The sequence below is a fragment of the Rhinolophus sinicus genome, linkage group LG04, assembly GCF_036562045.2.
Source record: "Rhinolophus sinicus isolate RSC01 linkage group LG04, ASM3656204v1, whole genome shotgun sequence".
Lineage (NCBI taxonomy): Eukaryota > Metazoa > Chordata > Mammalia > Chiroptera > Rhinolophidae > Rhinolophus > Rhinolophus sinicus.
Genome location: NC_133754.1, coordinates 49,613,387 through 49,757,565, shown reverse-complemented (window position 1 = coordinate 49,757,565; position 144,179 = coordinate 49,613,387). Strand labels below are relative to the sequence as shown.

Sequence of the window (144,179 nt, the reverse complement as noted above, 5' to 3'; positions counted from 1 at the left end):
CTGATTCTAATGAATAATGAAGGTTCTCTGTATCTCCTGCCAGTATCTGAATGTTGGTCCAGCCTGGTCCTGGCCAGAACAAGCAGTAGTATATAGTTTAATCATGGATGAGTATCCTCATATAGCACTATCCTGAAATTAACTGCAATCACATCTTATTCCTGACCTCTGAGTGCAATGAATATTAACATGTGGAAAATTATATCAAAATATTCATGTAAGTGATTTTAACAAGTCACTTAGTCTTCATATTTAATGTAATCATATCTTATCCAGTAAATAGAAGACAAATAACTGAATCCCCATCTTATCAATAGGGTCTTCACACGTAGATTTTGGTTTTTGCTACAGGTATGGAGAGAGTAGTTATAAAAGCTACCTCTGTATTCTTCCTTCCAGTATACTTACACACTTCGTACACAGGGAGGCCTCTCTGCAGATTGGATCTGTGGTCCAAATTCCTTACCACATTGCGGCATTAAGAAAAGCTAGGTGAGTTGGAGAGATGGTCTTGAAAATTTAATAACCAAGTACTGACATTCTATTTTATCCATGTCTTCACTTTTCCGCTCATACATTTGATAGTCTGCTATAAATTCTTATGGTACAGTAGGATACCAGCCACACAAATCTTTAGCTTCCTTCACTTCAAATGACGTTTTTTTCTCTCTCCTTTAGCAAACAGTTTTCATACTAAAATCTAGATTTTTGTCATCACCTAGAATTGTTGGAAAACTTGAACTTTCTAACCACAGTTCTCATCTCTCCACTTGTTCATTTTCCTTCTCTAAACTTATTCTTCAATTTCAAGATTCCCAATCTGTTGACCCACCCCTGTTCTCCCAGTCACCATTCTCTGCCTGACTCCTTTATAATTTTCATTTCCCCTTGATGCCTTAGAAAGTAATTTCAATAACACACTCATTAGAACACCAAATTTTATCATGCCATATATATTATCTAACTTTTAAACATCAATGTTAAAATCAGCCCAAATAGTCTCTTCCCAGCCTTGCTTCTGATTGAAAAAATAATCTAGTGGAGACTGTCGAACCCATTGTAAGTGTTCTTACTTAAAGCAAGCAGGAAACCTCTATGCACCTACTGGAATGGCTGACATTTGAAAAAGACTGACAACACCAAATATTGGTGAGGATCTGGAGCATACATTGCTGGTCATAATGTAAATGGGTGCAATCACTTTTGAGAACTGTTTCGAGATTTCCTAGAAAGTTAAGTTTTCACCTACTTTAAGATCCAGCAATTCTACTCCTAAGTATTCACTGAAGAAAAATGAAAATATATGAGAATAAGAAGACTTTCACACAATTGTTCCTAACAACTTTATTTAAAAATCATCAAAAATTAGAAACAATTCAACAAGATAATGCAGAAGCAAAGTGTGGTATAATACAGTGAAGTACAACCCTGCACTGAAAGGAAAAACGGCATGTAACACCATGGATAAATCTCAGACATTATGTTGAACCAAACAAGCCAGACATAAAAGAGTACATACTGTCTTATTTCATCTAGGTGAAGTTCTCGAGCGAATTAAATCAAATTATGGTAAAAACAAATTAGAATAGCATTTCTTCTACAGGGGAGCAGGGGAACGTATAAGAGGAAAATTTCTGAGGTGATAGGAATTTCTAAAACTTTGGGGTATTATCACATGAAACATGCATTTGTCAGTATTCTGCAAACTATATTTAAGGTCTGTGAAGTTCATGATATGCTTTTCAATTAAAAAAAGAAATTAGTTGAACATTTTTTTTAAAGTACCCCTATCTTTTCCCAAGTTTAATCCCGTTCCAGGGACTTTTCCATTTGTCCAAATCCCTCTGTTCCTTCAGATTTGTCCATCTATGCCATCCTTAGCATCATCTTTTCCATCTGTCTATAAACATAAATATCTTCTTTCAGAATTATTTTCATTTGATCTCCATCTCACAGAATACTCTTGTATTCACATTTCTGCAAACTTTTTGAAATAATAATATCAATTTCCTTCACTTTCAACCATCTTGTCACACTACAGACTACTATAGTCTAGTTATTGCTCCCAACAGTCTATTAAGTCTGCTCTCAGTAATGTTACTAAGAATCTCCTAATTTGTAGATTTACATTCTATTCCCTTTTGACCTTTATGTTGCCATCGACCCTTTTGACCCAGACTGTTGACTACCATGTTTTTAAAATTCTCATTTTCCTTGCCTCATTTTCTTTTCCATTATGAATACCTTTGCTCTGGATCTTTTCTCTTAATACCTACATGCTAATGCTTGGGTTTCCTCCAGATTCTACCTTTGGTCCTCTTCTTTGCCTGTTTTAAGTACCCTCATAGAGCAAAAGTACTTTGATGCCATTAACTACTATGTCAATTAGGTTCAAGAACTTATTGCAATGATGTTGCTAAGCATTTTTCATATCAGAGGGATTATTCATTATGAATTTGTACCAACTGGACAAGCAGTTAACCAAGTTTACTATTTGGAAGTGCTGAAAAGGCTGTGTGAAAAAGTTAGATGAAAATGACCTGAACTTTTCACCAATAATTCATGGCTCTTGTATCACGACAATGCACCAGCTCACACAGCACTGTCTGTGAGGGAGTTTTAGCCAGTAAACAAATAACTGTACTGTAACACCTTCCATACTCACCTGATCTGGTCCCCAATCACTTCTTTCTTTACCCAAAGATAAAGGAAATATTGAAAGGAAGACATTTTGATGACATTCAGGACATCAAGGGTGACAGCTCTGATGGCCATGCCAGGAAAAGAGTTCTAAAATTGCTTTGAAACATGGACTAGGCTCTGGTGTCAGTGCACAGCTTCCCAGGGGGAGTACTTCATAGGTGACCGGAGTGATATTCAGCAATGAAGTATGTAATAGGTTGGTGCTAAAGTAATTGCGGTTTTTGCGATTATTTTAACTTTTTAACCCACAATTACTTTTGCACCAACCTAACAACACTTTTTCTAGGTTGAGCTCACGAACTTAATTGTCTGACCTCGTATATATCTAGTTTAACTGGTGACCTTTTGCCTGAGATTCCCCCCTAAACCCTCAAATCAAAAGCTGAACTCCTTGCCTTATCAGATCGAGAATCTCTTCCATCTGAACTATTCCCTTTCTTGCCAATGGCCTCAGCCGTTACTGACAGAGAAAACACATGAACAAGGAATAAAACAAAACCACTCAAAAAACCTTAGCGAACTTGACTCTTCCACTTCACTGCACTCTCTAACGCCCAGCCAATCAATAACTTTTACTTCCATCAAGAAAATATCATCACAACACCTTTATTGTCCCCCCTCCTTAATTCTGCCTGGTTCAGGCCTTTATCTTCTCTCCCCTAAGCTACTGTAAGCACTTCTGAGGTGTTCTCGCTTCCTCTGCTCTTTTCCTTGCCTAGGCTCCATTCCACAGTACCAGCAGTGATCTTCTCTTTAAATTACAAATATCATCATGGTCATTTTCTACCCATATGTTTTAAAGGTTGCTCACTCACTACCTGAGAAAGTTCCATTCACTGAGTGTGTCAAAGAAAGATTTTGTGATCTGTCCTGCCAAATACGTATGACAAACATATTTTTATTGCTCACCCCCACCTTTCCCCTCTCCTTTGACTACAAAACCCAGTTTTATGAGTCACCTTCATCTCCCTTGTTCAGGGTTGGGTATATGTTCCTCTTCTGTCATGTAATCAATATATTTAGAACAGTCTTCCGGGAGCTTCTGGCGGAGATTTTCCTCTCTGACTGGAGCCACATCTTCTTTCATTTCAACTTTTGAACGCAATGGCTTGAGGACATGATGTGTGAAGGTCCTGCAACCATATTGCAGCCACGAGGGAATGGCAAAGGGCAAGAGAAAAACAGAGATGCCAACTCAAAACCACAAGGTAGCAAACTAACACCAACTACATGCCAACTCTAACACAGCTTTTATGTGAAAAAAAAATATATGCCCTGGTTTTTAAACTCCCATTAGTCAAATAAATGCCTTCCTGAATGACACACTGTCTTCACAGAGGTCCCCTTCTATCATTCCTTTCCTCACAAACCCTCACTAAGTCTCACCAAAGTTGTCACTGTGTCTCGGGCGCAGTGCTACTCATTTTCTGTTTCGCATTCACACATCATTTTTATCTCATATTCTGGAATCCCTTCTCTGCCATACGACCTCTTACCCATCCTTGAACATTTGCTCAAACAAGGTTTGCTCCATGAAGCCTTTATACAGGGTTAGCTCAAATTTTCTCCATATTTCCATAACTTTTAATATACATAAGTTTCGCTCTCATTCTTTCCTATTGTCAGTACTTATTCATGTGCTTATTCACCCTCTAAAAATGGTGTATCTTGTCAGCAGGTACTAAAGCTTATTCTTTACTCTCTATATTTGGAATAATGGTCAGTAAATATTTGTGTAATAAAACAGGAAGGGAAGAATAGTGAATAAAATGCAACCTGTATACCGTGTTACCCCCAAAATAAGACCTAGCTGGTCAATCAGCTCTAATGCGTCTTTTGGAGCAAAAATTAATATAAGACCCAGTATTATATTATATTATATTATATTATATTATATTATATTATATTATATTATATTATATTATCCCGATCTTATATTATAGTAAAATAAGACCAGGTCTTATATTAATTTTTGCCCCAAAAGATGCATTAGAGCCGATTGTCTGGCTGGGTCTTAGTTTTGGGGAAACATGGTATGCATACATTTTTCTACCCAACTGTTCATTTAATCTTGAAAAGTATGCCTGGGTTCTGTCTATGTAGGTGAACAGTATGTTTTTAGACATAGTAGTTTGTCTGGTGGTCTTATATCACTTTATAATTTACCATGACTGTTATTAAATTGCATTTGCAGTTTTATCTCAAATTTTGAAAGCACTTATTTTAAGCATATACATTTTGCACATATTGTCATTTATTTTGTATTTGGTTTCAGATGAAGAAATCATTGATGCTGTATGCCAGACTCACTTTCAGGTTTTTGCAGAACAAAGCAAAATGAAAGTTTGCCTTTCATTGATTTCATATTCTAATGAAGAATATGTCTGATGTACGTGTAGCTATAGTGAGCTAAATGCATATATATAGGGTGGTCATGTCACAAATGTTTTTGTAATATTTTTATTATATATTGTATGAAAGACATTGACCCTGAAGATAGACAACTGTAAAATGTCTTTTTAACCTATAGCACACCAAATAATTAAATAAAACATACCAACATTTTACAGGGAATCAAGATATATATATTTTAAATCACCTGTTATAAGAATTATAACATTGACTAAGAAGAGAATCACCTGCCCTTACATCTGCTCCAGAGTAAAACACCACAGCTGGGAAGAATGCCTGAAGGATTCCCTTTCTCTCATCACTGTCAAAAAATTACTGTGATTTCATAAGGTAAGTAATTCCTGGAAGCTATAACATATTTCTTTAGCATATTGTGGGCAAAATGCATGGTGGGTTTTCAATAAGTCATTGTTCTCTTCCCACATTCTCCCAACACACAATATACTTTACCATTTTTGTCTGCTGAAATCTTAACTAGTTATCAGAATGTTGCTTTTTTTTTGTTATTGTTAAAGACTGAAACAATATTTCTTTTGCTATGCTATAAGAATATGGAGCATATTCTAGTCATAGGAGATGCATAGTGATTGAAAATCTTAGTATCATTGGTTGCAGAAGGAGACAGAGTAGAAAGTAGAGGGAAAAGAATTTTTAGGACAACTCCTGGATTCTTTTATTTTTAATAAAAGTGCTTTCTTGTTTTTCTACTGCCTGTCATGTCATTTATCAAACTTGTTTTCTACTTGCCTAGTGCAATGGAATAAGCACTAATGTGGAAATCGGAAGACCTGGAGTCTAGTGCAGACCAGTTCTTTCACATCCAAGGGTTGTGATTTTTCTCCAGAAAATAGTTGAACTAGATTACTTGCATGCAAACAGCCTCTTTCAGTGAGAAAAAAATAGAGTTGAATTCAACTAACGTTTATTCTCTTCCTGAGTCATGTCTGGATTGTTGAGGGAAACTTTTCCTTCTATATTTATTTTCCTTAAAACTGTAATCAGAGATGATTTTACATTTTGTTTTTTATCTGTTCTTTTTCCAAGTGTGGACACTGACTTTGAGGGTTTAGTGCTGAGTTAGATAGCAGCACTCCTATTCTTTTCCAAATCTTTTCTCCTTTCTTTCTCCTTATTCCAAACCCTACCAGTTTTGCTGGTAGGGTTTGAGTCTCAGTTAACTAGAGCTTATATTACTCTGGTTCTTACCATTTTGTTATATTAGCTATAATAATTAAATGCATTCAAGAAGGGGTTTTATTTCATCTGAAAATGGTTTGGAAATTACATTCTCTTATTGATGTATTTTTATAAGTTTTTCCCCAGTATGATTTCTGACTTTCAGGACATTTTATGTGAAATGATTTATACAGAAGTAATGTCAATAACAAATTTCTTATCCTGTATCAGCCACTCACTGGGTACTTAACAAAGGTTTCATGTTCTCCAAAAATAATTACAGCTAATCTACCCTTTCTCATTAGGACTGATAAAATATAATACATTTAAAAATTAAATTAAAAAACAAACATTCAAAATAATGTCTTTGTGCAAGTACTTGTTTTGTGTGCATTTGATCAGATTGTATAAGAGACTAAATCCTTTTCTCAGAGCCTCTGTAGTAGCCAAGATGGTTTCTTCATTTATCAATATTTGAATCTTACATTTGAAGGCTGAGTGGTTACAGAGAAATACCCATGACCTAAATTTTACATTCTTCTCTGTCAATTAAGCCAGAATTTTTTTAAACATAGAAAAAGAAAATAACCAGGAAAAGAAAAAAATTTAGTAGTTGGTATTAAATCTTTACCTGTTGGGCTTAGAAAGATGATTTTAGTAGATAAAGTTAGAGAATGAATATAATTCCTCTTTCTTTTCTTTCCTTTTTTTTTTTAACATATGAACTTTACAATCTGCAAAAACATTTTTATTTGTTTTATTTACTTCTATGTTTATCAAATTTGAAGGGGACTTGTAATTTTTACATGTCAATAAACTATGGAGAGCTACATGAGGATTTTTTCCCCCCTCAACTCCATTTTTTAATGATTTTATTATATCATGGTTTCTATAAATAACATTTTTGTGCAAGTTGATGAGATACAGTAAACTCTGTAATGGGGTTCAGAATGCTTACATTCAGGGACTATCTCTAGCATGCATTTACAATGAAAACTTAGACTAGTTATTTACCCTTTCTGCATTTCAGGTTTTTTTAATCTGAAAAGGTAGACTCATAATGTAACTCCTGGATTAGTTTTTGTAAGAGAAGAAAGAAGTACACACACACACACACACACACACACACACACACACACACACAGTATTAGATACATACCATGTTTCCCCGAAAATAAGACCTAGCTGGACCATCAGCTCTAATGCGTCTTTTGGAGCAAAAATTAATATAAGACCCCGGTCTTATTTTAATACAAGACCGGGGTCTATAATATAATATAATATAATATAATATAATATAATATAATATAATATAATACCGGGTATAATATAGTATAATAATATAATACCAGATCTTATATTAATTTTTGCTCCAAAAGACACATTAGAGCTGATGGTCTGGCTAGATCTTATTTTTGGGGAAACATGGTAGTATATTGTACATAGTATAGATGCATTGTAGTAAATACAAAGGCAAAATATGATTGTCCTATTTTGGAGATAAAATATATGCAGTTCTAAAAATACAGTGTACCCAGAAAAAATGAATTTTTGCCGCAAGATCATCCTTCCTCTCAAGACAGCCCCAGAGAGGTGACTCTCGTTCACGGTACACTAACTATGCCTTGCAATTTATCACCTGTCCTTATTCCCAGACTGGAGTAAAAAGAATGATGCCCCTACTATCCCTCCCCAAATGCTCATGCCTTGATCCCTAGAACCTGTGAATATAGTACATTACATGGCAAAAGAGACTTTACGGATGTAATCAACATTATGGACCTTCAAATAAGTAAAGTATTCTAACTTTTTCATGTGGGTTCAAGTGAATCACATGAGCCCTTAAAAGAAGAGAACTCTCTCTAAGCTTGAAGCAGAGGGATGCAGCTGAAGGGGAAGTCACTGACATTTCAGGTGTGAGCAAGATCTGTGGTACTGCTTGTTGGCTCTGAGATTAGGGGCCCCATGTAAGGACCAGGGAAAGGTCTCTAGGAGCTAAAAGCAGGCTCAGCTGATAGCCAGCAAGCCAGGACCTCAGTCCTACAACCTTAAGGACCTCGACTCTGCTACACTTTGAGAGACCACAGCAGATTCTTCCCCAGAGCCTTCAGATATGCACCCAACAGGCCAATATATGGACTTTGGTTTATGAGACCTGGAGCAGAGAAATCAGCCAACCCAGACATCTGACCTACAGATCTGTGATGTAACAAATGTGTGGTGCTTTAAGCCTCCATGTTGTAGAAACTTGTTATGACATCAATAGAAAACGAATACAGAGAGGAGACTAACTACCAAGGATTAACCAAGAGGCACTTCCTGCCTTCTGGGGCCTCCAAAGCAAGCCAAACAGGCAATAAACAAACAACCTAAAAAGGGAGTGTTTGTGGAGCACACACTCAATAAAATTAAAACCTGGAGAGAAATACTGTTCTGTCTACAGAAAGGAGTCCACATAACTAAAATACAAAACTGGGGATCATCACAGAGGAATGAAAGCCCTCCTTTTTGAGTGTTAGGACTATTCTAAATAAAGGTGCAGCTTAAACTTTGGGGAGATTTTTAAGCAACCTCTTACTGCCTGAATCAATCTTCACAGTATCCCTGCATTTTTGTAAATGATGTATTGGGCTTCTCTGCAGGTCCAGATGTTGATGTAGACTTTTATTTGTTGGACAGGAGATTATAGAAAACTCTCAATATAAAAGTGTCCACTCTGGATTTCATTAGGGAACGAATGAGCTATGGCCAGTCCTGGGGTTTAAACAGGGACCCAGGCTCAAAGCACAGCTGTTTCCTTCTATTTCCAGGTCAGGGGGGAAAATATCAGTGCTGCTCGAAATTGACCAGGTCTCCTGTCTACCCCCTACTGGTCTTCAGGCTGCCCTTTGATTTCAGCTGGTCCCCAGCTGTCCCTGCATCCTGCCTTCCTCACCCCTCACCTGCCTCCCTTACAGCCCACCTCGCTTAGAAGGGATTAGGACCAAGAGAGACAGTGGAGCTCCTCCTTCCATTTGAATCACAGTTAATGTATCTTTGTTTCTTTCTGGTAAGGACCCAAAAACTCCAGTAGTAGAGTGGATTACATTTGTGAAAGCATTTTACCTGATTTGGCAACTTGTTCTCCTGTCTTCCACAGTGGATTCAGTCAAACTTTCATTCACAGGGTTGTCTTCGGCATTTTTTTTTTAATTTTTTTTTTGCTCGCTTGTGTATAGCTATGAATCACTGTGGGGAAAGGACTCATTTTTTATTCCTACCTCAGCAATCATCCACCTGCCCTGCTTTGGGTAATATACAAAGTGTACTGTACAAAGAAACACTTTAGTTTTAGTCATTTTAAATGTATTGCCTTTTTAATTTCCTAGCATCTTTTGCTCAATGTATTATGCATAGTTTCGCTTTTGGCAGTCTCAATGTCTACCAGGACACACGTCCAAAAATGCAGTCCTGGTCGTAATCAATAAACAAGAATAGCCTTTGCCAGAGTCATTAGTCTCTGTGTTTTATTTTTTTCTCAGCAACACATTCCTTGAAAAAGGGTGAGTGAAAACCTTTCACTAAGACAAGGCCTTGTTAGTGTCATTGTCTATCCATTTACTTCTCTGCTAAAAACTTTTATTTTTAATCAAACCTTTCAAAAACTTTTTTCTTTTCTACAGCGATCAATACCTTCCTACATGAAGTGGGTGTACTCTGTCTGATACTTACATTAAAAGTTTCTAAGGAGTCATTTAGTTATCGATGCTACAGTCCAACAGCTGAACAGAAATGTATTTGACTGTAATTGGCTGTCCCGAATCATGAATTTTATGTTTCCCGAAGTCCTCAAAGTGCTTTACTAGAATTTCTCTCCCTTGCACCTTTTCTTTCTCTTCTTACCTCTTACCCTGAAATTTAGTCCAGGGCTTCTCAAATCTCAGCTTGCATGTGAATTCCTCGGGGGTGATGTCAACATCCAGATTCTGATTTGGTAGATCCAGGGTGAGGCCTGAATGTCTGCATTTCTCATACTCTCTCGAGAGATGCCTGCACCCCTGCTCCAGGCTACATTTTGAGAGGTGAGGCTCAAATATGTGTATTACGAGTACCAAGTGTAGACTCAGGCCGATCTGGTTCTGCCACTTACCGCAGAATGACTTTGGGTGAGATATTTACGTTGTCTGTCTCAGTTTATTCATATGTAGTATTACCTATGTAAAATTTTTGTAATTAGGATAACATAAAATAATGTATATAAAGCACCTAACAACATGCCCACCCCATAGGAAACACTCAGTAATGGACAGTTTTAATTATTTCTATTTTGTTTCTATTTTTTTATCCCTTTACTCAAAAGAGCAACGAGGCAGGAAACAGTGTCAAGTGTGTGTGTAGGGTGCATTCCTGTAACGATGAGAGGAACCTGAGCAGCATCTGTTAAATAGAGAATTCTGGAGCAATTAGAGTAGGTGGTGGGACTGGCGTTCTTCTCATCTGCAAGGAGCAGGGCTGGTGAGGTCATTAGGATGGGTGGCATGAATAAATGTTGTCCAGTCCTGATAATGGTGAGCAGACAGGCCTGTATCCAGAGAAACATCTGTTCTAGATTATTTTTTACAGTCAGGTACGTTGAGTCAGGATGGAGGTCATGTTTGAGGCCACCCAGAGACAATGCAGATTGGCCTAGTGGTGCTTCTTCCAAGGTGGATGTTATGGAAGGACTGCCACAGACCCAAAGATACATCATGTAACATCCTTCATTTGCCTGGCTCTCTGTTATTTATTACGTACTTGACTGCGTTTTTGTATTGCTTCATCCTTATAACCTCCCTTGTGAGAGAAGAGCCATTGTTTTGATTTTCATGGATGAAGACAATGAGATTTAAAGTAGCCTTGAAACCTGCAGTAAGTGGCAGAGCTGACCATCTCTCAGACCTTCTCCCTCCAAGCCTGGAGTGTGCCATGCCCCCTCTCGCTTAGAGAACTGGAACCATTTCAGAAATACAATTCAATGCTTGAAGTTCACAGTGGATCAGATTGCAGTGAAAAATTCTTCTCTATGACTTTGTCCATGTAAAGCAAATTCATGTGCCCTGACCTCTTTCTATGTAGTTTTTCAAAACAGGAGGAAATAAAATGCAAGAGGGAAAGTGAGCTGAATGTCAATTAATATTATAGGCAAAGTGTTCATGAAAGGCAGTACTCACCATTGCAACAGATTGAAAACCCTGGATTGTCAAAGCATTTGCAAAACTTTTTTCTTTCTTTTTCTTTTTCCTTTTAATTCAGGGGAAGCAAAGATGAATGGACAGCCCTTTCTTCCTGCACTTGCCAACTTTGTTTCTTATTATTACTTCATGGAGAAAGGAAATTTTAGAGTTGGAAAGTGGTTCAGAGATCATCTTTGTTCATTGACTCATTTTCCACAGGAGAAAGTGAATGGCAGAAGAAGCATCCACAAGAACCCCCGTCTCCCCATTCCCAGTTCATGCCTCTCCATTACAGAATGCTGTTGCCCTCTTGCCTTCTTTGATTTCATTCTCAAGGGTAGAATTAAACCCCAAACCCAGAACAAACCAGCAATGTATCTATTTTTAATGCCTTCAATGGTGGACTGTATTAGCTATTGTTTTTCCTTCTTGTCTGTTGCACAATATTTCTCCACCCATTTCTCTAAATAATTAATTTAGACTGCATGAAAAGACACGCTGCTCTGCCTGGACCAATTACAGGATTTCATTCTGTTCTTACAGAATTGCAGATGAATTATGTGACCCAAATTAGCCAGTTAGGTTCTTACACTGAGATTGATAGAAGCAAAATAGGAGAAAAGGAGCTGCAAGAGTGAAGATCCTGGATATGAAGGGAGAGCATGAGTCAGAGGGAGAGAAGCATTATGGAGGCGCCGTTTGTGTGCATCAGTGCAGGACAGCGTGAGACCACCTCCACCTCCTAGGTAGAGGTTCCATTGGTCACTTTAGTTGAGTTGCATCCCAATGACTTACAACTAAGAATCCTAACTGACATGCTCTTTTATTGCCCAACAGCATTTAAGACAGCCACCAAAATACCTGTCAAGGTCTTTGTCAAAAATCTAAGGGCTTTTTACAATATAAGCTGCATTCAAAGTCACCATCTTCTCACTTAACATACCCACATTGACTACATCATCTTTTATCACACACATAACCATTCTGTTTCATTCTATGTTTTCCTGTTAGACCAGAACCATTCAGAGTACCATGCTCCAAGTTATTTTCAGAAGTACATTTTTAATGGTCAAAAAGAAAGCTCAGGGGGAATAGCAAATTTGGATCTACAAAAAAACAAAACAAAACAAAACAAAACAAAACAAAACAAAACAAAAAAAGTGAGGTAGGATTTGGAATATACAGTATATTAAGAAGACCGTATTTTCCCAGGGAGACCCAGGTAGAGATGTCTTGTATACAATAAAAATAATGATACCTGTAAGAGAGAGAGTGGAAAAAGTTTGTTGAGGGAGTCACCCAAAACAACGAGATCAGCAAATACAGAAACCCCCAGAGACTCTTTGCTTTCTTCTTTATTTTCCCAGAAACCATTCCCTTTTACATGTTAGGCCAATAGATCCCCTTACTTTTTTATATTTATTTTGTATCTCAAATTTATCTGAGTATCATTTCTCTTGATCTGAGCAGAGCAGACAAGTTATCATCATGTTCTAAGACCATTTTATTCTAGGTATTAAGAGCTGTATATTCATATTGCTCAGGAAAGGCAGTATATACTTTAATATTAATAGATTTGTCTATAGTTGGCAAATTACCTTAGTATCTGAAACACTGTGAACCATATCATTCCTAGACAGTCTTTAGTTATATGCAATGTTTTGAGCTCACGTAAGTAATATAAGAAAATACTGCATTTTATTATGGAAAATGCAACTTTATTGTGCAAAAAACGTTTTATCTGTTTTACTGCGGTGACTCCAAATGGCTCCATCTGAAGTTTAAATCTATGTTGTTTGAAAGAGGAGGATGCACTTTTGCTAATATACAAAATTCACTACTATTTTGAGGTAGAAACTTAATTGGTATTAGTCCTATAACATAGGCATTATATATTATTTGAAATGTGCTAAATTCTTAGATTTAGTTTAAATCAAATGATGGATTAAATTAAATGATGGATTTATCCATGTGAAATTTCTGTTTTTCATTTAGATCAAACTTTCAGGGAAAAAGGACATATGGTTGTTTAAAGCTGATTTAGCGAAATAGGGGAGGATTTATGTTTTCCTAATCCAAGTGAAAAGACGGGGTATTCACTTAATAGCCCCATGGACACACACATATATACTTGCTGGAACCCCTCCCCACAATATACACACTGCAAATACACATACTTGCACACATTGACACACAGGCATACACTTACACACCATAGCCAAGGAAATGGAGTGTCTAATTCTTTTTATTCTCATTAGTCATGTGTTCTTTTTCCATTCATTATATTTATTTGTTCTCTTTCCCTCCTTAAAAATATATATTTTCTGCTAAAACGCACAGTAGGTAAGTAATATATGCAAACAGAAGACATTAAATGGATGTATCCTTTCTAGAGCCATTAAAGCTAGATGGAGGAGTTGTGGGTTGCTCAAAAATCCTCCTTAATTTTGCAGTATTTCTCAAACCCAAAGTAACTGGTATTTAAGTGAAAGTACTAAATGTAGTTATGATGTTATTGACCCTTTCCTAAACACATAAAAAAAAAACCTCACTTTGGCTTACCCTTTCCTTCGTATGCAAAGGAAAAATGTTTTCCAGAATATTCCTGGGCTTTCTTGAAGCAGACTTGTGAGAAGGAAGAGGCAGGCCTGGAGAGGCTGTGTGTGTGGGGAGGAGAAAAAAGTAAGGGGAAGTGGGTAGGAGAGGGTCTTGTTAGTGGACGATGAGTTGGTGGAGAATGTGAGGGGTCAGTGAGTAAAACTCTCTGGTGCAGCTTAAAAATGTCTAAGAACTGGAGAAGAGAGGAAAGTGGTTTTGAAGCCTTGCAGCAGCCTATGAGTTGGATCTCTTTTAATATTCTTCAAGAAACTCAAGTAATGGTTTAATTTTTAAAATTACTTTTGGTTGATGGACTCTTAAAGTGACTCTATGGGAATAAAGGCCCTGGCTTATACTTGGATATTTTACCTTTATGTGCATGTTTAAAATTTTCTTCTTGTGATTTTGATTCTTTCTTTTTATAGAAAACACATGGCGATTGTTTTACAACTTTAAAAAATATTCCATTATAAAATGTATTAAATATATCTTCAGTATCTTTCCTATTACTTGTTTTAATAGAAGGATCCTCCCTTCTTTCTGCTATGAATCTCTCCATTGACTCTTTTTCTTAAATGCTCTTTCTTTCTTTCTTTCTTTCTTTCTTTCTTTCTTTCTTTCTTTCTTTCTTTCTTTCTTTCTTTCTTTCTTTCTTTCTTTCTTTCTTTCTTTCTTTCTTTCTTTCTTTCTTTCTTTCTTTCTTTCTTTCTTTCTTTCTTTCTTTCTTTCTTTCTTTCTTTCTTTCTTTCTTTCTTTCTTTTATTTGTATTAGTTTCAGGTGCACAAAACAAAGTAATCCATTGACTCTTTCTTTCTTTCTTTCTTTCTTTCTTTCTTTCTTTCTATTAGTTTCAGGTGCACAAAACAAAGTAATCCATTGACTCTTTTGCCTCAGCCTGGAAACACACTGGGACTTCCTTTACCCAACATGTGCAGGCTTCAGTTTAGGACAGCTCTTCGCATGCAAGGTGCTTCAGGAAAAGAAGGGGTATTTACAAAGCAAGCCAGCTCCCAGCATTGAAACAGTCTGGGAAACTGCCTGGAAAGCTGGCAGCTGGTCAGCCCATCTGCTTCCCGGATCTGCCCACCTCTTTCCCTCTATTGCTGAGAACTGATTTGGCCTGCCACACCCCATCCAGACCTCCTCTGCTGTCCTTTCTCTCTCCTCACTGCTTCTAGAACCTCACCACTCTCGCTGTTTAAACTCTGACAACATAATGTCTGTTCCCGGTACTTTCCTGAAACTGCTTTCGAGTCTCAGATACTTAACTTTGTTCTCACTGTTGTTTAATTCTGCATGTTTTACCCTCCTGACAGCATACTCTTCCCTGAACTTTGTTTTCTCCTTCACTATGTCCTATTCCTCCTCCCTTCCTCAAAATGTGCTTGTTGTTTCCTCTGCTGTTCTCCCACCTCCCCCAACCCCCACATTGGCCCCCTCTCTTACTGTGGGCCCATGGGCACGGCTACTCCATTTATACCTCTGGCTGTGAGGTAGTTAATCTCTTGTTACTCATTCACATCTTCATTCCCTCAGATGGCCTATAGAAAACCTTCTGTGTGTCTGGCTTTGGGATAGATGCTGGAGACACAGAGAGGAAGGATATATTATCCTTGGAAACAAGCAATTAGATTAGCATAATGAAAATCAAATTAGGGGTTTCCTTTCTGTGTGCACTACCAACTTTGCTTCCTTTATTTTTGTTTATCAGTATTTCCCTCCTTATTACCGTTTTCAGTGATAATGCTTTTTGTTTCTCAATATACCTTTTTCAAATTTAAGGCCATGATTGAATTTGAAGGTGGCATGGCATTAATTGTGATCAATTGTAGCAGTGACCATTTAGATCCTGCTATTAAATTTAATTTACCTTCTTATGTTTTTATATCAATCGCAAGAAAGAATTCTCCTGCTTTATTATTGTTTAAGTAATATGGATCATAAGCTTAGAATCCTGAAAAAAATGAACTCTCAAGTTAGATACCTGGTACATAAACAGTGACTCAGAATTATGACTTCATATGCCTAATTGTTTATTAATTTTATCAGTAAATTTCCTGTCATTACTTCCATCCACTATGCTGCTTTCTTCTGTGAAAATTCTTACTCTCAGCCTCATATGAGTCATTTTATGATTATAAAATTTGTAAATGGTTAATCATATCCTGTCGACATAAAAGCCTTTATTCAGTGGAGGAATTCAAAAGCTCAATGTGGTTGAGACTCTCATCCATATTACTCAAATTTGCAATTGGGCAGCCAGTTTTGAGAAAATTCCTGATTTTACTCAATGCATTATTTAAAACAAAACGTTTTTTTACTCTTCCTCAAGTATGTTAATGCAAGAAATTAGAGATAATCTGATCTAGGATGTTAAGGGTATGTATCTGGATAGGTCAGTAAAGACTGATTCTTACTATAACGATCCTAATAACTTCTTTCATGCACTAGAAGAAAGATAATTACTTACCTCCTAAAGTTATCTGGGTTTTCTTGGATATACATTTGAAATCGTCTGAGGCTAATTAAAATTTAATAGAAAATTATAACTGTTTTGCTTGCTCCTACAAACATTTTTTCATGATAAACGTGTATATATACACATATATGTTCTTTTTTGAAGTTATAAATTATTATATGTGTCAAGGAAAATGGTCAGGTATCATAAAAATCACAATATGCAAACTTTGATATTGCAAAAAAATTACAAAAATAAACATAACCATATGATTTTGGGACTCTGTGGATATTGCTGTACTATCATTAAAGCAAAATAGAATTCCTTATCTCCAATCAAAAAATGTAGAAATCTTCTAAAAATAATAAAGATGTATTTCTACACATTGTGAAACATCGAACAGTAATTTTTTCCACTAGATGCATAGAGTGAGTTCTCTTTGGAGAAAAGAATCGTGATGATTTGTCACTGGGGAACCTGCATTGGTGGTTGATTGTTGGAAGCTTTTCAGGCTATTTAGGATCCAAGGTTTCCCAAGATCCTAGTTTCTATTTTTATTTTTTGATCAAAAATCATGTCAGAATTTCAAAGGGAATATAGAGCACCTGTTCATGCCCACCTTTGCATGACTTGAGGTCTGTCCCAGTTCAGTGTTGCCTAATTTGGGGTTAAGTTTAACAAGATCATTGGCTCTGAGTTGTAACCTCTTCCTCCAACTCTATTTTTATCTTCATATTTGAATTTTTTCCCTCAATTTATTTTTGCACTTCTTAGGGTATGGAGGAAAGGTCCTTCCTCCCTCTCTCCCTGCCCCTTCCTTTACGCTCTCTCCCTTTCTCCTTCTTTCTGTTTCTTTTTAAATGGGGACATCATCTAAAACCAAACCTATATTGGCTTTTATTTATTTTTTAAGTGATAGTTTCCAATAAAAGTTTATTTGAAGAAATTCTGCGTCTTAAAAAATGTTTAACAGCCACATCACGCTAAAATTCAAGAAGTAAAAGAAGCTTATTGTTTCAGGATTTAAAGGACTTTAGAGACCATAGACATCCAATATTTGCAATACCCTTAAAACAGATGAGGAAACTGAGGCCAGATGCGTTAATGAAATTGAGTAAACAAGAGTTGCAACCGCTAAGGTGACAACTACAGTTGTCGTCCTTACTTCTTTCTGCCGTTTGCTCGCCGTTTGCTCCTCACAGACATTCCTCAGTAATATTTGTACCATTTGTCATAACATTGCCATTCTTTTAATGTTTACTTATTGAATTTCTAAGACTGTGCGTATGAAAAAAACACCCAGTATTATTTTCCATTTTCCCAAGATACTATCAGTAATTTTACTAGTGCTTATCCATTCAACAACCATAATAAACATTTTCTATTTTCTGGGGATTTTTGGTAGTCCTGGAAAGTACAGGATCATGACTATATTTATTGGCTTTTGGAATCATATGTATGTGGACTGAAAAATGATTAAGGCGTGTTAGGATGATCCCGTCCTACCCAATGTTGATCTGTATTTGGTATTTATTTCTCTTTGAAGAATGTGTAGCTCAAGAACACACAGAATGAAGTATTCCTTGGTGTGGAGAAGTCGGGCTGGCAGAGGTGGGAGAAAAAGAACTGGATTTTCTCTTTTAACATTAACAAACTTCAAGATTCCCAGAAAACTCTTACTCACAGTTATTTCATCCGACTTCTCTGATTAAGGGTGGAAAGACTGTGTCTGGGAACAGTGTAGCTACTCCTGAGTTGATGAGCTAATGAGACCTATAAACCTCAGTTTGTAATGCATCAATATATGCTTAAATTATGAGATTTGCAATAACTAAGTAGCCTGGTATCTGTGTAAAGATTATTTCCTAGATGCTCATTATTTCCAACTCTGTCCGCTTGCTTAACAGGTAGGTAAGAGGTGAGTAGGAGAAAAATTAGGGCAGAAAGAGGTGGTAATGGCAAGAACTTTCGGGGTGCTCATAGAGGGTCAAATTTGGCTCTCCTTCCTGAGGAGAGAAGGGGTGCCCTTGCTGCTAATGCAGCATGGATGTTCATTTGATGGTTTTTAAATAGATGAGACACTACTGATAGTATCTTGGAGCAAGGGGAAAAATACCAGTGGGTATTTCCTCATAGTTCCAGAAAATAGACAAGTGAATAATAAAAGAGTAACAATGCTGTGTTGAGTGAAACAGTATATGACTGAGGATTAACTGTGAGGAGCAAATGGGAAAATGAGATCAGGACTGAGCTCATTGTCCACGCAGCTGTTCCAACTCTCCTTTAACTCCATCTTTGTGCCTCGCTGATCACCACCTGTGTTCTGGGGTCCTCTCCTAGAAACAGGTCCAGTCCAGGGGTACCACACTTAACTTCCTGAGGGGAAACTGAGGAAACCTTATCACCCTAATGGCAAACTAAAGAAGGCGCCTCACAGGAAGGAGCATTTGACCTGGATCTTCAAGAATGAGAACGGTGAGTGTTGAAGGAGTAGCTTTTTATCAACGTGTGTATTATTTGGTGACTTTATTCACTGTTTATGGGCTGTGAAGTGGTGTTGGGGGGAACCCGATTGGAGCATTTGGAGGAGGAAGAGAAAATGAAGGGAGTGCCGTAGTCAATTCCCCAGAGAAGTCACCTCCTTTTGCACACACGGAAGGTACGTTATCCATGGGCTTCCGTAGCATTGTACAGGGTTGTTTGTTGCTGTGTCTCTCTCACTAGCTTGGGGGAGTGTCCACTACCTGACTTTCAGTGCATGCCCAGGGCTTTAGCAGGAAATCTGGCGCATGGTAGGTGCTCACTAAAGGGCCCTGAATGATGAAATTAAAACCCTTACTCATATGTCTTGGCAGATTAAGCAAGGTAAATTTCCAAAAATAAGCAAACTCCCATAATTCCATCTTCCTGACTATGAGGGCCCTTTATTCCTTCTTCTCCTCTTTTGCTTATTTTCAGGTTCCTAGGCTTCTGCATCATACAAAAACCTTTAATTTGCTATCCTTAATTTCATGTGAATATGAACTTTACACAACGTTACCCTTGAGGCATTTTACATCTTATTACTTACTGTTGGGTATCTCAGACTAAGTACTGTAAGAGAAATTTTAAGCATCCATCATTGGGACATGAAGGTATGAGGATGAGGGATTGAAGCTGTTTCATTGTAGCAAACAAGGCTCAGGAAATGACCTATGGCAGCAAGGTCATTGCCACTAACAGGTCTGATCTTTCTTAGTGAGTATAATCCTTAATCCCTGCATTGCCCTCCATACTGCTCTCCGTACTGTTCCCCCACACTCACCTCTCTGTTGGTTTCCCAGTGTTGCCTTCCCACTGACTCAGTTCCCAACTCCACTCTACTGGCTATTAATTCTGACTAATCTTGTCTTCACTTTATGAAACATTTCTTATTGCCATCCCACCTTTGATTTAAAATAAATAAATAAACTGCCTGGTTGGGAGACCAAAACTGAGGTTTTGCTAGCTAAACTTAGCATATATATCTCAAGTTTGTACACAGTTCATTAAACTCCCCAAAACCAGCAATATTGACGTTATTTAAAATATTCATAAAACCCCTGATCCTGATTTAGGGTTTTTCCTCCCCAAGATACATTCCATTTCACCCTAGTTTTTTGCTTTACTTGTCCTGTTTGATGTTATCTGCAGGAATCCCATGAGCTTTGGGGGCTGCTGGAGTTGGTTCACTGCCAAGGCTGAACTGCATGTGTGCTAATTATGCTTCCTGGTAAGCAAGTAAAAATGTGGCTTTTGAGTTGAAATGAAAAACAGCATAACATCCCTCCCCCACAGCTTCACGTTCATGTAATTCTCCACAAACGACTGAGGCTCATATGAGCATTTCCATTTCAAGGCCGAGGCAGCGGCTGTGGACACTTTCGTGCTGAGTCAGCTAAATGTCCGTGTGAAAAATGAAGCTCTTACCTAGAAAATGGAATGCAGTAATTAGCTACCATATGCAAGGGAAGCCTGAAATATGTTTCTGATACAGTTTGGTTTATAGGGTTGGAGCTATAATTTTCTTTTCTCATTTGCAGCAGCACAGAAAGAGATATTGTCGAATGTGGAGGTGACACAAAAAGTAAGGATTACAAGGAACAAAAACTGTGGCTGGAGCTGAAAAGATTCTGATTTCCTGGACCTGGGCTCTAGATTTGCATACTGCTCTCCACACCAGCAGCAGGCTTGGGCTTAACCTTGGCAGTGTGGCGTTCACTTTCTTCCACTGGGGTGTTTAATTGAAGGTAGGCTGTGGAGTAGGCTATGAAATGTGCTTTTCTATACAGGGTGTTCATTTCAGTTGGGGTTCACGTTATTTGAAATGCCCCCTGCACACCAAAGTGTGAGCGAAGGCTTACTTCTTCGTGTGGCTGCTGTGCAGAAAGTGAGTATCAGAGTCAATGGAATTTACTAAACAGCCACCTAGGAACTACCCATGTAATTGAAAATATAGATAAGACATTTTTTTTTAACCATCCTTGCAATCCTTTCAATAGAAGAGAGCAAATATTGGAGGCTCTAACAAACCACAAATATGCCTTGTAGTCAAAAAGTTTACCTGAAGAGAAACAATGTGCAAGTAGCAACAATTAGTTATGTCTATAGATCAATAAATTGACAAGTATTTCCAGAATGTTCATACGTTCTTTCCACTACGATACTGTAAGAGTGTCATAAAAAGTACAAACATTGCCTCTGTCCTCAGATATCAAATTTGGGATGAAACCTATATGATATAGGTGAGGTGCCTCCCCATCATGTGCTGAATTCTGTGGTTCATTTAATAAGTCTTTTAGTGTTTCAAAAGAAGGGCAGAACAAATGAATAATGTATTTTGTTATTGCAAAGCACTTTCATTTTGATATATTTTATATCAACAAGTAGTACGTAACAAGGAGCCAGCTGACAGGACATAAAATTAATATATGTCAGCTGCTTTTCTATTTTCTCAAGGTAAGACACACATTTTTCTTTCAGAAAACTTCCCTAGAGTTGTCTTTAATAAGACAAAGTCCTTGCTTTGGGGCATAGGGATAACCAGGATTTGGTGTGACATAACCAGACACTCCTCATTATTATGCCAAGTTTGGGAGCTGTCAGGTTAGAGGCGGGTGACAAGAAAGAATTAATTTTTGTGAGGAACTCTTAGCAGAGGAACACTTTTTAGTATAGAACTAAAAGGCCCTAAGCAAAGTCTTCTGACAGGATAGGCTTCTGTTTCCCTAGAGGAACCCGTCCCCCCACCTCAACACTCCCCAGGAGGAAAGTCAGACTCAGACTCAGTTAATGACCTGCTCTTAGCATAACTTTGGACCTAACTATTTTGGGGAAGAACTCGCTTTTGCATAGCATGTCATTAAGCTGGAAACCGTTTGAGGACCCAGTCATTCTTGCTGTACTGAGATTTGGGGAGTAGAGGCTAGACTAAGAGAACAATGAACTTGAAAGTCATATTTGCTGTCTTCTGTTGAAGGCTTTTTAAGGGTGGTAAAAAATGTGCTATCTGTATTTTTAGTGGCTAGTACGGTTCCCCGTGGAGTGTTGGTTAATGTCCCTTGACTCTTGTTATTCACTTAACCTCAGAAAAGTCCTCTGAAGAATTGGGCACTTATATACACATTTGTCAGCATGCTGTATCTTTAATAACATGAGCCCCAATTCAAATAAACAACCAATTTTCAAAAAACATTGTTTACAGCCTACTCTAGAGTTCTCTCAATCAAATAACTGTAGCAGAGGAACCTAAACTCCAAGGTTTCATAATAACCATAAAGCATGTTGCCTGGTTTTCAGTGCAAATTGGGAAACCCAAAGCTCTAAGATCATTAAAATTTGGCAGACTTTTAAGCCTTAATTGCATTTTTGATTCCATGTAATACTTGCTTTTTGTGTCATCTCCACAACTCTGAGTGTGTGACTCCACTGTGGCTTATGGTAAGTTCTGGACTAGCAGGGGCATCTCAAATCAGGACACTGAGAGCCATAGGACTGGGTAGTGCCAGTTTGACAGCAATGTCAACTGGAAGCGATCAATGCAACAATGTTAGGGGACTGAGCTGACTTTCCAGTTCTCTCTCTTTGTCTAGTGTTTGGAAGTAACACTAATCACTTCTGAAATAAGTCAGTCTGGAACGCTTGGGGTTGGAGGGATATATCAAGAAGGAGCTATTGGACTTCTTGTTAATAAGGGTGTTGAGACAGTAAGTAGTTAACTGAGGAGGAGGGGACAGCGAGCTGTAACCGTCATGCTCATCAAGCTGCTGAAGAAGGTCATGCTTGCTTCATATTATGGTGCAACCTGAGCCTCACAATGAGATTTTTGATAACAGGTGAGGAAGCTGAAGTCAAAAAAAGGTGATGATATTTGCGTTGTTTCACGTGACCAGATAGTAATTGATCAGTAGCTGAGGACTTAATCAAAATTCCTTCTTTCACACCTGATTTGGTGCACTTTCCATTCCTATGGGAGGACTTGATTGAAGTGGTCCAGATATTGATATTACTCATCAGGATATGAGAGATTTGAATATGGACGAGCTTGTGGTGTGTGTGTGTGTGTGTGTGTGTGTGTGTGTGTGTGTATTGTTTGTGATCATACATGTGTGAAATCATTCCAATCAAAAATTTATTTTTTAAACATAAAATATAAAGTATAGAAGAGTAGGAATGACATGGCATGTTTGCTGGGATTTATGGGTTCCAGTTCTATCTCTTTGTTAACTTTCTACGTCAATGTTAAATAAGTAATGGAAATTCTCAGTTCTCATTTTATAATTAAACAAATGAGTGCAGTTATATGACCTCTGTGTCCCTTTCTGCTAAATTAAAGAACCCCTTAATTTCTGTACTTTTTAGGGCTCCATCCTTACCTTTTTATTGGGGAATGTACTGAACTGAATTTGTTGTATTGATAGATGGAGGGTTTTGAAATCTAGACAGCGACCTGTGTTGTGATCAGAGTAATGATAAAATGAAAGCAGCATTTTAACTAAAAGATTAATCTGGTAACAATATACTTCGATGAATGGTTACATCTGAATCATCCCATATTGCTTAAAGCAAAAGCTATTTTAGGAGGTGAACTTTAAAATCAGTTATAAAGATTGGAAATCTGGTGCTTCAGGAATTTATATAGGTTTCAATTTCTACAAAAATCCTGAATTTGGACTGGTGAGATTAACTACAAAGAAAAGTCCTTAATGAGCTCACAGACTGGACTAACGCAGGGGGAAAAAATGTACAGTGAGAGCTACTTGGGCTGAACCTCTGAAATGGTGTTTTAAAGGGAAACATCAAAAGTTTAGATCAGTGGAAAGAGCCAGTGAATGACCTTGAAGAGCTGGGTTAAAAAAAGAGGAAAAGTGTGTTAACAGAAGTTTGGAGGTGCAGAGCACCAGGTAGAAATGGCTGAAGTACTATAAAGAGTGTGGATTTCCAGGCAAAATGCAGCAAAGACAAGAGTTGAATATTTCTGGTACTAACTTTATGTGGATTCTACAGGGCAGTCTAACATCTTAGTCCTAAGCTCCTGTAGCTCTAAAAAATGAAGTATGGTGGACATTATTATAATGCTGACACCCTCTCCTCCATGTCCCCACCAGTCCCCCAACACACAAAGAATGGAAGTAGTATTTCCATATTAAAATTTTTATCTTCATCTTGGATGTGAGGTGGTTATAGCACCTGGGATACAAAATGGATCCAAGAAGAAGCTAACTTCCAAGAATAAAATATTACTATATTTATTCACTCTAACTCCACCTCCACCCCACCCCACCCCCCATCACATATGTCTTTTCTCTTCCTTTTGTAAAGAGAATTCGGACTGTTGATTGTTTTCCTCCTATCCACTTTAAATGGCAGTCAACTTCTGTGAGTCCCTGATATAGCATTGATTCAAAAACAGAAGAAAATGATTTCAAAGTTGTTCCACATTGGCAAGTCACCAACTCCTGGGGTTCCAAGTAGCAAATGCATTAACACTATCAGCCTGAATGTCTGACTGGTAAAAAAGTTGAATCAAATTATATGAAGTTTCATTTATTTATTTTCTTTTAAAGTGGGCTATTTGAGAATGTCTTTGTTACCTGTGTGGTGTGCGGTGGTGACCAGATGACTATCATAATGAATCAAGCATTCAGCTGAATGCTGCTAATACATACTAGTTGATAATCTTCCTTCTGCGTATGTTATTGTTTAAAAACATTGATGATCACATACAAGTATTGAAGTGTACAAAAATGATGCTAATTCTGCAAATTTGCCTCAAGTTGAATTGATCAGTAAGTCAATAATTTTGCATTCATCTAATAAAAATTCTTATATAGCATCTCAGGATGTCTTCAGTTCTTCAAAAGCAAATGATGACAAGGGAAAATGTAGTGATGATTATGTCCCAATTGTGTTTTCATTTGTTGAGAATAAAGGCTTTCCATGTCCTCAATGTATAATTTTTAGAAAAGATCTTGCAAAGAGCAGCCTTAAAACATCCATCCCTTAATTTAGAAACAGCACACAAAACTATAAAAATATACCCTTTTTTTTTCAGAAAAAGGATTGCAAGATCAGTTTATGAAAACATATTTGATGTTATAATTATAATTAAATTCAAGTATATTATTTAAAATGCATGCATGTGCATGCATTCAGTACCCAAGTCAAAAATGATACAATATGCAATTTGTATTTATTTATTGAAAAAACACATTTTTTTATGTAATTATTTAACAGTAAATGGAAGCATGCATACCATTGTTAGATGGAAAAAATGAAATTTGTCTTTAAATGTTATAAATATTATTAGATGGCACATAAACAAATGTTCTAATAAAATATTTAGTGATTTTACTCACCTATTTTACAGTTAATGCTATATATTTTGTACATACTACATCAAAGTTATGAAATTATTTTTTCAAAATCACAAGAGGTGTTTAAATGATAACTCTTAAAGTTTCAAGAGTAAACTTTTAACAAATCAGCAAAAATCTGTTGAATTCAGATCAATAAATTTATTGAGACATGCTAAAATAAATAAATAAATAAGTGCAAGAAGATAGATACTTCAATTAATAATAATGTTTGCCATGTACCTATTCTTTGGTTAATGGAGTAAAAAGCTAGACAGATTGGAGTTGCTGCTACAGAAATCACTCAAAAAACCAGAAGTAATTTTATTTATAAAGCTTCATAGAGGGATAAATCTAAATTTATTGCCCTTATTAATTTGGGACGGAATTGGCTCAGAAAAATCCCCCTTCAGTCCGGAATAATCTGCAGAAGTCTTTCCTCCATGTATGGATTCCACTCAGTATTTCAATGAATTTCAACCAATATTAATTTAGCTTCCACTAAATGCCAAGCACTGGGCTAGTGTGGTAGAGAATAACAAGATTGAAAACACCAAAGATACAAAAGTATTCCTTGTCCTCTGAGTCTAGGTTCAAATGTAAACCGATGTTCCTTATCTATGCAGATTGATTTCCATTCATTTATCCCACAAACGCTAGGGGACTATCATGACCCAGGCATTGTGCTTGGCACAGTTATGAAAGTGAGGGATAGCATAATGATAATAAGATAACAACTGCAATGGTCCCAGCGTTTGTCTGGGCTTCACTGCGTGTCAGGAATGATGCTAGGTGCCTTACGTATATCCATTACTTCATTTAATCCCAAGTAGCAAGTGTTTGTAGCATCCCCACCTTAGCGGTAAAGAAACTGAACAATATAATTTCTACTTTTGCAAAACGTATAGTCTAGTGGGCAAGCCAGAAAATGAATAGTAATTTGATAATATGGTGTACAGTAGAGTGAGATGTATCTTATCTCAGAAGCATCTCATATAGTCCACAGAAAGAGTATGTCAAAATACCATAAGCCTGCCAAAGAAGAACGGCGATTCTGTTATAAATTTATTTTTGACTTAAACACATATTTTTGACACATCGAAAGACTATACATGTATTTTTAATAATCAGTTCTAAGGATTTTATTCTATCATATTGGTAGGAATTTATGTTTTAATTCAACAACAACAAAAAATGTTACCCAATTACCTTAACAGCATCAGTCTACAGTGTCAATGACTTTAAGTGGTAGAAACTAGAACCTCATTTTCTTTCAAATAGATCCAAGTTACAAGAAGAAAATACATTTACTAAAGGATTCTGCATGAAATTATTTCAATGACTTATTTGGATAATGTATCATCTAGAGGCACTGTGGATATTAAAATGAGAGGGTTTTACAGAGCATTGCACCATTCTTGGTACATACTAGGCACTCAATTAGTCAGCCCAGGCTGCCATCAGAGGAGACCATAGATTGAGGGGTCTAAACAAAAGACATTTATTTTCTCACAGTTCTGGAGGAGGGAAGTGTGAGATCCAGGTGTCGACAGGGTTGGTTTCTCCTGAGGTCTCTCTCCTTGGCTTATAGATAGTCATGTTCTCGCTGTCTTCTCATGGCTTCTCCTCCATGTGCATACTTCTGGTGTCTCTTTCTCTTCTTATAAAGACACCAATCCTATCAGATTTATGACCTCATTTAACTTAATTGTTTCCTGAAAGGCCTATCTTCAAATACAGTCACATTGGGGGTTACAATTCAATCCCTAGCATTATCCTTACCTCTTTTCTGATCAAAAGTTAGCTTTCCCTTGTTAATTTTGTAACTTTCTTTAGAGGTTGAGGCGTCATTCAGTCATTCTTTTATTCATTTAGTTATGGTACATTGTCTCCTGTGTCCTAGGCAATGTGCTAGGCCTGGGGAAACACAGCTGTACCCAGCTCACCTTGCCTCTGGAATCCCACAGGACAGAGGAAGGAGCTCACAGAGGCCACTTGGTCAGCCTGGAGTATCAGCAGAAGCTGAAGGAGCCCAGGCCACTGCTGGATCCTGGGGAGGAGAAGGAACCAAGCCATAGATGGAGATGGCAGAAGTTGTGTGAGTTCCTGCTCCTAGGTGAGCATGGTGTGGTGAGCTCCTGGAACTGCCAACGACTCGGTGGGTGGACCACAGAGTGATGGAGAGAGATGAACTTGGAGAGGTAATGGTGGCTGCCATCATGCTGCTCCTTTCAGGCCATCTTGAGGAGATGTCCGCCACCGAAGTGATTTCAGGTAGGAAACTTTAGAAGCTTTGACTTTTTATAAATGATTTTGTGTAATATAAAAGCAAGGAATTTGATATAGAGTGTGAGGTGGAGGAAATTATCACATGAAGGGAAAGGAAAAAGTATAATAGCATTTGTATGAGTTACTACAGGAGAGGTGGTTAATGGTACTTTCCTGTGCATTGAAGAATATCATTCGACGACAGCCACCAAAAGTGTAATTGCCTTTCCAGAGAGAAACCAGAGTAGGAAACACTTGCTTCTATTGTCCCATTGCAGTGTGCTCAGGATTCATTCTAGAGAATACTGTGACATTGCCTTCTTTGGGCCCCTAGATTAAGTAGATATCCGCTTATGCATTTTAGACAGGAAATTGTATGAGAGAAGTGGTTTTTAAGATGTCTGTACCTAAAATTCCTACAGAGAAAACTGAACAAGCTGCCTTGGGAAAGTATGGTGTTCAAAACCGAACAAGACAGAAGCATGCTCTTTTGCACACTTGTGCATACACCCATCAAATATTTCTCTGAGATTTGCTCTATGCCCTGACAGGGATTTCCTGAGCAACCCACACTCTGCTGTGGAAGGGCTGAGGTCAAGACCAAGTCTACATATGGCCCCAAGTCTTTTGAGGAGAGTTATGGTATCAAGGCATCATATTGTAACTGATTTGAAAGAGACGATGCACATTCATAACATGCAATATTACCCTTTCTGAAACCAGATACAGTATACTTTAGAAATTTCAATATCTACATTGTTTCATTCATTTAATAGCTGAAGACATGAAAACCATAGTTAGCAACCAACCAATTTAGAGATTTTAATAACTAAAAAGAGAATAGACATTTTCCTCACCATACAAAGATTTATGGTCATTACTGATCACTGTGATACAAATGCTCTCAAATATGAAAACTGGGAGCTTGGAATTCGTTCTTTTTCATGCTTCAGGCCTTATGTGGGAAATGTTTCTTATTTCCCATTAGAAACATACACCTGTTCCTTTTGTATTCTGTAATAAAAATTACAGACCTACATTCAGATTGACAAATTTAAGCACTTATTTTTGTTGTTTCTGCTTTCTAATTATAATTTAGAAAAAAGCAACAATTATATACATTGTTAAGTTGTTGATTATAATGAATACAGGAATAATTTAAAAATCAATAAAGAAATAAAACTTACCTCAACAATTAGTTTTGCTTTAAGCTTGATTGATGAATGAAAACCCTGCCTTATAAAATTTCTCTGTATTATACAAAATGATATTTCTTTCTTGAATTAATTGAAAGCGTGAGCTGGAGAGCTACCGACCCAGAAAACAGTACTCATGACTTTCACAGAGCACCTGAAATTGTGAAGTGTATTTTTGATGATTAACTTATGCTTTCATCTTTGTCTATCATAAGGTTAAAAAATAACATAACTGTGTGTTGTGTTGCTCTAAACGAGGGTTTCTGAACCTTGGCATTACTGACAATTTGACCTGGATATTTCTTGGTTGTGAGAAGCGTTGTGCTGTACATAGTAGGATGTTTAGCAATATCTCTGCCTCTACCCACAAGATCCCAGGAGTACCTCTCTCTCAGTTCTGACAACCAAAAGCATCTCCAGACATTTGCCAAATGTACCCTGGAAAGGGGGTACAAAATCACCTTGAGCCATGCACTACTGCTTTAATTGGGAAAAAAATCACTTTTAAATAATTAATATCCTCTCACCATTTTTTCCTAAACATTAAAAACTCAAAGCTGTAGGATAAACGAAAATTTCGTTTCAGTTGGGCAAAAGCACCACAATGTATAGACTCAATTGCCTTAAGATTTAGTTGTATCTGCTCAGAGCTCCTTCTCCAGACTCAAAACTCCCTCTTTCTGCTTTAGAGAATTGTTAGTACAAAACTATATGGATAGAGTCACAACTTGTTCCAGATATTATTAATCTCTGAGCTGTTTAAGTTTAAAAGCTGCTTTCTGTCATAGAAATCCTTTGTAAGGCTGTGGTCCCTGAATTTCCTCTGACACTTTAGGGTGACATTTGGATACTTAGTTTTAAGGAACTCCCCATGTTCTTACTTAATCTTGGTATTTGTTTCATAGGCATTTCCCCCCTTTTCCCTGGGATGTTGTTTGCTACAAATTATTGTGTCTTTGTTCTGCTGAAAGCATCACCCAAAAGGGATTTTTCTAGCCATCCAATATCAAAATGTAGACAAGATTATCATAATTTGAGAGTTGGCATCTTCACTGCCTCCAGAGGTCCTAGTGTTAAATCTCTGTTTTTTGAGTGAAACCAGCCGTGGAGTGCAGTTGAGAAATGCATTAGTAATTGGTATCCCCATAAAGAGTATTTGCGTGTGAGTGTTTCACGCCAAGTTGTGAGTATAAAGGTGGATGTAAAGCAAACATTGGTGTCTCCTCTTAGACACATTTAGTCTAGATAGTTTTACATGATGATGAGAAAACAGTGCACTGAGTAATTCAAAAATTGTTCAGAAAAAGATGCATTCAGAGGAGAAAAACATCAAAATCAGGCCAGGCAAGAAAGACAATATCGGTCCAGGGATACCCCATTCAAAACACTGAAATAATACAATCATCCCTTAAGAGAAAATGATATTCACTTTACAAGTTTAAGTGAATGAAATACAAGGAAGTGAGTTATCACTTACTCCCTTGAGGAGTTTAAGAATGATGCCTGACTTTTTCTTTCTTTTTTTAGAATTTGACATTATGTTCAACAAAGAAATTCAGATGCCTTTTTAAATTAAAAAGAGAGTCGTGTAGGCACCTAAGTGTTTGCTACATGAGAAGACCATGGAAAATAGGAAATAAAGAACATTTCCCCAATGAAAAACGATCTGTAAAGAACAAGGCTGTCTATGTAAGGAGATTAATAAAGGGGCTCAAAGAGCACGGAGAAATGCTATGGAAGATCCCCAAAGATGTGTCAGAGTTACTTAAAATATATATCACACAAGTCTGCAATGCATGATAGAACAGGAAAACAAGACACACATGCAAAATCCCCTTCTAAGACCTAATCACTCAACTACTGTACATGTCATATCAATCCTCTTAACTATGTAATAGTCATTGCATGGAAAAAGCCTCCAGACGTAGAAAATGAGATTACACCTATTTTACAAAGAGAAGAATAGAGCCAAGTTGCTTAAGTACCCCGACAACTTCTACAACCGAGCAAAGACAGAGTGATCCCAATAATTGCTCGTAAGTCATGTATTTGTGGTTGTACAAAACAAATGTGCAAACAAAAAAATGCTACTTTCTATTTGATGCATGAGGGCCACGTAGGCATGCGTACATGCATGTGTGTGAGTGTGTTTCTGGGGGAAGAGGATGCAGATAGTAAAACCAACTTATAACATTTAAGCTTTAGATGGTACGACAAACCCAGATTAGATTGAAAGTTTTCAGCGAGTTGCTAGGAAATCATGGAAGAGTTATATTGGTGGATAGAACTCACAGTTTCTCTCATCAGTAACAATCTGTAGATTTCCTTCTAAATAAGTGGGGGGGAGAAAAAGAGAGAGAGTTTTTATTAATTAGGGACATGATTATTGTACTTGAAGCAATTATAATACTGTATTGAAAAACAGAATCACAAGAGGGTGTTACAAAGAGATGACTTCTTCCCCCCACAGCAGAATGCCAGCAAAGTGTGGGCTGCAGGCTCCATTACCACAAAGTATAATGAGTTCTGCCAGATTTTGCCAAGTCCAAATGGAGACAGTGAGAACATGCCCCGATTGCTACTTGTGGTACTACCATTTGCAGAAGAACAATTATATTGCATCAATAACAATGATTAAGAAGTTTTGGGGGGTATTTCTGCCAGAGATGAATAAGTATCATTTTGGATTGCCTGGTTGGTATATTTTCCACTTTTGAACTTGAGCCTGGCTATATTTAGGGCAACAGAACTTACTGGACCAAACATAGAACTTCTAAGAATAAATAGGGTCTCCATCAAACACGGACAGTGACCAATGAGCATGGTGACATTGGAGGGTGGGAAATGGGAAACAGTTCATTGTAGGTCATCCTCCTGACAGCTTTTAAATGGGTTTGAGTCTAGTGATAGGAAAGAAAAATTTTTAGGGAGAGTGACCACAAACTTATTCAGCCTTAAAGGATAATGGCAATTTTCTGCAGTTTTATTATTCTAGAGATGGGGGCAGAATTACTTATGGTTCTTACTATTAAAAAAAAAAAAATGTGTATTGAAGGATTAAACAAGAAGTCATCCATTTGTGCACTCTTTAGTTAACACTCAAACTACAGGAGTGGGTTTGGCTTTCCAGGAGAAGTGCTGAAAAAAAAAAAAAAAGGTAAAAAGACAGTGCTCAGGGGATTCCTTCTCTGCTTTAAAAGAAAAAAAAAAAAATGCATGTAAAATAAACTGGAAAAATAATCCCAAGACATGACTTGGTGTTTTTCGCATGACTGCTTTAGCACAATCTTTTAGAAGAAATTGTAGGCGATGCCTACATTCCTACCTGTGATGACTCACTGCCGAACATTCTCCCTGTCACCCCGGACAGGTCCCTGCCCTCGTCTCCCTCCGTAGCACTCACTACAAGGTGTAGCACATTTCTGTAGGTGTGCGCTCAGTGTACCTGTCTGCACAGAGCCGTCATCGTTCTCCAGGAGCCAAAGTAGGAAGGCAATCTGGACCTCTCGGCAGAGTATCACAGAGTTGATTCCCCTTTTTTGAATCGTTTTCTTTTTCTTATCTTCTGTGACACCCCTCTCCTGATTTCCCTCCTATTTTTCTGAAATCTCCTACATTTCAGTGGCTGTCTTACTTTCGATTGCTCGTACCTGGAATATCCATGTTTCCTGGGAGCACATCTTGGTTTTCTTCTCTCATTACATACATTCCCGGGTGATCCTCATGCACACTCCTGGATTCAACTGTCACCACAGGCAGGTGGATTTCTGGTCCATATCTCCACTGCTTCTTCATTTGAAAATGTCCTACGGGCACTGCCAGCATGGCATGTTTGAAACTGAACTCATCCTCTGCATTTGCACGTCTGTTGCTTCTATTTCCTGCCGAACCTTAGTCATGCTGGACGCTCCCTTCTTACTCTTCTCTTCACCTAACCACTCTGTCTAAGTTCTGCAGGCCTGACTCTTTAGTGCCCCTTGGCTTCATCCATTCCTCTCCATTCCTACTGGTTTCCCCCTAGGTCTTCATCACTTCTTGCATTGAGGACTGAAATAATCCCTTTATAATCCCTCCTAATCCCTCCTTAATTAAAAAGAAAGTCCAGAGAGATAACTTGAGATATAACCAAAGACTTAATCTGAAGTGATCTCCAGTAAAAGTAAAAATATTTAAGTTTTATATTCGGTCTTAAACATTTATTTGCATTATGCATTCTTCTCTATGTGATACATTCTAGCAATGTTAGATAAAATGTTTGAAATTACACCTGACTGAGAAAATCTGAATACTCTGTGAAGATGCTCCGTTTGCTCCCGGGGTTTTGTTACTTTTAGTCCACTACTGCCGAGTCTTTGTCGGAAACATAGTCCATCGGAGCTTCCTGTTCCAACCCTCTGCACCCACTATTTTGCTAGGGAGATTTGCAAATCTGATCATTATTACATTTTTCTGATGAAAAGCATTACTGACTTTCAATCGTTTCTCAAGATGTGCTCTGACTCCCTAGCTCTTCCTAGCTTAGTATTTCCACCATTCCATCACATTTCTCTCTCACTTTAGCCATATTGAAGGACTTTTGTTTTTCTGTATCATTTAACGTCATACTTTATATCTATGTTGTTCTTTCAATGTGAAATGTTACCCCCCCCCCACCCAGTTCTTTGTCCTTCTAATTTCTACTTATTGTTCAGTATTATCTAAAGTGTTACTACCCATAGAAACTTCTATATTATTATTTAGACATTTTCACATTTTAATTGTTTGATTGTAGATTTCTGTCCGTATTTTACCATGAGTTTATTGGAGCTTAAGGACCCCCATCTTCTTATTTCTGTTGAAGTTTTTGAACATATATATCTATGCTCAATACATATTTTTCAAATAAAGAAGAAAGGAAAGAGAGAGGGAAAGAGAGAAAGAGAGAGAGAGAGAGAGAGAGAGAGAGAGAGATCCTTATCTTCTGCATCTCTTTCCCAGTCCCAGTTGTCTTTCCTATAATTAGAGGACAAGTCTGCCCTTGAACTTAATTACCTAATTAATCTATAGAATGCTTTATTGAACACTTGTCTTAAGCAAGGCATCATATTATGTGATAAAGACAAATAAGATAGTCCAAGCTTAGCAGTATTTCTACCACTTCCTTCCAGTGTGCTATTAGGTCAATTAATAAAGTCCTCCAGGTCTCAGTTTCCTTATTTTTAAATAGGGGATAATAATAATACCTCCCCAATAGGGTTGCCATAAAGATTAGACTCATGTAAAACTACTTGATAGCATGCCTCAGAACAAGTGCCCTCAAAATAATTTTCTCTCTCTCTCAACTTTGTACCTTTCATTCCAAACTTATGAGGATATTCCCCCAAACTGGCAATGGTGTAGGAGGTTAGAGAAATACATGTCCTCCCTTGTAAAGGCTCAGAGTACATTTCAAAAGCCAGGGTTGGCTTATCTGGCTATAAATCCCTCTCTGCTATTCATTAAGTATGAGTGGGATTTGGCACAAGTCACTTAACATCTCTGTGTTTAAGTTTACTTGTTTGTAATATGGGACAATATACATATATCTCATTGGGTATTTCAGAGAATTAAATAAGTTGGTACTTGCATTATTAACAACAATATGGAGCTATTATAAGACTTAGCTAGTATTATTACCACATGTCTGATTTGCCTCAAGACTTCTCACCCTATTTGTCTGACCATTTTTTTTTAACTTATTTATTTTTTTAGAACACGTATATCTCCTTCCTTTCATTCTCCTCCTAATGCAATAGCCCTACCCCATGGCTTTCTTCAGGGTCACTGTTTATTATGTGTAGTGTTATCACTGTCTCATTTTACTGGTTTATGGTTTTAATTTATTTCTCTAAATTATGTTATTGGGTCATAATGAAGAAGTGCTGTGAAGAGAATTAATTTTTATTGGTTATTATTATTATCTGTGACTTGTTCAATGGTTAGTAGCCGCCGCCTATGTGATAATCTCTATAACACTTCTACAATAAGACTTCTGGATCCATAGCTATCTTTTTCCAAGGAGCAGGGTCTCAGCTTGTTCCTTTCTTTGGAGATATGGAAGCAGATGTCAAAAGTGCTGTGTTAAGTGGTATAATAGAGGGATTATGAGGCATGGCATTGGGCAGAGGATAGAGAGCAACTCTGCATACAGGGTCAGATTAGCTCCAAAGAGGAAGTGACCTTTGCCCCAGGACTCCATTAAAACCTACTGGAAAAGCATTTACAATGCTGATTTGTGTTGATAAAATTAAAGGAAAAAGAAAAAGTAAAGTACTCCCAGGCTGAGTCAGATGTAGGTCACTTGTGCCTATAAAGAAATACTGACAACTTGTGTCAAAGGTTCATTGTTGATAACTCAAATGGGTGCAATACCAGAAAAAAGATCATCTAACTAGGTCAGTGGTTCCCAGACTTTTAGAAAGCAAGGGCCACATATTAAGGCATTTGCTCCTAGAATTTTCCACATAACAGGAAGTATTCTTTTAGAATCAATTGATTCAATAAATGTTTAAGAAAAAGAATTACTTTGAACTCAATATCAACTACATGTGGGTTTGTATTTTATTCAGGAAAAATTTGCATTTTGATAAGCATAAATTTGCAAAGTAATAGTACATATATGTGCAAAACCTGTTGTTTTTTTCAATCTATATGGATTCTTGGACCTCTTGCAATAACTTCAAAGTCTCCTGGGGTCCCTTTCCTACACTTTTGGGTCCATTGATCTAGATTTTAATTAGAGGGTTTCCATCAAGGGATCTGTTAAAGAAGTTTACAAGCTACAAGAATTGTACAATTTTAGTGTTCTGAAATGTTTACTAATTTTATAGGCAGCTTACTTGTTTTACAATCCACAGAAACAACTATGACCGATTAGTTGATAACAAACTAGAATTACAAACAGGCATAATTTGCTTCTGTTATATGAACATATCAGTGCTATTTGTGCCCAATAATGGTTATGGTTTTATAAATCAGGAACAAATGTCCTGCCATCTTCTGAATTTTCTTGTCTCTTGCAACAAGGTAAGCACAGATGGTAGATGACACGCAAGGCGAATTGCTCCACAGGTCAGCACTGCTTGAGTGATCTGGTAGGTATGGGGTTGTACAGATCAAACAGAACATTTCCGGAATTTCTGAAAATGTGGGCCACATGTGGCCAATGAGATATTTTTGAAAGCTGACTGTGGGATATGCTGATCCAGCCAAAACTCAAGGGTTGTAGGTAAGGTTAGAGGTGGGATATAGAAAAATTTTACAACCTGTAGAAATGGACACTGTCAAAGGCAAGTTACGTTCAAGCCTGGTCCTGTGATTCCTATGCTTTATTCTGCTCAATTCTGCATCTCCTGAGCCTCCCAGGAAGTCACTTGCTGCTCAGCCTGACCAAGCCCAGCCCTCGCGCAGCAGGGCTGAAGCAGAAATGAATCATTGTCAGGGAGTATCTCAGGAATGGGGTGAAAGGGCATTGTGACAATGTGGCTCTTTGCATTTCTTATCAGTGTAGTCTCACCAGTGATGAAATATAATGGAAAGAACATTTGTGCTGCTGTCATCAAGACTGAGTTCATAATCAACTTTTATGATTTATTAGCTTTGTGATGTGGGGCTACAATAGTGTGTTTCTGAGCCTTCATTTCCTCATTTATGAAATAGACCCATTGCCTCTTTGTAGGATCAGATGTGGGTTATGTTATGGAACAAAAAGCGTTGGACCACCTGGTGCTATTAGAGCTAAACACCGAGAATTGTAGTGGAGAAATATTGGCTATTTTATTGATGAATGGCATCATCCAGGAGAATGGGAAGCTAAATGCCCAAAAGGCTGAACTCCCCAATGGCTTGTAGGTTACAGATTATATGAGGTAAAATAACAGGCCACCGTGGCTTAGGTGATTCCAGGTCATGCTGGGAGCTGATTGGTCAGAGGTGAGGTAAGGATAATAAATCATTTCTTCAGGTCTTAACAACAGCTCTGAGGTCTGTTCTGGTGGCCCTCTGTCTGGTTTCATGGGGAAGTAGCCAAGGGTTCTTCCACCATAGGGCTCAGGAGCTGGAACATAACTTAAATCAATATGTTATCTTGAGCTTGCTAGAGGTTCGGACTTTGTGATCATTAGTCCGGTCCAGGCTACTGTCATCTGCTGCCTCAGGGGTCACTGATTATGGAGGAGTGGGGTTAGGGGAAGCTAGGTCTCTGGGGGAAGGTGGAGGGGAGACAAGGAGAGAGAGAGAGAGAGAGAGAGAGAGAGGTGATTTCTAGAGATGGGATTTAAAGCTAAATTTAATCAAAGTCATAAGGACTCTTGGTTTCGGTTAGACATGAACACATGTACCAAGTGCCAGGAAGAGCTTTGCAGAGCTGGACTAGAAAGAGCAAAAAAGGGTTAGCGATTCCTTCTGAAGCTTCTTGACTCATTTGCCTGTTACAGTGTAGTTTCTTTCCATCTGAACCACTCTTGAGATTCTGTTGGTGGTGAAGGACTTCAGAGAAAAGAGAGACCTGCCAAGGGAACATGATATCCACCCTTACCTTCCTCCAGATTCAGCTGCTCTAAAATCACTCAGAATAGTACATGCATTCCTAATTTAAAGCCATACTCCAGTCTTAGCTGTGAGAGTCTCATTTTCCCTTAATTCTCTCCTTTGAAATAACTTCCAAGTTTTTCATACTATCACCAATATATGTTGAGGAGTGGGCAATCTGAAAACGTTAGCTTTGTTGACAGGTTCAAGAGAGCCATGTGCATTAAAAGGATGACATTCAAAGGCCATGCAAGCAGGCTACAGACAGCTTTCAACATGATGGTTAATGCAAAGGTTCTGGGGCAAGACTGTTCAGATTGGATTAGCTCTACCTCCTGCTAGCTTTGTGACCTTGTGCAAACAACTTGTGCAAACAACTTGTGCAAACAACTTGTGCAAACAACTTGTGCAAACAACCTAATCTTTCTTAAGAGGATAATTATACTATCAACTTCATAGGTTTTTCATGAGAATTAAATGAAACCATAGATATAAAGGGCTTAGAAACAGAACTCAATTCATGTGAGGTACCAGTATTAGCAATACTATTAGTATGGTTTAAAAGCCCCTGTCATCTAAAAACTAGTACATTGCACCAGTAGTCAGGCAGCGGACATGTGCGAGTGCATCTGATCATTAAGATTAGTCTGAAGAGCCACATGCTGTAGCTGCTTTAGAAGAGTGGTGTCATGTGGGAAATGACCTCCACACAAATGTAGACTTTACAACCCTAGGAAATTGAGCCTAGGGGTAACGACAGAAAAACTAATTGACCAACTTAAAATGCTCATAGACCATGGTTTATTAATTGGCTTGAAGCATACAGCTAGAAAGAAGACAAAAGTTAGGCTAGACTGCGAACGTGCTACCTGAATCCTGTGGCATGCACTGTTCACACGTTCTGCGCGCTCTCAGCCTCCTCAGTCATTCCTGCAGAGGGGAAGGCTGGGATTTGAACAAGGTGCCCTGGGTCAATGAGACACACTTGGCCTCTTGCAGAGACACAAAGACAAGGCTGTCTGGACAATGGCTGTAGATTGTCAATCAACCTGCTGAACAGCCAGGGGAGTTGTTGGTTATTTTGGGGGCAGAAGAATCTGAGGACAGAGCAGGCTTCACCAAAAGGTGGCTGAGTCAAGACTTCATGAATACTGAATAGTCGTGTATATTTAAGGCTTTTTGTGTCATGTCTAATCCATCTTTAGAGTCTTAAGTATTTAGTCGTTTGATGGCTTATATTTATTGCCTCAAGACTATTAGGTATCTCTTGATCGTCTTATTCCTCTAATACCCATTGTTTTATTCACTCATTACCTAACAAGCTTATGGGTATCATCCGTCCCATCTGTTTTCTTTTTCTATAGCAAAAAGAGCGTTATTAAACTGTACGAAAAATGCATATGTGGAATTTACCAATTGGGTAGGAGGCTTGAGGAAATATTTAAAATGCATGGTTTTGGGCCTTCACAAATGGCCTCTGAGCATATTTGGGTGTCACTCAAAGAGGTCCTGAAATCAGAATTATCTATCTAGGGACCCATCCAACAGTCCACATGCAGCCTGGCACATGACAGGTTCTGTATAAAAGTTTGCTGAATTAATGAATGCTTTAACTTTGCAAGTATGAGGGAAATACCCTAAATTGTATTTCTATAGCTATTTGTAATTTTCAGACCGGTTTCACATCAAATGTCTCCTTTAGTTTTTGTAACAATGCTGTGAGGTAGGTAGAACAGGATTTATTATACCTGTTTGACAGATGGAAAACTCAAGTCCTGAGATATAACTGGCTTAAAGTTATACGTAGCACATGCCAGGAGGAATAGAATCTAGAACTCATACTTTCTGATTTCTAGTGTTCTTTGGACCATGAGTCCTCCTAGCCTCTCCCTGTACAATTCCAGCCACATAACAGGCGCTATGTCATCCTCAACTGAACCCGTAGGATCCCATGACTTCCAGTACATAAACCATGAATAACTGTGAAAGTTTAGCACAGTTACGAGACCCAAGTAAAGATGAACCAAACTGCTCCTTGGATTACATAATTATTTGATTAACTTAAATATAAATCTACCTTATTCTATCTCTTATCACTGGTCTATGAAAATTTCCTGGAACATGTGCAACACTGCAGTTTATCCCTTAAGAAGAGTGGCCTATGATTATATTCATAGAACTTTGAAAAATATGTTTATCAACTGTAAAACATTTGGAAACAGTATCACTGTGTTCAACTTAATATTTGGGAGGTTCTGCAGAAACCTGAGACTTTGAACAATATTGCTGAATGGGTGCCAGCCATATACATTAAGCCTTCCAGAATACTCTACTGCTTAGATATTTTGGACAATAGAAGCACTTGGCTGTTCTCAGAGCCAGATTTACTCTATGTAACCTCACAAGGGAATTTATTCGCACAGGATGTAAATTTGGCCTTCAGCACCCCAGGAGGCAAAGGAATTAAACAATTCTAGCCCATAAAAAAATTCCTCCTCTAAAATAATGATGAAATTATTCCTGGAGAATGAGTTCATGATCTTTGTGCCTCAGAGGAGAAAAAAAATAAAACAGGAGGGTATAACCAGGTATTTTCTGTGCTTTGGAAATTGACCAGGATCAGTTACTGGAGCCGAGTGGCATACAGATGACCCTCTCCAGCGCACCCTGGGCGGCCACTGACTGCCTCTATTCAGACTGGCTGCTATGGTGGATCCTAGTGATGTCTCAGGATTTGTTTTCCGCCCTTTAATTGCCAGCTGGAATCATTGACTACAGTTTTGAGGAGGCTGCTCTGAATTTAGTTTGGATTTCTCTAATTTTAGACACATTAAAGAGCTGCAGGAAGGGATTTGTAATGGGTTGCAACATTTTTTTCATTTTTTGGCCAGTGAGTGTCACACAGCTGTGTGTATGTGTTTATATGTCTATGTGTGTGTGTGTGAGTATGTGTGTGTGTATGCAAAAGCTAGAGAGAGAGGACGAGAAAGAAAAAGAACGTAGAGAAAGCAATGGAGTCATTATCTGCCAGTTTGGTTGCTTATAGAAGCTATAATAACTTCAGTGTTTTTAAATAAAATTAGCAGTGAAATTTTAAGTGAAAATTAAATTAAAATAAGTATGCATAATATAATCATTGTGTGTAGACATGCAGAAATTTTTTTCTCTAAAAAATTCAATGTCATTTAAAATAGATATTCAGCAAATTATAATGCATTAATAAAATAATGGAAAATGGCAGAAAACTTTCATCCAGAAAATTTGGTGTAATTTGGAATTATAGCGAACAATCTAGTTTTCAGATCTTTGATAATTTTCAAAAGCAGTAACAAATCTTGTGTTTGGCGACACAAAAATGTTATTAACCCCATAGTGGGAATAATGATGTAAGAGGATCAGGCTTTCATTTATGACACTGAAAAAAAAGAAATATTACATCGAATTATTTTCAATATGTATTCCAGTCTCATATATATTTAAATCATTAAATTATCTGTGTGACTATATTTGTGTATTTATATATGTATATATTTACACATACAAATAGTAAGAGCCTATATACCTTGTATCATCATGCTCCAACACTTTCTAAAAACATTTCCTTCAATTTTCTTAATGACTTTACTTACAGTCCACTTACAGTTAGCAATCCTAGTTTATGTATATCACTTATCTGAGGCACTAAAAAATAGCCCCAGTACTTTCTATTTGTCAGTTTTTTCATTCAGAGTTTGCACTAATTTTCAAGTTTGTTTTGCCCTCAATGAACATCTAAAGTATTCTTTCTTTTAGAGCATTTCAAATATAATGTTATCATTTGAGTTTTATAAGTAACTTGAACAAAGTTAAATCAACTAGCTCTCTGTATATATATATATTTAAAAATCCAATTTTTATTTTACTTAAAATAATAATTAGCCACCATTTATCGGATACTTGGAGCTCTGCTAAGCATTTTCAAACATTTTTTTTACTAAGTCCTTACTAAATTCTTCTATAATAGGTATTATTTTTATTTTTATTGATAACTAACTGAAGCATAGAAAGTTTAAATTATTTGCAAGATAGAACAGAACTAGTATGTAAAGAGCAGAAATTATAGAAAATCTATCTTATATTGTCTCTTTTGGAAATACACATTCGTTTATTTATTCAAACTATTTTGATTTAAGAGGAGGATGCTATAAATAAAAAGGATAGTTAACAAAAGTATGTATGGTCCTTTCATGTAGATTTCCTTTAGTATGTGATTGCTGATAAGCTTATAGTATAATACAACCTAACATAGGATCTATTTGGAAATTGCTTTTTTTGTTTTATAAGATTTTTATTCTTAATTTTAGAGTCAACATATACACTGTTTAATGTTATTTCAATAGTTTTTAGGAATTGAGACTCAGTTTGTTTTTTCCTTTTTGCAAAGAGTGAAAAATAATGTGATAGCCTGGTCAGGATGCCTGTCATGTTGATCGGGGTGCATGGATTCAAATGGCCCTTGAGAATTAGTCAAAATTTTCTTTCTGATAAAAAAAGAAAAAAAAGAAAAAAATTACCCTATATTTTGGACATGTAAAATGTCCTATATACTGTATCCTTTTTTTCAAAATCTTGAGTGTAAGAAAAAAGTGTGCTTATTACTTCTTCTCTGCATAGCAAATAAAGGAGTGTAATTTGTTAGTGAATCAGATATCTATATAAAGTTTGTTAAAGCAGATAAGACATTTAGAGGAAATTCCCTCCCACTGGAAGGAAAACTGGGGAGTGGGAAGCTAGGCTAAGACTTCCCTGATTGCTTACAGGTAAAACAAAAGATCTTAAGCAAAGCTTTTCTTAAAAATGTTGAACATAGATATTGACATGCTATCAACTATTGGCACATTATTATCACTTGACATGTGAACCTACTTACATTTTTTATGGCAGCTCTATTAATTGCCTTCTTTGATTATGAAGTAATACTCTCCACAAGGCCAAATTAGCAAGCAGCCCAAGTTCATTTGTAATTTGCCATCTCTTGTCATCTCTTTCAGTAGCATCTTGAAACTACTTCAAATTGCTCAGTTGATTTTAATGCTTCAGTTCAGTTGAAATAGAATTATTGAGTACTTCGGACTTTTATTTTTACTTTTCCCCTATCTGATAGACTTGGTGGTACTTGGGCTGTGAAATTGTCAATCACTTTGCCAAAATGTTTGTATATAATGATACCTTCTCTTTGAAGTTCTGAAAACACCTTGTGTTTTCTGCCAGACTCTCCCTATGCCTCAATGCAGAGAACTGGGCAAGGTTAATGAGCTGTTTCAAGTCGATGTACTATGAGCAGTGAATGACGACTAAAAGCAATAAACATTAACAAGGATTCATTAAAACTTGGCTTTGAAACAGATGCTACAGATTTTCCTTATCCAAATAACAGCATTGTCACTTATAAAAATTGAATGTCCCATGTCAACCATCTAATTCTTAACTCAAGATGCAGTATACGAGTATGCTGTATACACCCAACATTTCTTCTGTAAGATGAATGACAGTGTGTCTTCTATCATCTTTCCAAATCTATATATTCTATTTTATAAGCCAACAGGATTTTAAAAATCAGTCTTGTTTCTCAAATTGGGTAAACGACCATTATAGAGAGTCTTATTAAATTCAAAGGGAATTGAAGTTGATGACCCAAAACTTTTTCTTCCTTTGTAGTATCAGAATTTCAGGCAATCCTCAATCAGATGCCTCTTCCTCTACTAGCTAACCTTCTAAGGGGTTCGTAGACATCATATACAAACCTCTTCAATGCCACCATATTGGATTCATCTTCACTTTGTAGAACATTTTGCTGCTTTATGTGGTTCTGCCCATTCCAGCCATTCTAAGCCTTTCTTTGGAAGTCAGGTCTCTTCCTCTGCCATTCCTACCTCCCTACATAGCTTAGCTGATCAGTGGTGACTGAGAGCTATTTTTTTGTTTGTTTGTTTTGCTTTGGTTTGAGGGGTGGTTGGTTAGAAGCTATGGCCTCTTGGAATTTCCACTAGTCTACTCAAGCACACCAAATACACATGTGATCTTGTTAAAACCACTGAATTTACTAAGGTATTGCAGATTCAGGAAAAGACGCTTAACTGCCATTCTCCTCTTCCCACCCCAAGTTTATTTCTGCCCCTGAGTTCCTTCTAGAAAGAAAATGGCAGGCAATGCTAAATTGAACCATCTCTTTCCTACTGCATATTGTAATTTGATCCCATGTTTCTCAGCCCTGGATCTTTACTATCAAATTGGTTCATAAATCATAATCTTCTCTATTTCTTCCAGCCATATTCTTGCCCTAGTGATTTTGTGCCCCAACAGGACACTTATCGAATCAGCATCCCAAACAAAGCACTGCCTTCTTGGCCAGCTATTCTAAATAGTTAATTTTTTTGGTTTGTTTGTTTGTTTGTTTGTTTTTGTTTTCTGAGAAGAGAGAAAGTTGTTAAAAGAAACCATTAACATTTTATCTGGAGGAAAACTGTGGAATAAATTAGACCGTACAATATTTTTGTCTTGTTCTTTGGAAAGATTTGGATGAAGCTTTCATAGAGACTCTAATGGATAGTAATAAGGAAAAGCTAGCAAGGCTGGACAGTGTTAAGATTTTGGGCCAGGAATCCTTTTCCCTGCCCCTATAGCTCTTCAAACCAACTGTCTTAAGAATCATTTTTAAAGATGTCTTCTTTTGATCTACATTGTCTCATGAGGGTAAAGTACAGTAACTTCTTAAGATGTTGTAAGCCACACATGTGTTAGTCCAAATTTGCCAAAAGAATGGTATCAGTGAAGAAGGCAGCTCCAAAGATACCTGCATTTCTCATTGTCAGTGGACACTGCTAGGTAAGGCTGCACTTGATCCGTGTCTTAGATACCCCTCAAAAGGTAGTGAAAGGCTTCAGGTTGACTCTCTTATTGTGGGAACTAAGGAAGAGGTAAAAGAGGTAACATAAAACTGATCTCTCATTTCAAGAAAACATGCATTATAGAGGTTCTCATAGGACTTCCTGCAGAAACTCTATCTGAGCTCTAAGAAGAGAGAGCCAGCATTTTGACACATGCCAGGCAGACATTATTGATAGTCAAATAAGCAGTTTAAAAGATGGCTTCTAAACATTGACATTAAGTAAATAACTATGATTTAGTATTAAAATTATTGTAGATTTATCTCCATTAATTTAAAAATTGAAACTATGGACTAAATTCTATGCTGAAAAGAAAAAGTGATTCAAATCCAATTTTTATTTAGAAGTTTTAATTTGTAACTGATTTCCCATAACAATTGTGTAATTTGTTTTACAAGCAAAAACCAGTAAACAATATAAGTATTGCTGATATTTATTAGTCTAATTAGTTGCATTTCCAAAATCTATTTAACATTCAATGTTAAAAATTCTATAATCCTCTAAGGAAATATTATCATCTATCATGAAATTAAGCAGAGCTTACCAAATTACATAGTTTTTGCATTTTATATTTTAATATGCATAATGCATATTAAGTGATTTTTAGAGATTGTGTCTTGTAACGTAAGAAACAACCATTATAGTTTTCATGGAGAACATCTAATCTTATTGTTTTTATATGTCATCATGATGAAGTGCTTTGGATCATTAAAACTCTTAGTATGCCCCACCGTTTACATCTAAGATGCACGCATGCCATTTGACTGGAGTGTATTATTCGGTGTTCTCCACAGGCCTGAATGGAAGGTCACTTTGACCTGCTGCACATTTTTACTTAAGAATTGCTTTTAACAATAAGCCACTAGTGTACTTGTTTCTGGGCTGACTTGAGTTTTTGGCACGATATGAAAAGCATTTGGAAAGTGTAAGTAAAAGCCTTCCGTTTCAGGAGAAATAATGGCCCCATTTGCCATGGAAACTGGAGGACTTTATGAAAATGCACTCAACTGTTTTCTGTAGTGAGCCTAAAATTATTCTAAAAATAAGTTGTATTCCTGGCATCTGCTAGCCAATGCACAAAGATTTCGTCTCATAAGGCTTTCCCTTTTAGAGAAAAATGTCACGCCATTTGAATGTTTCATTTTTCCTATTGTTCCAAAGGTATAGGGAAATATATGTGTTACACACAGTAGGGATTCAATAATGAGTTTTTAATTAAACTACGTTTTTTGAAGGGCATAATAATTTGAGTACTGCCTCTGAACACCGATCATAATTAAAGAGATCAAATATAAGACTGTTCTTCAAAGTGAGAATGAGTCGTATATAAACTTTTTTCTCTTCTATATAGATTATTTTTATATATGCCATGGGAAACAAACAAAATAGGAGACTAAAATTTATGAAGCTGTTAGCACACAGATAGGGGTGAGTAGAAACAAAGGACCATCGTATCTGACCAGAAGACCCATGTTGCATCCCATCATTGAATCAAGATCCTTTAGTCATTTATGAATATGTGGGCAGATGAGGAGCAAGGGGGTAAAGCCACGTTCTGCTAACTCCTTTGCAGGTGCCCGGGACCTTTTTGAGGAGATCTATTGCTTATTTAAAGTCTAAAGAGACCTCATGCCAGGAGGCAAAATTGTGTATGTTACTGGAAGACCAAGCTGACAGGCTGAAAGTGTGAAAGAGTAGAGCAAATAAAATCCTCAAAATGGGATGCTCCAGAGGCAAATAGAGTTCAGGCAAGATTCACGTTTACACCCACATATCCGCACTGGCCTGAGAATATGTTCATAGAATCGCAGAATCACACTGGACAGATTAGGCCTTTGAGTAACAGAAATATTCATTTACTCAGCTTTCACTCAATAAACAAGTATTGAGTGACTGTATGTTCCAGGCACCAAGTTAACTGCTAGGAATAAAGCAATGACTGATTCCAGCCTCAAATATTTATTGTTCTCTGGTGGCAAAGGTGCGTAAGAACTCCACAGATATTATTACAAGGAGAGAAAATTACTTCCCTAAACCTGCTTTAGAGGCAACCAAGGAATTTACAGGGGGGGATGGTTATAGAAATTTGACTTGTGAACTCCATTGCCCATAACTCACAAGGTAGGTGTGGGGTGGGGGGGATAAATATATAATTTATTGTTCATACCAGGATGCTTTGAGAGTGATTCAGAATCCTAGGTGTGAACTGGGACTCCTTAGTAGATCAATCTCTCTCTCTCTCTCTCTCTCTCTCTCTCTCTCTCTCTCTATATATATATATATATATATATATATATACATATAAAATTATATATAATGTCTATATTTGGGACTAACTGAACAGGTTTTTGTTTTTTGCTGTATTATTTACCATTATTTAATTTGGTAGGAATTCTTAGGGTCTTCTATTTTTATATTATGATGAATAAATTATCGAAATAGCATGCAGCTAAGAGCCTGGTGGTGAAATTTACTGATCCAACTCCAGATACTGATAGCAGAGGTTCAGCCTGGAAGTCAAGCTTGTGTTTCAGAAACATGACTCTGTGTTAGTCAACATTTTTATAAAGGGTTAGGTGAAATTATGGCAGACCTGCTTGTCATATGTGCAAATAACCCAATGTTGGGATGGTTAATGACTACCCTGGTTCTAAGAAGTTCTTAATAAACTGGAACAACAGGACAACTTTTCAACTTGGTTCATTAGGGAGATAGATGTAAGATAGTGTACTTACATTTAAACAAGCAAATAAAATCTGCATAAATATGAGAAGTGAAAAATGTGGCTTAACAGCAATTCTTGTCAAAAGACCAGATACAGCTTAGCTATTAATGCTAATTCTAGGGTGGTATGTCAAGCTTTGGCAGAGATTTTATAGAAAGTACTCATGCCTTAGCTGGATAACTGGGCAAGAATGTACCTCCCAGTCCCAAGGGTTTGTATTCTGGAACTGTGAGAACAGAGACAGTGTCTTACTCACTTCTGTCCACTAGCTATAGAAGATACCCAAAATGAACTTGTTGAATGAATGGATAGATGCATTATGAACAGTGAGAGCTTAAGTGAGGGAGTTGACAGATTTTGCACAAGTCTGCATCATATTTCTCTAGTGACCCTTCTCCCTCAATCCCTGAGATCTTCATATCAAATCTGCTTCTCTCATGTGGCCTGTTGTCATTACCTTCTTTTCTAAATGCAGTTAGAAGATTGAATATCAGCCCACAGAACCCAGAAAACCTAATTATTTCCTAAAGACAGTTTTTGTAAATCTGCAGTAATTTTTTTTTCTCTTTATGTCAAAGCATTATTGACATAAGAGTTATCAAGCACATCTACAAGATAATCAGCAACCTCACCTCACCTAGTGAACAGACTGGTTTGAACAAGGTTTTCCTGAAATATCTTGTTATCCACACCCATGTTTACTTTTGTTTCTCCTGGAGGCAGAATGTTGCTCACAGATACAGGCTGTGTTTACACATCTAGGAAAAAAAAAAAAAAAAGGCATGTTTATGCTTTCTAGCCTATCCCCACCTCTCTTGCAATTGAATCACTGTTCTATCTCCTTTTGCCCATTTTAAATCTTCTTTCAATTAGCCAGTTGGCTAAGGAAAATGCAGATACCGAGGGTTTGAATGACCTTGACTTCCCAGTTTCACTGCTTACATCTACATAATTACCTATCGGTCACTGCATTTCACACTATGCCCAGCTGGACCTGGCTTAAGAGCAGTAACCTTCTTTTTCATGGTCATATAAAGGCAGACTATCAAAAGCCCATTTATCAAAGTGGGTTAAAATTATTATACACATATCTATTAAAAACTAGAAGTGGCATTTAATCTATAAATTCTAAATTTTAGAGTACTATAATTCACAAATTATTTAATCTATAAATTAGGTCCTCTAATTCTAGAGCTAGAACTCATGTTATAGACATTTTTAATGAAATAGTTTAATTTACATAGTTTAAGCTATTTCTCAATGGACAAGTTTGCAGCAGACTCTGCTGCAAAGTAAACTTCCTCAAAGCAGTTCTACTATGCCCAAGATTTCCATTATTGAACGTGAACTGGGTTTCTTTTAAGTTTTAATTTTTTTAGGTAGACATTATTTTGAAGAAATGATACAATTTCATCACTACATAGACAACTTATAAAAAAACCACACATTTAAAAAAATAATTTCAAACAAAATTTCATAGCGATGGTAAAATTCGTGTGTGTGTGTGTGTGTGTGTGTGTGTGCGTGTGTGTGTTTGTACTGTCTTCATTACAAGATGTTGCAGGCTGCTTTCTATACAGTTCTGCCAGAGAACATCTATTCATTTGGCAACAGTATATTTAGACAATGAGAGAAAGTTCATGAAGCTGAGCTCTGAAATACACTATTGCTTGTGAATGGAGACTCCTCTCACCATTTGTTGAAATAATACATTTGGATACAAGCTTTGGAAACCTAATGAATGTGCCTACTCCTGAATTAGTTTTTTTTTGTTTTGTTTTTTCAATTACAAGTATATTTATTGGGCATGGATGACAGATTAATAAAGGAGAATTTATCAAAGTGTTGATCATTTCTAAGTGTGCTTGGTCTCTGGAGCTTAGACATGCACACTGGCACTTGTTTTAAATCTATAGGACCAATATACCTCAAGTAAGAGACATTTGCATTTGTCATTTTGGTAAACTAGAATTGTTCAAGAAATTAAAATAGATACAGGGATTTTATTGGATTATAGACTCAAGATAAATTGGCAGTGGCTAGGTGACCACCAGGTGGGGATGTGACAGAAGAAATTCATTAGAAGTACACAGTAGGTGCTCATTAATTACTTGCAAACATTGTTTAATATGTCCTAATTCACTGTTTTTTTCTGCTAGATCTTCTATTTCACCACTGTCCTTTGAAAGATGTACAAAAAGCATAAATGAATACACGAGTGGAATAATTTGTCTTCAGAGGAAACACACACACATAAATATATATATTTAACACAGTTCAATAAGCAATAGCTACATATTATAAATAATTAAATTAAAATTCTCATAGGGTTTAAAGCAAAAAACCTGGTACTAAATTTCCTTTGAAGACTAGAGAATTTTCTGACACTTTGAAACACTATATTAGATGGTCAGCTGTGTGACTTTGGGCAAATTATATTTAAACTCTATGCCTTATTTCCTCATCATAAATGGGGCAAATGATTGGACCTACTGCATAAGGTTATTGTGAGGATTAAATGAATTAATATAAGTAAAGTCCTTTGAACAGTGGGAAATAATAGCAGAATTTTAATGAGTAATGTGATACAAAAAATGATGCATCAATTATGCAATATCGTCAAAAAATTAATTTTCTTAATTTGAAGATGTTATGGCTAAGTGGTCAACCCAGAAGTGACAAGTACAATGTAAGAAAATTGATGGCCATTCTCCCTAGATGTATTATTTATATCACTGACTTAATACTGTGATACATATTTAATGGACAAAGGTTATTTTATAAAATCTACTATTTTATCATAATATTCCAATCCTAGTATGAATTGAAGGAGCTCTTTGCTCTTACACAGAATGGCCAATGATGCTGTGATTTTAGATTTGCTGTCTCCTGCTGCTCTTCCTTCTCCTTCTTCATCTTCTCTCTTCTTCTTTTCTACTTGGGACTAATACTGTCTAACACTGTCTCATAGTGGCATTATAGTTCCAGGTATTTTCCTCAATATTTACTAGAGAATTGAGAGGGCTTTCAAAGTTTTAAAATAAATAGTGTTGGTCTTATCCACAATTCTAAGCCAATGCCCCTTCCTGAGGAACTGAAGGTAACTCCATTTTTTCTGCTTTGAAGAAGACACAATCTGTTATATTTGCCAGTTTACATTTTTCCCAGTTCTATTATGAGAACTTATGAGTTCATGGCTTTGTTTTGGATGGTAGTCATTTGTGAATGTTTCTTCGTAGCTACGTGGAGGAAAGAGCTTCTGGAATTTTTTTTTTTTTTTTAATGCAGGTGAAAAAGAAAAACAGTTCAAAACATCAAAACATCGGACATTAGTATTGTTTCTTTACACCAGCAAAATCATGCTTGCCATGGATAGTCTGTGCCAATGAATGCTTATTTATTTTATAGAGGCATTGGTGAGGGATCTGCCAAAATTTCCTGGGCACTGAGTTTCAGGCAGCACAGTGAAGCAGTTAAATGGGAGGAAAAAAGACCTCCAAACTCTATAGTGATAAATTGCAACTAGGTGGACTAGGGCCCCTGCAGGCAACCAAGATGGAGGAAGAGATTAAGGAAAAATATAACACTTTCTGTCACAGTTGTGCATCATCAAGAAATTAAGAGGCTATTATCTTGAAACTTTATTCCTAAATAGCTTTTAAAATCCAATAATTTGTTTTCCTTTTGTCAACTGCTAGTGTTAGCCATGGTACACAGCTACATGATGTTCCGTTAAATGGTTCTTTTGCATAAACAAAATTGGGAAATAATTCTTAGTTGTTCTTTCCTCAATGGAACTTTTCAAAGGGGTGCTGTGTGTAATTATCTTGTAATTTCTAATTGCAGGTCATTAGAGCCTCAAATCAGGATTTGTACAGTGAACCCTAGCTATTTCAATATAAGTACTTAATACACAAAAAAGTAGGTCATTTCAGTGTGCAAAGGGACAAAGTTTATGCTTCGATCCAATACTCTCTGTGGTTTGACACAGTTTGGGGTTGATTGGCCAGTGAGATTCAGAAGAGGAGAGAATTGAAATGAGTGAAACCTGGTAAATGCTGCCTTAAGACTTAGAGGGCTGAGAGTCAAAGAGAAAACAGTTCCGTAGCACAAAAACTGTTAAATCTGAAAATGAAAACAACAAAGCAAAAAGAAAAACACATGACGAAACAAAAACTCAGACACAGAAAATAGTTTAGTGGTTACCAGAAGGTAAGGGGGGAGGGAGGTGGTAAATGAGAATAAAAGGGATCAAATATATGGTGATGGAAGGAGAACTGACTCTGGGTGGTGAACACACAACGTGATATATAGATGATGTATTACAGAATTGTACACCTGAAACCAAGTAACTTTACTAACAATTGTCACCCCAATAAACTTTAATTAAAAAATAAAACAAAACAAAACAAAACAAAAACTACTAAATCTTTAGGCTTGAAATTCCTTTCAAACCATTCATAAGAGTGATTTGTAACTAGGAGACCAGATCATGAGAAAATAATCTTTAAAGGTTTTATAAAGGCTGGTGATATAAATGTCCGTGTTAGAAAATAATTTTAGGGAAATATTTTCTATCTGGAATAGCAAAAATAATTTAGCTGTTGAACTTCTTCTACCTTCTTTTAATTTAAGCTATGTGAACCTTAAATTGTCCTAATTAAAATGTGTCATTAACTTTGAAATCTCAAATTGGCATAAAAAAATCTGGCATAAAATGACATTAAATATTTTCACACAGTCATAAATTATCACATTACTTCATGAGACATTGCTCACGAAAAAACAAGATGATCTAAGGCAATAGATTTACTGATCTGTATGATTTTTGGTAAGTATATTATACAATTGCAAAAGGCAATTTGTATCATTTATCTTTAATTGGGAGAAAAAATAAAACATTTCTGTAATTTCTAGGTGCAGAAAAGACTCTAGAACCTGTGCAATTGGCAGAGGAGAGGGAATTGCATATGGGGGGAAATGCTTATTTCATGAAAATACTTAAGTTGCACTACATGTACAAGTGTAAGAGCCCCTCTCTTTTATCTCGAGGCCTTGGAACATGCTTACAGCCAGTGCTAACTTTCTTAACTTGGACTACTATCTTCAGCATTTTTATTGATGAATATGTGCTGAATAACTCTGTGTACAAGGTCCTTCGAGAAACATAAAGGTAACTAAGTCATGTTACATTTACCCTGGTGGTGTAGAGTATAACTGAGGGGAAAAGACATATATGTACATGAATAATATATATCTCTAAAACAATAAAGTATACATATGTCTAGTTCAGACTCTAAGGACAATAAGTATTATTAGTGTTGGGGAAGGCAGTCTCAGGCACATATAAATGGCCTTGGCCTGGGACACTTCTTACCCAGAGATAAAGAACCCTCACAATCTGGGCTGAGCTTTTTGCCTTGTAGGGGGATAAGTTTTTCTGTTCTGGACTCAATGTGGACTCCTTTGTTCTGCTTAAGCTCATATGTCAATGGTCCTCAAGCTTTTCCCCAGCTTGCTGTGCTCAGCCCCAACGGGAGGGGTCCTCCTGCTTCCACTGCAGCAGGAAGTGGGAGGTGTTGTCAGCTCTGGAGTGATCTGCTGGCCATAGGGAACCACCACATTGCAAGGGGCTTGGATCTGTGCACTCTGTCTGTCCTCTGCTGTAAGTAAACGCTGGACCAGTTGACCAGTTGAACTTGGTGCACATGTTGTCTGTTCTCAGCAACCTTGAATCCTGTGTTGGTCTCTTTCCTGAGTGGCACTTACTTGCCTTTTAACCTTGCTGTGCACTTATATTGCGTTTTCCCGCAGCACAGCCAGACCACCCATGCGTGAGCAGTGGAACATCAGAGGAGTGTAGTGGAAGGGACAGCATTCAGTGCCAATGGTCTAGGCAAGGGTGTCAAAACTGCGGCCCGCGGGCCAACTGCAGTCCGCAATCCATTGTTAATTGGCCTGCAGCAAATTCCAAAAATATATTTAGTTTATTTAAATAAACCAGGTGAGGCAATGCGTACTTCACCTCGAGTGAATGGCCTGGCTGTTTGTGTATTTTACCGCATATGGCCCTTGGTAAAAAACGTTGAAAAAAGTTTGGACACCCCTGGGAGAGATTCACTGAAGAAGGAGGCTTTGAGTTAGACATTGAGAATGATTGCATTTTGATAAATAAATAAATACTCAGAGGCCCCTCCAAGTTACCTATTTAGCACATAGAAATGTGTAGATAGTGGAAATCAAATGATGTGCTCAGAGGCTGGAGTGAAGGCTTCTCTGACTGGAGTTGAGAATTTACATAGCAAAACAGTGGGTCGAAAGATTGGAAAGCACATCAGAACCAAGATGATGATGGCAGAGTTACCTTGAATTCGATTCCCTCAATCTATAAATTACAACAGAGAAAATACATCAGGGAATCATTTCCAGAAGACAGATGCCCAATTATCACATAAGACTTTCAGTTGGAATGTATGTTTAGATTGAGAAAGTTCCCCAAGATGGATGTTGAGACACTCTAGTGATACTAAAAATGCTTAACTGCTGGTGCAGTGTGGGCCCTGACCCACCAGAGTGGGGGCAAATCAGAAGAATATCAGCCCTGCCACAGACCTGGGTAAGGTGATGGGTGTTTCCCTTAGAACTTTTGAGCTGTGGAATGATGCAAGCAATGTGCTTCTTAGAAAAATTGATAAACCACCGTGGAAGGATGACAAGAAATAAGGCATGCAATCCAGTTTGCTTGCTTTTTGCAACCATGATGTATTCAGAGACTCAATTAGACTTGTAGCAGCTGGAATATAAATGAAGGGAGACACATGAAGTGATTTGAAAGGTGCATTAGTGTTAGAGAGATGGGGGAGATAAAGTTCTTTCTGAGGACTGGAGCCTATTTACTGGAAAACCCATGATAGCCCTAACAGAAATAGCAATCATGTTTTAGGTATGTTCAGGTAAAGGGAACTTAGATAAGGGTTAAGATATAGTGTCAGATAGACCTGGAATTGAATCTTAGTTTACCTTCTTTCTAACAGTCATCCTTGGACATGTTACTAAACCAATTCAATTTTTTCATCTGTGGAATGCAAATAGAATAGTGTGTCTCCTATTGTGTTAATGAGGTTGTATGACTCAGGGTTCTCCAGAGACACAGAACTAGTAGGGTGTGTGTGTGTGTGTGTGTGTGTGTGTGTGTGTGTGTATCATAACACTATGGGAGATGTGGTGTGTGTGTAGTTCCAGTCTGAGTCCAAAGGCTTGAGAACCAAAAGAGCAGATGGTATAAGCTCTGGTCCGAAAGCCTCCAGGCTTAAGACCCAAGAAGAGCCAATGTTTCAATTCAAGTCTGAAGGTAGGAAGAACTGATGTCCCAGCTCAAGGCATGAGGAAATAACCTTTAACCTGGGGGAAGATCAGCCTTTTTGTTCTATTAGTCTTCAACTTGTTGGATGAGACCCATCCACATTAAGGAGTGCAATCTTTTTTATTCAGTCTACTGATTCAAATATTAATCTCATCCAGAAATAACCTCACAAACACACCCAGAATAATGTTTGACAGATATCCAGGTACCCCATAGAATAGTTAAGTTGATGTACAAAAAAAAAACATTACAGAGGCCAAGTGCTATAATGTAAAAGGCTTGATGAACTATGCTGCATAGGTAATGTGTTACATATAGTAAATGCTCAATAAAGTTATTTTATTGACAATGATGCTGTATATGCTGTACATTACATCCCCATGACTTATTTGTTTTATACCTGGAATTTGGACCTCTTATTTCCCTTCACCTTTTTCCCCCTTTTTAAAATTTTTCAATTACAGTTTACATTTAGTATTATTTTATATTAATTTTGGGTGTACAGCATAGTGGTTAGCCATTTATATAATTTAAGAAATGATCCCCTTGACTAGTATAGTACCCACCAAGGACTATATATAGTTAGTACCATATCATTGACCCCCTCATAGCAGATGTTTTCTGCTACCTGGTCTTTCAAATTGCTGATTCAATCCTCTACTCATCTAGTCTGTTGGTGATTCCTTTTAGCGCATTCTTCATTTCAGTTACTGTAATCTTCACTTATGACCAGTTCTTTTTTATGGTTTCTATGTCCTTTTTTTAATGCTTGCTATCTCTCTGTTGAAGTTCTCACTAAGTTCCTTGAGCATCCTTATAACCATTGTTTTGTACTCTGTCTCTGGTAGATTGCTTATCTCTATTTTGTTTATTTATTTTTCTGGATTTTTCTTCTGTTCTTTCATTTGGGACACATTTCTTTGTTTCCTCATTTTGGCTGCCTCTCTGTGTTTGTTTCTATGTATTAGGTAGATCTGCTACGTTTCCCAGTCTTGCTGGGTGGCCTTATGTATTAGGTGTCCTCTCTGGGGCTCAGTGACAGTCTCCCTGGTCACCTGCTCCAGGAGTGTCCCTTGTGTGGTTTTTGTGTGCCCTCCTATTATTGTTGAGCCTTGATTGCTACTGGCATGTCAGTGTTTGGGATTGACTCTTAGGCTGAGTAGCTTTGAGGTTTAATCATGTTCACAGCTTAGGGGCTGCTATGTCAGGGGCTTAGCCCACTGAGTGGGATTTTCCCCTGTTGTGCTGGAGACCCTGCTCACTCCGCCATTTGTCGTGCAGGGGACCCTGCTCGCTCTGCCATCCGTCGAGTGGGGCAGCCTGTGGGGCCTCCAGTCCTGCTCCCCACATAAGAACGCAGGACATGGTGAGGCCAAAAAGGAACACCCACGGAGCCATAGATAGGGGAGTCATACCACTATACTCTCCCTGGCGGCTGGGTTGGAGACACAGGAAGCAGGAGCCACACTATTTCCAACCCTCACTGCGCTGCTTGGAGGCTCAGCCACCATCTTCTTGCTAGCCCCCGTTTGCTGCTAGCGTATCCACAGCAGTTATATCAGTGGCCAATGGCTCACTGGTTACCGCTGATGGCCAACTAGCCACACCTGATGGCCATTTACTACCCGAGTAAGTACCTTTCCACATGAGGGCGAGATCCTGGAAATTACACTCCTGGCTCTGTCCCCACAACCCCAGTGGACTCTGGTGCCTGTTGAGACCACCCTTTTGTGTGCCCCTTGTGGGGCTAATTGCGTGGTGTTTCGCTGTGGTCTGAAACCAACCTCCAAGTACGTTGGTTCTGGGACCTCTTATGAGGGGCTCTGGTGCAGCCCAGGTTACCCACTACCTGTGACTGTTTGGGGACTACCTGGCAGGAGCTACAAAGCGATCTGCAGTTGTTTCCTGTCTGTGCTAAATCTGGAGCTGCGTGGGAGAGGCCATGCTATGAACCAAGGTCTTCTGCCACCAGTACTGGGCCTGGGGTAACTGTGCAAAAAGCCAGGACTCCCTGAGGCCTCCTGCCATCTGCTGGCTCTCTTAAGATTCAGACACTGTTAAAAACCTTCTGTGGTAGGCAAGTTGGGTGAGGCAGAGTCTTAGCAAGTCACTAGGGTGGGAAGAATTTACAGGTTAATGTAAATTCTGATTTGGTGCCATTGTTGAGCATGGAGCTACTCAGCAAAAGTCTCAGAGCCCACCGAGGCCAGTAGCCTCCTGCCAGGTGCCCATGAACTCTGATAGTTTTCCAAGAAAGAATGCAATGCAGGTGGGGCTGGCTGCTCGCACAGAAAGTGCCTTCAGCATTGGGGAAGTTGGGTGGGGCAGCATCCCAGTGAGTCAGCAGTTTGGAGCAGCAGAGCTCACCAGACCAATCAGATTCAGATTTGGCCTGTGGGGGGCGCGCTCAACACAGGAAAGATGGCTCTTGCTTACCTGCTGCATGGGAAGAGGACGTCACACAGGTCCTCCAGTCTTCCCCCTGAGGCCACACACCCCCTGTATGTCTCTGACGCCTCCAGAGTCACCGTCCATTTGCTGGAGCCCAAGGTGAGTGCCTGCGAGCGAGTGAGTTTGTGCTCAGACCGTTTAAGAGGATCTCTGGGTTTTCCTGAAGCCTTCCATCTCACCGGATGGTTGGAATCCCCACTGTTTTTTACAGCCAGATGGTGTGGGAGCGCCTTTTCTTGGCACTAGTACTCCAGGCTGGGGAGCTTGGTATGGGGGTTTGGGGTCCCTTGCTCCTCGGGGGGTGAGGGAAACCTCCATGGCTAACATATGCCTCCTGATTCTGAACAATCAAACGGAGGTTTGGGGTCCGTTCTGTGTTTCCGCCCCTCCTACCGGTCTTGATGTGTCTTCTTTATATTTTAATCATAGACTTCTGTTCAGTTAGACCTCAGGTGATTCTCCAGGTTTATTGTTCTATAATTTAGTTGTAATTTTAATGTGTCCACAAAAGGACACAGGCACAGTGTTTATCTGCTCTGCCATCTTGAATCTCTACTCGGAAAAGACTTTTTGAGTTTCAAAGAGAATAATTTCTGGTACAAAATGGAGATTCTTTCCTTCATCTCTTTTTCCATTACTGAGTTATGCTGACTAAATCATTACAGACTCTGTAATGCTGGTTTGTAAGCCTCTTGCAGACAGATTTAAGTCTTTTTCAATTTACAGGTTCATGTTAAAAAACTAAAAAACAAAACAAAAACAAAACTCTAATAAATGAGGAAAGGAATTAAGTCATAATGACAGATTTTTCTTTAATTCTAATTTTTAAGTTAGATATATACATATGAGTAGAGAGAGTGATATGATAAACCTGGTACTTATTTTTTAGTAACTGTTAATGTTTTAAGAAGATTTTCAAGTAATTTATAGGAATGTGACCCATGGAACAGTAAGTAGTTATCACCCATTCCTGTACATTTTTAGAGGTGAAAATTAATGAACATAAGTAAAGTACCATCTCAATCATGGAAGGCTGAAATGATTGCTAAGAACCCTGTTTTTAGAGACATAGGGTTCATCTCCCCAACAAAGCCCAATTATTTCTGGAAAGGGATTGGATGTCATTTAAGAGAACTAATTAATTTACAGTTCTTGTATAGACAGTCAGCTCATAAACATAATCTATAGAAGAGTGTGGGCCTGATTCTTTCTATTTCTTACCTTGATAGTTACACTTCACATTTTCTCATTCAAGTCTTCCATGAGCATATGTTGTGACTTGATTTTATTTATATGCAATTATTCAGAGAGGAAGGTGAGGGAGAAAAAACTGACAGCATGATATCTTCAAGTGCCCCATGTTCCCTAAGGGTGCTCCATTTCCTACTAAGGACTTTTTTTCTTGTCAACCCCTATAGAACTTCAGAATATTTCCCTCTCTAAGGGTTTATGGAAGCCTGACTTCTCTGTTGCAGGTCACAGAATCAGACATTTCAAAAGGGAACTATGTTTCAGGAGTAATACGTGCTTTGCAGGTAAAACAAACATAGTCACTGTAAAACTTGCATCTGGGCAAAAAGTCTTAAGGAAGATATGAGATAGTCTTACTGTTATTTAATAATTGAAAAAAATAAGTGTAAAGAGGATAGACATAATTCTAAAAAAATAACTTTTTGAAAACCAATATGCAAGAACATGGTGTAAGTTTTTGTGGTTATACATGAAACTCAATATAGGAATTCGATTTCCAGGCTTTCCACCATAAGCATCAATAACTTACATAATAATGGACTCAACTATTAGTAATAAAATGTTTGAAGTGCATCTTCTCCCACTTTATGGAAGCACTGACCTTTGCCGGAGTGAGAAGACTTTAAACAGTTGGCCCCCATCCCTCCCTTAGACTCAATATTATGGACAACTATGCACAATTTAACGTATCCTCCATCTAAAGTCCATTCTGTACTCTACTGACACAGTATTCAATTTCTTAGTAATGCATAGAAACTACTTTATTCTGCATGGCTGGAAGTTGATATTTTATGTTTGGAAATGTATTATGTGTCAAGAAGAGTGTGAATAACAAATATCTGTGTTTCTGGCCAACTGGTATTCAGATGCTCTAAAATCTGAGCAAATATCGTGAGCATTAGATTGATTTATCCAAAACATAACTAAATCCAAAATTTATACCTCTGTGGCTGTAAAATGAAGCCCTCTGTGCTATTCATCTCTCCAGTGTTTTCCTTCTAACTAGGCTTTCTATTCCCCAAAAATGGGGAGGTAGCAAATAACCACAATGGACATTCAAATAACAGATCAATATTTGTCCTGATTTAGAAGCAAAATTACATCTATATCAGTTTGAGAAAAAGGTTTCAGATAGTTTAATATTAAACAGGAAAGATCTAGGAGACATGCTGTACAGGAAGATAGTATTCTGGTAATAGAAGTGCATGGCCAGTTATTCAATGGAAAATGCATAGAATTTTTAGATAGGGGGAACTTCAGAGGTGTTCTAGTCCAAACACCACGCATTACTTTATACTATCCTCTATCAATTGCTCAGTGAGATAATCAAAGTCCAGAGATATTAAATATCTTGCCAAAGTGGAGCATGATAGCTCAAGATGACTACAAACCAAGCCTCCCGATACCATTGTTTTTTACTCTATCATTTTTCTTCCCACTGTTTTTTCTGTGCTAGATGGTGCAAAATGAGTAACTCACATGTGGAAAAGGCTCCAATCTGAGAAAAAAATTATTCCCAATTAAGAAACTTTTACTGAATCAAGTTTGGATAAGTTTTGCTCGTGGTGTGTGTGTGTGTGTGTGTGTGTGTGTGTGTGTAACAGCCTTATTAAGATGGAATTCACATTCCTTACAATTCATGCATTTTAAGTGTACAATTCCATGTTTTTAGTATATTCACTAATGGTGTGCCACCATCACTACAATCAATTTTGGAACATTTTTATTCCTATACACATTAGCAATTATTCTTCATTTCCCTCCTTCCCTGCAGCCCTCCCCCTCCCCCTCCCCCTCCCCCTCCCTCCCCCTCTCCCCTTGTGCCAGAGATAGTTTTATGTTTTCCTTTCTAATCTGGAAGCTTTATTTGATTTTCTTCCTAATTTCTTAGGCTAGACCCTCCAGCACAATATTAAATAGCAGTGGTAAGGACAAACATCTTGTCTTGTTTCGGATTGCAGGTGTTCAGTATTCAATCTTTCGCCATTAAGTATGATGGTAGCTGTAGGTTGTTTATAGATAGTTTTTATTTGGTTTAGAAAGTTGCCTTCTATTCCTAGTTTGTTGATTTATTTATTTATTTATTATTAAAGGGCATTGGATTTTGTTAAATGCTTTTTCTGCCCATACTGAGATTGCCCTGTGGTTTCTCTGTGTTATTCTATTGATAAGGAGTATGAGGTTAATTGATTTTCACATGTTACAGCAACCTGGTATTTCTAAGATAAATTCCCCTTAGCCATGATTCTCTTTCATTCCTGATTTCACGCCCCCTCCCTTTTTCTCTCCTATACTAGCTAAAGGTTTGTCAAATATGTTGTTTTTTTTTAAACAAAAAATCAACTTTTGGTTTCTTTGATTTTCTTTGTTATTTTCTATTCTTTATTTCATTAATTTCTGCTCCAATCTTTATTATTTCTTTCCTTCTACTTGGTTTAGGTTTAGTGAACCTTTCTTTTTTCAGGGTCAAGTTTACATTATTGATTTGAGTTCTTTGTTCTTTTGAAATTTACTCATACGACTATAAAATTTCCTCTAAATACTACTTCAGTTGTATCCTAGAAGTGTTGGTATTTCAGGTCTTCATTTTCATTCATCTTAAAGTATTTTCTAATTTATCTTATGATTTCTTCTTTGACTTATTGGTTATTTAAGAATATGTTTGATTTCCACATTTTTCTGAACTTTCCAGTTTTCTTTCATTATTGCTTTCTTTCATTCCATTATGGACAACAATGCACAATTTAACATATCCTCCATCTAAAGTCCATTCTGCACTCCACTGACACTGTATTCAATTTCTGGTCAGAGAACATACTTTGTATGATTTCAATTCTTTCAAATTTCCTGAGGTTTTTATATGGCCCAGCACGCAGTTTATCCTGCAGAATATTTCCTATGTACCTGAAAAGATATATATGTGTGCATGATTTAAGATACATTTTTACACAATGAAATGATAAAATGTATAGATACTAAGTATACAATTCAATGGACTTTGATAAATGTGCACACTTGAGTAACCACCTCCTGCATCAAGACATATCATAAACCTTGAAAAGTCCTTTGTGCCTCTTGTGGGACAAATGCATCCCCAAAAGATAATCATCATTCTGCTTTCTAGTACCATATTTTAGTTTTGCTTGTTTATGTGTGCTAAATACAGGGACTCATAATGCACAAATTATGTGTTACGCCTTTTGGTCACTCCACCTAATGTTTTTGAGATTTATCCATATTGGTGTGTAAATCACTATTTTATTCTTTTTATTGGTAAGAAGTTTTCCATTGTATGAGCACACCGTAGCTTTCTTATCCAGTTTCTTGTACATTGGCTTTAGTTTTTGCTATTATGAATAGAGCTGACATAAACGTATTTGTACATATCTTTTGTATACACATATTTTTATTCTTGGATAAATATAGCGAAGAGGATTTGTGAATCAAGGTGTTAGGTGTATCTTTAGATTTGTGAGGAACTACCAAACATTGTTCTGAAGTCATACTATTTTATACTCTCACAAAGAAATTTATGGAAATCCTATTTGCTCTATATCCTCACAACTTTAATGTGCTCTATATTTTTGTATTTGATTTTACCCATTCTAATAGGTGTGAAATGGTATCTCATTGTGGATGTGATGTGAATTTCCCTGGTGACTAATAAAGTTGAGCATTTTATGTAATTTTTAGACATATATTTTATTTTTTGAAGTATCTGTTCAAGTCTTGCTTAATTTTTATTGTTATATTTTTGCTATTGATTTATACTTGTTTTTTTTATATTTTAGACGTGAATCCTGTAAACTTGTATATACATATATATTTGAGGTATTTTCTGAGTCTTTGTGGCTTGGTTTTACATTTTCCTAATTCTGATATTGATAAAAAGAGATGTTTTCTTTATTTGATGAAGTGCAGTAGATCAAAATTTTGTTATGTTTAATGCTTTTAGTGTCTTCTTTAAGAAAATATTGCCCACCAAAAATATGTAGATATTTTAGTATGTTTCTTATTGAAGCTTTATACATTTAGGTTTTACATTTAAGTCAATGACCTATTTTAAATTATTTTTTGAATTGATATCAGATAGGGCCAAGATCCATTTATTAACATAAATTTATCCAGTTGTTCTAAGTAAGTGCTTTTTTCTGTTGAATATCCTTGGTGTCTTAGTTAAGAATCAATAAAAATATGTTTTCATTTGTGTTCTGTGTCTATTCTGTTCCATTGATCTATTTTTCTATTCACTCAAAAATACCACACTCTTTTGATTACTATAACTTTATAGTAAGTTTTAAATAAATCCTATTTGTGTATATTCCAGATTTGCTTTTTGCCAAGATTTGTTTGGGCTGATATAGATCTCTTGCTCTTTCTTTTTTTCTTCCTTCCTTCCTTTCTTTTTAATTAAAGTTTATTGGGGCAATTGTTAGTAAAGTTACATAGGTTTCAGGTGTATAATTCTGTAATACATCATCTATATATCATACTGTGTGTTTACCACCCAGAATCAGTTCACTTTCCATCACCATATATTTTATCCCTTTTACCCTCATCTACCACCTCCTCCCCCCTTACACTCTGCTAATCACTAAACTATTGTCTGTGTCTATGAGTTTTTGTTTCTTCATTTGTTTGTCTTATTTTTTTGTTTTCAGTTTTATATCCCATATATCAGTGAAATCATATGGTTCTTTTCTTTTTCTGTTTGACTTATTTCACTTAGCATAACAATCTCAAGATTCATCCATGTTGTTGAAAATGGCACTATTTCATCTTTTCTTATGGCAGAATAGTATTCCATTGTGTATATATACCACATCATCTTTATCCAATCATCTGTTGAAGGACAGTTTGATTGTTTCCATGTCTTGGTCACTGTAAATAAAGCTGCAATGAACATCAGAGCACATATATCTTTACAGATACATGTTTTCAGATTTTTTGGGTAGATACCCAGGAGAGGGATTGCTGGGTCATACGGTAATTCTAGTCTTAATTTTTTGAGGAACCTCCACACTGCCTTCCATAGTGGTTACACTGATCTCTTGCTTTTCTTTATATTTTACAATAAACTTGTCATTTACTTCTTTCTTAAAAAGCCAGTTGGCATTTTGATTGGAATTGTGTTCACTCTATGGATCTATTTAGGGAGAGTTGGCATTTATTAATACTGAGTCTTCAATGCATGAACATAATGTATTTCTCCATTTTTAAAAAATTTTCTGTTTCTTCATTTGTCAATTGTGATAAGTCTGTCCTTCCAGGAATCTGTCCTTTTAAACTAAGTTACACATTTAATGGCATAAAATTAGTCATAATATTCCAATATTATCCTTTTAATGTCTATAGGATCTGTCATTTTCCAACTTATATTACTGACATTGTTATTCATCTTTTCTATCTTCTTTTTTTTCATCAATCGTGCTAAGAATGTCTCAGTTTTTAAAATCTTTTTATTGAACTTGTATTCAGATTTGTTAATTTTCTCTTTTCCCTTGGTCCTTTGAATTCTTTATCTCATCAAGAGGGATACCAGATTAGGGGTTTCTAAATTTCAGGGTAGGGGTTCTACTTATCTGGATTTAAGAGTGGTACCCTTTATTCCCTTTGATACCACTGGATTCTTAGCATGTTCACTTTTGCAATATCCACGTGAAAGGCTGTGTTATTGCTAAAAAATAAAATAAAATAAATAAATACAAGAAGAAAGAGAAAACTTACTACTTCATCAGGAGATGGTTATAATTTTTTTGCTTCATTGTCTCAAAGCTTGGCCCTGTGACTTGCTTTGGCTAGTAGAATGCATACACAAATTTGGCAGAAGCTTTAAGTGGCGTGAATTACCGCATCTTTTCCTCTTCTCAAGATAGACAATGTCCCTAATAGAAGCCACTTTATCAACTTTGGCCCTGAAGTGAAGATGAGGATGAGCAGAGGTTCCCCAGGTGAACCATGATAGTGAGCTAGAGAGAAAAAAATACCTACCAACAATCAATCAAATAAGAAACAAACAAACAAAATACACACACACACACACACAAAAAAACACACCCCTTTGTTGTTACTTTGAGATTGTTACCAAAGCATGATGTGACTTATTTCAACTAGTCAGAATCAGTTAATGCCCATGAATTCTGGAGTTTACACAGAAATGGGATGATGTATCTTCTCAGCAACGCTGTGCTATACTTCATTTTTTAGAGCAGAACTATTTGGTCTCTGAAACCACACTCTCTCCTGAAAATATTCCTTAGAGTTGTTGGCTCTCATCTCTCAATTCATTGAGGCTTAAATCCAAACCAAGAGCCTAGCTGAGGGTTGTATAATAAGCACTGAAAATTTTTGGCCTTTACCACCTGCTAAAGTGAGCAATTGGGTTTGGAAAGAATGTTGCTTCTCTGGGATAATTTAGCTTTAGGTTGAAACCAAGCCTAGAAAGTTAATCTGAAAGAGATCTCTTTGTGGAAAAATTATGAATGAGTGGAAAACAAAAAACAGAGTGTGATATGACGTGCTTCCATGAATACCACTCTGTTTTCCTGAAAACACTGTAATAAGAGATGAAATATAAAATTAACCTTTCTATTTCAAGATCAGCAGCTTCATTTATAAAGGGTAGAGCACATATTTACTCTAAGGACAGGTTAACCACTATCTCTTTAAAGAACTAACTGGCCTCAGATGCACATTATATTAAAATAATAATTCAGAATATGGATGTCCTGTTCACATTTTAAAAAGGCAATCACTATCTTGCTTTTTTTTTTTTTTAATAAAGAAGAGTATGCAGGCAAACAGAGTTTGTTGGGAAAAAGTTTTAATTACTTGCTATCCTAAATTCAATAAAGGAAAATATATTCCTTTAAATAATGTCTCTGCTTACTAATTTGGCTATCTGTAGTGATCTTTTACTGTTGGTCAGCGTAAACTATAAATCTGGACACTATCCAGTCATTCAATCTTTAGTACTTCTTTTACATTTATCATAATTTGACTTCTATCATAGTATTATTAGTATTATCATAGTCTTATCATGGTATCATTTTATCATAGTTTTTCAAAATTTCCTTCATCTTTGTTTCTAAAAATAGCCAATGGTAATAAAAACATTACTACTGAAATATGTGATGAATACTAACATATTCATTATTTATAAAAGAAAACTTAATTTTATCTTCTTATTGTTAATTTTATTTTTTTAATTTCCCTTTAATAGAATCTGAAAGATCAGAATGCAACAGACAGACAATATAGCTGCTTTGGCTTACAGTTTAAAAATCACAAGATTTGGAAGAACTTTTTCTCATATTAAACACAAATTATAATTATCACAATTTGATGAAAATATGTGCACCCATTTCTAAGTTATCAATGTCCCAGAGTATTATATGCATTAGTGTGTTTTTTTTTTTTTGCTTGTTTTGTTTTTTAATCAACAAGTCACGTTTAAAAAATCATATAAATCAATACATCTGGTTACATTTTCTTCAAGTTCTCCGAGATAATTTATCTTCAGACTGAGACCAACTCCTGAAATTTAATCTGAAAAATCATTGCTTTGTGTAAAGGTTATGAACAAGAGAAAAGAGAAGAATGTGCTGTGCTTTCATTGCACCATTGTTTCCCCCTGAAAATGCTACAATAAAAGAGGAAGTTCACAGAACATAAAGCAAATAATGAAAGGAAATGCACAATGTTCTCATATCCTCACTGTAATGCTAGTGAATGAAACAGGAAATATGATGGCGTATGATTACTTGACTATATATACTTTTGTGTGTTGAAATGTGACATCACTTGCCAACAGGGATTCCCTCTGCTAATGAGTGTAAATCTGTTTCTAGCCATTTTCATTCTTCTTAAAACAAACAAACAAATAAACAAAAACAATTTTGTACAGTGTTCTTCAAAGTAATTTGCATTTGGAGTAGATGAAAATATGTTATTTTTTCTATTGCTAAATCAGTGGCATTAGTTTTAGATACTTCAGGTGCCATGAAAGCTTCTATAATCACTTTTTTTCCTGGACAAAAGGTAACTACTAAATAATTACTAATCAGATTATAAAGTAATAAAGGATTTAATTTTTATTTAAATACAAAACCTATACATAGCTAATCTGTTTATTTTTACCTAGTCAGATCATAATAGATCCAATCAATGCATGCTAATTGCCTGTTCTACAGCAAGAAAACTAGGAAAAAACTTCCAATTGCTTGGACTGTGGTCTCCTCAACAACAAAGCATGGGCAACATATAGATACCTCTGTTTCATCTGAAGGGGCCTCAAGGAATGTAAGCCTCCAGTAAACACCGGATGTTTGACTTCCTTAAATATAGTTTTTAGAAAATGCATTCAGGTAGATTCCAGAGGTGCACAGGGGCATTTACACAGCTTCTAATATTTACCATGTGATCACACCCTTGTCTTACAGTTAAATATTATGAATTTGGGAACTGCTTGAGGCCAGCAAGTGGTTTGAGGAAGGAAAAAAGATAGCTCTTGAGTAGTGGAAATAGCAGGCAGTGTGAAGGCCAAAAAGTTGTAAAGGTTGTATCTAGGAAAGTTATACCATCCCTCTGGAAATGAAGAACAGTTAATATATGGGTCAGAGTTGGTACTCAGGATATCTTTTGCAATTTCCTTGTTCTTTGCTCTTGCTATATAATAAATATAGTTTTAAAAATGCCAGGCTGTCTTGCAGTCCTAAGGAATTACTTGGTCCAATTTTAGATAAAGTAATTTAAAGGGGCAGAGGCATTTCACAATGAGAATGAAATGTCTGGTGGTAGCAGGAAGTAACCACAATGTGAGAAACTCAAGATAGGTAAGGAATCTATAAGAACGGACTCCAAGAGTTGGCTGAGATACTTCTTGTCACCGTGAGGGTCTCACTCCAGTCCTCTTCTCTGTTTAATTCTGGAACTTTTTTATTTTAAAAATGAATGCCTTTCCTTTCTAAGTTATGGGAAATAGTTAAATAGGACCTATTTGACTCAAACCATAGAATAAATGACTAAAAGACAGTGTGTTATTTACTGAGTTCAATTTTCAAGAAAGAAAAAGAGTTTCAGTTGAGGATATCACATTGTGTAGCTTTGGGATGTCCCAAGAAAGATGCAAGTGGATGTTTTTCCTTCAGTCCTAGATGAAACTGTCAATTTGCATGATTTGTCTTCATATATATTCATGTATGAATATATGAATCATATATATTCCCTTGTCTTTTCCACTGGCTTCTCAGAGTAAGTAGTTTTCTTTTTGATTTGCCATTCTAGAAAACCTCCCGTTTTCGTTCACCTTCTTTTACTCCAGGAAAAATTCACTAGTGCTAGTTGCCATTTCCTCTCTGCTAAGAGACTGTTAACTCATCCGAATCAGTTTTGCATTTTAACAGAAATACTTTATGTGTTTACACTGGGAAATATGACAGGGGCAGTATGGGAAATCCTTTTTGGTCATAATGACAATGATCCAGTGAAGACTCTGGATCAGTGCCAACACCAGCTGCCATTTTTTAGATTATTAACTTTTTGCTTGTGTGAGGCCTGTTGGAACTGTAAGCAGTGTGCAGAATTCCTTCATCTCATTTCAAGACATTTTGCAGTCTTTATGCATTCTAATCATCCATGTTCAGATTTATCTTTTAAGAGGAATTGGGCGTAACACATTTAAATTGAAGTTTTGTTTCAGAATATGAATAAAATTCTCACTCTCCACAAATATGTCATAACCCTAAAACTCTGGAGTGTTCCATGTGCCAGTTCCCAAAACTGACTAAAAATTCTTGTGCCACAGTTGGTTTGTATCATTTGAAATAACTAAACTGTGGCTAGAGTTTGAGTAAAGCCACCATTTCATATCATCCAATCATGTGTGTTTGAGAATGCTCATCCGTTTAATTTTTCCCTCTTTAGTGGGCAAATGCAGAATGTAGGGTTCATTTTGCAACCCCAATAGGTTTTCTTTTTTTTTTTTTTTCCCTCTCTTTTCTAAGAGAGTTTGTTCAGGGACCAATTAACTCTCTGAAATCTTTAATTAAGTTTGTATGATTCTTAAAATATTTTAAAAGTATATATGGTAGTGTATTTGGGAGTTTCTTAGTAACTGACACTGTTCTTTTAAACAAAGTATATGAATACATGAGATTTGAACTCATTGTTTAGTGAACGCTGACATATAATGGCACTAAATTGTAAGCCTTAAAATAGGATGAGAAGTGTGTCCCCAGGCCATAAGGAAGGAACCAACATACTATAGATGTTCAGTAAATGTTTGTGGGATAAAAGAATGAGGGTGAGAGTGATAGGCATACAAGTTCTGATAGCTCTATTTCTGGAGTTGATTCTGTTGGCGTGGCTGGATGGATAGATTCATATTTGCTTCTTCATCATTGTTCTAGTGTGCCTTTGAGATCACACTTCTGTCAGGAAGGTTCACCTACCCAGTAAGTAGTAAGGTATGAATCTTCAGTTAAGGATGCAAAGTAACGGCTCCCCTAGGTTGGAACTAGCAGACGAGTTCTATACTTTATTTGGCGTAGAACATCTCTTTGAGAAAACAAGATCAGGAAACTGATAATTTGTTTTAAGTGTAACTGTCCCTGGTGGAACCAAGTTTAAAACACTTATTCCTTGATTCTCAGGATAAATACTTCAACAAGAGGCAGTGCCCTGAGCCAAGTTATCTTGCTCGTTATTGCTGAAGTAACCCCTGAGGAAACCAAGATCCAGACTGTATCGAGTGGTGTAAAGGATGATGTCAACACCTTGAATTAAACCTTGAGTATATATGTGTATGGTCCACCACAGAGAAAGTTTTGTTTAAATGTACATGTAATATTACATTTTCTTAGCCATACAGGTAAAAGTAAATAGTCAAAAGTAACTCCATTCTTAGACTAATGGAATTTCAGGATATGTATATGGACATGCCTCTAGCTTGTATTAATTCTGTTTTCTTTTTATACATACGTGTAAAGTAACTGGCCCTGGAGGGTTTCTTTTTTCGTGTGTGTGTGTGTGTGTGTGTGTGTGTGTGTTTCATGGAGAAAAAGTGACACATAGGAATAAAGGATTTTTTATTTCTTAACTATAGAGAAACACTTTTTATATAAAATTACGTAGAAATAAATTGCAATGTAATTCAAAAGCAACTTTTTTTAAATATAAGATTGCATTTATGTGAAAAATCATAGTGCACCTTTAAGTATTTTTGTGTACTATATCTAGGAAGGCATAAGATGGTGAATGTTTCTCTTGGCTCAAAGGTAGTATCTAAATAACTTCAGTGCCAAGAATAATTCTCAGAAATGTGAGCATTAGTCATTGCATTTAAAAATCCATATACGGTAAAATTCATTTAAGAGAGACATGTGTTTTAAGAGTTATTCAAGTCAAGTATTAAAAAGACAACCTGGCTGAAATTTTACTCCTTCTTTTGTTCTCTCCCTTTCTCTCTTTTTTTCTTTTGTCATTGATGTGAAAGTTGCTTAAAGTAATATCACCTCTTTTAATATAATTTTCTCTTGTAGAAATATCCCTACTTGACTGTCTATTGTGTTTAAATAACTAGATTTTCTCTATTTTCTGCTTATATATTTTCAATTTCTGTAATATTTTCTGTCAAATTTAAGGCCCAAATTTACAGTTAAGGCCTAAATAACTAATGCTAATTAATAAATACCCTTCATTTACCAAGACTGAAAGAGAATGCGATGGGAAGTGAGAATCAGTTTTTCTTACTGACAATGTATGGATATTGCAAGATATATTGAAGAAATACAGCTATTCCCCAGCCACACATGGGATATCTACAAGTATTTGGAAAATGTGAGTGATCGCCATATGATATTTGGCTCTTTTTAGTTTTGGTCCCCTCTTTCACTATATAATTGGTGACTTAACTTGTAATTTTATTGCTCAACGTAGGTACCTATGAACAAGGAATTCCATGATCTGGAGTCCTTAGAGGGATGAGTAGGGCTTAACTCTTCCCTGTAATTAGTTAGAAAGAATATTTATCAGTGCTCATGTAGCAACCGCAGAATAGATACTACTGAAGTGTAGCGTAGAACTGCAAACAATCTTCAGTGCGTAGGGCCCTGGTAGGCTGACTATGCCGCAACATGATTCCAGCTTCCAGCAGAACTAGCAGTGGGGTCTTAATGGGTTGACCAGGAGGGGATATTAAGAAATTTGGAGAGGAAAAGTCATAAAGTTGAACCTGAGCCAAGCCCTTGAGAGTGGCTCTGGGTGTCAAAACCTGGAGAGGTTACATTCAAACACCAAATTTAAAAATAAAGGACAGAATCATGAATCAGGAGAGAACAAAGTTGTAAAAGAAGCAATCTGGGAACAAATAAGCAAGAGCTTAAGAAACTTGTGAATTTCTTACTGGGGAAGGGAGAGTTGGACCAAGAGCTAGTCCTCATTTGTTATAAATGTATGGAATATAGTGTATTGGGTTGGCATAGAGTACCATTACTCAACTTTGGTTGCAATAACCTGAGGATCTTAAAAACGCCTTAGAGATTCTGACTTAATTGATCTGGGATATAACCTCGATGTTGCGATTTTTTTAATTCCTAGGTGATTCCTATACTCAAACAAGGTTGAGAACTGCTGTGTATAGGCTTGAGTATAAACCATAGCAACAGCATTAGTGGTAGAAAGAGGGGAACTAGGAAAGAAATGGAAATCAATGTTTTAGCATGACTTGGCCCCAAGAAGTCTTCCAAGGGCCACAGGCTGAGATGGGGGCCTTTGGTGTAGACTTCTACTCAGTTTCTGTATAACTCCTCTGTAATAAAAAGCTGTCTTTGTGAAAAAGTTAAAGGTTTTAACCAATGAGCTGCTGTAGCCAGTTGATGTGTTTAATGGCATTACATGGAAAGTATCATGGTCTCGATTCATCTTGCTGGGAAAACTTGTTTTCAGTAGGATGTCCCTAAGAGAAGATGCTCTTCCTGCCAAAAGGGTTGTATTGTTTGTCTTATTATTGTATGGTTAGTGGAGCAAAATTCATGTGACATCCAGTTTCCAGATACAATTACAGGATGCCCACTTAAATTTGAAATTTCAATAAATAATGAATAATTTTTTTAGTGTATGTTGTCTAATAGTTGAGACATAATTCTACTAAAATGTTATTTGTTATTTACCAGAATTTCACATTTAACTGAGCATGTATTTTTGTTTGTTTTTGTTTTTCTAAGTCTGGCATCCTCATGTGGGAAGAATCCATAGTTAGCTGAGGGAGAAACATTCAGAGATAAAGCTGAGAGATGGATATACATTCATAGACAACAAAACTCCATTCTGGGGACAATGGGTGGTAGATGTTTTTTAGGTCATGTTTAATAAATCCAAGCTCAAAACAATTGTCAACACCACAATTCAGTGTTAAAATGATTTTTGAATGTATTCTCAAGCCAATTAAGAAACTCTGTCATTTGTTACAAGACACTTGGTATAAAGAAGTAACCATTCAGGGCTGACCTTGTGTAAGACGAAGACCAGCATGGAGTCCACAGACAAGGATCCCCAGAACATGCAGAACATAATAAGAAGAGAAAGAGGCAGACACCAAAGAATAAGCAAAACTAATCTATGGAGATAAAAATCAGAATAGGGGTATTCCCCATGGTAGGAAACTGATCGGTAAATAATCATGAGAAATATTTGTAGAGTGAAGGAATTGTTCCATATCTTTCTTTTTTTGGGGGGGGATTTAATATATATTTTTTAATTTTTATATTAATTTTTATATTATTTTAATGTACAATTAGAAGGTTTGTGATACACATCCCCCCAAGTATTTTCCCATTAGTTTTTTCTTTACATTACACTTACTTTTAAAAAAAGATTTTGATTAACATTAGCTAACATACAATAGTATATGAGTTTCAAGAGTACACCATAGTTATTCAATATTTATATACCTAAAGAAGTGATCACCATGATAAGACCACAAATCATCTGACACCGTACCAGTCTATCACAATATTACTGACTCTGTTTCCCATGCTATACATTATATCACCATGCTATATTTGTTTTATACCTAGAAATTTGGATCTCTTATTCCCCTTCACCTTTTCATCCTTTTTAAAATTTTTCAGTTACAGTTGACATTCAATATTACTTTATATTAATTTCAGGTGTACAGCATAGTGGTTAGATATTTGTATAATTTAATAAATGATTCCTCTGACTAGTTTAGTACTCACCTGGCACTATACATAGTTATTACCATATTATTATTATTATTATTATTATTTTTTTTTTAATTAAAGTTTATTGGGGGTAACAATTGTCAGTAAAGTTACATAGATTTCAGGTATACAATTCTGTATTACATTATCTATAAATCACATTGTATGTTCACCACCCAAAGTCAGTTCTCCTTCCATCGCCATATATTTGATCCCCTTTACCCTCATCTATCACCCCTCTCCACCCTTCCCCTCTGGTAACCACTAAATTATCATCTGTGTCTATGAGTTTTTGTTTCTCATTTGTTTCTCTTGTTCTTTTGTTGTTTTCGGTTTATATACCACATATCAGTGAAATCATATGGTTCTCTGCTTTTTCTGTCTGACTTATTTCGCTTAGCGTTATAATCTCAAGATCCATCCATGTTGTCACAAATGGTCCTATTTCATCTTTTCTTACCACGAAGAGTATTCCATTGTGTATATATACCACAACTTCTTTATCCATTCATCTATCGAAGGGCATTTTGGTTGTTTCCGTGTCTTGGCCACCATAAATAAAGCTGCAATGAACATTGGAGCACTTTTGTCTTTATGGATAAATGTTTTCAGATTTTTTGGGTAGATATCCAGGAGAGGGATTGCTGGGTCATATGGTAATTCTATTCATAATTTTTTGAGGAACCTCCACACTACCTTCCATAGCGGCTGCACCAGTCTGCATTCCCACCAACAGTGTATGAGGGTTCCTTTTTCTCCACAGCCTCTCCAACACTTGTTACTATTTGTCTCATTGACGATAGCCATTCTGACTGGGGTGAGGTGATATCTCATTGTGGTTTTTATTTGTATTTCTCTGATGATTAGTGATGTTGAGCATTGTTTCATAGGTCTATTTGACATTTGTATGTTCTCTTGGAGAAATATCTCTTCAGGTCCTCTGCCCATTTTTCAATTGGATTGTTTGTTTTTTTGTTGTTGACGTGTATGAGTTCCTTGTATATTTTGGATATTAGCCCCTTATCGGAGGCACTGTTTGCAAAAATCTTCTCCCGTTCAGTTGGTTGCCTCTTTATTTTGTTAATGATTTGTTTTGCTGTGCAGAAGCTTTTAAGTTTGATATAGTCCCATTCATTTATTTTAGCTTTTAATTCCTTTGCCTTTGGAGTCAAATTCATAAAATGCTCTTTGAACCCAAAGTCAAGTTTAGTACCTATGTTTTCTTCTACTCAGTTTATTGTTTCAGGTCTCATTCTTAAGTCTTCGCTCCATTTTGAATTAATTTTAGTACATGGTGACAGATAGCAGTCCAGTTCCATTCTTTTGAACGTGGCTTTCCGATTCTGCCAGCACCATTTATTGAAGAGGCTGTGTTTTCTCCATTGCATGCTTTTGGCTTCTTTGTCAAAAATTATCTGTCCATATTTATGTGGGTTTATTTCTGGTTCTCAATTCTATTCTATTGGTCTATGTGTCTGTTTTTATGCCAATACCGTGCTGTTTTGATTATTGTTGCCCTGTAGTACAAGTTAAAGTCAGGGAGTGTAATACCTCCAGCATTGTTCTTTTTCCTTAGGATTGCTTAGGCTATTTGGGGTCTTTTGTGGTTCCATACAAATCTGATGATTTTTTGTTCTATTTCTTTAAAAAGTGTCATTGGGATTTTGATGGGGATTGCATTAAATCTATATATTGCTTTGGGTAATATGGCCATTTTAACTATGTTGATTTTTCCATTGCATGAACATGTAATATCTTTCCATTTCTTTGTGTCTTCTTCAATTTCTTTTAAAAATGTCTTATACTTTTCGGCATATAGGTCTTTCACATCCTTGGTTAAGTTTATTCCTAGGTATTTTATTCTTTTTGTTGCAATTGCAAAAGGAATTGTATTTTTTGTTTTTTTGTTTTTTATTTCTTTTTCTGAGATTTCATTGTTAGTATATAGGAATGCAATGGACTTTTGTACGTTGATTTTGTAGCCAACAACTTTACTATATTCATTTATTGTTTCTAATAGCTTTTTGGTGGAGTCTTTAGGGTTTTCTATATATAGCATCATGTCATCTGCAAAGAGTGACGATTTAACTTCTTCATTCCCAATTTGGATGCCTTTTATTTCTTTGTCTTTCTTGATTGCTCTAGCAAGGACTTCCAACACTATATTGAAAAGCAGAGGTGATAGGGGACAGCCCTGTCATGTTCCTGAACATAGAGCAAAGGGCTTCTGTTTCTCACCATTAATTATGAAATTAGCTGAGAGTTTGTCATATATGGCCTTTATTATGTTAAGGTATTTTCCTTCTATACCTATTTTATTAAGTGTTTTAATCATAAATGGATGTTGTATCTTGTCAAATGCTTTTTCTGCATCGATTGATATAATCATATGATTTTTGTCCTTTATTTTGTTTATGTGATGTATCACATTGATGGATTTGCGTATGATGACCATCCTTGTGCCCCTGGGATGGACTCCACATGATCATGATGAATAATCTTTTTAACATATTGTTGAATTTGATTTGCTAGAATTTTGTTTAGGATTTTGCATCGGTATTCATCAGAGATATTGGTCTGTAGTTTTCCTTTGTTGTGTTATCCTTACCAGGTTTTGGTATCAGGGTAATTTTGGCCTCATAAAATGAAATAGGGAGTATTATCTCTTCTTCAACTTTTTGGAAGAGTTTGTGTAGGACAGGTATTAGATCCTCTTTGAAGGTTTGGTAGAATTCACTAGTATAGCCATCTGGTCCTGGACTTTTGCTTTTGGGAAGGTTTTGGATGACTGATTCAATTTCCTTACTGGTGATTGGTCTGTTTAGATTTTCTAATTCTTCGTGATTCAGCCTTGGAAGGTTACATGTATGTTTCTAAGAACTTGTTCATTTCTTCTAGGTTATTGAATTTGGTGGCATATTGTCCTTCATAGTATTCTTGGATGATCCTTTGTATTTCTGTGGTGTCCGTGATAACTTCCCCTCTTTCATTCCTGATTTTTTTTATTACTGTCTTTTTTTATCTTATGAGTCAAGCCAAGGGTTTGTCAATTTTATTAATCTTTTCAAAGAACCAGCTCTTTGTCATATTCATTTTTTCTATTGTCTTTTTGTTCTCTATTTCATTTAGTTCTGCTCTGAGTTTTATTATTTTCTTTCTTCTTCTGCCCTTGGGTTTGCTCATCTTTTTCTAGTTTTTTAAGGTGTAACGTGAAGTTATTTATCTGGGATTTTTCTTGTTTTTGAGATAGGCCTGCAATGATATAAATTTCCTTCTTAAAACTGCTTTCGCTGCATCCCCAAAATTTTAATAGGATGTATTTTTATCCTCATTTGTTTCTATGTATATTTTGATCTCTCCTCTTATTTCTTCTTTGACCCAGTTGTTTTTTAAAAGTATGTTGTTTAATCTCCATGTATTTGTGGTTTTTTCTGCTTTCTTTTTGCAGTTGATATCCAATTTCAAAGACTTGTGATCAGAGAATATGCTTGGTTCTGATTTCAATCTTCTTAAATTTTCTGAGACTAGTTTTATGTCCCAATATATGGTCCATCCTTGAAAATGTTCCATGAACACTAGAAATAAAAATGTTTAGTCTGGTGTTTTAGGATATAGTGCTCTATAAATGTCAATTATGTCCATTTCACCTAAGGTGCCATTTAGGGAAGATATTTCTTTATTTATTTTCTGTTTGGATGATCTATCCATATCTGTCAATGATGTATTTAGGTCCTCTACTATAATTGTGTTTTGGTCAATTTCTCCCTTTAGTTCTGTTAGTAGTTGCTTGGTATATTTTGGTGCTCCCTGATTGGGGGCATAAATATTGATGAGTGTTATATCTTCTTGTTGTATAGTCCCCTTTATCATTATGAAATGTCCATCTTTGTCTCTTGTTACTTTTTTGTCCTGAAGTCTGTTTCATCTGATATCAGTATGGTACACCTGATTTTCTCTGGATACCATTTGCTTGGAGTGTCAATTTCCACTCTTTCACTTTGAGTCTATGCTTGTCCTTGTAGCTGAGATGTGTCTCTTGGAGACAGCATATGGTTGGGTTTAGTTTTTTGATCCAATCTGCTACTCTGTGCCTTTTTATTGGTGAGTTCAGTCCATTTACATTTAGGGTGATTATTGATATGTGAGGATTTCCTGTCATTCTATCTTTAGTTTTCTGGTAAGACTGTGTCTCCATTGTTTCTTTGCCTTTTTGTTGTTGTCTATTATTTCTGTGTGGTGGTATTCTATGATTTTTCCCTCTGTTTCTTCTTTTATTACATTATATATTTCAGTTCTGGATTTTTTTTTTTTTTTGAGTGGTTACCATTAAGTTTATGTAAAAGAAAGTTTGATATTTAGAGTATTCCATTTTCTTCAGCATGCTTACTTTCTCCATTCTCATATTCCGGTTCAGGCCTTTACTCTCCCCCCTTTGATGTTTTTGTTGTCACAAATTCTCCCTATTGATGCTTGTCGAATAGCCTCCTTCAGTATTTCTTGTAGTGCAGCTCATGTGTTAGAAAATTCCCTCAGCTTCTGTATGTCTGGAAAGGTCTTTAGTCCTTCTTCATATCTAAAGGATATCTTTGTTGGACATATTATTCTTGGCTCATAATTTCTCTCTTTCAATGTTTGAATATTTGGTTCCACTCCTTCCTGGCTTGTAGAATTTCTGCTGAAAAATCTGTTGATATTCTAATGGGATTTCCATTGTAGGTTACCATCTTCTTTTCCCTGGTTGCCTTGAGTATTCTTTCTTTGTCGTTGATTTTTGACAGCTTCAATACAATGTGCCTTGAAGACGGCTTGTTGGGGTTAAGGTAATTAGGTATTCTTGGATTTGAGGATCCAGTTCTATCCACAAGTTTGGGAAGTTCTCATTGACTACATGTTTGAATATACTCTCTGTTCCCTGCTCTTTCTTCTCCTTCTGGTATACCCATTATTCTTAGTCTTTCTGATGGAGCCAGAAAATTCTTGTAGAGTTCTTTCATTTCTTTTAAGTCTCAAGTCTCTTTCTTCATCCATTTGTGTCATTTCCAGATTTCTGTCTTCAATATCACTGATTTTTTTCTTCCATATGGTCAACTCTACTACCTAAGCTGACAATTTCATTCTTCTTTTCTTTTATTGAGTTCGTAATCTCCAGAAATTCTATTTTGTTCTTTTTAAAAATTTTTATCTCTTTGGTAAAATGTTAACTTTGTTCTTTGATTGTGTTTCTGAGTTCATTAAATTGCCTGTCTGTGTTTTGTTGCATTTCATTGAGTTTTTACAGAACTGCAATCTTGAATTCTCTGTCATTTTAGTCACATATGTCCTTATCTTTAAGTTCATTTTCTGGAGACTTTTCATTTTCTTTCTGAGCTGTCTTGTTGCCTTGGTTATTCATGAAAATCAATGTTTATTATTTCTCCTCCTAGCCATCTACAGGAGCGGGTTCTAGAACAGGTTGGTAGGAAAAGGTCTTTCTTTTGTTTTCCAGTAGGTGTTGGCAGAAGGTTTTATTTTCTCTCCTACTATAGCCTTTTATTCTCTCTCACACTGTAGTTTTATGTTTTCTCTGCACTATTCTGGCTTCTCACACAATGGGGGAATTCCCTGGAAGGCAGGCTTCTCCTCTGTGAATAGTTCACCTGGGTCATACAGCGCCCCCTCATGTGGGGATGCGGAGAGCTTCTGAAATTTCAAAGCTCTTCCTGCACCAGATTCAGAGCCTGTGTGTTTTAGCAACTCTGTTTACTCCTGCCGGGATCTGCCCAGATAGGTGGGGACAGGAGTGTGGTGGGTTGTGAGAGGTGGCCCAGAGCAATGGTGTCGATCACCACCACAGCCAGTCCTGCTTCCATAACTCCCTCCCTTTTGCCAGAACTAGTTGGGCTGCAAATCTGTGTCTCTGGACCACAGTTCTGAGAACTGCAAATATTCTATTCTTTTGATCTGACACTGCTACTGTTCCGCTTCTAGCACTGGGAAGGTGGGGGCTGGGTGAGCTTTGGGAGGGTAAGGAGGGTCTCTGTGCCCTCTGTGTGGCTAGTCTCTGTGCCTAAGGCTTCCGTTCTCTGCTTGGCAGTGAGGGCTTAAACCACTGTTTTCATCCTTCTTCCCTCAGTCTTTGCTCCGAGGTCTCTGCCGTGAGTGTTTGGTTCAGCCGTATATGCTGTCCCCTCAGCCCTGTGGCCGTAAGTGGAGCCCTAGTAGTCCGAGTTCTTCCCTCTCCCACAGCTGGGGTCATTCTGGAATGCAGTGAGCTCGGAGCACCGAACTAGGTTTGTGTTCTGCACTCATGTGGCCCTCTCTCTGCACTTCTCTCTTCCCTCCTCCCCCACTCACGGCAATTTGCCCACCTTCAGATGATTTCAGTAATGCGCCTCTTAATCTTGCCTGTCTGCTGCACAGGGAGTCCTTTGTGGAGCTATAGTTGTTCAGTTTGTTGTAAAATCTAGGGGAGATTCAAGAGACTCACTTCACGCCGCCATTTTTATGACGTCGCATTTTTCTATATCTTGATTGGGGTGTGGGTTACAAAGATGTATGCATTTGTCAAGACTTATTAAAATGTTAATTTAAGATCTGTCTGTTTCATAACACAAACATAATTCTTCTATTATAAACAAATTCAACAACTTGGAAGACTCTAAGAGAGAAAATTGATAAACAGATTGAATTTAAAAGTGGAGAACATTTTTAGTGAAATGCCACCAGTTTTGTCCTATTCACCATTGACAAAGATATAAAGGATATTTTCATCAAATTTCAAGGTGAAATTAAGCTGAGAGTAATGGCATGCACATTAGGAGCTCAAGATTCAAAAAGATCTTTAAAATGAAGCAATGGATTCTGCCGGATGAAATTTGCTTGAGGTAAATTAAAATTGAAAGTTGCAGACTTGGGAGGGGGGTGCTGTCTTATAAATATAAGTGTTCACAGTAATTCTTAGGAATTTTAGTTTGAAAAATGTTCTTTCTTATAATCAGCAATGTAATGTTGTTTTCAGAGAAGCTAATGTGGTGTTACACTGTGGTGTTGGAAGAGATTTAATAAATAGTACCCCATTCCTTGTTCGAGCTGCTAACCAACTGAGTTGAACAGAGGGAAAAGGTAGATGGAGATGCAGATAGCCCCTTTGTTCTGGGTCAAGGATAGGTTGTAGGGTGTGTGGTGACAATGGATTTCTGACTCTGAACTCCAACCTCACGTAGACTTACCCACACACTTCCAGGAAGTTCTGCAGAACTGCTGGCCTCTCATCTGAGGGCAAGCAACACCTTTACCACAAAGTCTAATGTGACAGAGAGCAGAGTTCTCCCTCCCTGCAGGAAGCTGGCCTCAGAAGGAGAAGACAAACAGCATGAAGATGTCCAGTTCTTCCCCCAACCTCCAGTCTGATTAGATACTTTAACTCCCAGGTATAATGTAAGAATGGAGACAGAGACAGAAAACAGAAGTTGTATGAGAATGAGTTCACCTCTACTTTGAAAGACATATCAAGATTAGGGAGTATTTCCACTTAGTACTGAGATGTATTAGTAATCGATTACCTATGAAAAACAGTGCATATATAATAGATTAGATCTCCATACTGCAATGCTTCCAGCAATCTACTAAATCAAACAGCTCTTGAGGTTGTTTTTCAAAACTTTTGAATGCAGTTAATTAAAATACTTGTAAATATGTAGCCCGAGCCTTTAAATGGAAAAATATTTGTAGTGGAAAATAAGGAAGATAAAAATTTAAGATTTCGGGTGATAAAAGTTTGAGGTAAATCTCTGTCACATGTAATTATACTTAATTTGAAAATTGATTTAAATTGCAGGGTACATCTTACAGTGGAAAAAATAATCCATTTGATACACAAAAAAACATTAAATTGTGAAGAACAACTTATTGTTAGTGAGATGACAGCTATATAGAATCGGGCTTCAGAGCAAAACGGAGGTTCATGGAAGAATATTCTTTCTAGTCATCTCTATAATGATGGAACTTTGATTAGCATATTTTACATTAGTTACACTAGTTGCCTTACTTCCTCCTAAAAGAGAGCCTTCCTTCTACTCTAATTAGAATGATGTTTTCAACAACATGACTGGACACATATAAAGAATGGAAAACAGTAAGACTTTAACTGACATACTGTAATAAAACAAAGGCTAACTGTTTTCAGTGATATCAGACTGTCAGGTCAAAAAGTCATGACTAAAATCAGCAAACCCTAATAATCACTAATATGGCTGGACGTATGACACACATGCATGCACACATGAAAAACAGCAAAATTATTACCTATGAAGAATATGGCCCGCAATTGCTCCTTACTACATTTTATCTTATGTATATGAGGAAGGCTGAACACAACTTTTATCTTCAGATAAATAAAATTCTGTTCAACAGAAAAGAAAGCTGGCAGTAAACTCATTTATCACAATCATTTTCTGAGCTCAGGGGAGGTGATAGGAACATTTAACCAGGAATAATATCTTTCATATAAGTTACCTTTCCTTTCGTCTCTTCCCTTATACCTCCTGAAACTGATGTGGAGATGCTGGTCTGTCCTTACAGGACTACAGAGTATTCAATAGACAGGTGAGTTCCACTGGGGCTTTTATTTTGAAGGTATTTACTTGGGGAGAGGGAATGAGTCCTACTTCTCTTTTATGTTTCCTCATCAAAGTTTTTGATTTAGCTTCTGTGGGAAAAGGCAACCTGAGGCTTCAGGAGTAGGGTGTGATATCTGTGATCAATGTACACAACATCAATAGAAAATACCAGTAAAGCTATCAAAACTTCACAAATTAATCTCTGTTGCATTCCCTACAAAAGAGCCCTTTACATTATTGGCATTTATACAATTTTGCATGTTTTTTTTTTTTTTTTAAGTTATGTATGTTCTAACAATTCATGGCATGTAGAAACAGTGATATAAACCTAGTGAAAAATTGTATGTTTAGGAAAATTGATAGGTATGGGAGAAAATTAGTGGTTTTGTATATCGGTGAGAATATCTGAAATAAATCCTCAATTATGTCTTCAGTCTGTTTTGTGTGTGTGTGTGTGTGTGTGTGTGAGTGTGTGATATGAGTTTGAATTGTTTGAACATAATGTTATAGTGCTACAAAAAAGGAAGAAAAAGCAGCAACTAGCTCAGGCTTGACAAAATGGCTGTAAGCTGGCTTAATATGATGCTTTAATATGATGAGTAATTTTTTGTCATTTATCAAGGAAAACAGCATTAGAATCCTTTCTTTTTTTTTTTTTTTTTTAGTCCCCAGAATGTATTACGAATATCAGGCCCTTAAAGTAAATGAGTGTTTTTAGAAGTTAATAAAGAGTGGAAGGGATTGTAATATTCTTGCAGTCTCTTCCAGTATTTGCAAAACTAACTTCATATTATGTGGTAATGATAATAACAATATGAACGCATCATAACCATGAGATTTAAGAGACAGTGGAAAAAAATCGTCATAGACTTTTTAAATGTATTTTAAAATCAGATTTGATATATGACACATATCTGGGGAAACTAAACTTTAAAAATACCATTCTTTTTAACCAATGTGGAAGAATAAAGTATTTTATCATAAATTATGTAATGTTATCTTATGCAACTATTAAAATATTTTAAAATAATTTAAATAATAAGAAAATGTCGTCATTATTGACATTTTGGGCAGGTAATTGCTTTTTGTGAGGAACTCTCTGGTGTATTATAGAATGTTTAGCAGCATTCTTTCTTGGTTTCTACTCATTATACGCCAGTTGCAGCCCCTTAGTCTCCAGACACTGCCAAATGCCCATGACTGGGTAAAATCACTTTGGATTGAGAACCACTGCTTAAAATAAAAAAGAACAAAGAAAACAATTCTTTCTATGTATGATAGATTTTTCAAATAAAAGGGACAAAAAGATAATATGAAAAATTCACAGGTCTCTTAACGGTGAATTTAGAAATGTTTAAAAACATATTTTCTATTGTTTATTTACTCAATTTTCTATTTTGACTATTAATTTTATAAAAAATTTACCCGAGAAAGCAAATATGCTTTCCAAATTTAACAACTTGTAATTTAAAAATTGTTTTAAAATGGAAGACATGTTTTTCTCTTACCAAATTGACCAACCACTTTTGTTTTGTGCAGTGTAACCTAAATTATTGCAGAAGACTAGAATAATCAAACATTTAAAAAAGTTATTCCTCATTATTTTTAATTTTCAAAAGGCCAATATCATCTTCAAGTAATCCAAAGATAGTTCTCATGTATTCAAATCAGAGGAACATGACAATGCATTTAAATGACATTATTTCTGGTTCCTTTACATCCTGTGACTAGTTTTGTCCTTTATGAGTAACAGGAATAATTGGTCTGACTTATTTACTGCACCATGTTTGAAAAAGCTTTTCCAGACAGTTACTACATCTCTTCTTTACTTATGATTTCCAGACTGAACTTACCTAGGTTTTTTTAAAAAAACTCATTATTCTAGGCTGTTATCAATTTAGATTTTCCTATGAATTCTATTGCATAGTTTAAGTTTTAATTACACATTATGTAAAAAATGAGGATTGAATGTACAATGAAAAGAGTGGGGTAATTTAGTCTTTGATACAATAGCTAGTATTGTATCAAAAGGCATTGCTTTAATAATGTAAACACACTTATTTACATGAGCAATTTTTATTCTATTTACTTAAATCGTTTTTATTAATATTTCTTTACCTGTAATTACAGATCTAATTATTATTCCCATGGGAAAAATGTATACTCTTCTTCTGCTAATGATCATCATTCTTTCCTTTTTAAAAACTCTTAGAAGAAACAGTAATAAAACTCTTGGAAGTTATAATAGAGGTTTTTTTTTATCCTATAATAAGTTTAGAATTCTCCTTCTTCCATCAATAATAATTATGGTTTAAAATTATATTTCCCACCGTATTATCCTTAGAAATGTTAACTGTATCTATATTTTTGCTTAAATGGTCAATCTATTTTTAGCACTAATAAACCATTTTAATTACCTTTATTTATGTTTCCCCCATCAAACAGTAATTTGTTTAGCTGCAATGCCATTAACACATATATTTTCTAAAATTCCTGTGAATTAACACAAATATATAACACATATATTTTCTAAAATTCCTGAACAAAATGTCATGCAGACATGTCTATGATAATTCACAGAAGTCAAAAATTATTAGATTTCTATTGTTATTTTTGTCATTATTCAGAGAATTACATTTGACATATAAACATCCCCCAAAAAAAAATTAGAGAAAAAAATTGCTATTTCAAGTGTGTATGTTACAAAGTTGATAGCATGCAGTTATTTAGAGTCTTGTCGAAACTCGCTGAGGATTGGTCAAATTGTGAAATTACTCTTACCTGTAATTTACTCTACATGTAATTTATTGTCTGGATTTTTTCACTCTATACTGTGTTTTATTACTATTTTTGATTAAATGTTTAAATATTTGAATTGTTTGTAGCGATGTAGTAATTTTTTCCACTTATTTATTCAACAAACATTTACTGAGCACAGACCATGTCTCAGGCTCTGTGTTAAGCAAAGATGTAGTATGATGACTAAACCGTAGTCTCAGATTTGAATCTAGTTGATTTTTTTCCCCAATTTGCAAGAAGGATTTTTGTGCCTATTCTGTCTGGTGACTTTGCCCCTTTCATCATTAACTGAGATTATATTAAATATTCTGTTATTAGTAGTTTTAATGATGCCTAAAGAAAAGCTTCATTCCACCTATAATTTTCTCTACTTTCCCGAAACATAGCAGTTAGTCATCATCTAATGTACACTATTTATAATCTTTTTTCCTCATTACCATTTTCACCCCAGCAATGAAATCGCTTAACCACTGCATGAATAATTCTAAGTCAGTTAAACCAAGAGTAACTAGGAATGTGAGAAAATTAATTTAAATTTTTTTCTACTTTCCTTCCAGTTTGAATTCAAAAAAGGAAAAGAAGTGAGGGCATAAGTACTTTGGAGTATCTTAATAAGTTCACATGCCTGACAAAGCTTGAAAAAAAAGGGAACTATTTTTTTTGTTGTTTGCAAACTCAGTGAAAAGAAACTCTGTACACATGTAATATATGTAAATTATTTATAAATTATATAACATGTGCTACTATATCAATTATACGTACACTTTAAAAATCACAAACGAAAAATGGAAAATGATGGAATTTTAAGAATATAAATAGAAGTCTTACATTTTTTCCTATACTCCTATCATGATTTAATAGACCTTAATTCCAGAGTGGATGGACTTTGCTTTTGGAAACAACTGTAGACTTTGTTCTCTGCCTTCATAAAATGCTAGTGAATATACTCAACTGCAGAATCCCATAGAAATGATTGCGTAAATCAATAGTGAAATTGCATTATGCATGAAAGAAAATGCAGCTAAGTAAGTTCATAGGAGGGTTAAATATGTCAAATTAATATTGAGACTTTCCTTAGAAGATAGTACATGTTTGATTAAAGATCAATAAGAAATCCCTCCTCATAAAAAACTTATGTCATGACTTGGCTCATGTTCTGAATCAACCCTTTTTTTAAAACTACTCCAAGCAAACGTTGGCACCAGCAAAAGGACACATGCATGTATGAGCACACACACACACACACACACACACACACACACACACACACAGTCCTCTGCGAGTTTTAATTAGAATCCAAGTCATCACAGCGTAGGAGATATACTAATAATCCTTTGTGCAAGGTGTTAATTGTTAATCTCATTTTTCCTGTCTAGTAGCCTTGTATAACACTGTTTATAATAGGCTTCCTGTGGTAAAAGAATGGGCTACTAAACCTCAATACATGTTTTCCAGTAATCATTTTAGTGACCATGGGTCCTTATAATAGTGGCTAATCTCCATAACATCATCATTAGTGGATGAGGGTAGCTAAAATTATAGAGACCCTTTGCTCTAATTATAGACTCTGAATTGCAAATCCACTCTTTAATCAACTGTAAATGCATTGTAAAGGGAATTGTAAGTTCTTTCCAGGGAGCAATATGAATTCAAGCTAGCAGACTAGAACTGAGCAATATAATGTGTTTGGGGAGTAATAATTGAATATGCTCTTCATAGAGCCTGAATTACGATATGGCTCCTTGCTGGAGAGATTGTCACAGGAAGTTATATGCTTGTAGTTTCCTAGCATCATTACAAAGTTGTGGCATTCATATTTTACTTGTCCAGAATCCTCAATAGTAAGCAAGTCAAGTATGTTTTCAAATATCTACTTTTTCCGTTTTTTGCTTATTCTGATGTTCTTATTTTTAAGAGCCTAAAGAGAGAAAACATGTCTCTCAAAATCCAGATGCCAGTAGACTCAATTCAATTTTATGTATTTTGCTGTTTTCCGTTTTCTTTAACCTCTAATATACAAAGCTAAAAACAAATCTGTTTCCCTAATGCCATAGATATTTTATAATTTAACATGGAAAGTACGAGAAACACTTTTAGTCTATTTGAGTCACAAGCAACATTTTGATTTTAATCAAATGCTAGGAAATTTATGGAGACTCCAAAAACATCTTATTAACTGACTGAAGAGGATTGTCGCTATAAACAAGCTTGTCCAGAGACTGCTGCTGCTATTGTCTTATTGATGGGATAGAAAATTACAGCTCTACACACTTCCTTGTCATAATGTAAGCAATGCTTTTAAGGCAACTTTCACTGGCAGAAAATACAAATGCAATAAGAAATAGCAACAAGAGAAGCATGAGGAGGCCCATTCGTACATTCTCAAATATTTATCTTCATCTCTAGTTTTCAATATCTTCTCATATGAAAACAAATAAACTCCTAATCACCTTTACTTTTTTTCTTTGTGAGATGATCTCATATCTTAGCAGAAGGAACCTAATGAGAAAAGTACACATTTTTTCAATGTCAAGATTGACCTGATTGTTCAAATAAGCCATAATTATTCTGGAGATCATTATTTTCCTTAAGTAATTTCCTTACCTCCTTTCCAATCTCCCCAAACCATCTTTCACTTATAAAATTAAAAGAAAGATCATCGTTTAATCTTAGCCCTTTTAATCACATGCTGCCTTTGTGTTATAATTGTACCCTAATACTTTTTGGAGGAAAATGTAATTTATGTGTAATTATATAATATTCACTGCTGAGAAGTTTTAATAAATTACTCGAGTGTTAATGAAAATTCAACTAAGTGTCTTGTATTTTGATTTTTAAATTATTATTTCTCTTTCATGTTGTAACAATTTTTGTTTTTAAGCTTTTATGTTGAGATAGTTTGGGTCTTTGACTGAAATTAATAATTAGAAAGAAACAGTCTCCATTTGCCAGGTAAGTCCAATACAACAAAGAATAATGGCACTCAATATTAATAAAATTTTGTGTTTAGCTTTTAGTGTTAAAGTAGAATAATATCCTTCTAGTTTCCCGGAAAATTGGGGGATTCATTTATTACCATGACATTCTTCTCTTTGCTTTAATATTACTATGCTTTCTACAACAATTTTCCTATATTTGAATTATTACTGAAAGCTACAAAGGTTAACATTAAATATATTAACTTTTTAATGTTATTCAGCTTTTTCAGCCATTAGTCTTCCTTAGACGTCTGCCATTATTTACATAATTATTTCGTCAATCTAGCCACAGCTTTTACCTTCAGAGTGTAATACAATGAGTATTCATATTTCATTTTGAAAGGCAAGGAGCTAGATGAATGGCGTAAATGATGTCCATTCATAAGGCTGACCTGAAACAGATCTGCAGCTTGGTGGGGAATTTACTTCAAATCTATAGGAGAGAATGTGAGGCTAGAAGCAGAGAGCTTCAAGTTGACAGGTAGTGAACATATATTCATTATTAGTGGGTTTTGTGAAAACCTATGTTGCGGCTGATATAAAATTTTAATTTTTTAAGCAAATCCAACTTTTATAAAATAAGCAATGTTTTTACCACACACTAATGTACCATATTTTTAACTTGAATTACTTCTGTAGAAATCTTGCTTTTACCCTGAGTTTTGATCCTTACTAACCTGGATCTCTCTATGTGGTTCTTGTTCACCCTTGCTTAGCAAATATACCTGGTTGTATTGAGGTTTAGCGAGGCGGCTAATATCCAGTTGGTGCCTTCGTGACACCATTAAATCACTTTCTGTGTTTTTGGTTATTATCCGCTGAGATTTATGTGCTCATTGTGTACAGCCAAAGGGCCACTGTGACAATGCCCTGAGTTATCTCACCCTCCCAAAGCAACAGTCTTGAAAAGGCAGATTTAGAGAGGATTTTTAAAGCTTAGTTTCACACTTTCATTTCTCATAGAAGTACCACAATAACAAAGGATTCTATTTAAGTTTCAGACCGCACTGCCAATAGAAACTATTAAAACATGATGGAGTGTCTTATTCTTGTCCGATTTCTAGTCTAAAGTTTCCAACTGCAGATTCTGCAATGGTAGCTGGCCAAAGTGTGAACAAACACTGTGGATTTTAGGTTTTTCATTACACATAGTTGTAAATGTTTCATTTTCATTTTTAACTCACCTTCAGCAAAAGAATGCAATTATAGAAACTGGTATAATCAGTCAGGGGAAAAAATGTGCTGTCTTTAAGCCAGAATTCCAATCATTGTGATTTGTGTCACCACTCACTTCTGCTGAACTTTTTTTCCTGAAGGATTTTGTTCTGTATATTTGTAGCTTTAGGGAGATGTTTCTGTAACTTATCTTTATATTGGTCACATTTATATCTACCAAATTAAGGAAACTAGAGTCTCCTTTATTTTTAATCCGTGAAGAAATTATTTTCATTTAAAATGTGTGTTTTTTTTTCACAATTAAGAAGCATGCCCCTAACATGAAATAGAGGAAGAGTGTAAGTTGATGAACTGATTGTATTGCTTGTCATTACTATCCCATTACTGCTCTATTATTTACATTAAATCCAGAAAATAATATTTACTTTAAAATGAGAATCAAAAGGATTTATTGCAATGATCTTTTCTAAAACATGGCTAAATTCCATATCCCTTCATCTCCTATCCATTTGGCCACAACAATCTTTGTTTTACAACTTTTCCCTTAAGACATTGTCCCTGGCCCCAACATCCACGACTATTTACCCTCCTCAAACTTATTCCTTCATTTACTTTCTTTGAAGTCATTCCAGCCACTTCTCATGTCTCATGAACTAATTAGAAAAATCAAAAATTCCTCGGTAAGAGCAGAATAAAGAATAACATGTCCAAAAGAGGAGTTATCCATAATACAAATATTACCCAATTTTAAAAACAACACTTCAAATGCTTTCTGAAATATGTTCATGTATATTATCTTATGGGGCCCAACTAGTAATTCCATGGACTATTTAGGTGTGTTGGTTATTTTCTGCTCGTCTTCTCCCTAATCCCCTCTCTGTTGTTTTTACCCCTGCCTGCTCTGTCTGCACCAGGCTCTCTCACAGCTCGCTTTCCAGGCTTGGCCTCTACAAGGAACTAGGAGGAGGTCTGAGGCAGCTGAAGAGATGAGGTTTAGGTGGCGTATCTCTGGGAGTAGTGTTCCCCCACAACCAGAGCTCTTGTGAAGCTCTGCCATTTTCAAAGCTCCCGTGCTCAGTGGGCTACACTAACACAATTTCCCTTGCTCATCCCTTCAGTCTGAGGGTTGATAACAACTTCTGTGAACAGTCTCATCATTCCTTAAATCTGTTCACACCTTTGTGAGTAGTTGCCTTATTAATATCTTTATTTAACCCATCAAGGGTGAATTCTATTTCCTACTTATACCTTGACTAACAAAATTGGGCATATTTTATGAGCTGTTGGATTTTGTTGATGGGAAATTAAAACACAGTGAAGTAATTAACTTAAGTCATACAGGGAGCTCAGGATGGAAACAGGCTAGAAGCCAAGTCTCCTTGTGAGTAGTCTACGTTCACCACACTCTTTAAAATGCCTAATGACCATCTTAGTCAAATGGGTAGTACCATGGTCCCATCCTGCTCGCTGGAATATCTCAAGATCCTAGAACAGTAAAAAAGACTATGTGGTTGACTCACCCAAGATACACTCAACCCCCTTGTTAGCTGGTCTTCATGTATCAGTGATAAGGGAGAGCAAAAACATATATTTGGCCTAGTTTCTGCACATAGTTGCAGCTGGATGAGTTTTGGGTGTGGACGTGTAGGATTCTGAAGCAGTGACACACATGGGGAGGAAAGTTTTTTTTGAAGCTTGTGATCAGATATCTGTTTTCTCTGCAGCACCATTTCTAAACATAATAGCACATGCACTGAACAGCAAGCTCACAGCAACCATGGCCTTTCAGCAGGAACACTCAGTAGTACAGCTGAGGAACCCTCCAGGCTCAAAGCCTGTCACTACCTCTAAGTTCAGTTTCCTGACCTTCTGAGAGATTTTTTTTTTGAGGCATCTAACGTTTTTTTGTTTTGTTTTGTTTTGATTTGTTTGTTTATTTTAAAATAAATTCCATTATGCATGGACTAGTGTAAAAAAAAAACCTAGATATTCTATTATCTGCAAGTAACAATATTAGTATATGTCTTCTGGATGAAATGGTACTTATGCTTTCCCCTAGCCATTTAAAGCTCTTATATCTATTCTGAAAATTTTATTTCCTATTTTCCATGCCTTCTTTTTCTTCATTATTGCAATAAGAGATATTACATATCCACTCTTGAAAAAGATGCTTTGTTTATTGTCAGGTTCAAGGTTCCTCTCCTTTTTGTCAACCATAATTCACAATCATTGACCCTTTACCCCTTCCTTTCATGCAGTAAAACAAATATAAAGGCGAAAATCTTTTCATAAGTTTTTTTTTTTTTCCTTGTGGCTGCTCCTAGAGCTGTCTCTCAGGCAGTAATGCTAAATATAGAAGTTGGAAGTTTGAAATTTTTATCCCTCCCATTTTCTATTGTGGAGAATAACATCATGTGTGACTAGATTTTGTAGAATTTTATCCCCTCCCCTCTACAAACTTCTGCATATTTTCTTATAATTTGAAATAGTAGAGCTCAAGGGGAGAAGAAAATCAAAGAAAAAAGATAATGTAATATTTTGTTATTTACATATATTGAAATCTATCTTGTTTTTTTAAAGGAACCTGGGAAATAGAGATAAAGTTATACAAGTTCTACCAAGTAGCTGGAGAAACCTGGAAGTATTGTGGGGTTTAAAGACTAACATTCTGTTGATTTCCAACCCCAAATGTTAAAAATCTCATCTTAAAGATGTCCTTGGGGGTTATTAGAAACTGGGGCATATGGTTTCACAATGTCTTACCCTTTCTCTGCTGTTTTCATCCATCAGCTCTCTTACTTATATTTTAAAAATTTTGATTCCTTAATAATTTTATAATTAACAATTAACAGTGAGACATTGTTGAAACTAGCACACTCACATGCATTCACACACACATACACACACGTAATGGTGATGGATACATGGATGTGTGCATATGATGTATCTGAAGGAAGGGCAGTTTTATCTCCTTCGTTTTTCTGCTGTTGATAGGAAGAAGAAAGTGTTTTGTAGGTTAATTGCATGTTTGTAGATATACTCCAGGTTTCTTTGATTCAGCTGGTGAGTGTCCCTCCTTTTAACCAACAGCTGCCTCCCCAGCTTCTGGTCAATGCCTCTGTGGAGCACAACGTCTCACCCCTTCCCCATTCTCAGTGAAGAGTGTCTTGAAGTCTCTGATATTGAAGAATCTACCTAGAACTAGTTATGCTTTTATCATGTTTTTCATTCATCCATTCATTTATTTCATGAACATTTATTTTGTGACGTCCACAAGATGTCAGGCACTTGCTGAGTTCTAGAGATATGAACATGAACAAGATATGATTTGGAAAAAGATACTGATAGTCATGGGATGACAACTCCTTCAACTGTAGATAATTTGCTGTGCAAACAATGACACAGGACTGAAAGAGCATGTTTGGGGAAAATAATTGTGTACCTCATATCCTTTCCTCTTGCTGTTCTTAGTCAAAGTGGAGAGGTCTACACCTCACATGAGGATTCTGTTATTAAAGGGCTTTGATTTAAAGCACTCATTAAAAAGAAAATTATCCATTAGCATACATTTGAGTAACACCCAAATTAAAAATCCTTTGAAAAGGAGGATCGGACTTTTATTTAACAGTTATATATGAAAGAAAAATCACATACAATTTTTAAAAATATATTCTAGGATGAAACAATTGTCTTCTTTGTCAATTAATGTATGTGGCTTTAGTCTCCATTTATGAGAATAGATAATGTGACTGTCTTCAAAATGGTAAGGTGTTTTATACATTGATTTTGTGCATTTTTGTCAATTAGAGCTTTGGAAAGATGTACAGAGCACTCCATGTTTGCTGTATTATCGGTATTCACATTACTGCAAGCACTTTGATTGAAAAATAATTTAAATTCCTTTTGCCAATGTATTAAAGTTAATTAATGAATATTAATACAGGCAATATATTTCTGACAGTGGCATGTAAGATTGTATTTACTGACTTATTATGAGTAATGCCTACACCATCCAGTGCTAGCTGGTGACACCATGCTAAAAGAATTGTGGACAATTTAAATTTTAGAGATTTGGCATATTTTCTTACAATTGCAATTTTGAATTTCAGTTGTAGATTCTCTTTGGTTCTTTTGCCTTAAACTGATTTTCAAACATCTGTTACTTCTGTATGTATCTGATTATAAAGTGTCCTTATGATTTTAGGTGTGCACATGGTTAGAAGTTCAGATACATGGGGTCATATATAAAGTCAGACCTCTGTTGCCTTGCTCAGGATGCAGTGATGGGTCCTGTACCAACAACACTGTTTTCTGGTCTCTTGAAAGTAACTTCCTTAGGAAAATGTCCTATATTCACATTGATATTCACTATTGCAAGTAGCTGCTCATCTTAATCTTAACCTTAATGATATAGCAACTGTATTTATTTACCTTGTATTCTACGCATGCCTTTTAAATCCAAATAATAGATTATCCACACTGGGGACCCACAAGGCTATAATTTGGCAGAAAGTGTGGTGGGAATAAGAGTGTCCAGGGCTCAAATTGAACACTTGGAATTTTGCTTCAATCATCAATTCATACACTGTGGCCATAGGTCTTTAATAGACAGGAGCATTTCAGCTATTGGTTGATCAGTCTGTTGGTACTGGATGCCTGAGTCAGAACTTCACAGTATGGGTTCAACATTTTTAATATGGCGTCTCAAATTTTCAAATATTCGTATTAAAATACACAGAAGGAGATCGTGCATCACATATTACTGTGGTTGTTGGAATTCAGAACTGCCCTGAAGAAACTCAAACCAAGTGGGCCTGGTGATTTTAAAGCTCTTTGCAAGGTTTCTTCAATGCATAGAAATGCCAGTTTTGAGCTTTTGCAATTTTTCAGTCAAACCATGAAACAAAATATAAATTTCTCTTTGGATTGTTCCTTTGGATAATTCAATTTGGATTATCTTTGAATGCTTCTGCATTCTCTCCATTAATACAAATTATTCATATAAATGTTGCTATATCTCATTTATTTCACTGAGAGAAACAATGCTCCATATTTTTTCTTGAATTATACTTAATCTTTTTTTGTTGTTGTTTTACAACAGAAATCCCCTATTATTTTATGTGGGGGAAACAATTGTCTGATTAAAAAGACAAGACTAAATAATCATTTGGTTGTAGCTCAGATTTAATGCTAAGTCTCAGCTGTGCTAATACAACTGACATTGACAAGCAGCTGGAATGCATAATTGGGTTAAAAGTATTTCTCCTAACCCCCTTACTAATGACAGGTTGGCAAGAGATGGTAACATTATCACAGTTAACTTTTCCACAAAGGATAATATACCAGGGCAATCAACTGGTATTAACTATGAAAGCTTCCTGGCTTTAGAATGTAAACTCTTTTTTTTTTTTTTTTTCTGTATTGGAAATATTTCTTTTATATGAATAGATAAAATTTAAAGTATTTTAAAATGCCGATGTTTAGAACCATAAAAATTTAATATTCTGGACTAACTACAAGTCCTTAAATTATGTTGACATGTTCTTAAGTATATTATTTTCTGGTTTAAACCCTCAGGGTTTAATAACCCTAACACAGAACCATTGACTGTCCTCATTTTTGAGGCCTCTGTATTTGAATTACTTTGCACAAAAATACCAAAATACTTTTGATCAGAGCATGAATAAATGCTAAGCATGAAAAGACAATAAGACAAAAATAAGTTCTCATTCTTCTTCTGCTTCCTTTATTTTTATTCTCTGTCATTTTCTGAATCTTCTTGCCCTCTTGGCTCCCATGCAACCCATTGTTTTCTCTCTCGGAAGCACTTACCATTTCATAATGCAGTTATTATATTTGTTTTCATGTCTCTTCCTGGATTGTAAACCAGCACCACGAAAGCAGGGATTGGAGGAACCCACTGGTCCTGGAATGATTTTGGAGGCGGGTTTTGAATTTGCTGGCTGCAGAACACAGGCAGAGGAAGGAGCACAGGGAGAGTGATGGGAGAGGAGGGTGTCGAACACCCTATTAGCCTCATGCTCCTCAGTTGTAAAGAGGAGGTGACAAGACCTACTTCCCAGGTTTGTTGCACGTATTAAATAAAGGAACTTTTATAAGAGTTCTGTTGCTTGCAACTGCTGGAGAAATAGAAGGCAGTCTAGGAGCCTGGCAGGCAGTATATATATGGAAATGGGATATGTGGGCTTGCTTTTCCGGCTCTGGGGAGCTGATGAATACTAACTAGCAAGAAAAAAAAAAAAAAAAAAAAAAAGGAAAAAAGGAAAGAAACCAATTATGTAAGTTTAGAACTTTTTTCATTGACCATTTCTAAACACATTCAACGAATAGTGCAAACACAATTTTGAACTGTTAATGAAACATATTCCACTGTGGCCAGCCCTAGAAAACCATATTGGGAGAATTTTAATCAATTTTTACTGCCACACTTAAGAGGTGTATTAACCTATTAGTATGTGTTCATAGATTATCCTTGAATGCGTCTGCATTTAAGAGGCAGATTGATGACAATTCTCAAAGACCACCCCACCCAAAGAACAGTGAAGAGATTGTGTGTTTTCCCTGCAGAAGACAACTGCCACAGAGAAGGCAGCATTAGGGATGGGGAGGCAAGCTAAGAATAGTTCTTACATCTTTAAATTGTTGAAAAAAACTCAAAAGAAAGATATTGTGTGATGTAAAAAATATATAAAATTCAAATTTGAGTGTCCATAAATAAAATGTATTGGAATACATACCACCATGCTCATTAGTTTTCTGTGACTGCCTTCTTGCTACAACACAAGAGTTGGGTACCTGTGGCAGAGACCAGATGTCCTGAAAAGCTGAATATATTTACTATCTGGCCCTTTACAGAAAGAGTTTGTCGATCTCATTTTAGAGGATCCCAGGCTGAAGACTTGTGCTGTATGAGCATTGGGAGGAGAGAATATTTTGGCCTCCAGGACTTCACCACTTATGAGTAGCCTTCCCATAAGCATCAGTACCTGGGTTATGGGATATAACCTGGGATATTGGCGAAGTAATGGTGGACATAAATGTTAGGATGAGTAGATTCTTAGCAAGACAGTGAGTCTTAAAATTTGAAAATTGTGGTATTACAAAGAATGGAACAGACTACTGAAACTTTAGTTTATTTCAGGAGACCTAATGATTAACAGACAGATTTATTCTCCTTTCCTGGACACATGGAGATTTTCACTTGAGTTCCTTAGAAACAGCATTTCCTCTATGGAGAATGTCCCTTTGCATGATCCCTGTCACTGGCCTCCCTGTGGTGGAGAGCCATAGTGATGGGATTTAGGGTAGCTCAGTGTGGGTTTGCATCCTTTTCCCCCCTCTCTTGTCTACATTTAAAGAATTTCACCACACCTCAACCTTCTCATCTGTAAAATGGGAAGACTGTGGGAACTTATGCACAGGTGCTAGGCATATAGTAGGACAGTTCTTCAGGGTAGTGAGTGGCTTCCCCTACTTTGTTTCCACACATATTATATTCTCATTTCTCTTCCTTCACTTGAATTGTTTTGTTGTCATTTTATCTTTGTGGAAGATCGTCCCTTCCTCTAGACAAAGAAATGTTTCAAAGCAGGAAACTTGGCTTATGCTTTTATCCCCCTCCAGAACACAGCACACTACCTACTGCAAAGTGGGCATGTGATGCATGTTTTTTTTTTTTTTAATAAATGAAAATATGTGTTTGTTTTAATTAGTATATGTCTGTAGAGTGCTACAGTTTTTCCTCAGAAAATGTCAGTTACATGCAAAAGTTACATAGCTAATTGATATGGAATAAAACAAATTAATCCACAATTCAAACACAATATATCCAAAATAGCACAGTGACATGTAATCAACATAATACTATTAATGGTACATTTTACATTCTTTTTTCATATTAGCTCCACAGAATCCCACATGTATTTTACATATATAGTGCATGACAATTTGGACAAGCCCCATTTATAGTGCTAATAGTCACTTGTGGCTGGTGGCTACTATATCAGACTGCATAGTTCTATAGTGTATATGGTAACCCTGGGAGAAAATGACTATAAATTAATCAAAATGCTTCACTACCAGCTGGAATTTAGCAGAGAAAACTCCCTTCCAGACCATCATTATCTGGAGATAAATTTGTCAACCAGATTACCTGTGTATGAATGTGACTAAAAAGAAAAAAATGGTGTTTGAACCATATCACTGTATATATTCCTATTATTGTCCTCTCTAAGTAGCCATTGGTAGAACTGTTTGAAGATTTGTTCATGCATTTGACGCTGCCTTTTCCCTGGTGAACACCTGAGGAGCTTGCTCAGAGGGACGCCTTGCTGGTGAAATCACGCTGGGGCAGTTTGAGCACGTGTTACTGTTGTTTCTCGGGAGCTGCTGACTGTGCCAGATTAGATGAAGCTGTGCTTAGGCATGTTCCTGTTCGTGATGAATGTGTCTAGGTGCAAGTCCCAATTTGTGCTGTTTGGCATCTGTGCAGACAGGCAGTGAGCTTCTGGCTAAACTGAACTGAATCGTATGGTCCCAGCTTTGTTTCATTGCCTCGGGTACCCGCAACCATAGAATATGCCTCTTTCTATGTAGACATACTTTGAAATGCAAGGCAAAGTTGAAAGCTACATAACAAGATGTGGGATGAGTTTTTGCTGAAAAAAAGAAAAAAAAAAAAAGGCAGTGATATAATTTGCCTGATTATTCACAAACACCTTATTAGTTGACAATAATGAGACTTTTTGTTGTTGTTTTAGTTTTCTTCTAAAACCATATCTATAAGAACGTATGAAGCTGTTATTTACGTATTTAAAAAATAAATAATGGAAGCTTTGATGTATTCGATTACGCAGACTTTGAGAACACATTTTCTTCTTGATAGCTGTTTGGAAGGTTTTTATGGGCTGACAGCCCAGCCTAAACCTAGCTTCCTGGGAAGTAGAGGAATGATGAAAAAGACCCCTTGCAGCTCCAGCTGTCTGCCATTCTCTGACTCTGAGATAAACCTTTGGCAATATGATGACTTCCTAATGTCTGAAGTGTGAGTGACTTCAGAACACCATAAAGGGAAAACATCCAGCTGCAATTTATTATGGTCAGGTCAATTAAATAAGTTCAGAGCATTATCATCTTGTTTATATCTATCATGGATCATTGGAGATGAAAAATATGTCTGTGGTCTCAGCTCCTGTTTCTCCCTTTCAGATAAAGAGCCATAGAGACCTGTAAATAATTGTTGGGATACATTTCAGCAGCAGCTTCTCAGCATGGGCAAGCTATTACATTTAAATTGGTTAATATTCTATTGTTAATGGTCTGCCTTTCATATAGAAAGACATTCAGGAAAAGGATTGGATCACTATATAAATAGCATGACGCTCTGTCTTGGCTTTTTCCTGTGAAGTTTCTGCCAAAGATGATTGGAGTCTTCATGTTTGTTCAATAGGTATAAAAAGCCTTGCTTGTCACAAACGGTGTCTCATTTATTTATCTAGATCCCTTTCCTTCTGTTTCGCTGCATCCTGTTCTAAAAATACAAGCATATGGACTCTGACAGTGCTGGTTTCTGCCCTGTCAGTATTCTGTTTATGCCACTTGTTTCCTTTGAAGAAAATTACCTGCCTTCAATCTGATATCTCTTGAGACTACTTTTACAATCAAAATATAGTATTTAGATGGTCAAGTGATTAAACAGATAGGCCAGAATAATAGCTGTAGTCTTTAGAATTTCACAATTTTTCCTGTGTTTCAGGAGAAGTATTTTAGGACAGCAATTTGAAAACAAATTCAAACATGAATGAAATATAATTTGGAAGAAATATGTAGTTCATATTCCAAATGTCTTTCAAAATCTTAACCCACTAGTTTTCAATTCTGAATTACTACCCTCAAATACTGGGCTTGTCATCATGAGAAGGCATCCTTGAGATGGTGCCTGACATTGGTTTTATCTTTGTTCTATTAACTTCACTATCTCAGAGTTCTCTTGCCTAATGGCGAACATCAGAACTGTAAATCCCAATTGAGATGACTGAACCTGTGTGTGTGTGTGTGTGTGTGTGTGTGTGTGTGTGTTTTAAGGACAAATGCCAACCCAGGGTGTTTGTCGTGAATGCCACTTACTGACAATTTTGATAATTTTTCCATTTTTACTTTGGCCCATGTCCCTATTCCTACTTCATTTGTTTCCTCCATCCTCCAAACTTGTAAAAAAAAAACCACTTAAGTTCTTATTACATATCTACTATTAATAATTCCTTTCATTGGCTGAGATATAACTAAGTGGAAAGGCAAACTTCAAAACAAAACAAACAAGTGGAATTTCAAGGTAGAGGAGAGACAGCATGGTTGTCTCTTCAAACTAATATGCAAATTTTAGGTGCTCATGGAGTAATTAGAAAGTGATAAGGCTCTGAGATGTTTTCTGACTACTGAAATTTTAATTTTGTATTGTGTTGTGTTGTATATTGCTTTGAAAGCACTTAATTTCTGAGCTATGGTTTTGACTTGAAAAAGTTGCGTTTCTCAAGCATTATTTAGAATCATGACTTATATTTGGAGTCAAAATTGTTGTGGGCAAATTTTCTGATTGTCATGTTTTTGGTATTGCATCTGTTCAGTCTTCAGTTACAATAACATTCATTGTAAAGCAATGAGAAAACCACAAAAGACATTTTAAATTAACAATTGTACTTCACCTTTTTGGCAAAGTTTGATTTTATCAAGCGTTTTTCCCCTTGCTCTACCCAATTCCATCAGCACTGCCAACCCTGGAACTGAATCCCTTTATTATTAAACTAAACCAGGCAAAGCCAATCAGGGCCAGTCATATGCCAACTGGTTACAATAGCTGATTCTGATGATGAAATATAACCAGTGCTAAAGTCAGACCCAAAACAAACAAACAAATTCCTCCAGATTGGATGCCACATGGGCTCACTTGAGACGCTGGATATTCAGCATAAATTTTCTAATGGATAGAATCAGATTGAGTGTGAGCATTACTTTCAAGTACCATGTAATTTCTGTTCTCTGAAAATCATTTTAGAATATGCTCCAATACCTTTAGACTCCCAGATTCCTGAGCTCGGCCTCTTTACAGTAGTTAATTATATTTATTGTGATGATGCGATGTTTGGAACTCTACTTGTTCTTGATGCTTGTGGTTTCGATCCAGGGAAAATTCTGTGACCACAATAACCACATTAGCCTGGCTCATAACCCCTATATTTTACAAAGTAATTCAGCACTATCCTCTCTCCCTAAAACGCCTTCAAAAGGATGATCTATTTTTTAAACACATAACATTTAAAAACACTTTTCTGTCTTCCCAGATTAACAAAAATTAGAAAACATTTTCCATTTTGATAATATATGACGTAGATTAAGGATTAGCATTTCACTGCAAATATAAACTTATCTTTACTTAAATTTATATATATATATATATATATACACACATATATATGTATATATCTCATATACATCTATACCTATGATATTATAGATGTATACTATATATTTTTTCCTAAAAACTTTGCTGAACAATAAGTGTTGTAACTATACCAAATAAATGAATATAAATTTTTAGTATTCTTTTCGAGGATATTGCTGGCTCAAACTATTTCGCCTGCTTTGTCATGCTGTTAGGTTAAAGTAGACATGCTTTGAAATCATTTAAAACACTCTTTGCTGAATCAAGATTTTGTTCCTAAGGACTAACGGGTCCTCATCTGGATGTGGGGGGATGGCTGAGAGCACAAGAAGAGGAGCAGTTTAAAATTTGTATTTACAGAGTGGGAAACCTACATGTTTAACAGGTACAATCTTTTTCTCCATAGATGACTCTTAGCAATTCGGTCTCTTAAGCTTGGCCTCAGGAGGATTCGTGTACAAGGTGAGAGCATTTTACAAACTGGTACAAGTCTTGGCCTGAGACACTGAAAAGCCTTGGCGTTGAGTCATGGCCGTATAATGGGGTAGTCTTGCAAAGAGCTTTACAAATCCACAAAAAACAAACTTGATAGAATTTGGCCATCCTATTTTTACTTGCCTGCCTGCCTGGTGATATTTATAAATGTAATATCTCATTTGCTTCCTCCTCAAATTGAAATGTACCCCAATTAACACACAAAAATAAAGATTGTCCAATAATAGTAGATTCAAAGGTTTAGACTTGCTATAAGCTCGTATACCAATTTTTGCAAATACCAGAAACAATATCCTATCACCCTTCTTGTGTCACCAGGTTGTCTTCTGAGACGTAGTTGGTGAATTAGACTTAAATATATTGGTTATGTTAGATTTAGCCAACATATGCACACACAATTATAATTGTATCTAGAAATAATAGCACATTAAGATGGTTAACAATAAAAAAATAAAATTGATTAAACATTTTCACACATTTCAAAAATCTTTCAAATTCTTATCTTCAGTTCAAATCTCTTACCTGATTCCAGACTCATTTCTATAGCTGCTTTCTTAAAATGTATTCTTGAATGCTCACAAGCGTCTCAGATGTCTCATGTCCAAACTAATTCCTGGTTGTCTCCCCAGAACTGCTCATACCCTGTCTTCCTCTTCTTACTATGTGGCATTATGATCCACCCAGTTCCTTAAGCCAGAAACCTAGGCGTCATGTTTACGGCTCTGTCCCTCATCTGCATGACTGTTGCCTAACCCACTGTCAAATTCTGTTTCTTCTCCAAGATGCATGTCAGGTCTGATGCTCTACCGCTGCCCTGTTAGCTCTTCCCCTCCGTCTACCACGTAGTTTTTTTCTCTACTGCACTCTTCCTTCCAACACAGTTCCTTCACAGAATCTAGAGACCATTTAAAACTGTAAACTGTGCCATAGTTTTCCTTTGTATAAAGACTTCTTATTCACTTAGAATAAAATCCCAACTGCTCATTACAGGCTACAAGGCTGCAGCGTCACCTATCATATTCGTATAAACTCAAGCCACTCTCCAACTTGCTCACCAACTTCTGCCATGGTGGTGGCCCCTATGGTGGGTTGAATTGTGCCACGTTTCCAAAAAAAAAAGTGTGAAAGTTCTACCTCCTGGTGCCTGTGAATATGACCTCATTTAAAAATAATGTTGCTGTGGATGTGATTAAGATGAAGTCATTAATACGGGTCCTAATCCAGTATGACTGGTGTCCCTATAAGAGGGGAAGATGGACCGTGTAAAGACACAGACACACAGGGAGAACACCATGTGATGATAGAAGCAGAGATGGGAGTGATGAAGCCACACTTCAAGGAAAGCCAAGGATGGAAAGGCACCATCAGAAGCTACCAGGAGGCAAGGAAGGGTTTCACTCTGAATCTCGGGAGTGCGGCTCTGCTGACACTTTGATTTCAGACTTTTAGTCTCCATAACAGCGAGAAAATAACTTTCTGTTGTTTTAAGCCACCAAGTTAGTGGTACTTTATTCCATCAGCTCTAAGAACTGAATCCACCTCCTTTCTGTTTTGCAAACACATTAAGTTCTTTCCATCATAGAGCTTCCATATATATGGTTCCCAGTGCCCAGACCTAGCCTCTGGCCGTATCCATAGACCACATGGCCATCAAACACATTGGACCATTCATTCTTACTTTAAGGCCTTTTCACTGACTGCATGGTTTCTTCCTGCTTAACACTGATACCAGGCTCAAACATCGGTTGACTATAGAGACTTTCCCAGACTACCCCATCTGTGAACTCCTAGACTCCATCACACAGCCCAGTTTTACTTTTCCAAATAGCCTTTAAACTATCTGTTTTATTTGATTTTGATCAGCCACCTCATCCCTCTACACATACATATATATAAGAGACTTAACTACATACATAATTTTAAAATTCCTAAAATAGTGACAGATATATACTAAGTAATCAATATGTAGCTATTCAAGGGATAAATGAATGGGTGATGAATTAGTGCCCTCCTGAATTTCTTTCAAGTCTTGCAAAAAATAGCCAGTGGTGTTATTTGTTTGTTTGTTTCTTTGTTTGTTTGTTTTTTATCACTGAAAATGAAGTATCAAAGCATTTTACTTTTACGAATGTAACATTGGACGTGAAAAAGCCATCTTAAAAAAACAAAAAAAACCACCCAGTTGCTTCCACAATGACTTGTTACACAGTGCCCAGCAGAAAATGATAAATTTGCATTCTGACTTCTTAGCAAGGGAAGCACCTTGTTTTGTCAATCAGAGTTTCTCACACCTTTGATGAATTGTAAGTGTCTGGAGTGAATAGAATAGTTACCAATGCCTTCAGGGTCTGACTGGGTTTGCTTAGGTAGGTGCTTTCTGGTTTTGTTTTTGCCAGAAATATAGCAATAAGAAAAGGCTGTCTCCTGCTAACTATGGATCTCGCTCATTTTAGTACTTAAACTTAAAATCCCTGGATATTTTTACAAGTGGGATTCCTGAATGTTTCCAAGTTTCAAAGAGTTCCATTTAGCTCAAATAGTAGGAAAAATATGAGGTCATGGATCACCTCAGCTAAATTGTCACATGTATAAAACATGCTTATAAAATAGTAATACTGAGCTTTCTGTGAATCTTCATGGATTAGCACCTTGAAAGAGTAAAAATGGATACATAAAGGGAAACAAATTGAGCATAATATTTTTATACTTCGTTGGCAATATATGTATCTGCTGATGAGCATGTTATACATAGGATTTTATTTTCTGTTCAAATATGTTATGGGATATTTAGCAGTGTATTTACAAATATTGGGAGAAAAACACGAAAATCCCATAAATATTCAGAAGTATTAAGACAAAAATTACACATATTGTATGTGTCTGTCAACTTTCTCTCTCTCTTCCCCTCCCTCAATCAAAAAGATTTGATTGATCTTACTACTTTAAATAGCTGCAAATCATATTCGTGATAATTTTGTTGTCCAAAGATGATGAAAGAGAGAGAGAGGAGGAGGGAGGGAGGGCGGGAGGGAGGGAGGGAGAGACAGAGAGAGAGAGAGAGAGAGAGAGAGATTCATAGGATCTAGTTAAAAGGCTAAACTGCCTCAAAGCTCAACTTAAGTTTTCTCATTAGAATCTTCAGTCAGCTAAAATGCAACTGTCCAGTCACGGGCCAAGTTTTTATATCTATCAATACCCTGAAGTTTTGAGTGGCTGTCAAACAGGTTGTGCAGATGCAGTTGAGAAGGAGAGAACTGAGTGTGTGTTTAACATGTATAAGCCATAATGTATTTAATAGAATGTGGACTGTTTAATGTGCAGCATTTCTTCATTGTGAACATTCCTTGGAGAGAACTTATGTCAGTTCTGTAATGAGCAGATTACATTTCTGTGGGTGCAGATCATGACTGCCATCCCCACCGCCAGGTGTGAGAAGAGGGGTCCTTATGCAGGGTCCCCCAGAAAGGGAGATTTTATAGGCTAGCTGAATTCAAGGGTGATAGCCTTCCCCAAAATGGATCTCTGAACATTACTAGGCCCATTCCCGTTTAGGGACTAGGCTATGTCAAGAAAGAGGTTGCTCTCTTCAGAGCTCTGGTAACTCATCCCAACTGCACCAGCTTGCTGCTGTAACCACTGAGGTGGTATGCTTTTCTCTACAGCGTGCTGTGTCCCAACTACCAGGAGTTGACATGGAACTTCAAAAGGAAGACAAAACACAGTACACCTGTGAGCAAAAACTCAGGAAGGACATGTGTTTCATTATTGGGTGCCTTAGGGCCAAATAGGATCCAGGCTTCTACCACCTGTTCTTATGGTTTCTCCCTCACATACACTTTTTTTTTTCTTGTGGAATTAGAACAAGAAAAAAAATAAAAATAAAACATAGACTGAGGAGAAAAGAAAGCATGAGGGATATGGCTCCTAGCCTGAGCTGTCATTCTCTCATCTGCTCTCTTTTCCACTTTTTTCTTTTTTCTTTTGAAGTTATCAACCCAGGTTTGGATACTGTCTTCATACGTCTATCTTCCTAGGAAGTATAATTGATAATCTATAACCTTTTATTCTTAGTGTGATTGTTCAAAAGGATGGCATTTTTCAGACATATATAAAGCTACTATTTTGTTGTAGAGCATTAAAAGAAAATATTTGATTGATCTTACTAGTTCAAATAGCTGCAAATCAAATGGATGATAATTTTGCCATTCAAAGATGAAGTGATTTGCACAAATCTTTAGCCAATAGATTCTGTTAAAGAGGAAAGCACAGGCCCCAAATAGCATCACTGTACTAAAGTCCATGATATCAAACCTACCTTTAATACCTGACCTAATTATCGTTTCAACCTTTCCTAGAAACATAATCTTAATCAACCAGTGGAAATTTTCTGGTCAAATACCAGTAATCTGTCACATGGGCTTTCTTCCTCCTTCCCCCCCACCCCATCCCCCGTAGGAAGAAATGCAAGCTGCATGATAAAAACCCCTTAAAAGATAAAGATGTTCTTGGTCTAAAAATAATCCTTTCTTTTCTTTTGGTAATAGTTCCCTCGCACCACCCTTCTTCTTATAAAAATCTTCCATTTTGTACAACCCAGATTCATGAATTGCTTAATAAAGCCATTTAGATCTTCAACTTTACTTAGTTAATTTTTTTTTTTTTTTTTAAACTTTAGCGTTTCTCTAAGAAAATTACTGGATCCAAGTAATATTGCAGACCTGACTCCAGGACTTTTGCCTACAATAAGTCTAGGGAACCTCTCTCCTGAAGGTGACAGTCACAGGCCATTTTGAGGACCTGGTGGCCCCTTGTGTGCTTATGTTGAGGTATCATTTTCAGGAGTTAATCTTGTCCCTGATTTGGCTCGGGAAACTTGACGTATTATATAATGAATTATCGCTACCAGCAGCACTCTAATGTAGCACTCATGGAGTTGTTAGAAAGATTACAAGGACGTAGCCACATTAGAAATCCACATCCCTATGATAATAATTTTTAAAAATTAGATAATTAGACTACTTCTGTGCCCAATTCTATGGCTCACTTTTCCTAGCATTATGTGGTGGTGAGTGGAATCAGAAACTGGTCTTGCACTGTGCTTGTTGCTTCAGAAAACCAGCCTGGTTTTGCTCTGGGGCTGCTAATTTAGGAAATGATGCCGCTCCTCTGTGGCAGCACCTCCAAAAACAGGGACCTGTTCATAATTAGAGTCTTTTCCCAACCCCATGCTTGTGTCCTTAGACACATACATGGCCTCGTCCAGGTTTCTGTTTCTCTTCTAGAGTGTGTTCTAACACATGCTTTTGTCAAACGGAAGCAGAACCCACAGTATCCATCATGGAAATACAAGGGCTTAAGAGATGGTAGCAAATTCTCATTTGCTAGAAATCTAAGCCTGCCATAGTGAGTAACATTTTTTTTTTTTTTTTAAATGACATGAAAACTATCTCTTTTATTTTTCCCCCTGCAGGATTACATTTGTCACACATGAAAATTCTAAGTCTCCAGTGCAACTCATTCATTATTTTATAGACCCCAAGTCCTCTAGTAAGTATTAGAAAACCACATCACATATTGTTCTCCAGGGCTGTGTATTGCATGTAGATCTGTGATTTGTCTGACAGCTATGGAAGAACCCACAGCTAGACAAAGCTCTGGGGAGCTCACATTTGTGGGTAGAAAGGATGCATGCAAAGGTGGGATTAGCTTACATGTAATTTTTCTTTCCCTTCTGATCTCCTTTTAGGGCTAAAAAATATACGTAATTGGGGAGGAAGCATGGTCTACTTAACAGATGCTCTTCCGGGGAAGAAGAGACCCAACTTTTAGTCCCCATTCTGCTGTTTCTCGTCACTGTCATTTTCGGCAAGTCCTTGAACTTCTCTGGTTCTCAGTTGTATCCTCTCCAGAGTTTAGAGGTTTCAAGTGTTGAAAATTAATAACGTATATTTTAATGTGTCTGCAGAAAATGAAATCATTCTTTTCAGTTGTTTTGGTTCTTTTTGGAAGCAGATCTAGCTGCCTCAGATTTGTACATGCAGTGGTTGGTTAGGTTGTCTGTTTGCTAATAACATTCTAGCAAATTGAATGTGGAGAAAGAAAGGCAGTGAGATCATGACTACTGAACCCCTACCAAGCGCTGCCTGTTTCCTGGCTCACTACGTAGGGCAATTTTGAGACTTAGATATTCTCATCATTATTTGTATAGATGAGAATAGTGAGACCCAAATAAGCTTAATAGCCTGCCCTCACATCACAGAGCTGGATTTGAACCCAGAATTTTCTTCTATCCCCTGTCATGGCCACCAGACCAGTTGCCTGCCCATTACTTGAGTGGGTACCCAGCCAAATAGGGTTGCTTTAACCAAACAAGGTGAAGTAGGTATGGAAATACCAAGGCGTCCTGTTCCAGGAAACCTAGTGGCCTTGCAATTTTGATTTGGGCAAAGAGCTCCTCTGGCTTCCGGGTTCTTCCTTTGGTCCGCTGAGGGGTCCAGTTGTTTTCTGTTTATGCGGAGTGTGTTTGATCATTGGGGAATGCGCTTTGCTGCAAGCCTTAAAAAAGGATGCTGTTGTTGTACTGTGAAAACCAGAGCCTCATTCCAGTGTGTAGTTTCCTCCAGAATGACCTTGACTGTGTCTCCTTTCAGCAGTGGCACCAAAATACTCAGAAAAGAAGTGGCACAAGACAAGGGCAGCATTGTCCATTAAAAGGTGTAACTGGTTCTAATTTGTTAATACTCCTTGAGCACAAACAACACAAATTCATTGATTCTTTCCTTCCTTCCTTCCTTCCTTCCTTCCTTCCTTCCTTCCTTCCTTCCTTCCTTCCTTCCTTTCTTTCTTTCTTCTTTTTTCAGCACATGTTAGTGAGAGGCCAATCTACAATCAGGAATTTTCCCCAATAAATATCCATAACTAAAGTGTAACTGTTAAAGGGGGTGATTAACTGGAAAGTGGGAATGACTCACAAAAACCTCTTGAAAATTATTAATACGTGGATTTTGTTAATGAGAGTTCTGGCTGTCCTCAGAGGCCAATCCATTGCCCACTCAGGGGCCTGTAAAGTTTCCTAAATATTGACAATTTTTCCACAGTAGAAAGATACTGAGAAAATAGTAGGAGTGGCTTGCCTTCCCTGAAAAGTTTCGTTACTCATAGCAGGATGTGAATTTACCCTACTCTTAGTTAAGCCAATAACAGCATCATGAAAAATTAGTAGCATTTTAGAAATTAACTAACTATGTACTAATCCATGTTTTTAATTATAAACAATCTCATTGTAATTCAAAAGATCTCAGATAATTAGATTTTATAGAATCTGGTGAATACTCAGTACCTCTCTAATTCATTGTATTTGGTAGCAATTTTGTGGGCAATTACATGTATTGTGGTTTTGGATGCCTGAAAACCAAGTATGTTTTTGGTATTGGAGCATAATTAACATAAAGTGATTAAATGATAGGAATAAATATGAAAATAGATGATGTAATTGAGTAGGAAAGAAATTGATGGAAGAAAAGAAAAGCGCACAAATGAGAAAGATGACAGGGTGGTTAAGGAAGGAAGAAAGGAGAAATTATTATCAAGCTACAAGGTAAAAATTCTGGTTAATTCTCTGTGTGCTATCTATCTCTTCTCAGTGTGATGCCCAATCAGTGAGAATTTAAAATTCTGAATTAAAAATAAATAAATAAATAAATTAGAAGTTAGAAGTTACTCTCTTTACCTTTATTAATGGTAAAGATTCCTAATGAGACCATCTACCTCTCTAGGTTTTCCATGGCTCCTGCATGCACCACCTATTGCATTGAGGTCTTTAGTTTCCAAGCTTCTTCAGTCTAGGAGGGACATTCTTCCACTTGACATAACAGGACTATCATCAGAGTGGTCTAGAAGGAAGATACTTAGTTTGATAAGAAGATAAAGAGGGTGTATCTTGTTTTGATCAAACACCATAATGAAGTGACTGATTCTTACTAGGGAAAAATAAAGATTTAAAAAAAAATGGGAAAGATGTCGTGTCTCAGGTATCAACACTGTCCAGCACCAGTTTGTAGAACACAAATCTGAGACTGTATTTTGAAAATCACTCGCCTAGAATATGATATAACTGGTACTGCAATTAGGTTACTATTAAACTTTTCAAGTGCAGTTTGCTTCTTATAACCTGTTCTTCTCTCCATCTAGTAAGTGTTCGGTTTTTTAACACATAGTTCCCAAATTTTGGTTAAAGCATACCTCTGTGACAAATTTTCCCATATCTTTAAACCTGTATTACTTTCACTTAATATTTTAATTCAATTTGATTTGCTTTTTAAGTAACACTTTTTTAAATAAGAGAGTGCTATATAGAAAAACTCAGTATGGTGCTTCATTAATATAAGAAAACCTTAAGCATAAGGACAGTGCAAGTGATGTTATTGCATTTTAAAATATCAGCAATAAACAAGAGAACACAAGGTCTAGCCAGTGCAATTAATTTTCAATAAGGTTTATTCTTCTTGGGGGATTGGCTGGCTGGGAGAATAGCAGGAGCCTGTGGAAAGTGAGAGTAACATTCAAGAAAGGGTCTGGGAGAGAGCAGTTTAGGAGAAAAGAATTGGATCCTCTCTCAGTTCTGAGTAGTTGAAGAGGCTTCACCCCAGCTGTCCATATTAAACCCCCTGCCTAGAATTTTTCTAGTACTGACATTTCAACCAATAGGGAAATAAAAAGCTATTACAAAGGATGAATATGGGAAAAGCTCACATAGTTGAAACACCAAGCCTAGAAATTATCATCAAAACCCATTTCTAAAAAAGCTCTAAAGTTTTATGCCTTGCGATTCCACTCTAAAAACTGTCAAAAAAAGAGTTCACTGCTTTTCACTAAACATAGCATTTTCTGCCTGAGTGCTACAATAATATCTGTGAAATCAAGCTTGGATTGTGCTTGTTTTGGATGGATATGTGAATGATATGTAGGTATGAATGTCATTGTAGACAGTTTGCAGTGTTGTTGACAATTCCTTATGCCATGTTACACAAAACCCTGTATGGACAAGCATACATATTTGAACCCTTTACCTCTTTTTAATCACACTTCTTCCTTCCGACCCTTGTGTGCTAAGCACGTTCTATGGCAACTCTTTCTCATCCAGTGAACTCTATGATCAAAGACCTGCCCCTCTCGCCTTTGAGGGCAGAGGATGTTATTTTACCAGCCTGTTTGAAACTGAGCTCTCTTTAGTGGTCACATCCCATGAGAAATAGAAGAATGTGGCAGAGGCTTGAAATCACTGGGTTAGCTACATACATGAATTAGCTTGGAAAACAATATGTATGTACTGAGAATAAAAGTGTCCTTCCATCTCATCTTCTTTTATAGCAAACACTTGGATATCAACTCCAGTAAAATGGAGATCATTTAACACACTCCTAATAAACAAGTGTCTCAGAAAGACTATTTCCAGTGTCCTTTGAAAAGGAAATGGTTACTCCATTCTTTTGGCTTATTATGTACAAAAATCAATCAAATAAGGCTTTTATTTAGGGGAACAGCCTGTCCCCCAATAGGCAACAGGGTTACTACAGCAGACCACAAGGGAGCTAGAAGGTGAGAAAGGCCATCCCTATTCTTGAGAATTCCATAAGGAAGGTGTTTGAATAGATGTAATGTCAACACCTTCCCAGCCCCATGACTTGGAACCCCAAGAGCGCTGGCTGCAGTCCCCACCCATAGGTAGAGTGAAGGTGGGTCAGCTCTGCCTCTGGTCTTTTCCTTGGGAAGTGTGAATAGTCAGTTGAATTGACCACACTTGTTACCAGCACTGTTCCATCTTCACAAACCTCTTACTAACTTGATTTCTAACCTCACTTCTACCTCATGCCTCATAGTATTTCTGTGTTGTTTCTCTATGCTGGAGCCTCATTCTTGAGACCTACCCTGGACCTCCATTTCTTGGGCACTGACTTCCTCTGTTGATCTGTTTGTCCTCTTTGGAGCCAGAGGTCCACCTTACACCACATCCTGGGGAGGAGGCCCCTTTACCTGTTTCAGGATCCCCTCCCCTACCCCAGTGATGTTCAAGGGAGGAATAGGCAACAGTGCATTGGTTTCTGCATGTGGACAGTGAAGCCCCAAACCATTCTTAGCTTGCTAAAAATAACACTGAGTTAAACATGCAATTTGTGATTATAAAAGCACACATGGGAAGTTTCCTTTCTGAATGGCATTAAGTAGAGCTACATATAACCTTTCAGATGAAACAGAGGAAAGGCAGCTAAAGAAGAATATTTCAACAAACCATAAATCTTATCTTAATTGGAAATTTAAAGTACTTGGAGCAAGAGAAAAGTGACAGAAAAAGAAGTAAAACTAATATGATCAAGCTGAAATCAACCCTAGTCACCAGCAAAGACACTTAGCATTTTCAAGGGAAATGCTTCTGGATAATGTTTCCTGGAAACCAGATGGGAAGTTAGATTAGCTATTTTCTCTCCAAAATAACTTGTGGTTTTGTCATTATAATGTAACATTTGCAGAAAATCAACAATATGCTGGCCTTCTGTTAGGCATGGCCTCTATAAAATGATTTTATTCAGTGTGAGACAATGATAATCACAGGAGAGGCCCAAGTCTTGGGACACATTGAAGGTTAGGGATAGAAATTAGGACAGGAAGGGGCACAAAAGAAGAAAGTTACATATTAAAGCCAAATGAGCCATAAAACTTAATTAAAACTACAGTTATACATTATTAAAAATGATAGCAAAATTTGAGCGTATTACAATAACACTTCATTAATAGAACAACTTCTGGGATGCACATGTTCCACAGAAGTGAATTTCCAGATAACTGAGGCTGATACAATTGCTAGATCAATTTTCAGCCTAACAGTTTTTGCTGGATCCGGCCAAGAATACTTTGTGTACCTCTCTTGCCTTCCTAAAAGAGATGATTCATTATATTTCAGTCCTTAATTGACAATTTAGAGAAAACATTATCAGCATTCATTATAGTTTTAGTGAGCTTATAATGTAGTGTCCAAAGCGAGATGCTTTTAAGTGTGAAAGCGGCAGTTTTAGTAACTGCCAAGGCTCTATGTAAATGGGTTCTGTATCAGGAAGATCCAGGTGTTGTCATTATATAACTCTAGGCTGTTATAAAGTTTTCTGCACTCAATTTTGTTTTTCAGCAGCTTTTGCTCTTGAGAGGCAGGGTAGTCACTTTGCTGGCCTCTAAGAGGCTTCATGTCCCAAATTTCTTCTAGTTCACTGCTTCAAATAGTGGGCATTCAAATGGGAAATCAGATTGCCAAGCTAGTGTAGAAATATGTATTAAATAAGGAGCATATGTCTCAGAGTCAGAGCGGAAGAGTGGTATAAATGACCTCATTTTATGAATTGTATCAGGTATTTCAGCTCAGGATTAGAATCCAGGGAAGTGAATACAGGTCACAGGTTAGGTAGGGGTGGGTGTTAAATGAAACCGATGTTTCTGAAATCAGGTGAAAAATTAGGTTGCATTCTATCTATATAGTTTGTTTGGTATCACTAAGGTCGGTTTTGTTCTTTGTGATTTACCATGAGAATAAATGAAGCTATTGTGGGTGTCTCTCCCGGAACACTTCAGTGGCCACAGGGAGGTGTGCTAGTTGGCAGTAGCCCACAGTCAATGTTTGCTCAGCCTCACCACAGTGTCTTGTCTGAGTAAGTGGGGATAATGGCATAGAGATAACTGCCAAGCTGTGCAAGGTGCTCACGGGATGCCAGAAGCTCTCCTAAGCACATTACACACAATCAACATGTGTGTTCCAATATTATATGGGAAGTGGTGTGATTTTTAAAACACAAGTTGTATCAGTTAATTCTAGTAATATTATAAGTAATGCTGTAGTGAACATTAATCCTAGGCACAAGGAATTTGATAGATAAAAGCCCTGTATCCCCAGTGGAATCCCAGTGTAGTTGGACAGTCTGGAAGTAGAACACTCTGGGAGCAATAGGGCATCCCCTTTACAAGAAGTGGTTCTCTCTGTTGGGAACGTCAGGATTCAAACACCCAGAATAAATCTTGTCTCTGTCATCAACATTTTATGGACAAAGATACAAAAATTCAACCCCTGAAGATGTTTATCATCAATTATTTTGACTTTACTACCACTATCTGTGGCTTATTAAGAGAGCCACTTCATCATCCAGTGATCACGTGCTAGACAGGTGTTGGCAAGAGCCAGCTGGCCTTGCACCTGCTCTTTAAGAGGAAGATGGGAGTAAATGAACTTGGCAGACTGTGTACTCATCTTTCCATTATAGAAAGACATTTACTTTGTGTTTATATGATAAATCGTTCTGTGATTTCAGTTCTTCTTTTCTTAAAAAATTGGCATTTAGTAATTCATGTCTAGGTGACCACATATAGAGAGAATAAAAATTTTGCCACTAAGTAAACAATTACTTTTTGAGAAAATTGAGTGGGTTGGTATTACATTCTTCCTAGAACCCAAGACTAAAATGTATTTAGGTAAATAACACATGGTATATCATATCACAGAATGTTCAACTCCTATTTCTCAGATAAACCTACCACAGCACAAGGGGAAGTCAAATGTAGAGTGCCTTTCGCACAGTAGAATCCAGGAAATTCTGGGAATTAATCAGTCATCCAAGATAAATGGTTACTGAATAAATATAATTCTTGCCTGCTAGGAGCTTTCAATCCAAATAGAATTTAAAAACTGAGTTAGCTGCAGAGGGGAATGTGCAAATTCCAAGATGATTGTATAGCCTGTAATTGAGCCCATTGAAAACAAATCATTATTTATACCAAAGAGAGAAGCTATCATTGGGGTTTTGTAATGAGTGAATTCTCCCACTCCCATGCATGAGTCATTTCTTCCTGTGAAGTTTGAAGTGGCCAGGGAGTTGTCCTCTGAGCTTTCGGTGGGAACTTGTTCCTAGGGCAGAAAAGATGGACCTTCCTGAGTTCTTTGAAACAGAAGGGAGTGTGCTTTATAACCATGGGAAAGTGGGATGTTCTGAGAGTAAGGTGTGGCACTAGGAGGGGGAGAAGTCATAGAAGGAGTGTTAAGGATACTAGTTAGAGCATGAGAAGGGAGGGGCAGGGTTTTGATGGCACTTTTGTCAGTTTAGTGGTGTTTCTGGGTCATAAATATCAACTTCACCCAGCTCATGATCTCTTTTTCCAACATCAGCATTGCTACTTCAACTGGATTTAACAATGGATGGATGGATGGATGGATGGATGGATGGATGGATGGATGGATGGATGGATGCATGGATGGATGGATGGATGGATATTCTTATAATATTTCATTGATTTCAGAGAGTAGGGTAAAAAAGTTATAGTCTCTACAAAAAACCAAGCAGAGCTAGAGAATGGTGTGTAGATGTAGGGAATGGGAAATGAAGAGAAAAACACAAAACTTCTAATCAGCTGGGTCTACACACCAGACCTATAGAAATAAGAATTTAAATGAATGACACTTCCTGCTTTTATTTATCTCTTTATAAGTCAGTTATCCATTTGCTCACCTTCATAAACATGTATTGACTATTCTATGCCAGGAGATCTGGACAACTTTTGGTAAGACTATGAAGGTTGAAATCTTTCTGGTAGGGGACAAACACATTTGGTAGGGATCAATATACAAAAATAAATCGCTATTGCGTAATATGGTAAAATAACAGAAGAAGGAACAAAATGTTTTGAAAGTAGAAGACAGAATTAATAATTTAATCTGTGGACTAGATGAAGGCTTTTCAGAGATGTTTGATATGGACATAGATGGGTGAGTAGAAGTGTGCCAGCTGTAGAAAAAGGGGCATCATGGGGTTAAAAGTGCTGGTGCTCCACACACTTTCCAGGTTGGAATCTGACCTCTTTTTTCACCAGTCCTATGACCTTGCACAATCCACTTAACCTGTCTGCCTTCGTGTTTCCATTTGTGAGACAAGGAGATAGTACTAGTAGATAATCGAGAAGATTATTGTCTAAATTAAGCAAGAAAATAAGTCAAGGACTGAGCGGAGTGTCCAATAAACAACATAAAACAATATAATTGACAAGGAATTCCAGGCACAGAAGTTGGCTTGTACAAAGGCAAGTGCATGGAAGGAAGGTCATGGCGTGTTTTAGAAACATTAGAGTGTTACTGCAGTGAGGGGTGAGGTGGAAACAGGGGCTAAGTTGGAGCAGCACCTGGAGCTGGGTGTGAAGTTGCAGCTCAGAGCCTTAGGCTGGGAGGCAGTGGAAACCCACTGGCTGAGTAAAAGCTAAAGAGGATGTGGCTGCATACACCATTAGCAAGATCATTCTGGAGCAGTGTCAAGGGCGAAATTGGAAAATGAAGAATTTGAGCTCAGCTGGCCAGTTCTATAAGGCCTAGAACTATCTCACAGTCTAGAGCTGGAATTATGGGAGTGACAGGGGCAAGAAGAAGCTAGTTTCTATAGCCATCCCTGAATTAAACCCAAGAGGACTGGGTGACATTTGAATGTGGGGTAAAAAAGAAAACTTTGAGGTAGTTCTGATGTTTCTGACCTATCTGACAGGGTAGCTGATGGCATCATTAACAATAGAAAATACAGAATTTGGAAGAGGAAATAATGGAAGAATAAAGTGTTTTGGGGGGGATGGGAAGTTAATAAGTTTGTGATGTCATCGCCATCCAGATATTCAAAAAGAGACAGCAGAGGGCAGTTAGACATAGGGAGTTGAGATTTGGGTCCTCCTCACGCAGATTGTGGTTAAAGCTTGGTGGTGAGGTGAATGAAGTCTTTAAGGAATCAAGGTGCACTAGGGTTGTGTGATCTTGACCATTTTCTTTAAGCTTCCAGACCCAGCAGCACTCTACTTGTCTCATACTGAACTTTCTGACCTTATCCTAATGTTTGTATCTGTTGACCTCATAATCCGCCCCCGCCATGCCCTCAACTGGGATATTCTGACTCCTAGCTCTTCTCTGGGTACAGTGTGTGTTTACATTTAAATATGCTGCTGTCAAACACTTGTGGTAACTAGATGATCTGATCCAGCCTCGTCCTTGGGATCCTAAACCCCTCTGGGTGAGGAGGGAAAAGAGGCAGAAGAAGCAAAGCTACCTGCAAAGAAGAGACAGAGATGTGAGGAAAATGCCAAAGATGAGGTCTCATGGTAATCAAGATGGGTCAAATAGAGCTTCATTTAATGAATGAATACCATTCACCTTGCTTCTTTACGGTCTGTTTCATCTCCTGATTATTATCATTAGGATAAGAAAAAAGTAAGAGACTTTTTACCTTTCTAGAAAGGCTATGCTTCAGAAACCAGGATTCAAATCTAAAGTCATCCTTCCACAGCAGGCTACCTTGTAGCTTAATTTCAGGGCCTGAGTTTCCTCCTAAGCAAGATCAGAGCAACAAGAGCTATTCTACAACACACATACATTGTTACTTTCTTCTTACCACCTTCTTCCATGTCCTCCAACTAATTTTAAAGTACTAATGGAATTTAACGTTGTCACTGACCTTAATTTATAACTCAGTCTGAAGTACTCACTGTCTCTAAAACTTGTGATGAAGACTATAGAATTGCCTGTTTGCAAGATCACATCCCTGATGCTGGGAGATTGATTGGGGGAGGTTATGGCAGAGTTTGGGTCTCCTGAGGACTTTGGTGTCCCCAGGACCAAAGATCCCTGTGTATACAACATATGTTGACATGCTGATATGTTTTGTGTGTGTAGTTGTTTATTGACCAGGAGACCTTAGACTTTTAAAACTCTCTTATTCTTTCATTTGAGTTGGAAAATAGTAACAATACAGTGAAAACTACCATGAACTGAGTATTTAATATGTTCTACAGATTACTGTAAGCTCTTTGCACAAGTGACATTAGTCTGTGTAACAAATTTATGATCTATAATGCCATCCACCATCCATGTTTACAGAAGGGCAAACAAAGATTTTGAGACAGCTTAAAGTAACTATTTCAAGATTACTCAGTTAAAATGTGGCGGAAGCAAAAAGAAGGGCAGCCCTGTATGACTTGACTCCCAGACTAGCTCTCCTGTACCTCACAATCTGCCGGTCCTTAGCAGGGTTTGAGAGGCATCTCTGTGGTACATAAATAGTTTTGAGAAACTGAATAGATAAAACTTGATCCCCAATTTATTTCCATAATATAGTAGCCTCATTTGTAGGTGAACATGGTCCTCTATGATATAGTGGAGACCATGCTGAACAGTTGCTCTGTTTGCTTACGAGTTGTTGTGGTTGGTTCGCTGTTTTGAGAGAGTACCTTAATTTTCCAAGATGTTGTTCTTCCTAGTCTCTCTAGCTTAAGATCACTGGGAAAAGGATACTTAAAGTCTCCCAAATCAGATATGATACCTATCTACTCCACAGAGTTTATGGGAAGTGTAAAGGAGCTTATTCAGTTAAGGTGCACTTTCAATTGTCAAACGTCACACAAATAGAAAAATAATATGATTTTGATTTACAAGAGTATGTCATATGTCAGCACTTTTCATGTTATCCAAAGTAAATCAATAAGATAGTAAAAATGATGGCTAACTTGCTGAGTGGTAACAACGTACACTGGCTGTATTAGGCTAAGAACTTTGTGTGTATTATTTCAGATATTTTCCAAACAGCACTATGAGATCTGTAGGATAAAAATTTCAATTTCACAGATGGGGAAGCAGGTCTAAGTGCTTAAGAAATTTGACACCATCATCTGGATATGAACCCTGGAGGTCTGACTCAGGATGATTTTTTTTTTTTTTTAAGGATCTATCAATCTGTTACATTTATACCTTCTTTGTTAGGTGGTTTGTCTCAGTTAAATAACATAAAAAAATTACGAATGTATTGTGTTTTTAATTCGATATTTTAAATTTCTAGAATTATTCTATGATGATTAGGTATTTTAGATTAGCTGACATATATATTTGTGGATTTTTCTTCCTTTCCTCGTTTGTCCGGACGTCCATGAACCCGGCAAATTTCATTTGAGGAATAAATGGATGGTCAACCAAAGTCACTAATATCTCCTGTTAGCCTGAAAGTTCTTAGGCAGTTAATTGTCCTGGAGTGAAATGTATATCTGAAATATATCATGATGAATGAGAAGGAAATGTAACAGTAGGCAGAAATCTGGATTCTGTTTGTGTGGTGCTATGGACTCAGTTCTGGACAGATTAAATGCAATTAATACCATGTTCCCTGACAACCACCGTCTTTGCATCAGAAGTCTACTGGTATGTGATACGGTGACTACTCTTTTATGGCAGTCTTTGACAGATAAGGTTATATTTTATATGTAAATTTATACTCTGATTTTGATGTTTTATTATAATAGTATAATGATTTCTTCATGTCATAAACACTCATTCTGTACCGCATGTTTGAAAACCATAAAATAAACTTTTTGTTGTTGTTTTTTAATCTCTAGTGGTCATGGGTGCTTCTGACCCATTTCAATTTTTACAGCTAAGATTTTTGGACTGATGACTAGAGATACAATGGGGACCAATTGTTGCATCCCATGCTTCAGAAGCAGATGTTCTCTGGACAAACACATCAGAAGAGTAGTGCTTCTGTATCTTCTGGACTTAAAATCTTTTGTAAACCCATTGTTAGCTACCCTCAGGGCTATTTTTCTCTGAAGCTAAAAGCCCTGCCCTTCCCTCTGTCCTAGTGAGAAAGAAAACTCATTGTCTCTACATATACAATTTTTGTAAAGAAGCGTATCTCAGATTATACTTCATGTATAATAGTTGCTACATAAGCAATAAGGTGAACATAATTTTTAAATCTCAACCTAACATAAACAGCCTTTTGAAAGTTTCCTGGGAGGAAACGTGGGAAGGTGCCTGTGCATGTAATAGAGAAATTGGCATTGTCGATAGTGGCTGGCACAGATGTTAACATGAGATGACATGTTATAGGTTCAGGACTGTACAGCTCTGATTTCTATACCTCTCCTACCCAAACTTCCAAACTACCTCATAACCTTAATTGTCATACATTGGTATTTAAAATGACAGCACACTAATTTGTTTTCATCTTAGTAGGTCTTAGATATGAATTACATTTTATATGAATTTACATTTAGTCTTAAACCAGAAATTACTGGACTTTTATGGGGGGGGTGTCTTTATGTTTATTGATGCTTTTAATTAATTACCTATGTAACTGTCAGATTTCCAGGCCTTGTTCTGACGCATCAGAAGTCTTCGGCACTTTCACATGCAGAAATCAGAGAGTGAGGCATAAGAAAAAGGGTGTTGCTGGCTTAGTAAAAGTAAACTGGTGTTCATGAAGGACCTATTATGCCAGGAGACACTCTCCCTAGATTAGTTCTCAGCAATTTAGCAATTTAGGTACATTCTGTTATATTTGAATAGGAATAAGTCGGCTGAGAGAAAGGTGTTATCTAAGGAAACTGATTTCAAAGTAGCAAAGCTGATGTGCACGTTTCCATGAGCATGTTCTTCCATGCTCTGCCTCCCGTTTCTCCACCCAGATTTTTACTGCTGCTGTGTCAGTCTATGACTCAGTCCCACATCTCTAAGTTGTTTAGATACTCCCCAAACTCTTGCTTCTCCATGTCTGACTCTCGCGTTCCTGACCTTCCGTACATTGGTCAAGCCTTGGTTCTGGATCAGCTTTCTGGGCCTCATCCACTCCTCTCCAGTCCGGAGGTGCCTGCTCGAAATTTTGGGATGCTACGTCTGGCCTTCTGTGTGCAAGCTTAGGCCACCTAGTTTGTAAACAAATGGTATTTACTAAGAACGTGTGTGTGCTCGCTTGCGCATGTGTGTGTGTGTCTGTCTGTCTCAGTGCATGCCTGTGTGTGTGTGTCTGCAAGAAAGACAGGAGAGAGAGTAAACATCACACAAGGACAAACTTTGCAGATGAACTTTCCTGTGAACCTGAGAGTGCCCTCAGTTGGCCTCCCGGGCATCCACGAAGACACGGGGCTCTGATACCTACCCTATGTTGCACGCGTCCCTAATGGCATTCTGCCCAGGTTTTGTGGTTGCTCTCATGAGCCAGGATGGGCCAATGTTGCCTTTGGGCCTGGCAAGGCTGAGCCTGCAGGCAGAAGCAAAGAACTGCTGGCAATGCTGTAACTGCGGGAGGCAGAGCCTGCCCTGATGCTCAGGCCTCCACAGAGGTCCCAGCCCTGGACCCCTACCATCCTTCCCTCTTCAATTTCTACTCAAATAACCAAGAACTGACCAAATAGCCAAGAGCTCATTGTTTCTGATACTCTTCATTTTTTGCTCCAATTATGGGCATTATTTATCAAAGGATACGTCTCGGTTAAGTTAGAGTTCAAGAAGGATCTTGTATGTGATTTTACATGCCAGTGCATACAGGATCACCTTGAACTGCTGCAGGCATTCTCTAGCCATTAGTGTTAACAGATGCTGTGATAATAGTTCTTGAAACTATTGCTTGAGGAGTGCTCCTTTGAATGATCTCATTCATAATGATGAAGGCCATAAATTCTGAGGAATGTTACACAAATTCCTGACCTGTCTGTGACTATGGGAACTAACTGCTGTTTTCAGGTAGGACCCTGAAGTTCAAAGAAATCAACCCTGCAACTTTTGTTTTTTATTTTCCTGACTTAAAACTGAGCCAACCCCCTGTGCTTAGTGAGGTTCAAAATAAGGTCTAAATAATCTTTTGAATCTTAGGCTGCCAACCTGCTTGGTGACACCCTGATAATTCCAGTTTGAGTCAATACCAAGAAGCAAAATTGCCATAATACCTGAGGAAAGATTTGTAGTTCTTACGGAATGGAGAAGGACGTGGGATGGGAGGGGGTTCTGAAAGGGATTGTGATATAAGTCAATGCTCCAGAAAGAAAAAGAGAGTGATGGACAAAGTAGAGTGAAGAAAAGAGAGAGACAGAGAGATGAAAAACCTGGTTTATTCAACCCCTAGAGTCATCTGACACTCATATGGAAATTTACGTATCTCTACACTCTCGGGTACAAACACTGAATGAAAAGTCACATGCTAAAGCTTTTCCCTGTTTACCTTCCTGTAATCCCCAAATCAATTCCTAATTGCCCAAAATTCAGGAATCATGGGAATACATGTTCTCTCCCTGCATTTAAAAAATTCTTAACACTTAACATATGCCACTTATATATAACAGTGAATTTTATAACAATTATTCAGAAAAGTAATATTCTGTGTCAACACAAAATATGGAAAACATAAGTTAATTTCCCTAAACAGTAAATAAAAAATTGCCTCAGAACATCCATCAACCTTCCCTTTTCTTCTCCTGCCATGTTACCTACTGATAAAATTGACAAATTACTTAAGACCCTACGTGAACACACTTTTAGCTCTATTTTTTGCAAAATCTGCTGTAGTTTTTAGGTGTTGAAAATATTAAACTCCATGGTCAGATCCTATAGGTTTATGAGGCAACTCTCCATAGTTTTGATTATATGCTCAAAAGGTTTCCATTTTCACCCCAATAAAAAAAATTCTGAATAGTGTGGAGAAATGTAAGTTTCAATTATATCCAATTGAATCATTTCACATTATTCTATTATTAAAAGCTTGTGCCAGAAATTCCATGATTCCATACAACAGAGGTGTACTAAGCACATAGTATAAGTCACCTGGCCATTTCTGCAGGAATAGGAAAAGACTGAAGATGTGGTATAGACATAGAGTCCATGAACTCATTAAAAGAACATGGTGAGGAAGGGGTCAACTATAAATTAAGGCGTGGCATGAGGATGTATCAGAGAAATGCTTCAAAGTCAGAAGGGGAAACATCTTTGCGTCCCACTGATTGCAAACCATGGACTTTTTAATTGTCTCTGTGTAGTTGTGTTTATTGAGCACGTATCATGGGCCAGTCTCTTCACTGAGTAGTAGTATCTCATATGCAGCTCCATGCAATTTGTTCCATTTTTATCCTCATTTTACAAATGAGAAAACTGATCTAGAGAGGTTTCATGGTTTTGAAAGTGGGCTAGTAGAGTGGCTAGCTGATCCACATCTGGCATCTGGCCTGCACTCAGCATCTGGCATCTGGCCTGTACTCAGACAGGTCTGTCTCCTCCCTGCTCTGCTGTGTACTAAAAAGGTTGAAATCTTCACTGTAGAGGTACTTTGTGACGAGGTGACTTGGTCAGTAAGAACTTTAGAAGTTACATATTTATCCTCCAGTTTTCATTATGTCTTTCAGGTGATTATATATATTTTTGGACAGTATCTAGTTGCTCCAAATAACTGACCTGGGGATATACCCAGGGTGCCAAACAAAAATGTATACACATGACTTATATTCGTCTTTTGTTATCGATATATATTGAGTATTACAATTTTAATACAGTTTTTCCTTTCTTAAAATGTGTATACATTTTGTTGGCACCCTCTGTATTCAGTACACTATGGGTCTGGTCAGTGCAAGTCATCTGGATGTCAAATAATCATATTTATTTGGATGTTTCTATTTGCTGATTTTCTATTTTATTTGATATAGAAGTTTGAGAATTGAGGTAATTTTTAATAATGTGAACCAAAGAAATGTTAATAAAAGTATGTAGATAATTTAAACATTGTTCATATCTCTAGATAATTTAAATGTTATACAAATATATGGACAACTTAAGGGTTATTAAAAATATCTAGATAATCACGACAACATATTTCTGTATGGGACTAAAGTGTTGTAATTTATTAGTGAAATGAGTGTTATCTTTATACTATTTTCTCAAACAGTCTGTAAAGTTTAGGATATCTAAAACAGGATATCAAGTACTAGTCTGAGCTCTGGCACTGATTACCATGTTTTTCCATGTATAATGAGCATCCACGTTTTTGGCCCAAACTTTCAGGGAAAAAAAATCTTTCATTTTAATTTTTTAATTCAAATTTTTATTTGTTTACATTTAGGTACTTGTTTTTTGTATTATAAAGGAATTTTAGCATTTATTTTTTAAAATATTATGATACGAGAAATTTTATGTAACAAATAATGACAAAACACAAGAACAGATACAAGGCACAAGAAATTTTATGTACCAGTAACAAATTTACGACATTTACACATCATAAAAGGCCAAAAAGTCTTTGTCATTACAAGTTTGTCATAAGTTCAACAAAACTGATTATCGTATTCCAGGATATTATTTTGCATATGATTATCGTTATTGATTTCTAGAGTTACCCTTTTAACTTATAAGCATAAATAAAAGAATTAAAAACATTTATATAGAGACAGAACTAGAACTACCCATGTATAATGTGCATCCTTATTTTTCCCTTGCAAATTGGGCCGAAAAAGTGCACACTACACATGGCAAAATAGGATACCTGGGGTCTCCATGGACACTTTGATAATCCTGATGGAACCACAGGTGAGACTTACCTTGAGTATTATTATAAAGGTCAGATAAGATGATGTATAAGAAAGGGCTTGAGGACTATCACACACAATCTAAATATCAGTCTCCATCATCCACCTTACTGACAGTCATGTCTTATGTGCTACTATACTGACCCTGTCTAAATCGTGGTCACAGGGTAAACATGCTCAGTGGATGCTCATAATGTCTCCTGACTGCACAGACTGCACTGGTCGTCTAATGAACCAGGTACTGTGTCTGCCAACACTTTTGTGCATCTGGATTTCTGGTAATGTGCCAATCTTAATGAAGTTGTCTTACTGTTATCTAAAACCCTTTGGGCACCTCAGGGCATAATGCCTGAGGTAGGGTGTATGGTAATGACAAAATGTGGCACGAGCAGGATAGGCTGTAGCTTGAATAGAGTTTGACATGACTTGATGAAATTTCCTGATGTTTAATCTACTCCTTTTGCTCCTTCTAGACAAGAAGGAACAACGAGAGACTGGGGACCTTTTGGCATTGACTCATAAGAATTATACATCTATGAGACAACATTAATTTGTATTACATGACTCATGTAGAATACACACAAGTTTGTATTCAAGAATCACGCATTCACAGTTAATTAATCACCCTTGTAAATGTTGGGGTGGATTATTGGTTAGGCACATGCATTTTTTGTTCCCAGAATGAAGGCAGGTGTGCCACTCTTGTTCACTGTGTAATTTTTATGCATGAATTGGCCTAGTCTGCTTCTGCTGTTTCTGCACCCTCTTCACTAAGATGGGCCTAAATACTTAACTGTTCAAGTATATTATTATAAGCCAAGATTATCCACAAGTATTTCAAAAGTGATTTAATTAGCATCTCTGCATTTTATAGCTTGAAAATAGCTAATCCAATCCCCTTTATTTTACAAACATGGAAGGAGAGACACTGAAAGACTAGGGAAGTCCTTAAGATCAGAGCTTGTGATACCTAATGAGATTGGCCCCTTAATAAGGAAACTTAGTGCATTGTGAACCAAAAGAAAATAACAGATTTATGCCTCTTATCTTCATATGATAAATCCAAATTTATAAGAAGAACAGTTCCAAGTCTTGAAAGTAATTTTTGTGATATTTGTTGAATAATTAATATATATGCAAATGAAAATCTTACCAAATATTATTCAAATTCAGGTCCAAAATGATTCATAAACTTAACTCAAGATTTTAGAATTCATTTGATAATATCCTTCAATTTAACTTTAAAAATAATTGGTATATTTAAATTATTCAAAGGTTTCTTAAGGTCACTTTTAACAATAAAGTAATTTATCATCATGCCATTTTCAGAGTGGGTAATTCTTCTGCTTTACAGACATTACTAAAAGCATTTTTAAAGACAGCTGAGACAAAAGGAAGACTCAATTCTAGGGTTTATAAGAAAAAATATTAAAGATTTTGATCAATTATGTTTAATATGTATTCATATATTTTCCTTATAGAAAAAATATTTTGGTACAGTGATTCTTAGTTGCAGTTTGGGTAGTTTATGGGTTCTCCAATGATTTTAAAGAAAAGGCATTATCAAAATAATTTATTAAATGAAATTCAGTTTAATTCTATTTTACCTGAAAAATGAATACATAGCACATGGTCCCTGTGAGCTGATGGAAGGAATGGCTGGCAGTAGCACTTCCTCCAAACCAGCCGAACCCAGAGGGACTTCCAGTTCCAAATATGCTGGGAGTTATTTCTTATTTTAAAAAACAGATGTTTTTAAAATACATTTGAAAGTGTCTGATTGCTGCCAAAAACATTACTCAAAATGTCAAGTGATCAACTTTTAGGCAATCCACATTAGTTTTATATTACATTAAAAAGGGGATAGCATGTGGAAGCTACAACTCAGTAGGCAGGCTATTATGGGTTGAATAGTGTCCCTCAAAGAGATATATTGAAATTCTAACCCCCAGTACCCATGAATATGACCAAATTTGTAAAAAGGTCTTTGTAGGTGTAATCATGTTAAGATTAGATTGGGCCCCAACCCAATATGCTTGTTGTTCTTATAAGAAGAGAAGAGACAAAGACACACAGGGAGAAATCTATGTGATAACAGAGGCAGAGAATAGAGTAATGTAAGTCAAGGAATGCCAACAATTGCAGGCTGCCACCAGAAGTTAGGAAGAACAAAGAAAGATTCTACCCAGTCTCAGAGAAAGCACGGCCCTGCTGACATCTTGATTTTGAACTTCTATACTCCAGAACTGTGAGGCAATATATTTCTGTTGCTTTAAGCCACCCAGTTTGTGGTAGTTTATTACAGCATCTTTAGAAAAACAATACAGATTATGATTGATTTTTTATGTAGAAAATATGGCAGCCACCTCAGAATGCAGAATAAAATTTTATGTTGACTTATATAGCAATAGCAATATAAATGAGGATTCACTTGAGCTCTTCTATTCCAGTAGAATTCTGAATACTGTATTCAATTTATTAAATGTTTCTCTTTATCAAAATTGTCAGTTTATTTCTCCATCCTAAGTTTCCGATTAATTCTAAACTTCAAATCTTCAAGGTTTCAGATTTGAAATTTCTGCCATTTACCATGACACTCCTAAAATGGGTCATCTGTCTCAGTAATTTATGCCTTAAGTACCCAATATTATCTAGCTTACTTGATGGTTATTTCTTCTATAGCTACTCGCTAATGTGGATATTCTATTTTCACACCAAACTGATGTAAAGAGAATGGTGACATCAGCATTACACATTGTTATAGATTGATTTGTGTTCCCCCAAGAGATACATATATTAAAGTAGTGGTATCCAGTACTTCAGAATGTGACCTCTTTGGAAATAGGGTCTTTGCACATGTAATCAAGATTAAATGAAGTGAAGTTGTGGTATATATACACAATGGAATACTATTCAGCGGTAAGAAAAGATGATATAGGAACATTTGTGACAACATGGATGGATCTTGAGAGTGTAATGCTGAGCGAAATAAGTCAGACAGAAAAAGCAGAGAACCATGTGATTTCACTGATATGTGGTATATAAACCAAAAGCAACAAAAGAACAAGACAAACAAATGAGAAACAGAAACTCATAGACACAGACAATAGTTTAGTGGTTACCAGAGGGTAAGGGGCGTGGGCGGTGGGGGGTGGGATATGAAGATAAGGGGGATCGAATATATGGTGATGGAAGGAGAACTGACTCTGGGTGATGAACACACAATGGGATTTATAGATGATGTAATACAGAATTGTACACCTGAAATCTATGTAATTTTACTAACAATTGTCACCCCAATAAATTTAATAAAAAAAAAAAAAGAAGAAGATTAAATGAGATATGTAAGGTACATCCTAATCCAATGTGACTTGTATCCTTATAAGAAAATAAGACAGAAACACTCACAGGAAGAACACCGCATGACAGTAGAGGCAGAGAGATAAGAGTGATAGAGCTGCAAGCTAATGCACACCAAAGTTGCTGACAACCACCAGAAGCTAAGAAGCTAAGAAATGACAGATTCTTCCTTAGAAACTTTGAGAGAATATGGCTCTGTCAACACCTTCATTTCAGAATTCTGACCTCCAGAATTGTGAGAGAATAGATTTCTCTTGTCTTGAGACACCCAGTTTATGGTTCTCTGAATGTCAACCTTAGGAAACCAAGACACACATGGGATATAAAAAGTCTGACTCTGTTTTTTAAAAAAATAGATGTAAATTATAAAAGTCCTTGACCTTTCTATTTCCAAAAGTATGATCTTAAATATTAATATTCTAAGCAACACAGAAAATGCCATTTTCAAGTGGTTCATTCATATAAAGTTGGACAATAGCCATTGACCTATCTGTGAAACTGTGAAGAGTGTGAAGTTGTAGAGTTTTATGGGACACAGAGGAGAAAGAAGGTTATGTTAAGTCCTTGATACTGTATGTGCATGCAAAAAAATAACAAAATAGTCACTAGTTTTATGTTCATTGTCTCAACAAGACACTTTAAATACTAGTATTTAGATGAAATCGTTAGGGATATGGAAAACAAATCTATTTTTACAAATGAATCCAATATTATTCTTAAAGAAAAACATTCAAGTTAAATGAATTGTGCCACTCATCATGTTTCCAGATTGCTGAACTCTTTGCTATAGCCCATGTCTTACCAACAGAGTAAATTTTCCTCCTAAAGAGCTTTGTCCTATGGTATGTGGCCAACATCTACTTAACATGCCTTCCTACCCTCTAGAATCTGCCTTTTTGGTTCAAGGCATAGATTATTTATTATTTGAATAGTCCATCTTAAGAACCCTAAAGAATTCTGAATTTAGGATATTTTTTTCTGAGTAACTAGAGTCTTCCTGTACATTAAAAAAATGAATGATTGTACCTAGTGCTCCTTTTAGGTCATTAGATCCATGAAGGATAATGAATGGGACATTTGCTTTTTGTCTTCAGCACTCAGGACTGCATAGGGCATATGGTTTATAGTGAGATCAAAGTTAGATCAAATGAATGTATTCACTCTCATATCTGTAAGTAAGTGAATGGATTTTGGGATATTTAAAAAAGGCTACTTTTTCTTCATTTTCTTTCTGCTTTCCTTCTTTCCTTCCTCTCTCCTTTCCTTCCTTCCTTCCTTCCTTCCTTCTCTCCTTCCTTCCCTAATACCCTAATTTCTTTATCAATCACAGTTGCCACCACATTTGCCGAACCCTGAGTGTTAGCATTAGCTACTGAGTTTTGGTCTATTGATATTTACAAAAAAACTAAGTTTCTCAATTCTACACAGAAAATTTGACATGATTGTATATTAAAAATTACAGACTTGTGTAAGCAAGTTTGGATAGACTTATTAAGCATTCTTAAGTTTGTCATTTGTGTGGATTATAGCAAAGGGAAGAAGTTTGAGTGTACTTTATGAAAGAAAATCAAGATTTTAGGTAATAAAAAGCATTCAATAATACTTTACCATTGTTTTCCCAATAAAGAATTACTTGTTATTTTACTTTTAGCTTGTTTTTGTAGTTTGCTGTTTTGTTTTGTTTTGTTTTTAATATGTGAAAAGGTATGCTGTCAAAAAGTAAGCAAGTGATAGTGAAATTTAGGGCACAAAGTGCAGACACAAATCGGCTATTCTTTTTTTTTTTTTGTCAGAAGAGGTAATTACATCTATTTCTAATTTTTCAAAAGGCATTAATTTCTTTGTTTTGCTATATCAAGTGTAAGGATATTACCTTAAGAAGCTCTCTTAACAAGGACAGAATAATGCATCTTTGTAGAGTTGAAAGCACGTATACTAAATCCTAAAATGACAAAATATTCATTGGAGAATGAATATTAATCCATACAAAAGATCAATGATGGGTAGACGAAAATTTTGTTTTGTTTGTTTATCTTTTTTTTTTTTTTTTTTTAAGTGGTACCATTTTAGGTGGGTAATATCTTTCTCTCTCTCTCTCTCTCTGAAGATATCTTATATCTCTCTCTCTTATTTTTGATTTTCATCCCGTGGACATTTTAAAGTATGCTTTCAGCACCTGAATCCATGTGTAGAAAAAAGAATCCCTAGAAATTTTATATGAGTTTAGTGTAGCCTTTGAAGAATTAGAGTGATTAAAAACTAATTGGTTTTTATGTACATGTGTATAATAGACCAATAGTTGATGTCAGCATGAGGACAAAAGCAATGAAGAACGACATGGAAGATGTTCATGTAGAAAACTAACAAATCAATAAGTCGAGAGGAATGCTAGAAGTGAAATGAAAATATGTTTGCAATATGTTTTATCTGTTTGCAGCATTGATTGGTTGGTGGAGATTACTGAACAGGAGAAGGAGGACTCAGGTGCTGTGTATGGGGTTAATGGGAGAAGGTACAGGGATGGACAGAGAGATCTGTTGTGGATGAGCCTGTAAAGGAGTCTTCATATGCTTCCTGCACTTTTATGACCTTATGTTAGTGTTAATATTGATGAATGTGGCTCAGAATGTTCTGAGGAATACAAAAGTGAGAGGTCCAGACAGTTTGAACTCAGCTTCAGTGACTTACGCAGAGGATGTCTCGTTCAAGGAAATTTAATGTAAGTTTAGGCAATTGTACTGTTTAAGTAAACTTAAAACCAAGATGAGAACATAGGGTTTATACTTTAAGGAAAAGGAAAAGGAGAAAAAAGAAAAATCACCTTTACTAAATGACATTTTTTTTTTTGTGTGTGTGTAAAACAGTAAGCTAGGTGCTCTAGATATTTAAGTTGCTTTTCAAAACAAAGTTGATTTTTTCTTTTTCTTTGCAGATGAAAGCATTGAGGGTCAAAGAGGTTAGGGAATTTCCTCAATGTAATACAAATATCTGGGTTGACACAACTCCTGAGCCATTCTTTGCTCTGGACTATTCTTAACTATTTTGTTTTCACTTCCTCTTACATGGCATGTGACAGATGATTCTCTATGTGGGACTCTCTTGTAAGAGTACTTCAGAATTAGGTTGAAATCCTACCCGTAACTCTACCTCTTTTTCATCTACTCAAGAAAGCATATTTGAACACATGTAAAAGATAACACAATTTTATAAAGGTAATCTTGAGTCTGTTCTAATAAAAATGCCAGCTACCATTATGTTGAGTTCTTACTCTGGGCCAGACAATGACCTAAGTGTCTTATAAGTGTTATCTTTAATCTTCACACTAGACCAATGAGGTAGCAAAACTTGGCTTAGAAATTAGGAAGAGGCAACAGAAAGGCTTAAATCCATATTTCTAATCCCAGAGTTCCGCTCCCTACCACTGTTCAATACTGCTGAATATTATGAATACGTATAAATATATACACACAGTGACCAGGCATTTTATATGTACTTCAAAAATGTTTGCTACATACACAAGTGATAAAATTTATTAAAAATGTAAGCCGCTCTCAACCTTTGATATTGTAACTATTAATACTAATAAAATATTTGTAATAGTTATAACTAATAACTAATGCCAATTCACACATGCATCCCAAAATGGTAGGTGAGAAATTTTCTCTTGGTTAGTTTGCCTTGTTTTTATGATAAGTGTCTGTAATTTGCTTGCAGAGAAAAATAAAGCAGGTAAGATGGTGAAAAGATATAATTGGGAATTGAGTGTTCTGCCCATACAGATTATTTAGGAACTGGTAGAGATCTGGCTATGTTTCAAAGCAATGTCACACATGTAATGTGGGTGTTTTTTTTTTTTTTGCCTGAGATAACTTATTTTCCAGTATGAGAGATAAGGAAAATAAACAGAGTGCTTCATTGTGTTTTGTCAAGATTTCTAACAGAGGTGATCACTGAATACCATGGGGATTCAGAAGAGTCTAATGCCAGCTCAAGAAAAGAGGTGCAGTGATACAAGTAGCAATTAGAAGAGGGATCAAGGTAAAAACTTGATTTATGAAGAGGATTGCCAAGTTTAACAAATAAAAATACAGGATACTCAGTTAAATTTGTATATCATATAAACAAAGAATCCTCTTTTTAGTATAAGTATGTCCCAAATATTGTTTGAGACATACTTAACTTAAAAGAATATTAATCCACCATTTATCTGAAACAAATTAGCTGACATCCTGTATTTTATCTAGCAATCCTACTTATGGGTAAACTAGAAGCAGGTTAAATTGATTACTAGGTTTGATAGTGATTTTCATGTCTAATTAATACTCTGATGTCCTCATCATATATATATATATATATATATATATATATATATATATATATATATATATATATATATATATTAAATTACTGTGTGTGCTCTTATAGTAACTGCTTGGTACAAGTTTGTAGATATATGAGGAAGGGCTATATAAACTATATTCTCAATTGAGAATAAGGTTGACTTAACATATTTAAAATCATACTAAAACATTTCATCAACCCAAAAACAAAAGTTCTGATTTACAATGGTATTACATGTTATCACTCAAATGAAGTATCAGGAGAGTTACAACTGAATGAATTCCAAATCCTTTTCCAGCCCAGAGACTGACTCAAGTGCAATTAAAAAGCAGTCAAAGATACAAGTTCGTATTCACTTTTAAGAATATTGCCTAAATGCCTTTTAGTATAAAACTGGGCTCATAATTTTCTCTCTGAAGTTTTATATTGCCTCATGTTTCACTAAGCTTTGTTTTATAGTGGGAATAATTAAGTAGTTAATAATGGTTAAGTGACTTGCCTGAGATCACACCTTGAGTCACTGGCTGAGCAAAGCACAGAACTAAGAGCTTTGAGTTTTCAGTCTTTGCCTAGGTCATAGAGACTTGCTACCTGGCTTAATCCAGCTTTAAAACGCATATCCCTGACAACCAGACATTAACATCAACAATGATTGAAGACACGAAAGCCTACGCCTTGAATGCTGCATGTGTAATGTAAATCAGTCATGAGTTAAAACATAATACTGTGCCAAACTGGACCCTGGCAACCTCCCTGAGAACTTAGTCTTCCTAGGAAGATACCAATTTACCTTAATATGAGATAATACACCAATACCTTGTGGGGAGGAATACATTTTTCTTTACTCTTCTAGGTTTTTTTGGCTGGTCTAATAATCAAATTGACATGAGACTAATAAAATAACCAAATTCAATTACATACGCACATAGGGAAACCCCACGTACATGCCGAAGTCAGTGACCCGACCCCACATACATGAGAGTTTCCAGAGACAGACATGTAAAATGAGGCCTATATGACATTCTAAGGTGCCTGAGGCCAGGGGGGAGGAAGGTCATTGCAGGACGATAAGATCAGATGTTCTGTAATTAAATATTTGCCTTGTCATATTGACAGGTCATAAAAAGTTATTTTGGGTAATAACTCATTATGGGCAGGACCCCTGATTTAGATTATTCCAGGTAGTTAGGGGAAGGGCAGAAATTTCTTCTTCACCCACAGGTTCTTGGTTGCCTTCAGCTCAAAATAATCCACATGCCAAAGCAGCACATGTTGGGGAGGTTTGTTCTGAACCCCTTCAACCTATAGCTGAAAATTAAAGAAGGAGCTGACATTTTTGTAATATTTTACTGGACGATAAATATTTACTTTAAAAATTGACCTTTTTAATACAACTGCATACGAACTCTACCTTAAAGAGTAACTTTAAGTTGGATAGACTAATATGAAAAAAAACTTTAAAAGCAAATATATATTTTTATGTAGTTTTCAGTTTTCTTAGATGTATATTTCTCTTGCTAAGTCAATTCCTTATTCTCACTCCAGAGTTTGTAAGGGAAATATATGTGGCAATACTGAGTGAGCAGAAATCTTAATACTTCTTTTTTTGATATGCATATTCTCATTTTCTTCCCCAGGAAATAAATTGCATAATACTGCCAACAATTATTTTTAAATAATTTTAGAAAAACAATTTATGCATTTTATTCTGCACAGGTACCCTCAATTTATAATCTGTTAGCCTTTTTCCCCCCGTAATAAAAAGCTTACCATTATTCTAAAATGTACTTGCCTCTTTCATAGCTTCCAAAAATAATCCATTCCAGGCTGTAAGGATAGATCACCTATCTATGTTCCTCATCTCTCAGCAGTATCACTCACGTCAGGCAAACAAACCACTATTTTAAAGGCCTGTCTCTGGCTTTGCTTCCTGAGATAACTTACAATAAGTTTTATCAATAGGTCTTTAGTAGTCCAGTCATTCAAAGGAGCATGCATGTGTTAGTGTGAGTTAAAAAAAAAGAAGAAAAAAAAAGAAAAGATAAATATTATGGTATATTAATATGTTACATGGAATTTTCTCTGCATTTACTGGCTTTTCTAACACTCGGGGTGGGGGGAATGTATAAAACATTTAACATTGGAAAAGAAAAAAAAAAGCTTAATGATTGTTGCCAAAGTATGAATCAATGTTTGTGAAATACGCTGAGATGCAGAGGGAATCTGGAGAGAGCTGAAGCAATGCCAGCACAGATGAAAACACAGTGGGTCAAATACTTCTCAAAGATTCTCAGTGACAGCAGGTAACATAAATCCTTGCCCACAGACATGACCTTCCATTAGCCATATAGGCCAGGTTGCCTTAATTCCATTTCCTTTAGTGGCGCTCATTCAGTTGAAACTAGCCCAGTGCAGTGATTATCCCCCATTCAGCAGGTGATGGTAAAAGCAAAGCCATCAGTTAAGGTGAAGTCTGTTGCATCTGGAAGCAGCAGCCTCTGCTCAAAATCAAGAAAGAGTAATTATGCTAAAAGAAAAGTGTCTTCTCTGTACTTTCTGTCCTGTATTCACAGGGAAATCAACTGTGCTGGTAAGTGCCATATAGTAGTCCCCCTTATTCATGGGAGATTCCTTCTAAGACCCACGAACCCCCTACCCCCCACCCAGTGGATGTCTGAAACCACAGATAATATCAAATCCTGTATATACTATGTTAGTTCCTATACATATATACCTATGGCAGTTTAATTTTAGGCACAGTAAGAGATTAGCAACAATAACTAATAATAAAATATTAATAGAACAATTCTAACAATAGACTGTAATGAAGTTATATGAACATGGTCTCTCTCTCTCTCTCTCTCTCGTTTCTCAGAATATCTTATTGTATGGCATTCACCCTTTTGATGATGTGAGATGGTGCATTGCCTACATGATAGAATAAAGTGAGATAAATGATGTAGGCATAGTGATTTAGCTTTAAGCTACTATTGGAGTTACTTGAACATAAGCACTGCAATACCTCAATAGTCGATATGATCACCAAAATAACTGCTAAGTAACAAAGGGGTGATTCACACCCTGGGCAGGATAGAATGAGATTTCACCCCTCTACTCCCAACAATATGCAATTTGAAACTTGTGAATTCAGTACTATTTGTGATTTCAGGCATCCACTGGAGGTCTTGGAATGTATCCCCTGTGGATAAGAAGGGACTACTGTATACTTAAAATCACAGTGAATGAGGAAGCCATGGTACAATACAGCCAGAAAACAATGGGGTTTGCTATGGGTGTTGCCTTCAGTGAGGGGATTTTCCATATATATATAGTGAACAGCTCTTGGTAAATATCCAAACAAAACAAATACAGTCTTCCTTCAGTGTAGAAGGTAGTTGAATTCCTGGAAAACTCAGTGTATATTAAAACCAAGCAAGATATACTTTGGGTTCACATGTAAAATGAAGTTAAAATCTTGGCCCATATTGTTAGATACCTGGGAGGACACTGGAAATCTACTCAGGCATAGGAAAATTACTCTTAAAAATAAATAAAAATAAAACTTATGAATTGTTTGTTTCTGGAATTTTTCATTTGATATTTTTAGACCACAGTTGAGCACTAGTAACTGAAACCACAAAAAACAAAGCTGTGGATAGAGTGAACCTAGTGTATTAAAATATATTGAGAATAGCAATAGAATGTTTTAAGAGACATCATCTTTCAACTCAGATGGCACATTTTCTGTCTACCTGGGATTCTAAATCTTTCTGCTTTATCCCAATAAAGAGGCTTGCATATTAGAATTTTATAATTTCTACTATTTCAAATGAATTATGAATATTGATGGAGAAAAAGTAACCTTGCCTTTTTTAAATTTAATGAATCAGATGATTTTCTCAATGGGAAACAAAAACAATAAGAATACATAGTAATAAAAAACAGCAAATAAATAATAATATAATAATAACACAAAAATAACAGACAACCAGTGAAATATCTTTTCTTTCTTTTTCCCTTTTAAAAATAGATTCTCTCAGATTATGTAACAGAATAAATTATATAACAAAAACTTTTCTTATATTTTTAATTGAGACTAAACCAAATTAGGAAGAATACCTATAGAATTGGCAAGATCCTTAAGTGCTTGCTAGTCATTTGTGCTCAACTCTTTATATTAATATTTAGAAATGTGATGCTAAACATACTGTTTGTTATTTAATAACTAAATGACTTAAAAGTTTCCAGTTTTTGCAAGTTTCATAGAGTATCTTTTTATCTTGATGGAGTCTGCCAATTAATTCTCCATACTTTCTTAAGAACCAATTCACATATTGTGTTTTTATTCAAAAAGCCTTTATATTGAAATTAAGACTTTAGATCGATTTTGCCAGAGCTATGTGTTAAATATAATAGTCTGACATGAATAAAGGTTATAATTATAATCCAATGTAGCCAATTTATGTGTGTGACTTTTGGTTAATTTATAGTAGTCTTATTCTTTGGATTTCATGTAACATGTTCAGTATAATTTTGAAATATAAGAGGAGTCTGTAGAAAGATGACAGAGAAAATGATATTCTTTTCTTAAACACATCTATACATATTGGACTTCTGAGAAAGCAGTAAGCCTGTCCTGGACAGTAAATAATGCATTCATTCAACCAAAGGTGTATACAAAAATTACCCGCTACAGATAGAGTCAAGATGGCAGAGTAAGTAAATACTGTGCTTACCTACTCTCATGACAATATCAAAATTACAAGTAAACTAGAGAACAACCATCATTGAAAATCATCTGAAGTCTAGCTGAATTGAAGCCCTACAACTAAGGACATACAGAAAAAGCCACCTTGAGACTGGTAGGAGGGGCAGAGATGCGAAACACACATATGTGACCATTAAAAATTGGGAGAGATATCTTGGCTGTGGAGTTCCCCCTTTAATCCCCAGAAGAACAAGGGGCCCCAACTCCACACCAGGCTCCCTCTCCAGCCCAGGGTACCAATGCAAGGGAGAAAAGTCCCCATAACTTCTAGCTGTGAAAACCAGCAGAGATTGTAGCTGAGTGAAAATAGAGTGGCTGCATTCCCAGGCGCTCCTCTTAAAGGGTCCACACACAGACTTACTTGCTGAAGGACTCATTCACTCTGAGCTCCAGCGCTGGGACAGAAGCTTGAAAGGAACCAGGAACATATGGGAGGAACTAAATATTTGGCTTCAGAGTTAGAGCTGGAGGGGCAGCTTTCTCTGAGATGCAGGAGCTGCCGGAAGCCATGGTTTCTTTGTTGAGCTCTCCCCTCTCCTGGCATGCAGATACAGATGGCCACCATATCTGGGTCTCCATCAACCTGGCTGACACCATTCCTTTGCCTGATTCCCTGAGACCCGCCCCACCCAAATTTGAGGAACACTAAAGCTGCTTCCAGTGGTTTTTCTGTAAAAAAGGCCTGTCTTGGTTCATGCTGTGGATTTCATAAATTTCCTCAAAGGTTCACAAAACCCAAACAAGCAGCATCTGGTTTTGGAGTGTCTCATGCCTCTTGCTGAGAAGCCCTAAACCCAGCATGAGTGGCAGCCGGCCTCAGTTCATGGATTAACCTCTTGAGGCATGTTCAAGCCCAGCACCAATGGCAGCCAACTGTGGAGTGCTTTGTGGCTCATGCCACAGGATTGTTTTGTGGCTGAGGAGAGGACACAGGCTGCCGTTGAGCTTAGCCTGTGGTGGGCTCCCTCCCAACAACACACCCAAAAGGCAGACTGGTCAGGCTTCAGAGCCCTGCCAAAGAAAATCCTGCTCTGTAGGGTCAGCCCCTGCACAACAACTTCTCCAATGTAGTCACAGTGAGTCTTCATAACCAATCAGACTGAGGGTTAATCCTTTCTGTTGAAGTGCAAACAGCAACCAAGGCTCAACTACAACAGGAGGGCACATGTAACCCACATAAGGGGCATACCTGGAGTACCAGCTCAGGTGACTGGGGAGACAGCATCACTGAGCCCCACAGCAATCTACTACCTAGGGCCACTCTACTAAGACAGGGAAATATAACAGCTCTATCTAATTCATAGAAACAAATGCAGAGAGGCAGCCAAAATGGGGAGACAAAGAAACATATCCAAAATAAAAGAACAAAACAAAGCTCTGGAAAAAGAACTAAATAAAATAGACAGAAGCAACCTACCAGGTGCAGAGTTCAAAACACTGTTTATATTGATGCCCAAAGATTTCAGTGAGAATTTCAACAAGGGGATTAAAAAAAAATGTAAAAATGGAGATAGAAAACATTAAAAAGAACCAATCAGAAATAAAGACTATAATAACTTAAATGAAGAATACATTAGAAGGAATTAACAGCAGATTAGATGAAGCAGAGGCTCAAATCACCAATTTAGAAGATAAGGTAGTAAAAAACACCCAATCAGAGTAAAAAAAAGAAAAAGAATTTTAAAAAAGGGATAATTTAAGGGGCTTCTGGGACAACATCAAATATTCCAACATTTGCATCATAGGGGTACCAGTAGGAGAAGAGAGAGAGCAAGGAATTGAAAACCTGTTTGAAGTAATAGTGATGGAAAACTTCCATAACCTAGTGAAGGTAATAAATATAAAAGCCCAGGAAGTGCAGAGTTCAAAACAAGATGAATCCAAAGAGGCCACTCCAAGAAACATCAAAATTAAAATGCCAAAGTTTAAAGACAAAGGAAAAACTTTAAAAGCAGCAGGAGAAAAGCAGTTAGTTACCTACAAGGGCGCTCCCATAAGACTGTCAGCTGATTTCTCAACAGAACTTTGCAGGCCAGAAGGGATTCAACAAAATATTCAATGTGATGGAAAGAAAAGACCTACAACCAAGATTACTCTACCCAGCAAAGCTATCATTTAAAATCAAAGGACAGTTAAAGAACTTCCAAGACAAGAAGAAGCGAAAGGAGTTCATCAGTACCACACCAGTATTACAAGGAATCTCAGAGGGACTTCTTTAAGATGAAAAAAAAGTGTGTGTGTGTGTGTGTGTGTGTGTGTGTACACATATAGTAAAATGGCAATAACTACATATCTATCAATAATTACTTTAAATGTAAATGGATTAAATGCTCAAATCAAAAGATAGGATGGCTGAATAGATAAGAAAACAAGACCCTTACATATGCTGCCTATAAGAGTTTCGCTTCATATCAAAAGACACACACAGACTGAAAGTAAGGGATGGAAAATACAGTTCATGAAAATGGAAACAAACAATTAACCAAAATCTGGGGTAGCAGTACTTATACCAGACAAAATAGACTTTAAAACAAAAGCTAGCTTTCAGCTTCGGCTCAGAGGAAGCCAAGGTGCAACTTTCTTCAGTTGTCCCGAAGCTGGGTTCATCCAACCCCAGCCGCCTCCACCGTGCCACCAAATTTCAACTCCAACAAGATCAAAGTTGTGTATACCTGAGGTGCACTGGTGGGGAACTTGATGCTGCATCTGCCCTGGCCCCCAAGATCGGCCCCCTGAGTCCATCTCCAAAACAGTTTGGTGATGACATCACTAAAGCAACTGGTAATTGGAAGGGTCTGAAGATCACAGTGAAACTCATTATGCAAAACAGACAGGCCTAGATTGAGGTGGCACATTCTGCCTCTGCCCTGATCATCAAAGCCTTCAAAGAAACACCAAGAGGCAGAAAGAAGCAAATAAATAAATAAATAAACAAACAAACAAATACATAAGCACAGTGGCAATATTACTTTTGATGAGATTGTCAACATTGCCCAACAGATGTGGCACCGATCTTTAGCTAGGGAACTCTCTGGAACCCTTAAAGAGATCTTGGGGACTGCATAGCCTGTGGGCTGCAATGTTGATGGTTGCCACCCTCATGGCATCATAAAGGACATCAATAGTGGTGCAGTAGAATGCCCCACTAGTTAAAACCTACAAAGGAAAATATTTCAATTAAAGATCATTTGGCATAAAAACAAAAACAAAAAACAAGGGCTATAACAAGAGATAAAGAAGGACCCAATAATCCCACTTCTGGTTATTTATCCAAAGAAACACAAAACTCTACCTCAAGGAGGCGTGTGCATCCATATGTTCATGGCAGCATTGTTTACAATGGCCAAGATGTGGAGGCAGCCTGGGTATCCATCAGTGGATGATGGATAAAGAGTAGGAAGTGCATATATAAAATGAAATATTGCTCAGCCAGAGAGGGGAATGAGTTCTTGCTATCTGCAGCGGTATGGATGGACCTCATGTTATTGTACTGACTGAAGTATGTCAGAGAAAGACAGGTGCAATGAGATCTCACTTATATGTGGAATCTAAAAAAAAAATAAACAAGCAAAACAGAAAAAAAAATTACAAATACAATCCAGTTTAGTTTCTTCTCTGAAAAAACAAATCTGTTTCAAGATGTAAAAACTGAAATACAAGGAAAAAACAAAAACAAAACAAAACCAAAAAAACCACACACTTAAAAATGCTTATATTAAAGCAATAGCATTGTATTAACTTACTTTAATGTGAAAATAACAGAGTCAAGTAATAGAAAATAAGAATAAATAATCAGAACAACAACAATAAAACTTTAACTTTGTAAAGCTACTATAATTCACTCAAAGCTTCTCTCAGAACTTCCTAGAACCAGAATAAACAGAAAATCACTAGTTTTATGGTTCCCGTTTTTAAATAATTAGTCAAGAGAGACAACTTTGTGACTAATCTGAATTTTCCCACATCTTTTATATAGAAACATTGAATGTCATGGTGAAGGCTCTCTTGAAAAGCAGTCTTACACACACACACACCAAAAAAAAAAAAAAAAATTAAAAACAGTGGTGTTCCACCTATGGCTACAATTTATAGTCATCTTTTATAAAAGCTGATAGCAGACATTGTTTGGCCTCATGAAGTCGTGAAGGTACTTTATTTGCCAAACTGTCAACACCAAAAAGAATGATTGGCATCCTTAAGTACCTATGAAGTGTGTAGCCTCTATGCTGTAACCACTGATGAGAACACAGGCTCTGAATCAGATCATCTGTGTTCAACCCCCAGTCTGCTTCTCCTAGCTGTGTGACCAACAGCAAGATACTGAGCAACATCTTTGAGGAATAAATAGCTCAGAGCATAGTAAATGTATCAAGATAAGTTAGTCATTGTTAGTTTTATTTATTATTATTATCAATATGTCCTTTTAAAACCAGAGTTAGTCTATGTTTTTAAATATATTCTAGTAAAGAAGATTTTGTGCCCAGGTAGACAGCGCTGTGTTTTGTTTCCCTCCCACACTTGACAATCATAACATGTTTGGAAGAATCATATTTTATTGCTTCAAAGTCACTGTGAAAAAGATTTTTTATGCAAGGAGCAACTTTCATAATGCTTGTCACATTTTATGTTACTCTTCCATGGAATGTAAAAAAATAAGTAAAATGTAAAGAAGCTGTATTTAAATAAGTACACAATGGTGTGCTTTTTAAGTATAAAATAGAATATTCACGGCGGTAGGCAGTGGTAAGGATTAAAGAACTCTTTATAGCATGGGTTATTGTGTCATGAGCTAAGAGGCCAAATGACAGCCATAATGATGTCTGGGAATATGAGAACATGTCACTCTGTCACTCCTATTTGCCCAGAGGCATCCATTGGGTTAGGCTCATTACTTAGATCATGGAAATCCTGGGAACAGAACAAAATTCCTCTTCCTTCCCTCATATCACTAAAATCAGCTTACAATCCATTTTCCCAAGACATACACAATGACCTTAGGCAAAATGCTTGACTTCTTTGGACATCAGTTAACTCCTCCACACTTTAGATTGAAAAACCTGCTCTCTGCCCTGTGCTGTGTTGATCTATTGAGAACCACACAGTTAAAGTTGAATGATGTTGTGATAGAACAACAGGATGCAGTGAGGGGATATCTCAGCTCACCCACTTGGATTGGTTACAAGTTGGGAGATTATTCATTTAACCCCTCTGAAAATGAGCTTTATTCTATGTGGCATGGTAGTATCAGTATCCATTCCACAATTATGCTGTTATAGTCACCAATTCTTTCAACATATATTTATTGAATGCCCATTATGTACCAGATACTGATTTATATGCTTAATGATATATTCTCAATTGAAATTACGGAAGACAATATCCTTATCATCCCCACTGTTGCCATCATGGCAGCAGCTAATGCTTTTTTCTGCAATGGTCATGTACTTTTCACAGTGCTGCTGTCATGTGGCTCATCTCGCTTCATCTTCACAACATTTTTATCTATATCACAGCGCTAATAACACCATTTTACAGATGGAGAACTGAAGGCTCAGAGAGCTAAAGGAACTTGCACATTTTAACACAGAACCAGTTTGCCTTGATTATTATAAAGATTGACTTGATTGTTATTAAATATTATTCCTTACGTCCACAGTTTACTCTAAAGGTTTTGGGGGCTCCTAGAGGTCAATGAATGTAGACAAGGATAACCAGGCATAGAATGTGGACCTCACTCCTTCTTTATGTAATTATGTGAACAGATGGGAGAGGCTAATGACTTTTAGTCCCAGTTGCGTTAAACAAGATTAAAGAGGCTGGCAAAGACTAAAGATCTGTGCTGAAGACTTTATATCTCATTACCCATATCCCAAGTCGTTCAGTCTCTTAGTTTTGTCATTATTCTTCTAGTCTGTACTGTGGATTTTGTGTGTGTTGGTGTGTATACGTCTGTCTGGTTTTCCTAATAAAATAACAGAGACCTAATGCCTGCTCCAAAAGTTTTGGTTTTTTCCTTATAAGACCCTAGAATAGACTGAAGCATTTGGGTCTGCAGCATCATAGCTGTTTCAAGACCTGCTACTTAATTAACTATTGATGGACCATCTGGGCTGTTCAGAGTTTTGCATGGTGTTTTCTCCAGCTCACCTTGGAATCTTATATTCAGACACATTTGTCTACTTACAAATAAGGTTCTTGGATAAACAGCAAGATCTATGCATGAGACAGAATTGTAGAAAAAACATAGCCAAATTTGATTAGTTTCCAGTTTAGAATATGTATAGGTTAGTGTAACTTGAAATTATTCTGTTTTTCATATAATCTTTCTACACAAATTTTTTAGCACAATACTTCATTCAGTTCCCCTCACCTCATATTGCTTTGTGATTCAGCCTTATTTCTTTAATTCTATTCAACTTCAAGTTCTGGCAGTTGAATAAAATAAGATATGGGGACATGTTGCAAATACGTTAACTACATTTCCAATATTACAAAAAAAGATGTTTATGGAAAACATATTGTTTCATATATATTTTCCTTAAATTGGTTGAACGATGTATTCCATTTACACACCAAGGGTTCTTTGTAACATAAGTCATATCCAAAGACTGCCTGCTGTTGCCATCACTGTGTAAAGGATATACATAATGCGTTTCCTTATGAATGAGTCTTTAGTCTGTTAATGCAGTGAGCTGGTAATCAAGATTAAACTGTCTCAAACAGGCACACATACAACAAATTAAAAACAAATCTATATCTATATGTGTATATATATATGTATATCTACATTTGTGTGTGTGTATCATTCTCTCTCTCTCTATATATATACATATATCAAATATATATAAAATATATATATCTATATCTATATGTCTGTCTATCTATCTATCTATCTATCTATCTATCTATCTATCTATCTATCTATGTATCTAGATTGATAGATAGATAGATAGATACACACACACACACACACACACACACACTATGTGCTCCAAATTACTTACAATATACTGTGGTCACGTCTATTTGTTTGAGTGGGCTTAAGATATTATAAACAAGAAATAATCTTTATTTTTCCTATGCAAAGCCTCTTGGAAATACGGCCATACAACATTCAGTTTCTTAATTTCTTGGATCTAATAAGTTCAGAAAATTCTTTCTAATAAAAATAGACATTTTTTTTCTTTTTGGAGAAAGAACATATACATGCAATTTGTACAATGTAAACAGCTTAATTTAGAATTACTGAAACATATTTGAATAGGCATTAAAAGAAAGATTTTAAAGACAAGCAATGACACATGAACATGATTATAAATACATATAAAACGGATATTCAAAGTTCTATAGTATTTTTGTCACTTTTTAAAAAAACAGTGAATTTTTATTCCTTGTCGTACTTTCTCTAGTATTATACTTATAACTCTGAAAATAATTGGGAATGTAACTATTGCTATTGCAACCACCCAAATGGCAATATACATGAATTTACTGAACCATAATGCATCACTCTGAACAAGTTCTAGGTCTACTGAACAAAAAGACAATTGAAACAAGTGCTACAGGACGGCAAAGATGATGATCATGATGATGATGGTAATGGGGATGATGATAAAACCAACAACAGAAATAATAAGGCATCATCCTAAAACAAGTTTAATTCTTAGGAAATTGCTATGTGACCCTGAAAAAAGCTATTATCTGAACAGTTTTTCTTTTTTTTTAAGATGAAAGAAGTTTTTTATTTTTTTTCTATGTCTATTCAGTGTACTTCAACTTTGACCTGACAGAACTTCTAGGTTTTTATAAGTACATAGCCAATCAACCACAACTCTAACTAATTATGACAGAAGTTTTTGATCATCGTTATTAAAGGGCAAGTTTCTTCCTGGCTGCTTTGGGGAGCCGTTGGTTTAGCTAAACTCCCTCTGACTATATACACATGCCCACACACTAGTCCTTTTATTTATTATTGTCGGTGCTATTTCCAAACAAATTTTTATCAGCTTTCCCTGGGCTGTCTCTGAACCTCTTATAACTAAATATAATTAAAAATAATCTTGGAATTCTAAAACTTATGGTACAGAAAGTAAGCCTACTATACTGTAATTGTAAGATAGGAATATATTTAAGCAGCAATCAATATCATCTTATAGTGAACATGGAGGAATTTCTGTAAGTAGTATTACTAACGGCCAGAATTTTTTAGTCTCCTTTTTTTTCTGATCAATTAAGAAAATAAATGTACAATAATGGGAAATATTCAAATAGTATAGAGGTTTATTTTTTCAGTTTTCTTATATGTTAATAAGCCATTCTTTGTTTGCTTGCTCACATAGCAAGCAATTTAGGGGGAAAGAGGAATTGAAAGCATGTTAGACATATTGGAAAAGGAAATTTAAGAGCTAAATTCTCTGAGATCAGCACTAAAGGGAAGGAAGGATGCCGAACAGTGTGATCATCAAGGACTTGCCTTTCAGGGTAAATCTGACCTGGATTTGAATTCTGGTTCTTCTTATTAGCTGGGTGTCCTCGGGTAATTAAAATAATTTCTGAATTTTTTGTTCTTTAAATGATAAGTTCTTTAAATGATAAGTTACTTATCACACAGAGATGTTATGAGATTCTTTGTTTTACTGGATTTGGACATCTTTGATTTATGTGTTATACATTGCATAAACTGTCTAATGTACTGGTGGCTCAACATCATGACTTGAAATGACAAACAAATAGAGGTGATTTCTTGGTAGAATGAGAATTTTTACCACAGAGCTTGTGGTAAAAATTAACAAAGCGATGCCCTGATCCAATTTAGTAACTTGTGGATAAACCCCACAGGGAGAATCAGAAGACTTTAAGGAGCAGAGCTATCCATTGAACCCAGGTAAATTCATGGAAGAAGTGGCAAGGATGGACAATTAATCTCCTAATGTTCCAGGTAGGACTCTTGTCATATTGTGTTAATTTCTCCATTATCAAAAACAATATCTATGGTTAATTGTGAAGATCCCTGCATTAACAGAAGAAAGTTCAAAATGTAGGGGAATGATAGTGGTCAGAATCCCACCTTTAGGTAGAAGGAAGATCCAACTCAATCCCTAAGTAAAAGCCATAACAAGTCAAGGCTAAGAACACTAATAGCTGTAGATCTAAGAGGTGGGGATTCAAAATTAGTTATGGAGAGAAGTCGAAAGCTTTTTTATTCACATAGTAAGCCAACTCTTTGTTCTTCTTTTTAGGGCTTTTCTTATCCTCTTGACTCTTCCTTTTGAATTGCATTGTTCTGCTTTTCTCTCCTAAGAAGTCCATATGTATGGTGAACTTAAAGGATAAGATTATCTTCCCTAGAGAGTAGCATTCTTAAATTTTTCCCATCGCTTACTGGAAGAATAAGTGAGTACTAAAGTAACTACCAGATGGATGGAGGTTTGGGACTGAACACTCTTTTTGTACCTA

General features: G+C 36.5%; 1 pseudogene; it reads left to right on the top strand.

Annotated features, from left to right (window-relative positions):
• Positions 1-27,632: 27,632 nt before the first annotated feature.
• LOC109447054 (uncharacterized) lies at positions 27,633-137,835 on the top strand (annotated as a pseudogene).
• Positions 137,836-144,179: the final 6,344 nt, after the last annotated feature.